The sequence below is a fragment of the Hippopotamus amphibius genome, chromosome 4 (genome assembly GCF_030028045.1).
Source record: "Hippopotamus amphibius kiboko isolate mHipAmp2 chromosome 4, mHipAmp2.hap2, whole genome shotgun sequence".
Lineage (NCBI taxonomy): Eukaryota > Metazoa > Chordata > Mammalia > Artiodactyla > Hippopotamidae > Hippopotamus > Hippopotamus amphibius.
Genome location: NC_080189.1, coordinates 161,567,610 through 161,711,788, shown reverse-complemented (window position 1 = coordinate 161,711,788; position 144,179 = coordinate 161,567,610). Strand labels below are relative to the sequence as shown.

The window sequence follows — 144,179 nt, the reverse complement described above, 5'->3', positions numbered from 1 at the left end:
ATCCCCATCATGCTTTTGGCTGGTGTGAGTTGGTTTTTTTAAAACCATCCTCTTTGGCATTCAGGGAAACATTCCGGAATATATACGGAGGCAGATCATGAAAAAAAATCTACCTAGTACAAGAAGAGGAGGTAACATCTCAAAAGCCTTCAGACTACCATTTCACTGCTACCCATGATTCTTGGTATCTCTCTATAAATTTTTATAAATTAAATCATTAAAAAAAACGTAGTAGTAACAAGAGCTGCTATCACTTATTGAATGCTCATTATAAATCAGGCCCCTTGACTTTCACAGTGAGCCTACGGGGTCGGTATCATTATCCCCATTTTACAGATGGGGATACTCAGTAGTAAAGTAACATGTCAAGGTCTATTAGCTAGTGAGTGGCATAATTAGGATTTATGAAACTGTTTTATTGAGGAATAATTTACATGCCATAAATTTACCCACTTTAGGTGTACAATCTGATGATTTCTGGTAAGTTTATGAAGTTGTGCAACCCTCACTACTTAGTTTTAGAACATTTCCACCTCCTTAAAAAGATCACATTTGGGCCCGTTTGCAGTCACTCCCTGTCCCCTCCCCCCCCCACCCCCTGTCCCCAGCCCCAGGCACCCACTTATCTATTTTCTATATCCAGACATTTGCCTTTTTTGGCCTTTGATGTAAATGAAGTCAATACAACACGCGAGCTTTTGCATCTGGCTTCTTTCACGTAGCTAATGATTTCAGGTTCATCCATGTTGTAGCGTGTCAGCACTCCACTCCTGTGTATCGTTGAATTGTAGTCCACTGCATAGATACATCAGATTTTATTTATCTGTTCATCAGTTGATGGACATTTGGATTGTTTCCACTTTGGGGCTGTCACAAATAATGCTGCTATGGACATTTGCATACATGTCTTTGTGTGGACAGATATTTTCATTTCTATTGGGTAGAGAATTCCTAGGAGTAGAATTACTAGATCGTACTTGGGATTTGAGTCCAGGTCTATCTGACCCCAAAGCTTTAACTCACTACCCTAGGCTCACTCGATTTCTCTTCTCTTAAAATAAGTCTCTGGCAGCCCAAACCCTTAACCAGGATATTCCCTTCCTCTCATCACTCTACCCTTACCGCCGAAGCTATGCTTTCCACTGGGTGAGACACAGAGAAGGTGTACTCTGATGGTGGGTCCGTGGAAGAAAACTACCCTCTTCAAAGGCACAGGCAGAGAGAAGTGCTGCAGCTGAGGGACCCGTGACCCCCACTCCCTTCATCCTCAAGGGCAGGGGCTGCGTCACGCTCCCAGGGTGTTTCAGCACAGCTGCCACACGTGACCTCTGGCCACACGTGACCCCCATCCCTGATCAACAGGAAGCATGATGCCTGGCTCCTCTCTCCACCTTGCTCCATCCATGCCTTCCAAACTGAAGTGACACTTGGAGGCTGTGTGTGTGTGTTGGGAGTGGTGTAGAGGGAGGAATGGAGGGCTGACAGATACCTGCTGCCAAGGGCTGTCAAAACAATGCTGACAATAAGCAGTGTTCCCCGGGTCAAGTTCAGGACTAACACTGTTGCTTTCTGCACACGGTGACCAGCTCTCCTTGGAGTCTTTGATGAGCAGCCCAGCATTTGTCATTGTGGTGTCTGGCTTGTGGGGAGGACTCGGAGGCTGTAGGCGTTGGGGTGAGGGTGGGGGGTGAGAGAGAATAGCATGGATGTTTGGGGGTCGGGGAAGCTATAGAAGAGAACAGTTTGTCTTCCCCACCATACTGTAAGCCACCTGAGGGCAAGGACTGCTTGCCAAACCCACGGGGACCGCACGGTACCTGGCACATAGCAGGTGCTTAGTAAATATTTGTGGGATGAAGGAGTGGGTGAGGGAATGAATGATTGTTTGGATACCTTCAGTCAGGCAAGTTTGAGGGAGTTCAACAGAGGAGGTGGTTACTAGCCAAATAATCACAGGCACGCTCCAGTTAGTTGGGGATGTCCTAACCTCGGGGTAGGGTGTCTCTTCAGAACACACAAAACATGGGAAGCAGGGGTGGAGGAAACAGTCACTTCTGCTCACAGACCCCCAAGGTGAAGACAGGAGGGCAGCCTGGGCCGCCACCAAACCCAGGCCTCTCTGCAGCTCTGCCCGGGCTGTTTGCTTAGAGAAAGGGGCCTCGGTGGCTTGAGCACCTATCAGCTCTCACCTGTCCTCCCTCCTCCCTCTTCTCCTCTCCTTGACAAGCAGCAGCTGGACCATCTGTATAGATGCAGCCAGCAGTGTGGCGGAGAGGAGGCTCCGTGCCCTCTCCTGCCATCAGGGAAGATCTGCCTTGAGAACCTGAGAGCTCAGGGCAGCTAGGACATGGCAATGACCATGCAGAGTCATCAAAATGCAGAGGTGACAAACGTCTCTTACCCTTTTGTTGACATGACAGTTTTGAATACCCTTTCCTCTTACTGACTCCAGGTCTAAAATATGTGGCAATATTCTAAAACTTGCTTTAGAACTTCTAGCCTTATACCAGTCCATCTGAATAACACCATACCACGATTTAGATGGCAGGCATCTCTGAGCCTCAGTTTCTTCATGTGTAAATGGGAATAATACCTACTGCACCCACTTGTGGTGAGGGTTAAATAAGTTGACAGAGGTGAAGTGCCAGGCACGATGCCCGACTAATATTAGCACCTTCCCTCTCCCGCCCCACAAGGCTGGCCTTCTTTCTTTAGGAAGTGAGAACCCAGTGCTCACCCTGCACGTATCCCCAGCCCTACTGGATCATCACCCCACCACAGAACGTATAATGCATTCTTCGTGGCATCTGTACCCCCCAAAAACCACTTCGTCTTGAGTCCTTCTGGAATCTGCCCCGATGGTTAGTATCAGGTGCCAATGTGGATGCTTGTGACTCCTTGATGCTAAAGCTATACATCAAAACCTCAACTCTCCCCAAGAGCATCCTCCAATCCGCCTTGATCACCACCATGACTGTTACTATTTTCACAGTTTCTCAGGCACATTTCACTCGGCTATGCTAACAGCCACTAACGTGAGAAATAAATCTCCTGGGAGGTGGCAGGCGGCTCTCCCAGAACTGAAACCGCATCTCTTCAGGTGATTCTGCATTTTTAAAACAACAATGAATGCGTGTTTTACCAAATACCAAAGTGGAAAAGACTGAGGCCTTATGCCCTGCTCTGTCTGAGGATCTTGGTCCCTCCATCAATTTAAGAGAAGACTTGGCTTAACAGGTGCCTGCATCTTTTTTTAGAAGTTTATTTTTTTTAATTAATTGATTTATTTTGGGGGGAGCTGCATTGGGTCTGCATAGGTGCACGTGGGCTTTCTCTAGTTGCGGCAAGTGGGGGCTACTCTTCATTGTGGTGCACGTGCTTCTCACTGCAGTGACCTCTTGTTGCGGAACATGGTTTCTAGACACGAAGGCTTCAGTGGTTGCAACACACAGGCTCAGTAGTTGTGGTTCATGGGCTTAGTTGCTCCAAGGCATGTGGGATCCTCCCGGACCAGGGATGGAACCCGTGTCCCCTGCATTGGCAGGTGGATTCTTAACCACTGAGTCACCAGGGAAGACCCTGGGCTCCTGCATTTTTAAGGCCTGGTTTACCAAGGGATGAGGACTCCTGGCAATACATTTGAACATCTTCCATTCCTCAAAATTGACCTAAATAGAGGATCTGTCATTTTGTTGGCTCTCCAGCATATAACCCCCCTTCCTGTTACCATCCCAATATGGGAAAACCCCATCGTGGGAAAGAGGCATCATCATGATGGGGAATTTTCCATGCAGTGACATCTTGGGGACAGGGAGGGCCTGCCCATCACTAAGGAAGCTCAATCCTGGCTCTTTTGGCCCACCCCCAAATGTGGGCAAGGGTGTGAGTTCAAATCGGCCAGTTGGACACTCTCTCCCCGGATGTGGGACAGTTGGAGGCCATATTTATCTCAGCAGTCACTGCAGGGCATGGACCAGCCAGTTCCTGCTCAGGTGGCCTTGGCTGACGTGCCTGCTGCACAGTCCTTGAAAACAGCCCCTTGCCCTTGCATCCTGACATTCCCAAGCCTGGCTCTCCTGTCTCCTGACACGTCTGTGAGCCCCTGATATCCCTTTAGAAAATTTCCTTTTGCCCATAGAGAGCCAGAGCCAATATCTGTTGCTTGCAACCAAGTATCCTGCCTCATACAATTTGCATTATAATAGCTCCCATTTTTTGGGCACCTTCTGAACGCGGAATATTGTACACTTTGTGGTTTGACAATAGCTGTCTTTGTATGAATTACAATAAGACACCACTTCTGGGTGGGAAAACGAAAAGTTTCTCCCTCTGGCAGATAAATTACCAAAGATGTCCCTTCCTCCATGGTGACACAGGCCCACACGGAGACACAGGCTCAGCAGCAAAGTATGCACTGGTCCCTTTGGGCCTGAGCAACCTGCATGGTCATACCTGGTAGCCTGGATGTAACTCCTACAGCTACTCCTCAAGACAGTTATTTTCAACAGTTTCTAGGAAACCAAGGCTCAGAGGCATTAGGTAATTGCTCATTTCACTCAGCTAGTAAGTGGCTGAGCCAGGAGACAGACCAAATCTGCCAGATCCCAAAGCTTCCCAATTATACAACACCCACTGCCTACCGCAAGAGGAGCAGACACGTGGAGATGCACCTAACCGTTGGAGTCAGAGAACTAAGAATGGACAGGAAATGAAGCCAAGGGAGGACGATTTTAGGATGCGAACCAGCCTTCCACTCAGCGGCAACCTGCTGAGCAATGTCCACTAGCATTAGTTCAGGGCTGTCTGATCTGCAGCACCAGAGTGGGGGCGGGATGTAAACTTGCTGCCTGCACTGAAGTTTATCAGAGAAGACAGCAAAGCCATGAGCGGGTGAGAGTCCATCTCCCCGTTGCTTCTCTTTCCACTAGAAGCCAGAGTAAAGGTACATAAAGTACAACCTCCCTCTGACCCAGCACTTCCACTCCTAGATATTTACCCAAAAGAAATGAAAACACCTATTTCTAAAAAGACTTTGACACAAATATTCGTAGTACTTTGTTCATAAAAACCCCAAACCAGAAACAACCCAAACATCTGCCCACTAAAGCTGGATAAACCAATCATGGTATACCCATACCATGGAATTCTGTTTGGCAATAAAAAGGCAGAAACTGCCGATAGACACAACAAATTCAATGAATCGCATCAACGATAGGTGAGTCATAGCAGCCGGACACGAAACACTCCACAGTGTGTGATTCCATGTAATTGAAATCCAAGACCAGACAAAACTAACCTATGGTGATAGAAGTCAGAATATCGGTTTTCTGTGGTGGGGTGGGGTCAGGGAAATAAGAGAACTTTCTGGAATGGTGGAAATGTTCTATATCATATCAATTTCCTAGGTGTATACACTGTCATAATACGTGGAGCTGAGCTTAAGATCAGCTCATTTTATCATATGTAAATTACACTTGAATTGCTTTTTCAAGTGTCAGTTGAAAAGAAAAAAGGAATGAAGGCCAGAAGCTGTTCTTCTTTGAGGGTTAGAATGCCACATGTCTCCCCTCCCCTACAGCTGTGGCCATCCTGCAGGTGACACCTGGCACTCCCCGACCTGCCCGCCGCCCCCAGGTGGGTCCATTTATCCTCAGTCTCCAGCCTCATCACTTCTTCCCCCAGCTGGTGATGGAATTATCTCCCCAGGCTTCTAGCTGGGGAGAAAGGCACTAAAGAAACCTCTCAACATCCAAAGGAACTCCTCAGCTTTGGTTACAACTGTCCTGTTTAAGCTGAGCCACCGTGCAGACACAGCCTCAGAGCGGGAAGTGATAGCTCGGGTCTTCTGGTCTAGGGTGTTCCTCTGGGAAACAGAACGACCCCTTGTCTCAGCCCAAACTGAAGAAGGCAGATGAAATTCCAACTGCCTGCTGAGAAGCCCTCAATGAAGTGTTGGGAATTTAAGTGGGGGAGAAAGCTCCTCTTTTCTGAGGGGCTTTGTAGTGTGAGGAAAAGAGCATGAGCTCTGAGGCAGAGACGCGGGTACAAACCCCAGCTGTGCCACTTACCAGCAGGAGACAGCCTCTCTGAACTGGGAGTGATGCATACTTAGAATCCTGCCTGTAAAGCTTCTGTACTCCCTCACCTTGAGCTAAGAACACGGTGTGTGAAGATCCTGGCAACCTGCCTGCTGTGTTTCCACAGACACATAGTAACACACGTGTGTGGAGGTGACCTGTGTGTACACGAACAGGCAAAGTCCTCACCTTTCTTTTCATCTCAGGCTAAATGTCAATTCCTCAGTGAGGGCTTCTTGGACCTCTTCAAACCAAACACCCCTCCCAAATTTGCTCTCAAGCGCTTATCCCAAATTATTGATATTATTACATATTCATTTGTGTTCATTTCTCTCGTCTCCCTTGCCCCCAGGCTACGCTTTTCATGAAGACTGAGACTACATCTGCTCTCTTGACCTACTATTTTCAGTAAACACATAACACAGTGCAGGGCACATAGTGAGTGTTCAGTACTTATTGTGAATGAACAAATTCAGATCCACAGTAAAGATGGTTTGAAATTTATTCTCCCCAGAACCTGGAATATGATAAAACCTGGTATGTAGCTACATATTGCAAAAGATATACAATGTTTCTGCACAAAGACATGTGTTCATAGAGATTATCATTAAGGTGAAATCCACATAACTTTATTCCTGGTTGGGCTCCAGCCATAAACTAGCATCTGGCAAAGGCATCATTTTTCATTCTAACAACCTGCATCTGTAAGGGGCACATACCCATCACAGAGCATATGCCTTTTCACTTTTAAAAGCTCAATAAATCATTTGTGATATCTTTAATGGAGATGAAATTAAATTAAAACTATCAGCTTTTATTTTTTATGCAGTTCACATTTTCAACGTTTATTTTGGAGTAGTTCAAGATCTGTAAAAACCCAGTGCTTTTTAAATGGTCTGGGGTTAATTTCAGGGTGAATTTCCATGTTAATTTAAACTATAGACCTGATTAGGTAGTAAATCTACTGCCAAATATATATATTTCTGAAATCTAAGGTGCATTTGAGATTATCAGTGGATATAGATATCCAAGGCAAAGGAGCCCTCAGTTAATATGCAGGGATGAAAATTGCTCTGTTTTTGCTAGTTAAAATTTTATGGAGGTCAGCTTTTGAAGTTTCATCTCACACTGTTAATCAACAACTTCCCTTCCTTAAAATCATTCCCTATAACTAACTTCTTCTGAGAAGCCTATTCTAAGCCCTCTTCAAGGAAAGCAAACTCAGATGTAAACCTGACTGCCTGCCTGTGAGCTCTCCCCAAAAGGAGACGATACTCCTTGCACAAACATTCTGAATAAGGAGCCTGCTCACCTTTGCTCACCAGGGTCTTTGCACTGGGCTGGGCAGCTCCTTCTCAGCCTGAGTCAGTAACACCTGGTGTTTTTATTTCTGAGCATATACAGTGAGTGGGACACTGTGCTGAGAAATTGTGGTAGATGATCTCAGCTCTAAAAGTCAACCTCTTTCTCTCCCCATCTTACACATAAAGAAACTGCAGCCCAGAGAGGTTAAATAACTTGCCCAAGGTCCCACAGCAACTAAGTGGCAGAGCCAGGCAGGCCACCTCTGGACTGCTCTCTTAATCACTCCACTCTACTGCAGTGAGATGAGTAATCTCTAATGTAATGTTCTGGCGTTTGAGAGTCTGGAAAGCCATCTACAAAAAACAAAGGGAAGGATCTGAAGGAGCCTGGTAGACCCACCCTCACTCAAAGAGCAAAACTGAAGTCTTGGAGGGGAGAAATGGGAGACAGCATGCAGGTCTCCCAGGAGAGCCCCGCATGCCTGGCAAAGTCCTGGGAAATGCATTGTACTTGCTCCACCCACCGACCTGCTCCTGTGCATCCCTCCCAGTTCTCTCCTCCCTGTCCCCTTCACTATCTCACAGAATTCCTTGCTCACACACCCTGTGTTCTGAGCCCAGAGCCATACCTGCCCCCACCCCAGCCCTGAGGCTGAACGCACCTTGCAGCACGTCCAACTATCATCACCCTCTGGCCTCTATCATCTCTTGAGCTATGATTTCTTACAGCTGGGCCAGTTGTGGAGGCAGCTGGAAGCTAAGTCCCTGCCAAGAAGAAGTTGAGGGAGATGGAGATGGTATAGTAGAGCCTTTTTAAGTCAGATAGATCAGTACTCAAATCTAGCTCTCAACTTACCAGCTGCTTGACTTGACTCACCCTCCCTGAGCCTCCATTTCCCTATTGTGAACATGAGACTAAACAAAACCTACCTCATGGGGTTAATGTGTGGATCAAAATAAGATGAACAGGAAAGCTGCCAGGATGGATGTTGCTTATTTTCTTACTCTGCATCCTGTTGCCCTTCTTCTGTAGCGAAGTCTTGGCTTTTCTACAGGGAACCACGGTCCCCCTCAGTCTATGTGGTTTGATCAGGCTGACTCCGCCTTTTGTGTGTGTGTGAGTGGGGGGCGGGGGGATGCCAAGGTCAGGCTAGTTAGCATCTCAGTGATTGGTGAAGGCACGGGCACATGACTAGTCAGTGTCAATGAGAACTGGCCCCAGGACTTTTCCTGGTACCATTGGGGTAGAAGCTTTCTTTTTCCTAGAGTTGCTGAGTTGGCAGAACACAAGCCAAGGGCTTTGGCAGCCATCTTGCCACAATGGTAAGGAAGCTTCTTAAGAATGATTTCAACACAGAAGACATGGGGATGAGGAGGGGAGGGCATAAGGTTCTAGACAACTCTGGGTACCTGGATCCAACTGTAACAATTTGATCAACCACAACTTCTCAGATACTGGAGGTGATAAATTCTCTCTTTGGCTTTATCCACTGTGAGTTGGCTACTGTTATGGGCTGAAATGCATCTCTCCCCCCCCACCCCGCCCCCAACAAATTCATATGTTGAAGCCTTAACCTCCAGTACCTCAGACTGTGACTGGATTTGGAGATAGGGCCTTTAAAGAGGTGATTAAGTTAAATGGGACTTCGAGTGAAACTTAATCCAATCTGACCAGTGTCCTTATAAGAAGAGGAAATTGGACATACAGAGAGACACCACAGTCACATGCAAACAAAGGAAAGGCCATGTGAGGGCCCAGCATATAGGTGGCCATCTGCAAGCCAAGGGGAGAGGCCTCAGAAGAAACCAAACCTGCTGACACCTTGATCTTGGACTTCTAGCCTCAGAACTATGAGAAATAAATGTGTGTTATTTAAATCATGAGTCTGTGGTATTTTGTTATTGCAGCTGTGATGGTTAATTTTATGTGTCAATTTGACTGTCCTAAGGGATGCCCAGATAACTGGTAAGGCATAATTTCTGGGTGTGTCTGGGAGGGTGTTTCTGGAGGAGAATAGCATTCGATTCAGTAAACAGAGTAAAGAAAGCCATCATCTCCAGTGTGGGTGGCATCAACCAATCTGTTGGGAGCCTGAGCGGAATAAAAAAGTAAAAGAAGGTGAATTCTTTCTCTTCTTGAAAGAAGAATATCCATCATTTCTGCCACCAGACATCATAGCTCCTGGTTCTTGGACCTTAGGACTCCCGGAATTTGACTTAGGACTGGGAATTACACCCCCAGGTTTCCTGGTTCTCCAGCTTGCAGATGGAAAATTGTGGGACTTCTCAGCTCCATAACAGCATGAGCCAGTTCTTACATTAAATCTCCTCTTATCTATCTAGTTATCTATCCATCCTATTGGTTCTGTTTCTCTGGAAAACCCTGACTAACACAGTAGCCCTGGCAAATTCATACAGCTACCAAAAGAATTTGACTAATAAAGCTTTCCTTTCATGCAATCTATGGGGAGAACCATAAATAGCAACTTTTTAATATTGGATAAAAATACACGAAGAGTTTCAGAGATGGGAGAGAACAAGGTGCTGAAATAGAAAGGGTTTGAGTTGGGGGAAAGATGAAACCTGGGTTGGGCTTTAAAGAATCTATAGAAGAGATAAGCACCTATGGTATAGCACATGGAATTCTGCTCAATACTCTGTAATGGCCTATATGGCAAAAGAATCTAAAAAAGAGTGGATATATGTATTTGTATAACAGATTCACTTTACTGTACACCTGAAACTAACACAACATTGTAAATCAATTATACCCCAATAAAATTTTTTCAAATAAATAAAAAATACATAAAGGTAGTTAATTATGAAGATTTTTTTTTGTTTTATATTTTGTTTAACAAGTTAATTTATTATTCCAGGGGAAAATCACTATTTGGAGGTTTTATCAGATTCCTTAATTGCAAGATCATTAAACTTAAATTTTTGGATTGAAAGCAAAAGGAAAAATTAAAACTATTAAAATACATATTCTGTTTTTTGAAAACAAAAACAAAGACTCTATAGAATAGGCTAGAGGAGAAGATAAATACATTTGCATAAAAGGAACAACTCGGCTAGGAATGAGCATTTTCTGTATAGGAGATAAGATAATAAAGTAAACTAACCAGAGAATAGTTGGGAGAGAAAAGGAAGATTGGGTATTTAGGGATTAGATCATGGAGGGTTTTAAGGTCCAATCTGAGGAGTTTGGAATGTATGTTGTAAACGCCAAGAGTCTGTGTTGGTCTTGGGGTAGAGGGGAGACGGTTTGAAGGTGGTGTTTGAGGAAGCCTAGCTGCCTACAGGGACAGGGAAGGCCAGAGTCTGGGAAGCTGTCTCTGAAATATGGATCCCTCCTGAATCGCACTGGGAGATGGAGAGACAAGGAGGCAACCCTTAAGTTTGCTTGATACACGGCCCAGTTCCAGGTAAAGGAGTCTCTGCGGGTAGCAGGGAAAGCTCTGGGGTTAGATCTGGTGAAAGTTTCAAATGCTCTCTGCACTTCCCACATATAAGCCTCTGCCTCTCCCCAGGGACACAGCTGGATGCCATTGTCACTGCCAAGGGCACCCAGCTAAATTATCCCACCTTTCTGCCCCACCCCTAATGCCAGCCACTGTCAGAGCTTCCCAGCTCCACTAATCCCCATGGCCGTTGTGAATATGCCTAATGTAGACAATGCTACCCCTGCAAAACACCCATGGGTCAAAGCATCGTCCAGATCCAGCCTCCATCCTGGAAGAGGAGTGAAACCACCCTCTTCCCGCAGCCTTCCACAGTGGCAATTCTGTAGAAACCAGCACCAAAGGCCCTTTCACTCAACAAATATTTCTTGAGTGTCTATAATGTGCCAAGCACTGTGAGTATATGACTTATTTTAGAGCCACAGTAATTAAGATTGTATAGAATTGGCTCAGGGATAGGCAAATGGACCAATGGAACCAAATAGAGTCCAGGAACAGACTTATAGGGTCATTTGATTTACAATGAAAGTGATACTGCAGAGCAGTGGGGAAAGGACAGTCTTTTGAATAAATGGTGCTGGGTCAATTCAATATCAATAAGGAAAATAAAAAGAAAGACAACCCCTACCTCATATCATACACAAAAATCAACTCCAAGTAGACTACAACTCTATAACACAAACAGAACAATAAAGCTTCTAGAGGATAGTATGTTTAAAAAAAGAAAAAGCACAACCTATAAAGAAAGAGATCAATATATTTAACATCATTAAAATTAAGACTGTCAGTTCATCAAGACAGTAAAAGCAAGCAACAGGGTAAGAGAAGATTATTTGCCAAACATGTAACCAGTATGGGACTTATATTTAATTATATAACTCCCCCAAATCAATTTTTTAAAGGCAAATACAAAGAAATAAAAATGGGCAAGAGGCTTGAACAGGCAATTCAAAATGAGGATTCCAAAGAGCCAGTAAATACAAAAATGTTGACCTCATTAAGAATCAGGGAGATGCAAATTAAGGCCAGAATGCGTTACTACCATCTATTTAAAAAATCTGACATCCCTGTGCTAGTGAGGTGTGAAACAACAGGGGGAGGGGAACTTGTAAAAACAAAGTGAACGCTTTGACCCAGAAAGCCCACTCTTAGATCTATATCCAGGAACAATGCATGCACAGGAACACCAAAGGCGTGGACATAAATGTTTATCGTTTACAGCAAGACTTTTTGTAATATTCAAAAGCTAGAAACTGCCCAAATGTCCATCGACAGTAGTCTAGATAAATAACCTGTGGCAAGTTCCTACAATGGAGTACTATACCAACATGAAAATAAACTAATTACAATGATGTGTAACAACATCAAGCTGGGCAAAAGAGCCCAGACACAGAAGAGATTTTACGTTATGATCCCAAGTAGCTCTTGTTCAGAAATAGACCAAACTAACTGTGGTGCGAGAGGTCAAGGGCATTGTTACTTGGGGGGAAGAGGAAGGGTAAGGATTGAGAGGGGGATGGGGCAATTTTCTGGGGTACTGGCAAGATCTGGGCAGTGAATACACACAAGTTTGTTTTACAATTATTTCTTGCACTTTACCCTTTACGTTTTGTGCCTTTTTTTTTCTGTATATGTGCTATATCTTACTATAAAAACTGTTTTTTAAGTGAATGTTTATACCACCAACAAATTCACAGTCAAGTTGGGAAAGCAGAAATGTGAACAGGCACTTACAACACAGTGAGGTGAATGTGATGAGGAGCCAGAAGACCTGGCCTCCCCTCCCAGCTCTGCCACAGCCTAGTCATATGATGACAAGTGAATTAGACCCTGTTGGACTTTTCCTCTTGTTTAAATGGGGACGGTAATCATACCCGCCTCCTGGGCTTGTTGTAGGAATTCGATGAGTAAATATAGGTAATACGGCTAGAATATAACTTGTATATACCCATCGATTAGTTTTGTTAGCTATTATTATCATCACTACTAGTTCCACAGAGCTCAAAGAGGGGCACACAACCCGTACAAAAGGCTGTAGCGTTTCCTCCCTCTATTCTGTCTGCTCTTGATCACTCTCCAGCCAGCCATGGTACTCAGGAAGGTGGAAGAGGAAGCCACTGTATTACATTCCCCTCCCCCCAGGGTCCTGGAATCAGCCACAGCAATCAATCCTCAACCTCATTTTGCTCAGAGCCAGGCAAGGGTACTCCAGAGCCACTACGAATGCCTGAGACATCATGTCAGTGCTCTGTACACAGCAGGTGCTCAAGGAATGTTTATTGCATATCTGTAAAATAAGGGGAGGAGAATAAATGCGAAAGTGGGCGAGTGAGTGAGCAGAGCAAACTGAAAAGCAGGCAGGAAACCCACATGCGCCAACAACTGTGAGCAGGAATGGAGGTACCGGTTGTCCTTTCGCCGCCTCGTTTTCCCTCCTTGTGGCCAGAACCCTTGTTCTCTCTCCTCATCCTGCTCCAACCTGCTGCTCACCCAGACTAGAGGTCACATGGTGATCCGCAGAGCCACCTGCTGCCCAGACGGCCACGTCAGGGAGTCGCTATTTATCTTTGTTACTGCTGCAAGTGTCCAAGAAAAAACAGCCTCAAAGATCACGTCTGTTGGGATAACCTATTGATTTGTGTCACATTTCTCCCAATCCCCATTTTATTGTTGTTCAAGACGGGGTCAGGGTAGGTCAAAAATAACTCTTTCCAATGGAGGCAACAGACTGGGGAATTCTAACAGGAATCCTAAACTCTCTAAAAGGCATGGGCTGCGGAAGTAACGTAAGACCGAGGTAGCGCAGTGCCAAATTGGAGGAGGGGTCAGAATGAGGTCTGTGACATTCATGCTTAGGGAGAAGAGGAAAAATTAACTCGGAAGATAGAATGGATTACAGCTTAGGATAGATACCCAGTACAAGCTTCTAGAAGATTTTTAAAAATTAGTTTTTCATACTGGCCAAACCAGTTTGCTGAATATAGTCTGAGTATTAGCCAACTATTCTATGATCAATGAAAGGGAAGACATTTCACATTTATGAATATGAGATCATCTGCCAAATGCCTCATCTATAGCAGCAGTCAGCAAAATTTGCCCAAATCCAACGACTGGCTGTTTTTGTAAATAAAGTTTTATTGGGCCACAGTCACATCCATTCTTTTATATATTGTCTATGGCCATTTTGCTACAATAGTAGAGTTGATTAGTGGCCTCACAGACCATGTGTCCTAAAGCCTTAAATATTTACTATGTGGACTGTTGCAGAAAAAGTCTATAGGATCTTAGTTAAATGGTATATCTCCCTTTTACATAAAAAAATTTAACTCATAAGGGTTAAATAACTTGTTCAAGATCAGATTTAAGGATAGTACTGGGATTTGAATACGTCTGCTTGATACAAAACATTTCCCCTAGATGTGTGATACTTTCCAATGGAGAAGATATGTTCACTCTTAACACTGTCTATATAAGTCAAATATCTATACAAATCACATCTACACAAGTCAACTCTGACCCAAGGACCACTCAGATCTCATTAACGTGTTATTCAGTTGAGTAGTTTTTGAGGTTAAAGATATCATCTTAGGTTTAAAAATCTTTTGATTACACTGAGATTTCAGGGTAATGGCGCTTGTCATTGAGCTAGCTCATGGTCCATTTCATTTTTTTTAAGGTTTATTTTATTTTTTAAAATTTTTGTTTGTTTGTTTGTTTATGGCTGCGTTGGGTCTTCGCTGATGCATGCAGGCTTTCTTAGTTGTAGTGAGCCGGGGCTACTCTTTGTTGTGGTGCGTGGGTTTCTCATTGCGGTGGCTTCTCTTGTTGCGGAGCATGGGCTCTAGGCACACAGGCTTCAGCAGTTGTGGTGCACGGGCTTAATTGCTGTGTGGCATGTGGGGTCCCCCCAGACCAGGGATCAAATCTGTGTTCCCTGCATCGGCAGGTGGATTCTTAACTACTGCGCCACCAGGGAAGTCCCGGTCCATTTCATTTTAATAGCTCCAACGTCCTCCTTAGTCTTGACCAATACTGACCAGTTGGATGGGGGAACAAATATGAACCCCCTCTTACAGGAAGCGAAGTAGAGACATGAAAAGGCAGTGATAAGGTATGGTCAGTAGTGATTTAGGGATAACTCAAATCTTCTATGTGTTTGTCTTTCACCTTCACTCCCTTCTCTGGGAGTAGAATCATTCCTTCAGACATTGGGCACAGCTGTCATGATATTCAGGATGATGGAGGTGGAAAATTGTAGAACTTATTCAGGATGCAATGCTTTCCAAAGAAACCCTGATTCTCTCAGATAACTGATAGGAACAGATAGGATAACTGATATGAATAGATAACTGATAACTAGAGGGAAAAAAACTCATTGTGATCAGAATGGAATGAGGAAATATGCTACTGTTCGAAAAAAAAATCACTAGGTGAGGGGGGAAAGGCACATACAGAGGGATTCATCAAGGACATGATGCTATATCAGCATCTTGAGAGAGAATTGTTTAGGGGTAACTAGGGAGAAATAATTCATAGGATGTGATTTTTGAATAGTTCCAAAGAACTCCAGTGTAAACCCCTGGTCCCTTGTGCTCTGTAGCTCTGTTATTTTGGAGCCATTTGTCCAATGCTGTGAGTAGCATGGTCGTGGATCTTGCAAAAAAACGATGCCTGATACTTGCAGAAGGATCTCAAAGGTAAGGAAAGAATAACCATGGGGGTATTTCATTGGATGATGTGGAATAAAATCCATCTATACAACTTATGGCAAGTCCCCATCACTGCCAACCCTAAATCTGAAGCAAAATACTTTCAGGAATATGACTCTATTCGAAGTCAACCTGGGAACCCCCAAGAGATACTAACTTTACCTATCTTTGGAGAAGGGATGCTCCCTTTTTCAGCTGTCCCAGACATCCTGGCTCTCCTCCCACAGTTTGATTCCTCCCTTGCATGATCCTGGACCAGGCTTCTCCTTCCACCTCCTCTCTAGCTTGAGGGCATGGACCATGTGACTGTGTGCACACCCTGTTCTTGCCATTCAGCTGCCCTACACAGGATTGCTTGCCAGGAAACAGCCCTGGCATCGCTGCCCTATTGAGAGTCCAGAGAAAGTTTAGATATAGTGATGGGAAAACTAGGGAGGCCCAGGCATGGACAAAGCCCAGGAAACTGACAAACACACAAGGAAAGACACAGGGATGGGACAGTGAAAGCACCGCTGAAAAATCTCAACTTATTTTGTTTCTTCAAACTTCCCACCTAACTCCTAAAAGGGAAATGAGGAAAAAACAAAAACAAATACACACTGAAGTTGGAAAATGATATACATCTTTAAAATCAAATCTAACCCTGTTTTCCCTCCCCCTCAAGACCACCTTTTCCAAGGGAAGAACTTAAATCCTGTCATAGTCTTTGAATGCTGCAAAATTGCACAAAGGTTTGTGCAACTTCAGGTCGGAAGCAGCTCTGGTCCCAGGCAGAGGCACCTCAGGGGTTAACCAGGGGTATTTATTTACAGGTTAAAGAGGCCAGCCCCAGAGTGAGCGCTGTGCTGAGGAGATGCCTCGTGGAGCTAACAAGACGCTCTCTCTAGCGGCATTCTGGGCGATTACTCCCGAGCACCCAGCCATACCAAAATCAATAAACAATTTCAGCGCAGCCCAGGGAACTTTGCCACACTTAATAAAAGTCTCCAGCTGCAGTTATGGCTTCATTTCACCTTAATGTCTTCTTTAACTGTCCCTTCTTTTCAAGATCAATTAGAGGTACATGCAAAGAGAATAAAGAAATCCGCACGTGCAGGGGGCCACACGCTAACACCCACACCACACGCAAACAAGGTCAAAACTAGTTATGGGTGCAGGTGGGCTCTCCCCTCCCTACTCGAAATTTCCATGTTAGGGTGACCAACAGTGGATACGTCTAGGGATGGGGTTGGGGGAATGGAATTGAGTTTGGGGGGGAAAGGAGGCAGGGGGGTTGGCCCCATATTTCCTAAGTACATATAACTCATCTAGATACGCAAGGCACACCTACTCTGTTTATAAGAGTCCAAGGAGCTCTTCCTTTCTGAAAACCACCAATGATATTTTGCTTTGGGCTGTTTCCTGACTTTCCGGAATATCCATTTGAGAATAGACAGAAAAAGAGAGAGGAAATGAGGCCAAAATGTGTTGATGTTATTGTTAGTGCTTTGAATTAGAGTCAAGAGACATTTCCTGGGGTAGGGTGGCTGGAGGGAGAAGAAAAGCTTCAATCTGCTGGCTAAAATGTTGTGTGTTGTTAGGTTGTTTGTGTGTTTGTCTCATATACACTAGAAGCCTACCATCACACTGGCTCTGGAACTGGGACTAGTGCTCGTGTAACTGACCAGTCTCATTAGCCGTTTTCCAGGCTTGATTGGATATGTGATGAAACTAAATGAGAATCCAATTAGTTTTTTAAGAATGGTCCCAGGATGTGTTACATTCTATACATTTGAAAGCCCATTACACATACACATCCCTATGTGCACAAACCCTTTCCTCTCGCTTTAGAAAATTACTGGACTCTGGGAGATGAACTGCTCACCCTTTTAGGAAGTCAATAACACTAAGTAATTCATCATCTTTCTTGGATTCTTTATCACTGAAGTGTGGTTAGAAACAAGTAGAAAGCTCCATCTGCAAGAAGCAAGAAGATAAAGACCTTTTGTAAAACACACTTTACAAAAACAAAAGGAGTCACACACATGATGGGAATAGAGAGAGTATTAGGATTTCTGGAGTGAATAGAGAAATGGTGACCCCTCCTCCCCACCCTCCCATTTCCCCTTCTCCAACTATAACTGAGCGGTGAGCTCCAAGAAAACATCAAGCCAGCCATCTTCCTTCAAGTAGAGAAGAACTTTTGGAGGAGGAGACAGTGACTCTAATTGCCTAATTGATGCTCTCTCCTTTCCCTAGACTGCAAAGGCACCCTGGCCATTGATTAGTGAAAGGTGGATACGCACAAAGGGAAGGCTTTCACCAAGGGCTCTTAGTCTCAGAATCCTCTCTGTCTCAAGGGGTGTCAGTACATCAGTGCTGGTTCTCTGAGCTACAGGTGTTCTCCACTTCTCTGAGGACTTGACTCTATCATCAAGTTAGCTGTATCCTCTACTCAGTTCTCTGCCTTATTCCTCCAACTCCAAACATTCTCATTCCTGTCTGTCACTCCCAGTAGACTCTCACACCTCACCAGGCATCTTCCAATCAAGCTTTGGGAGATCCCGAGTATTTGGGAGGGTAGAAGACATCAGAGTAGCAATTATAGCAAAGTTCACTTTTCCCCCTGATAGTATAGGAAGTGGTTCTGCGTAAAAGTTCCATTTCTAGGTGTAGAAAGAATAATTGTGAGGTATTTGTCAACTTCTAATGCTGTTACAACAGGTTGGAATGCTAAAATTTGGAGTTTGGTAAAATATTCTTTAGCACTTCAGAGTAAAGAATAAAGACATGCCAACCACAGAAATAAAGCAGACTTTCTAAATTTGTCTATTTTTGTTCTGAGAAAAACTAGATATGTCGACAAGTCAATCACAGAGCTGTCCACGCGCTAGGCGCTTCCTCAGTTTCTGGCGGCCCACCATTGCTTACTGGCGTGACAGGTTCCTGACATCTAGTTAACACATTAGGCAGGAAATCCTAAGCCTACTGGTAGCTAACATAGGATAACCACAGGTACACCTACCTTTCTAAAACTCAGTCAATAAACACATTTGTAAAAAAAAAATTCCACAAAATGTAGACTGATCCGCAGGTTCCAGTGGAAAAACCCAGCTACAAAGGTGTGTGTTCTTGTGCCTTCTTCATGCTTCTAGCCTATTTAATATTTTCATGGTGAGCACAGAGGGGGAGGCTCATGTCTAATTCTGTCTTCTGATGTCCTGCAGGAGCTCAGGATGTGCAACTATCTCTATAAGCAACCTTCACAAGCCCACTTGTTTAAAAAATAATCAACTGGGAATCTGGTTAGAGTAATGCTTAGCGGTTGAGAACTGAGAAGGCAAAGTGGAGATTAATACAAAATATATTAAGTAGCTAAAAAGAGGAGCAATTGGACACCTGGGTATCTGAAGACCTCCTTTATTTTGAGCAATACATAAGACTTCTAGGATAACACACTTTTAAGTGATGATTCAAATGATATAATTCACCAGATTCACAAGTGACAAGATCTGATCTTTATATGTTTTCTGATCTCTGTTTGGTTCTATATGTCATGCAGAGCTTTGAAATATATATTTGGAACCAAACAACATAGAAACTGACTTCAGCGGTAAATCAATTCCTGGCTTACTGATTGCTTTTTAAGGAAATTATTTGACAATTAAGTGTATATATGAGCTATGAGAGGTGATTGAAAATCACCTAGAGAAGACTAGAAATAATCAGGCAATGTGCTGACCTAGCCTCTCCCAACCTAGGGTACCTCCAACACCCACACTCACCCCACCATAATGTGCATGGTAATTGATCACCTCACACCCAAGTCGCAAACAAACTCACTCGGCTGCCGATACCAGGGTTCTGCATAACCATAGCTAGCACTACACTGAGTGTTCCTTTAGGGTGTGCCTCAACTCATCCCACATCACCCGAGTCCTGCAGGAAGATTTAAACATCTGCACAAAGAGGACTGGGCCCTCCATTCCTATTTACTTGTGGTAAAGGACTCTGGTTCTCAGAAGGTCTATGTCCCACTCTTGGGTTGTGTGGGGTTCCCTGTGGGGCCAAGAACTAGTGTGAGTTCTTTCTTGGTTCTTTTTAGCGCAAATGATGAACAATTACAAAGACTTTTTTTTCATGAGACTAAGGGGTTCTTACTGGTCACCCCTAAGAAGGTTATTAAGGATTACTGAAATTTCATATTCATAAGCTTACATTAGCACATTCTCCAGATTCACCAGGGACTTCCAGTCCTGGGTCTGCTATACCATCTGGCATCTGTGCAGTCCTTGGCTACACAGAGCAACGCCTGAACATGCACGCATAGACTCGAGGTTCCCACAGCTTTTGAAAAGGACAATTTATTATCAGCGTGCTGTCAATCATCAATGTTATCCCAGGTCGGTCAGGGTTTTTAATACTCGTCATTCTTTCCTTTAAATTATCAACGACTGTTGGTTTGGCTTCAAAAATATCAACCTCGTTATGAATTCTGTAGTATTTTCTGTTACATATGTGCAGATCTACTTGGAATTTGTACTTTTTGCAATTACTTGACTTAGAGACCTGTAATTTTGCAATTTAATGTGAATCACCCGTACCCCTTATGATAAAAGATAGATTGACGAATCCCCACCACACACACAATTTCATTGTAAAAGATCCCGGATTATGATCACTGAGTTCTTTTTTCCATTACAAACTGAGAACAGGTAGATGGTTGGCCAAAGTCACAGATTCTGGCCCTTTTCATGAGCACACATGGTTCCTGGATACTAACAGCTTAATAAAGAAATTTAACATCTGTGGAAAATTATGTTTCTTAGTGACATTAAATTTGCACGAGACCAGGCAAGATTGAAGCAAATCACAGTACACATTTTAGAGTTCTCCTGTGATTTAAAAAAAAAATCCCCCAACACTGTAATGTTTCCATTTATAGAAATTCTGAAAGTTGTTCCTAGTTTTGGGAGACAGTTCACAGAAGAGCTGAGCTCATATCACTATGCAAACCAAGTCATTTCTAAAGGTTGAATGAGAAAAAACAGTCAGGAAAAGGTAGTTTGTTGAAACGAAAATGATTCTAAGAAAATCAATACAACATCTAAGAGCCTTGGCCTGGCAGCTTTTACTGGACTGTTCCCATACCTAAGATCTCATTCCTCTTCTCCAAGCATCCTATCATGGCCCATTCTTCCCCCTTCCAGCACTATAGAAGAAAGACAACCTTTCTCTTCATTAACTCCCCTTCCTTACAAAGGCTTCCTTCCATTTTGTCAACTACCACAAGAAAGAAGTTGTACCAACTTCTAGAATTCAGACACTGATGGATGAATCCTTTGCTGACCCAAATTTCAGATGGGAATGGGGGCTCCGTAACCACCCCCAGCTGACCTCACGCCCTTTGTGGTCCCAGCATAGCATAGTATGTTTGACTGTTGGCTTACTAGGGTTATTATTACATTGAACTCTACTGTGTACAGCACAGAGAGATATAGAGAGATATAGATACAGATATAGATATAGATATAAATAGACACATATCTCTGTGTGTGTGTGTATACTTAATATTATTTAATGATTCTTTGTTAAGTATCCATTATGTACAAAGTAGGTTCTTTGAAAGAAAGAAGACAAGAGGGTGAGGAATGTGAGTAGATGACTAAGAAGACAACATCTGAAAAACCATTTGGCATTATACATATCCAAACAGAATGCACACATACTCTATGACCCATCAGTTCAGCCCCTAGGTGTGTGCACATATATTCACCAAAAGAATGTACTAGAATGTTCATAGCAACACTATTTGTAACAGCCCCAAACAGGAAACACCCTAAATATCCACCAACAGTAGAGTGAATACATACACTGTGGTGTGTTTATACAACGGAACCCCATCACAATGAGAACAAATTGACTACTGATACATACAACAAGCTGGATGACTCTCTCAGACACAATAAGAAGCAAAAGAAGCCAGACCAAAAAAGTAGCACTGTATGCTTCCATTTGCATGAAATTTAAAGATAGGCGAAACTGATCCATGTCATTAGAAGCAAGGAAAGTGGTTACCCTTAAGAGGGGCTGATGATTAAAGGTGGGTAGGGAAAAGAATGAGAAAGGGAAAGGGGAAAGTAAAAACTTTATTTTTATTTACTTTTTTGAAATAAAAATTGTATATATGTAAGATGTACAACATGCTTTGATATGCATGTACATAGTGAAATGACTACTATAGTCAACCTAATTAGTATATTAATCTCTTCACAAAGTTACCATTTTTTTGTATATGGCTAAAGCACCTGAAATCTACTCTCTTAGCAAATTTCCAGTATACAGTAGAGTATTATTAACTTTAGTCATCATGCTGTACATTAGATCTCTACACTTATTCATCTTACGTAACTGCAACTTTGCACTCCTTGACCAACATCTCCCCATTTCCCCTACCTTCCCACCCCGCTAACCACAGTTCTGCTCTCTGCTTTTATGTATTTATCTTCTTTAGATTCCATATATAAGTGAGATCATGCAGTATTTTCCTTCTGTGTCTGGCTTATTTCACTTAGCATAATGTCTTCCACTTTCACCCATGGTGTAGCAAATGGATATATATATACATATATATATTTCTTTATCCACTCATCTGTTAATGGACACTTAAATTGTTTCCATATCTTGACTACTGTGGATAATGCTGCAAAGAACACTGGAGTACACATATCTTTTTAAGGTACTGATTTCATTTCCTTTTGGCATATACCCAGAAGAGGGATTGCTGGGTCATCTGGTAATTCTATTTTTAATTTTTTTGAGGAACCTCCATACTGTTTGCCATAATGACTGTACCAATTGATATTCCTATCAACAGTGTACAAGGGTTCCATTTTCTTCACAACCTCACCAACACTCATCTTTTATCTGTTTGATAATAACCATCCTAACAGATGCGAGGTGATAGTTCATTGTGGTTTTTATTTGCATGTCCCTGATGATGAGTGATGTCGAGCACCTTCTCATATACCTGTTGGCCACTTGTAAATCTTTTTTGGAAAAATATCTATTAGGGTCCTGTATGGTCAGGCCACTCAAGATGGCTGTTCTCTTGCTCTTTGTACGTCCCCTGCTTCACCAGTCCCTGATTCACCTACACCCTACCTACATAAACGAGCTTGCCTGCTGCACCAGCTAGTGATTGTTCTAACCCTTAGGCCAGGATGGCTCCACCTGCTAGTTTATTAAAGAGATACATCTGACCTCATGATGGTTGTTAACCTGAGGGGCAGTGAGGAATGTGCTCCAGCTGTTGGTTTCCCTGGTAACTGATGAGCCAAGCTGATGTCAATTCCCCCTATAAATGGTAGCCTCTTCCCCTGCCAAGTAGCAAAGATGGCTGCCATGTTCTGCTTGCTGGCTATTTGCCTTCCACAGTGAGGTGTCACTCCAGGAACTTTTGCTGTGGACCAGGAAGATCCCCTGTCCAGTAAACCACTGATGTCTCTGTCGCTCTCTCCGGGCTCTTCCTTTGGCCTTGAGGCTGGGCAACCACAAGGCTTGCAGGCCTACAGGTGCAGCCCAACAGGTCCTTTGATTATTTTTAAAATTGGGTTGTTTAGTTTTTTTGCTGTTGAGTTGTAGGAGTTGCATTACATTTTTTGGATATTAATTCCATATTAGATACATGGTTTGCAAATATTTCCTCCCAATCCATAGGTTGCTTTTTCATTGTGTTGATTGCTGTGCAGATGCTTTCTAGTTTGATGTAGTCTCACTTGTTTATATTTGCTTTTGTTGCCTGAGCTTTTGATGTCATATGCAAAAAATCATCACCAAGGCAATGTCAAGATTTTCCCTTATGTTTCCTTCTAGGAGTTTTATGATTTCGGGTCTCATATTAAGTCTTTAATCCATTTTCAGTTGACCTGTTTATGATGTAAGATGAGTCCAATTTCATTCTCTTGCATGTGAATATCCAGTTTTCCTGGTACCATTTACTGAAGACAGTATCTTTTCACCATTGTGTATTCTTGGTGTCCTTGTCAAAAATTAGTTGACTGTATCTGCTTGGGTTTCTTTCTGGACTCTCAATTCTACTCCATTGATCTATGTATCTAACTTTATGCAGTACCATACTGTTTTTGGTACAGTGATGGGCATGCATTTATTTAGAAATTAGTATCTTTCATCAATACAAATGAGACTACATAGAAAGATATAAAGGGGGGAGGAAAACTAACAATAGCAACAGAAATGGTAAAATACTTAGGAATAAGATTACAAAAACTGTGTACGATCCTATAAAAGATGCAAAACACTAGAAAGACACAATGACTTGAAATGGAAAGACATACTATTGTTGGGGAGGAAGAAATTTTCCTCTAACCTTTCTAGGTTCTTCTGGCTGGTCTAAGAATTAAATTGACATGAGACAGATTAACAGGAGAAAATCAAACTTTTAATAACATAGGAGAGGCCCAGAAAAACTAACTCACCAAATGGCCAAAATCCTCACCTTTTAAATATAATCTTCAGCAAGTCGAAAGAGGATGTTGGGGGTAGTGATTTGGGACTTCAAAGGGGAGGAAGGCAGTTCACTTGGAGATGGAAAAGCAAGTGTTTGGTAAACATTTGCCGGGCCAGGCAGAGACAATAGCACACAGAGTGGACCCTTATCTAAGAGTTTCCCTACCTTTCATAGCACATATTCATTGCAGATATCTGGTAATAAAGGCTCTATTATAGGAATAGAGCTCTCTAAATTCTTTAGGCTGTTAGGGGGAAGGTCAAAGTTCTTCCTGAGTCTTTTGGGCTTGATTTTTTTTTTAAGCTCAAAATAATCCACACGTCAATGGCATTTTGGGGTGGCAAATTTTGTTCCCCTACAGTCCCACCTTTTGAAACTTAAGTTTCACAGTCTAGAAGCTGAATTGGTAGATTGTTCCATCACAACAAATGGTCCTACTGCTGACAATAGGTCAGTTCTGTTAAATTCATTTCAAGAGGTAGTACCATATTTTGATTATTATATCTTCATAATGTAATTTGAAATCATTAAGTATGATGCTAATCTAACTTTCTCAAGATTGCTTTTGGCTATTTGGGGCTTTCATGGTGGTTCCATACAAATTTTATTTTGTTTTTCTTTTGGCCCCACTGCGTGGCTTGCAGGATCTTAATTCCCTGACCAGGGATTGAACCTAGGCCACAGCAGTGAAAGTGCTGACTTCTAACCACTGGACAACCAGGGAATTCCCTCCATATAAATTTTAGAATTTTTTTCTACTTCTTTGAAAAATGCCATTGGAATTTTGATAGGGATTGCATTGAATGCATATGTCACTTTGTGTAGAATGGACATTTTAACAATTCTTCCAGTCTTTGAAACTGGGATATATTTTCATTTATTTGTATCTTCGATTTCTTTCACCAATGTTTTCTAATTTTCAGCACACATATCTTTCCTCTCCTTAGTTAAATTTATTCCTAAGTATTATTCTTCTTGATGAAATCGTAAGTGGAATTATTTTTTTTTTCCCTTCTGGGATAGATCATTGTTGGTGTAAAGAAACACAACTGATTTCTGTATGTTGATTTTTAAAAAATTTTTATTGGAGTATAGTTTTTTTTTTTTTTACATCCTGTAATTTTCCTGAATTCATTTATCCTAACAATTTAATGGGGTCCTTAGGGTTTTCTACATAAAGGATCACGTCACCTACAGACAGGTAATTTTACTTCCTGATTTAGATGTATTTTATTTTTCCAGTCTTATTGCTCTTGTTAGTACTTCCAGTCTTATGCTGAATAGAAGTGGTAAGAGTGGGCATCCTTGTCTTATACTGTACCTTAGAGGAAAAGCTTTCAGTTTTCACCATTAATTATGAATTTAGCTGTTCGTAAATGGTCTTTCATTGCGTTGAGGAAATTTCCTTCTGTACCAATTTTGTTGACAGTTTTTCTTTGTTTGTTCATTGGGTTTTGTTTGTTTGTTTGTTTTATCATGAATGGATGTTGAACTTTGTTAAAGGCTTCTCTATGTATTGAGATGACCATGTGGTTTTTTTTCTCTCTCAGTCTGTTTACATTGTGTACCATACTCTTTCATTTGCATATGTTAAACCAACCTTGCATCTCAGGGATAAATCCCACTTTGTTATCATGTATAATCTTTTTGATGTGGTGGTGAATTTAGTTTGCTAGTATTTTATTGTGGCTTCTTGCATCTATGTCCATCAAATATTGGTCTGTAGTTCTTGTGGTGTCTGTCTTTTGGTATCAGAGTGATGTTGGCCTCATAAAATGAGTTTGGAAGTATTCCCTCTACTATTCCTTGGAAGAGTTTGAGGGATTGGTATAAATTCTTTGACTGTTTGGTAGAATTCAGCCATAAAGCTATCTGTTCCTGGGCTTGCTTTCTCGGGAGGTTCTTAGTTTCTACAATCTCCTTCTTCATTACTGGTCTGTTCAGGCTTTCTATTTATTCTTGATTCAGTCTCAATTTTGTTTCCAGGAATTTATCCATCTCATTTAGATTCGCCAATTTGTTGGCATATAATTGTTCATAATAGTCCCTTGTACTCTTCATTTCTGAGGCATCCACTGCAATGTCTCCTTTCATTTTGGATTGAGTCCTCTTTTTCTCTTGGTTAGCTTAAAGATTTGTTGATTTTGTTTTCAGAAGACCGACTTAGTTTTCTTCTATTTTTCCATTCTCTATTTGATTTTTAAAGATGGAGATGAGATCTGGGGAATATTTTGGGGCTGGTGGGCAAAGGTGTGAAAGTGAGAAGAGTGGGGCACAGCAGATAGTTCAATTGGGTCTGTTTAGGGAAGTTATGGGAGATAATGTAGAAGGGTCATCTGAGCAATGAACACCTAATCTGAGGTAACGAAGAGTCACTGAAAGTGTCTCAGAAGGAATGCGACAGAACCAGAGTCTCTGCACCAGTGGTGTAAAAGTTTGTCTTGTCAGGTATTAATTCTCTACTCCTATATAACAAATTATCCCAAAACTTAGTGCCTTAAAACAACAAACATTTTTTTAATTTAAGTATAGTTGATTTACAAGGTTCCGTTAGTTTCTGGTATACAGCAAAGTGATTCAGCTACAGGTATATACATATTCTTTTTCATATTTTTCATTATGGTTTATTACAGGATATTGAATATAGCTCTCTGGGCTATACAGTAGAAATTTGTTGTTTGTCTTACATATAGTCGTCTGTATCTGCTAATCCCAGACTCCTAATTTATTCCTCCCCACCCCCTTTCCCCTTTGATAACCATAAGTTTGTTTTCTATGTCTGAGTCTGTTTCTGTTGTATAAATACGTTCACTTGTGTCATATTTTAGATGTCACATGTAAGTGATATTATATGGTATCTGTCTTTCTCTGTGTGACTTACACTTAGTATGATAATTTCTAAGTCCATTCATGTTGCTGCAAATGGCATTAATTCATTCTTTTTTATGGCTGAGTAGTATTCCATTGTATATATACCATATCTTTATCCATTCACCTGTCAATGGACATTTAGGTTGCTTCCGTGTCTTGGCTATTGTAAACAGTGCTGCTATGAACATTGGGGTGTATGTATCTTTTCAAATTAGAGTCTTCTCCAGATATATGCCCAGGAGTGGGATTGCTGGATCATATGGTAACTCTATTTTTAGTTTCTTAAGGAACCTCCATACTGATTTCCATAGAGGCTGCACCAATTCCCACAAACAGTGTATGAGGGTTCTCTTTTCTCCATACCCTCTCCAGCATTTATTTGTAGACTTTTTAATGATGGCTATTCTGACCAGTATGAAGTGATACCTCACTGTAGTTTTGATTTACATTTCTCTAATAATTAGTGATGTTGAGCATCTTTTCATATGACTATTGGCCATCTGTATTATTTATTCTTTGAAGAAATGTCTATTTAGGTCTCTACCCATTTTTTTTTATAAATTTGTAAATTTATTTATTTATTTATTTATTTGCTGTGTTGGGTCTTCGATGCTGCACACGGGCTTTCTCTAGTTGCAGAGAGAGAGGGCTACTCTACATTGTGGTGGCTTTTCTTGTTTGTGGAGCACAGGCTCTAGGCGTGTGGGCTTCAGTAGTTGTGGCACATGGGCTCAGTAGTTGTGGCACATGGGCTCAATAGTTGTGGCTCACGGGCTTAGTTGCTCCACGGCATGTGGGATCCTCCTGTACCACGGATGGAACCCATGTCCCCTGCATTGGCAGGTGGATTCTCAACCACTGTGCCACCTAGGAAGTCCCTTCTACCCATTTTTTGATGGGGTTTTTTGTTGTTGTTGTTCTTGTTGAGTTGTATAAGCTGTTTGTATTTTGGAAATTAACCCCTCGTCAGTTGCATTTGCAAATATTTTCTCCCAGCCCATTGGTTGCTTTTTCATTTTGTTTATGGGTTCCTTTGTTGTGCAAAAGCTTATGTTTGATTAGGTTTCATTTGCTTATTTTTGCTTTTGTTTCTATTGCCTTGGAAGACTGACCTAAGAAAACATTGGTACGATTTATGTCAGAATGTTTTGTCTATATTCTCTTCTAGGAGTAAAACAACAAACTTCTATCTCAGTTTCTGTGGGTCAAGAATTTGGGGGCAGCTTACCTGGGAAGCTGTGTCTTGGTCTTTCACGAGGGTGCAGTCAAAATGTTTTCTGGGGTTGCAGTCATCTGAAGGTTTGACAGGGCTGGAGGGTGCACTTTTGAGTGGCTGTTGGCAGCTCCTTGCCACAGGGCTGCTTTCGGGTCCTCACAACATGGCAGCTGGTTCCCAGACTGAGTGATTCCAGACCGTGGGGGAAGAGGAAAGAAGCTGCAATCCTTTTTATAACTTACCTTCAGAAGTCATCCAGTTTCAGGTAAAATATGACTTCTACCACATTCTATTCGTTATGAGTCACTAAGTAGAGCCTACCTTCAAGGGATGGGAAATTAAGCCCCACCTCCTAAAGGGAGGAGTACCAGAGAATGTGTGGACATATTAAAACCACCACAGGGGGTACTGACTCCCTGATCTCGATTGAACTGGCACCAGGAGCAGAACCACAGAAGATATACCAGCAAATGTGGCCAACTGGCCCCGGGAAGGTCAGGTGGTAGGTGGCTAAGGAATCTTGTCCCTACTTGCTCTTCATCCTCCCTCAACCCTCTTCAGTTGGTGAAAGTGGCCAGACTCTGGCCAAAATAAATGCTGACTAGCAAGTGCTTTTAGTTTCAGATGACAGTATTGGGCAAGGAGCCTGGATCTTTACTCAGCAAATGAAATCTTTTAGCCTGCCACCTGTATTGACATATTTCCCACACCGGTGGATACTGTTTCTCTCACTTGCAGGACATTCTCAAGCACCTGAGCAGCACCACATGGTGTTTTGCCCAAATGAGAACGGTGGAAAAATCCAGCACTCATCAGTATAGCGTGTGCATGCTCACAAAGTCTAAATCTGCTTCCTTGCTGCTCCAGTGGGAGCTACTCTAAACCTTGCCCAGCCAGAGTCCTAGTTTGGGTTAAGAATAAAGCCAAAAGAGAGAGCCTATTTTTGGCTGCTTTTCACTTTTTCCTTTTGAAGATGAAAAAATGAGATGGGAACTCCCAGATGTACACTCACTTGTTGCCCAACTTAGGACGGTTTAGGGGAAAGGAAGTTTTTCTACAACAGTGGTTCTCAAAGCATGATCCCTAGACAAACAGCAACAGCAACACCTACGAGAAACCTAGTAGGAATGCAAATTCTCAGACCCATCCGGACCTACTGAGTCAAACTCTGGAGGTGAGCCCCAGCAACCTGTGTTTTAACAAGCCTTTTAGGATATTTATACATGTTCAACCTTTAGAAAAATCCTACCCCCAACTTATGTAATGTAATAATAACTGGGTAAAGTAGCTGGACTGGATACTTTCACTTACTCTTGTGCACAAACACGCAATGGTAGAAACACACACAGATCAGGACACGTGGGGCAGTGAGACAGATAACCACTCAGAGGCAGCATCGGAGCCCAGGTTTCTTGATTCCAGAAAGTAGGAAATGTCTAGTCTTTCAAGAAGAATAAGGAGGTATGGGGGAGGAGAGAAAAAAGAAAGAGAGAGGGAGGAGGAAAGAAAAATCATGTATTTCAAACTTGATTCCATAAGACATCAATTCTTAAGACAATCACAGAATTCAAACACCAGTGATCTTCAGACAGCCTTAAAGTTAAACATTTTCAATTACTCTATGCCCCATGACATTTAGCATTATTGAGGGCGTTGTTCACCTCTTTGAAAGAACAAACATCCCACCAGAGATGTGTCTGGTACTTCAGAACTTTCTCCCAAGCAACTAGTTTGCTTTTATCTCATAGACACTGAGAAGAGAATCGTTGATTGTGTTTCCTTCTTCTGGAAAACTCAGAATCAAATTAGCAAGTGCACATCAATCAGCCTTTGGTAGAAGAGCCTCGTGTGACTGTCTTATTCTTCCTGCCTTTATTTCCCCTGCTTGATGTTCCTCCCTTACCGTCTACCTTGCTGTACTGTTTGTATTTTTGTCAGACATCTCAAATCCTTCTAGGAAAAAGACTGGTGATAAGAATTCAAAAGGCAGAGGGATTCTTTTCCCAAGCAAACTGAAAGCCTAGGAGGAATGGCAGGGTGACAGCCATCAGTGCAATGGGACCTTCCCTGACCCCCTCTGGCAGCGGCGGCCGAGAGCACGGCAATCAGGGTCAGCCTCTGAAAAAGCAGGAGCGAACAGAGGGAAGAACAGCTGTTGGTGGCAGAAAAGCTTTGTGCAATTTGTTTTCTAGGGTTAAGAAAGGGGGATGAGGAGAGGAAATCGAGGTCTTATGAAATGGACTGTATTCTTAAGACTAAGTCAGCATCCACATAAGATTGGAATACTTGATGCTGGCCCCCCAGATCCCAAGCATTTCTCCCTTAGGGTATAATGAACCAGGTACAGATACAGACCATCCTGATTCCACTCTGCTCAGAGTTCCCAGGGAGACAGGCTGGCTTCAGGACAGGAAAGCATAGACAATTAAGAGCATCTGGTTCAGACTTATTGCGAAACTGAAAGAATATTGTTTTGATTTCCTATCCAGTTTGGAACAGGTCAAGGGTATTTTCCCTGGATAGCTACCTTGAAGGGACTTATTTGAGCTTCAAGGCAGGCTGACTGGAAAGGACTCAGGAGTCAGCCCCACAATGGGGCAGTGGGAGCTGTCTGGAGTTGCCCACGCCACCAGCCCCTCCCAGGAAAATTTCCATCAACCGCTCCATCAGAACTACAGCGTCAACCTTGACCAGTCCCTTCTGAGCCCAGTGACATCCATAATGACACCTCTCCACCTTCCCCTTCCCCCAGGAGCATGACAGATGAGAGGCTTCATGGAACAAGTCCCTGAGCTGCGATGGGAATCCGTCTCGCTCCACTGCAGGAAAAATATATATCCCTGAACAGCTGGGAGGAATTCTTTCATTATTCATCTGTGGTCTTACTGCTAGTCCTCACTTCCTCATTTTATGAGAAAAAATGAAAACAGATTGAATGGCATATTCTGACAATGCTTGTTTTTAAACGCCAGGCTGAATGGAATATGGGAGGTGGTAGAGACAGCACTGAGAACAGAGAGTTTGCTAAGCCCTGGGAAGTGGAGACAAAGAGGAGAGCTGCCCCTGCAGGTGGAAGGCGAGGAAGCTCCCTGGGGTGGCCTGTGGGCACCGGGAGCACAGGGTCAGCTCAGGGCTGCGAGTTCATGTCCCACTCAAAAGCTTTTTGTTGGGAGCAATTTACAGTCATCTAGAAATCAGACTAGGGGAGCTGTGCAGAGAGGAAAAGGTAAATTATATCAAAGGCAGAGATATTCACAGGGTGAAGAAAGTGCAGGGCAGACACCGGAAGACCGTGCGCTCAGTGTTGTCCTCATTAGAGGAAAGCACCAGGCATACGGAGAAGGTATAAACCCTTGGAGGGCTTTCATGAGGGTGCTCACCCTCCAGAAGCTCATCCCAAGGTCACTGTACGCAGGCTGAGAAGAGATCATGGGGGAAGGATGGAGGGAGGGGGAGGGGGATGGGGATGAGGCAAAGTTGTTGGAGTACACCGCAGTCAGCCTGGCTAGAAGGAGGACCTGGCCAACTCAATCAGTGCCGATATAGGTCACACACCACCTCAAAGGCAATGGCGATGGTGTGATGTCCAACCATCTGGTCAATGGCTGGAAGACTCGTTCAGCTAAAAGCAGAGTGTCTGACCAGTTCTTAAGCAGCCTTTTGCACTGAACATAGGCTTAGAGAACACCCACTGTATTCATTTTCTATGCCACTTAACTAATTACCACAAACTCAGCATCTTTAAAGACACATGTACGATCCATAGTTTCTGTAGGTCAGAAGTCTGCACAGAGCTTAGCTGGGTTCTCTGCTGAAGGGCCTCATGAGGCTGCAATCCAGGTGTCAGCCAGGGCTGTGCTCTTATCAAAGGCTCAACTAAGAGACCTGCTTCCAAGCTTCCTCAGGTTGTTCGTGGGTTTCATTTCCTCATAGTTGCCAGAGTGAGGGTTTTAGTTTCTTACTGGAATCTACCATCAGCTCCTAGAGACTGCCCACAGTCCCTTGCCACCTGAGCTGTTTACTTCATGCAGCTTGATTCTCCAAAGCCAGCAACAAGGAAGGGGTCGGGGGGCGGGGGAGAAGGAGGGAGAGAGAAAGGAGTCTTACATAACTTCATCATGGGTGTGACATCCTATTCTATTTGTTAGAAGGAAGTCAGTCAAGAGGAGGGGGTTACACAAAGGTGTAGACACCATGAGTACCACAGTGAACAAGTCATGTCGTAAAGAGAGGTGGTGAGAGAAGAACAGAGTCATCTCTAAGAGGGAGGCAGAGAGGGAGGAGGGTAAGAGAGTGACGATCTGTAAATTAAAGAATATATGTTAGATTTTTAAATACATCTACAAACCTCAGTATCTGGACCTCATTTGGATCCTGATGTTTTTAACGTTAAAAAACAAAACAAGACCCTGATAATTACGAAACAATTGGAAATTGAATATCAATTGGATATTTGAAGACCTTAAGAAGTATAATTGTATTTGTGAATTTTTGAACCCTTACCTTCTAGAAACTCATACTGAATATAAAAGATAAAATGGTATGTCTAAGAGATTTTCTTTAAAAAACTATGGGAGTGAGAGAAGGTAGAGCTGTGAATGAGGTAGAAGCCCCAGAGGTTGATGGTTGTGAGGCTGGGATGATGGGCACATGGGAGTGCGTTAAGCTATTCTGTCAACTTCTGTGGGTGCTCAAAATCCTGTGTAATAAAAGCTTTAAAAATAAACATGAGTATATACCCTCATTAATAATCATAGACAAGCAAAAACCATGTAATACCACTTTGTGTCTATCAAGTTGCCAGAAATTTTTTTAAGTGATAATACCCGTTGCCAGTGAGGGTGTGATAAAACAGATACTCTGATGCTTTGCTGGGTGGGGATGGAGGGGGTGGAGTATAAACTGGTCCACTCTTCGGAACTCATTTTGATAATATGTATCAAGAGTCTTAAATGTTCATATTCTTTGATCCAATAATTCCACTTCTAGGAATTTTCCCTGAAGAAATAGCCCTCAAAATGGACAAAACTTATGCTCACAGATAGTCATTATAGGATGTATACCAAAGAGCAGTCCAGCCTTGGCCCTCAGCGATTGTGAGTGATCTCTAGGCCATTGGAATGTCCTGCCTGATAAGAGTGTCTTTGTTTACCTGGGGGACTTGGCCACTGAACAGAGTCTAACATTGTGATTTATGATGGGGGCTTTGGGCCAAGTGGTATCCACTCTGTGTCTGGAAGGGCTGGAGACTAAAGGGGCAGTCACCCAGGGAGCCCTTGAATGTGGTGTATCTGTAATCTCTGGACATCAAGGCTCAGGTGCGCTTCCCTGGTTGGCAGTGCACCTGTTGTCACACGTTGTTTACAGAAAAGTAACACTGTCTGTGACTCCATGGGAAGAGGACTACTGGAAGCTCTTCCCTTGGCCAATTCTCATCTGTATTTTTGAGCTGTAATAAACCCTGTCCATGAGGATAATAGCTAGCAGTGAGTTCTGTGAGTCCTTCTAGTGAATTATAGAAACTCAAGGTGGTCTTGGGAACCCCTAAACTTACTATGGTGTCACAAATGAGGGTGGTCATGTGAACTGTTCCCTAACTTAGCAGCTGGTGTCAGAAATTAGGGCAGTCTTGTGGATTGTGCCTTCTCTAACCTCACATGGGGTTATTTATAAAAGAAAACTTCCTGGGAACAACTTCAGTGTTCAATAATAGAAGCTGTAAGTTTCATGTATGCAATATTATGTCGGCATTCAATATAGCACTTATCAAGAGCTTATATTAATAAGGGGGAGGGTATGTAACATATCCAAAACAACATACTTGATGTATAGTGTTTTTACTATACACGTGTAGATTTTGAAATACATGTAGAAAAATGTACATGTGAATTATACCAAAATGCCAATGGGTATCTGTTCTGGGGTGGTAAGATTGTGATTTTTTTCCCCTACTTCTCTAAACTTTTCAAATGGTCCACAGTATGCCAACAAGTATAACTTACTTTGATAATCAGAAATGTGTGTGTTTAGCTTCTAAATTTCAGCCATATCAGCAATGATTCCATAGCATAAGGAAAGTAGTTCATGATTGGGAAACTCTCAAAAGCTCAAATCTGACTACATAAGTAAAAATGTCACCAAAAGGAAAGAAAGGGAGATGGATGGTAAGAAAATCTACGCAGCTGCAGGAGGAACTCTGACGAGCACAAATATGAAGGATAGAAAGAAGAAGCACGAAACCAGGGACCTACATAACTCTGAGAACAGGGACAGGCAGTGCTATAGAAGAGAAGTTCATGATGACAAGGTGATGTGTGTCTATAACGGGGGCTGTGGCCTGGTGAACCCTTAGGATCACTTCCAGATTAACACCAACAGCAGAGGCTTCAGTCCTTGAGTGAGGCAACAGGGTCTTGAACTGACACAGTGCTCAAAACACTTTCCCAAATAACGCCTCTATTCTCATGGGCTTCTGTCCTTCAAAATCTCGGCAGAGCAGAATGTGAATAAAAACGTTAATGAACAAGATGGCTTTTGGTTAAAGAGTCAGAAGGCTGAAGCCAGCAATGAGTGGAGACTTGCAAAAAGAGTCAAGGGCATCAAAAATGGCTTCTGCTTTGTAAAGTGGAGTTTTAGGGCAAGTCAAATAAAAAGATGCCATGGGCACTGTTTAGGAATGATAGTGATTTTTTATCAGAAAGAAGGCAGAACTTCTACACCCCCTAATTTGCTTCCATCTTTTCTGTCAAATAAAATCTTTTACCATGAAATGGGTAACACAAATGTTGATAAGAGAGAATTAAAGCCCTGAGTGAAGAGATTATAAAAAGTGCACCTGTTTTCTAGCTACTCTAATGAATTAAAGTCACTTACCTCAATGAATCACTCTCCTAGATGCTGATAATTTTTGCAAATGGGATTGCTAAATTATTGTCAAAGATCTTGGAAGCAACAGGGAGAATAGAAGATTCTAGAAGATGAAGGTTGGAGGTTTTCTAACAAAGTGCAGCCTAGATATAATATATTACACTTCACTAAGTATCTTCACAGAAATTCTTGTTTGTTCTTTGCAACAAAGAGTGTAGTTGGATCAAATGAAAGAATACATGCTAAATGATAAGGCCGCCTACTGAAGCTTGGAATCATAAGAGGGATGGATATAATTATTCCATCCATCTTACAGATGAGGATGCTGAGGTTCAAACAGAGCTGCCAAAGGTCCCACTGCTAGTTTATTTTGCAAATAAAGGGTCTTATTACTGACACCCAAACAAGAATATCAAATTCTAAATAACAGTAGAATACAAAATGGTGAACCATGGGATGCTGTATGGCTTCATTTATAAATGCACACATGTAACATCGGATTGACATTTCTATCTTTGCCATGATTATTAGGCTTCTGGACATGGTATATCTGTAATTCAACAAAGGATTTCCTGATCGCCTCCCTTCAGGCATAAGGCTGTCCCTTAGTGGATGTGGACGCATGTCAGAGGCGTCACCCAGGAAACCTGGAAAGTTGTGTTAATGGGGCCAGAAGCTGAATCAGGGAAGGCTGGGTCAGAGCCTGAAAATGATCAAAACCTGCACTTCATTTTTCTTAGTTCTATTGCTATAAGCAATAGACTCCCTCATACATTTAAGGGGAACAGTGGGCTTCCCTGGGGAAGTATTAGAGAACTCACAGAATTGGTAGGAAGGTGGAGAGGCAGGGCAAGGACAGGCATGACTCAACTGGCTAGAACTGTCTTGTCAGGACACTCCTGCTGGAACGCATGGATCCGGTGTTTTCTCTGGGGGGGGGTCAGCGCTGTCCTTGTTTCACTCACTCAAGGTGGTTAGCAGTGGGACTCACTGTACCAAACTTCCATTTAGTGGGATGCCCAATCCTTGAGCTTAGAGAAGGGAAGGAGAGATTTCATCTAAACTTCATGAAGTGAGAGTGGAGGAGGGCAGATTCCCCAACGGAGGTCAGAGCTGTAGCTGGAAATAAGGTGAAAGAACTTTGTTTGGACCCCTGGGGTAATCTGTCTCCAGGGCCTATGTACTTCAGTGAAAAAACACTCCTCCACCTATAAAAGAGTTGAGGTAGGATTGAATGAGAGAATGCACAACAAAGTGATTCATAAACAGAAAGGCACCATAAAAGACTTCATATTATTAATAGCACAGGAGGAGCAGAAACTTCTCTGGTGCCTTTTGAGAAGGAACAGAGCGTGTCCACCAGCCCCTTCTGAGCTCTCTTGAAGCTGCCTGCCCACTGGGAGTCATCGCCCTGTTAGGTAGTAACTTGGTGAGGTTGGCTCTGTCCCCACCCTCCATTCAGTTATAAGAGGGACATCTTGGTCTCCATCTCTCTGATATCTGGGTCTATCTCTCCGTTGATTCCCAGCTTGGGAAGGAAAATGGATCTTATCTTTCCACTTCCATCCCCATCAAACCCAATCTCAGTGAAATCAGAGGAGCCATTGAGCAAGCAATAGGGAAAGGGGCTTGTGGAAGGCAAGCTGGAAGGGGTCCCCAAGGTGGGACACCCATGCTCATGGTGGCTTTATCCAGCTCTCACACTGGCTTGCATGAGCATGCGGTTGCTGAAGGTTCCAGAATACACAGACACATGACAAGGAATTTGACACTGCAGTGGATGAGATATCAATACAAGAGTGGTGAACAGTGTGGACTCAGAACACTTGGGTTCAAATCTTGGCTCTGCTCTGTGGTCTCAGGCAAGTTAATTACCCACTTTGTGCCTCGTCTGTTTAATGGGAACAATGACAGTACCAACCCCACTGGGTTATTACGCAGATTAAATGAGACAAGTCTGGCGCATAGTAAGGCTCAATAAGTAATCACTATCATTAAGAATACAGCATATGCAACTAGAGATGATCATACTAAGTGCAGTAAGTTAGAAAGAGAAAGACAAATACCATGTGATATCACTTGTATGTGGAATCTAAAATATGCTTACAAACAAAACAAACAGAATCACATAGAGAAGAGACTGGTGGTTGCCAAGGGGGAGGGGGTTGGGGGAGAGAGGGGTCCCAAGGTCCTACTGTACAGCACAGAGAACTATATTCAATATCCTATGATAAACCATATGAAAAAGAACATTTTTTTAAAAAGGATGTACATTATGTATAACTGAATCACTTTATTGTATAGCAGTAATTAACACAACATTGTAAATCAACTATACTTCAATAAAAAATTTTTTTAATTAAATTTAATATAAAAATACAGCATAGATGCTAATTTAATTAGCAGGATTAATAACTACCATACCCAATGAGATTGCCTCAGAGATACTAACTAAAAAGAGGTTTTTAAAGGTTATTCAAGGACCCTGTCCTGGACCCCATCCTCTCATTTTTGCCAGTGATGGAGACCAAGACAGGAAAGGTATGCTTATCATATTGGAGATTAACCAAAGCTGTGAATGAAGGTGCATGCTTGCAATGGCAGAATCTGATTTTAAAGATCTTAGAAAGGTGTAGCAAAGAACCAATCTAACGAGATAAAATGTAATAGTAATAGTTGTATTGTTCTTCATGTAGGTCCAAATAAAATCAAATCATACAGGTATAGGATAGAAAAATGGCTTTGTAACATGCATGAAAAATGCAAGGAGATTTTAGATTAAAGGTATCTTAAAACAAGTCCAAAGGATGTCTTCCAAAGCCAGCTAAGTGACCACAAGTACAGAAAATGGAAGGGGATGCTTCCCACTTACCTCTGGACTGATGGTGGGAGATTAGGCAGAAGCAGGAAAGCTACCTAAGGAGTTTGAAAAGAGAAGGACCCCTGGCATGCTTCCAAGCCAGAGTCTTTGATGAATAACCAAATATAAGGGTTAAATCTAAAGGAACATAACAGGATTATGAATGGGAAGGAATTAGAAGAGGTTGGGAGCCAAGTGGGAACTGGATCTAAGTGAAGGCGGAGGGGCATTGGAGAGAAAACTGTGAGCGATGTCCACAAGCACCGTAAAACAGATTTTGGTTAGCGAGAGAGAACACTGGCTACAAGCTGAGGTTTCTGACAGTGGATGAGCAACACTGGGAGGCAGTAGTGTTCAGGCAAGCATTGGCTTTATCAGGAAATTTACAGCAGATTCATACATCAGATGGGGAATAGGGCTAGAACGTAGATTTAAGCCCCTGTCAGTTCTGGATTTCTGTGATTCTATCATGAAACAGTGAATACACAGCCTTGTTCTGACTGCAAGCACAGCATCTATCACATTAGAGAACGTCAATCCATTATGTAACCCAGAAATTAAAGTTCAGCAAAGCCACCCCTCAGCTGCCATGTCTGATAGTTAGCCAAGCTCCTGACACAAGAGTTCAAAGAAATTGAAGTCATGTTTTTTTCTTGATGCCCATAGAGAGTTTGCAATCACCTGGCTGCGGGCTGCAGCCTCTGGATGGAAAGCATGTCTGAGTCAGTGCCTGTGTCAGGAGACAGATGGAAGCTGGCCACATGACCCGTGGTCCCACATCCATTCCACCAAATGGAGAGACATGACAAGCCTTTTATTTTCAGGACAGAGCGTCATTGATTATTCCCTGTTAATGCTTCCCTGTCAATGGCAGGCAGGGACTAGAGGGAAATGGAAGGATGTGATATCCGGGCCCCCCAAAGGGAAAATCAATGTGATATGGTTTGTATTTCATCCTGGGATAACCTCTTTCTCTGAGTCCCGACCCACAGGCCACTGTTTCTCTCCACCAACTCCTCCAGACACTGTCATGTCCTTTCACACTCACCAAAGGACAGGGAGGAAGGGGAGAGAAGATAAGGAACGGGCATCAGGAACTATTAAACTCTGCTTTCACTTTCCTTTAGGAATTTACAGTCACTAAACAGGCTACAGGATATACAGAAACTTCCTCAGCAGGTTCAGATCAGAGGGGAAGAGCCAACTAAGTCAGCTGAAGAAACCCTTGTCTGACTTATTACAGATGCATCCAGAAGTCAGCTAATCTCAAAGGATGACCTTGGAAAACTGACAACCTAGAAACTGCATGCCCCCTGGCACAATGCTGAAAGTTGCAAGTTCAGAGAAAGAGGCAGAGACTTGTAATGTGGGGAGGTGAGAGGGAAGGAGCAACCTTTCTTTGTACACACACACACACACACACACACACACACACACACACACAAATCAAACACCAAAAGTGTTTATGTTCCTCCCTCCCCGAAAGGAACTCAACATTTGAAACAAAATGCTTGAGAATCTTGGATCTAACGGGGGGAATTTTTGTTCCCTCCAGGGTTCCGGGGGAAGAGAAAGCAGTACTACTTTACTGTCTTTTTAAGTGGCAATGCAAACCAGTAATATCCAGATACCCAGCACTTATACTCACCTTCTGGTTCCAGACAGGGCTTTTCATTAGCATTTAACCTCCTCCGTGTTGCAGCCACACAGACCCACAAGGTAGTGTTGCTTCCGGAAAGCTCCAGGATTATCTACTGCTATTTTTCCCTTTCATGTAGGAATTGCCCCAGGAGATGTGAATAGACATTTTTAACTCCACTTACTTTATTTCCTGGGGCCAGGAATCATGGACCAAGCCCTCTGGCTGGGGGAGGCTGAACCAGGTGACATCCAAGAGCTTTCCAACCCTCAGACTCTGTGTAGGGTCCCTGCGGTGATGACCAGAGTGGCCAGGATAAAGAGGCTGTTTTCTGCTTGTAGGTAGAATTGAGCAACTCGTGTTTGACATACCTAACACATGCAGATACCAGTTCCACTAGTTACAAGCAGTACTTTTCCCAATGCATAGGATTATATCTGTGCTACAAACGTAAGCTGCTTTTAAATATCTTAGAATAAAAGCATGTGTCCCAGCAGGAACATGATTCATTTTATGTTACTCAATTCACAAATGACCTGCAAGCGACGTCACCAGACAGGCCATGGACCATGAACATCCTAGAAGTGTCCTGAGGCAGTGTCTCCACGTGTCCCTGGATTCAACTCCACACAGAGGATCAACTTCATGCCTTGGGTTCTATCCCCATCAGCTGGTCACAGTCACTTCTGCCCGAGTCCTTCTCCCTTGCATTCTGGGGCTCCACCATTTCACTTCCCTGTTTCCTGGGCTCTTTCCTCTATTCCACGCTGATCAGATAGGTGCTCAGACCCTTTGAAGTTGAGGGGATGAGGGGGGCTAAAGACATCCATGGGCAGCTGCTTAGCCTCACACCAGGGATACCCTACGGGGAGAGTGATTATCCGGATCAGAACAGATGCTGGCCAGAAGACTGGGGGCTGAGTCCCAGCATGGCCTTTGCTGCGGAAGATCTCTTTTAAACAACATGGAGAATTATATATGGCTCTGTGACCTATTCCGAAAGGAAATGCCAGGGTCCCTCAAGAATCCCCAAAGGGCGGGGTGGAGGGTGGACCCCTCAAGGCAGTCTAGGAGGGAGGGCCTCTCTGCAGTACTCCCTGCCCAGGTCCCAAGCTTCAAGGGGAAGTAGGGTCTACACGTGTCCTGCCCTGACTCTCAGACAGCCCCCTACACTCAAAAACACCCATGCTCACACGCTTTGTTTTTTTGTTTTATTTTGCGTTGTTTTTATCGACTACAACATACTTCCAGAAAAATGCATAATCGTAAATGTACTCACTGAATCTTGATGAAGAGATCACACCCCCTAAACAAAGGCAAGAACATTGCCAAAACTTCCAGAGGCCTTCTGTCTCCTTCAGTTACACTCAAACCTACAGGGAAAGATTTCTAACAGCAAAGTTCAGTTTTGCTTGTTCTTAACCTTATATAAATGGAATCACACAATATGTTCTCATGTATCATGCTGCTTTGCTCAACGTTATATTTTTATTGTTTTTGTTTTTTATAAAAAACATTTTTCTTATAAAAAAATAAATTTCTTTTTTTTTTAAGATTTATTTTATTATTTATTTATTTTTGGCTGTGTTCAGTCTTCATTGCTGCACACGGGCTTTCTCTAGTTGTGGTGAGCGGGAACTACTCTTCGTTGTGGTGCACTGGCTTCTCATTGCAGTGGCTCCTCTTGTTGCAGAGCACTGGCTCTAGGCGTGTGGGCTTCAGTAGTTGCGGCACATGGGCTCAGTAGTTGTGACTTGTGGGGTCTAGAGCACAGGCTCAGTAGTTGTGGTGCACAGGCTCAGTTGCTCCGCGGCATGTGGAATCTTCCCAGCCCAGGGCTCAAACCCATGTCCCCTGCATTGGCGGGCAGATTCTTAACCACTGCCCCAACAGGGAAACCCTCAACATTGTTTTTGAGCTTCATTCATGTTGCTGTATGTAGTTTGTTAATCCTTGTTTCTGTGTAGTATTCCACTGGATGACTATATCACAATATATGAATTCATTCTGTTGATGGACTTTTGTGTCATTTTCAGTTTTGGCTACTATGTATAGCGCTGCTATGAGCGTGTGTTTTGATGCACATATATACACATTTCTATCTCATATATACCTAAGAGTGGTATTTCTGGGTGATTAGGTTTGTATATGTTTAGCTTTAGTGGATAGTGTCAAATAACTATCCAAGGTGGCTGTACCAATGTACACCCTTACCAGCAGTTTAGGGGAGTGTCTGTTGCTCCACATCCTTACCAGTACTTAATGTTGTCAGTCTTTTTAATTTTAGCCATTATGTGAGTGTGTATGGTTTTGTGGTTTTAATTTACATTTACTAATGACATTTAACCCTCTTTCATACACTTATCAGCCATTTCCATATCCTCTTTTGTGACATTTTGTACAAGTCATTTGCCCGGTATTGGATTATCTGTTTGTTTTAGTTGATTTGTAGTAGTTTCTAAAATAGATTCTAGATGCAAGTCTTTTGTCAGATATGTCTATTGCAAGTCTAATCTACGCTGTGGCTGACTTTTTTACTTTTAGTGGGGTCTTTTGATTTAATTTAATCTAATGCATCAATCTTTATCTTTCTGGATAGTACTTTTTATTTTGCACAAGAAATATTTACTTACTTCAAGGTAATGAAGATGTTTTCCTGTTTTTGTCTCTTTGTTTTTTGTTTTTCTGGAAGCTTTATTGTTTACCCACTTTACCATTATAATATAATCTTTGTGGAACTGGTTTTGTTTAAGTGGTAAAGACAGGGGTCAAGATTTATATTGTAAGTGAACATCCAACTGAGTGACCACCTCTTATGAAAAGGTTATCCATTCCTCACGGCACTACACAGTAGTCACCTTTGTCGTTAGCAAATGATTGTTATGTGTGTGGGTTGCTTCTGGTCTCTATTCTATGCCATGGATCTGCTTGTCTATGTGTACACCAACACCACATGGCACTGTAGCCTTATAAGAAGCCTTGCTACCTGGCAATATGTCTTCAGCTTTGTTCCTTCAAGACTATCTTCTCTATTCTTGGTAGTTAACATTTTCATATAAATATTAGAATTAGCTTGTTAATCTCCACCCTGCCCCGCCCCCCCACCCCCCCCACCCCCGCCAGATGCTGTGATTTTGATTGGATTGCATTCCTTCTATAGACTAATTGGGAAGAATTGATATTTGAGCCTTCAATTTATGAACACAGCAACTCTCTCCATAAGATGTTTTTAATTTTCTCTCAATGTTTTCTCTGTAAATGTCTTGCATATCTGTCATTAGGTATATTCCCAGGTATTTTATGTCTTTGATGCTATTGTAAATAGTACAGTATTTTTAATTTTCATTTTCTGTCTATTGCATATATGTAGAAATATATTTCTTGAATCTGGAAACCTTGCTATATTTATTTATTTATTTATAATAAATTTTATTTATTTATTTATTGGCTGCTTTGGGTCTTTGTTGCTGCACACAGGCTTTCTCTAGTTGTGGCAAGTGGGGGCTACTCTTCATTGTGGTGCATGGGCTCCTTATTGTGGTGGCTTCTCTTGTTGCAGAGCACAGGCTCTAGGTGTGTGCAGGCTTCAGTAGTTGCAGCACACAGGCTCGATAGTTGTGGCTCATGGGCTCTAGAGTGCAGTCTCAATATTTGTGGTGCATGGGCTTAGTTGCTCCGTGGCATGTGGTATCTTCCTGGGGCAAGGATAGAACCTGTGTCCCCTGCATTGGCAAGCAGATTCTTAACCACTGCGCCACCTAGGAAGTCTGCTATATTTATTTTTAATAATTCTAACTATAGACCTATAGAATTTTCTACATAAACAATAATTTTATCTGTGAATAAGGACAGTTTTATTTCTTCCTTTCTAGTCTTTATAAATTTTTTTCTCGTTGCAATGGTTAGGATCACTAGTACTGCAATATTTTTTTTAATATTAATTTATTATTTATTTATTTATTTTATTGGCTGTGTTGGGTCTTTTTTGCTGGGCATGGGCTTTCTTTAGTTGTGGTGAGTGGGAGCTTCTCTTCATTGTGGTGCGCGGGCCCCTCATTGCAGTGGCTTCTCTTGTTGTGGAGCATGCACTCTAGGCAAGTGGGCTTCAGTAGTTGCAGCACATGGGCTCAACAGTTGTGACTCACAGGCTCTAAAGCACAGGCTCAATAGCTGTGGCACACGGGCTTAGTTGCTCCGCGGCATGTGGGACCTTCCTGGAGCAGGGATCGAACCCGTGTCCCTTGCATTGGCAGGCGGATTCTTAACCACTGCACCACCTAGGAAGCCCAGTACTGCAATATTGAACAGAGGTAATATTAGGAGGTATTACTAATCTCAGGTGGAAGGCTTTCAATATTTCACTATTAACTATAATATTTTCTGTAAGATTTTTATAGATGATCTTTACCAGCTTAAGAAAGCTTCCTTCTATTCCCAGTGTGTTGAGTATTTATCGTGAAAAGTATTTGATTTTATTTATTTTATGTTTTTTCTACATCATTCTATTGAGATGATCTTATTCTTTTCCTACTTCTTTTTAGTTAATTTGGTTAAATACACTAATTTTTAAATTGAGATAAAATTCAAATACTGTAATATTCATCCTTTTAAAGTGTACAATTCAGTGGTTTTCAGGATATTTATAAAGCTGTGTAAGCATCACCAGTATCTAATTCCAGAACATTTTAATCACCCCCAGAAAGAAACTCCCTACCATTAGCGGTCACTCCTCATTACCTTCTTCCCCTAGACTATGGTAGCTACTAATCTACTTTCTGTTTCTATAGATTTGCCTCTTCTGGACATTTTATGTAAGTGGAATCACAATATGTAGTGTTTTGTATCTGACTTCATTCACTTAGCATAATGTTCTCAAGGTTCGTCCATGTTGCAGCATGAATCAGTGCTTCATTCCTTTTCATGGCTGAATAATATTCCATCATATGAATAGACCACATTTTGTTTATCCATTCATTAGTCAATGGACATCTGGGTTGTTTCCATTTTTTGGTTATTGTGAATAATGCTGCTATGAACATAGGTTTTCAATTCTTGGGTATACACCTAGGAGTAAAATTGCTGGGTCACATGGTAACCTGTGATTAACTTTGTGAGGAACTGTCAAACTCTTTTCCGAAGCAGCTACACCATTTTACATTCCCACCAGCAACTTCTGAGAGCTCCAATTTCTCCACAACCTTGCCAACACTTGTTATTGTCTGTATTTTTTTATTACTGTTTTCTTCATGGGTGTGAAGTAGTATATCATCGTGATTTTGCTTTACATTTCCCTAAAGACTAACAATGTTGAGCATCTTTTCATGTGCTTATTGGCCATTCATATATCTTCTTTAGAGAAATGTTTATTCAAGTCCTTTGCCCTTTTTTTTAAGTTGGGTTGTATGTCTTTTTGTTGTTTAGTTGTAAGAATGATTTAAATATTCTGAATTTGAGACCCTAATCAGATATATGAGTTGCAAATATTTTCTCCTACTCTTCAGGTTCTCTTCATTTACTTGATAGTGTCTTTTGGAGCACAAAAGTTTAAACTTTTGATGAAGTCCAATCTATTTTCTTCTTTGGTTGCTTGTGCTTTTGGTGTCATATCTAAGGAACCATTGCCTAATCAACATCATGAAGATTTACACTTGTATTTTCTTCTAAGAGTTTTACATTTTAGCTCTTACCTTTAGATTTTCAATCCATTTTGAGTTAATTTTAGCATATGGCATATGAAGAGATCCAATTTTTTTTATATGTGGATATCCAGTTGTCCCAGTACCATTTGTTGAAAACACTGTTTGATTTTGTAATTTTAAGCCAAACTTTTATTTCTAAAATAAATTGTATAATTGGACTCTACTTGGTAATATTTTGTTTAGTATATTTATAAATATATTCACAAGAAATATTGGTCTATAATTTTCCTTCCTGTAGCATACTAATCACCATTTGGTATAAAAATTATGGTGGCCTCAAAATGAGTTGGAAATTATCTCTTCTTTTTCTATTATTTGGAAGTTTGTGTAAGATTAGTGTCATTTCTTTAAATGTTTAGAAGAAATTGCTAGTGAAGTAATACGGACCTAGAAATTTGTGAGAACGTTTTAGTTACAAATTCAATTTCTTAAACAGATACAAAATACTTATATTTTCTTTTTCCTCTTCAGTTGGTAATTGTGTTTTCCTAGAAATTTAATTTCATGTGGATTTTCAGATTTATTGGCATAAAGTTCTTTGCAGTATCTACTTATGACATTGATAATTTGTACCTTCTTTTTTCTTCTTTATTTTCTTGATCTAGCAGGTTTCTTTTTCCTTACTACCAGTTTATTAATTGTATTGGTCTTCTCAAAGAACTTACCTCTAGATTTGTTGATTTTCTTTTATCTACTTTTCTGTTTCATTAATTTCTGCTATTACCGTCATTATTTTTTTCACTCTTCTATCTCTGGATTTAATTTACTATTCTTCTTCTACTTTTTGAGATGGACACTTAGATCAATTTTTAGCCTTTATTATCTTTTATTATATGAAGATTTAAAGAAACAAGTTTCCCTTGAAGTACAGCTTTGGCTTTGTTCTTCGAGTTTTGATATGCCATATTTTTATTGTCATTTAGTTAAAAATATTGTCTAATGTCCATGGTAATTTCTTTTGAATTATTGGTTATTTAGAAGTATATTGCTTGATTTCCAAATATTTGAGGGTTTTCTAGTTATCTTTTTGTTATTGATTACTACCTAAATCCCACTTTGGTCAAAGAACATATTCTGGATGGTTTTACCTCTTGCAGCTTGTTGGGACTTACCAGCATACAATAAATTTTGGTAAATGTTCCACGAATACTCAGAAGAATACATATTCTGATAAAGTTGATTGTAGTATGGTATATATGCCAATTAGATTAAATTTATTACTCATGTTGTTGTAATCTCCTATATTATTTTTTCACTCTTTGTACCATCAGTTGCTTATAGTTCTGTGATTGTGCTTTTAAAACTGAATTAAAGGCATCAAAGTACAAAATTATTATATCTTCCTGATAGACTTGTCCTTTTATTTTTATGAACTGACCCTCTATCTTCAGTAATACTTCTTGACTTACATTTACCTTGACTATTATTTTTATGGCTACTACATCAGTCTCCTTTTGGTTACTCTTTGCTGGGTGTATTTTTTCATTTTTTTTACTTTCAATCTTTGTTTTTACACTTAAAAGTGTGCCTCTTGAAAGCAATTTGCAGTTAGGTTTTTAAAACATTTTTTCATGTGGTAAGTAGCTTCTTTAAGATGATCCCAAATGATCCTCACCTCCTGGTATTCAAGCCCTTGTATAATCTCTTCCCCTTTGCATGTGCACTGAACCTGACACAACTCTAGTGAATTCTAATGATCAGCCATACTCGTAAGTTATTTCATATATATACAATTGTATCTGTAGGAAAAAAGTCCTAGGATTGATGTCGGGTGGCCTCAGCCTGCAGTGGCTTGAAGAAGGGTTTCGGTTCCTAGCCAGAGATTGAGGTCGGATCATGGCAGTGAGAGCACCAAATCCTAGCCACTAGACCACTGGTCAGTGACAAGACCCTGGACCTTCAGCTTTGCAGAAAAGAATGTCCACAAAGATAGAAAGTAGTGAAACAAGTAAAATGTTTATTAGGAGAAAAAAAAGAAAAGAGTAGAGTACATGTAGATAGACACATGGGCCAACTTAGAGAGTTGTGCCCTCGTGGTAGTTTGAATCACTTTTATGGGGCATTTCTTCCGGGTTTCCTTTGGCCAATCATTTTGATTTGCCTGGTTCAGAGTCCATATTTGGTTCATCTCAGGATCCTCCCGTGTGTATGTGCACATCTCTCAGCCAAGATGGAGTCCACCGAAAAGACCTATGAGTAGTTGGCATCACTTACTATGGGGTGGTGTCCCCTCCCATTTTGACCTCCAAGGAGCTTTCTAGTTGAGAAGATTTCCTTGATTTCGAGAATGAGAAATATGTGGTCTCTTATCTTCCATCTGGACAGGGCCCAGCCTCCTCTCTCAATTGTCCTGCTATTCTTGTCTTGGAGTATGGGTCCACAGGGAACAAATCTCTGTTTGCTTACCCTCCAATTGCATCTACCTCCGGCCTCAGGATTCTGAGTTAAAAGATGTAATGTACTTTTAAAATTTTGATTGACATTGCCAACCTCCACAGTTTGTATTGACTTATATAGTGTGTGAAAATGCCTATTTGCCATTATAGTGTGTTATACAACTTCACTATTTTTAATAGGTGAAAAATGTATCTGATTATAAATGAGGAATATTTTCATATTCATTGAGAGTCATTTGTATTTTCTCTTCTATAAAATGTCTGTTAATTTCCCTTGCCCATTTTTATATTGGATTGCTGATCTATTTTTTTATTTGAGGGGCTCTTTTTATATTAGCCCTCATCTTGGTAGAGCTACAATATCTTGCACAGGTTCTCATTTCTATTTGCTTGTGGTGCTACTGTCATGAAGAAATTTTTTATCTCTGCAAAATCTGATCTAGCTATCTTTCATGGTTTCTGGGGTTTGTGACATACTTAGAAACTCTTAAATTATAAAAGAATTTTCCCCTTTTATTTTTTCTAGTACATTTAGAGTTTCATTTTTTATGTTTAGATCTTTTTGAATTGTCTGCAATTTGTCCTGATGTAATGAGTGAAGTATGGGTTCAGTTTATTTTTTTTTCCAGAACACTATTCAGTGGTCCCCACTTTCTGAATCTTTCCCCCACTGATTGAAAAGCCACCTTTATCATATACTCAATTCCCATATGTATTTAGGTCTATTTCTGAACTGTCTTGTTATGCTGATCTGTCTGACTATTCACAAATTACTACCACACTGTTTTAATTGCTGTAAATTCACAAATTTTAAAATATTTATAGAGTTAATCTCCCTCTATCACCAACCCTTTCTTTCCTGGATATTCTTGCTTATTTATTTTTCCATATGAACTTCAGAATCAGCTTGTGTAAATCTTTTGTTTTTTTAATCCTATTGGTATTGTTATCGATATCACATTAAATTTATAGATTAAGGAGAGGTGGCATTTTATGATACTGAGTGTTCCTACACAAGAACATGGTATGTCTTTTCATTTGTTCAGGTCTTTTTATGTCCCTCATTAGCACTTCAAAATTTTCTACAAATAATATTTCTTTTAAATACTTTTTTTTAATAAATTTACCTATTCATTTATTTATTGGCTGCGTTGGGTCTTCGTTGCTGTGGGAGGGCTTTCTCTAGTTGCAGTGAGCAGGGGCTACTCTTCATTGTGGTGCATGGGCTTCTCATTGCAGTGCCTTCTCTTGTTGCAGAACACAGGGTCTAGGCATGCGGGCTTCAGTAGTTGTGGCACATGGACTCAATAGCTGTGGCTCACAGGCTCTAGAGCTCAGGCTCAGTAGTTGTGGCGCACAGGCTTAGTTGCTCTGTGGCATGTGGGATCTTCCCAGATCAGGGATCGAACCCATGTCCCCTGCATTGGCAGGGGAATTCTTAACCACAGCACCACCAGGGAAGTCCCTCTACAAATAATATTTCTTAAGTTTATTCCTAAGTATTTTATATCTTATGTTTTTTGCTATTATAAAATGGCCTTTTCTTTCCTTAGAGCATGTCACTGGACATTGTGCATACAAAGGCTATTTCCTGAAAATTAATTTTGTACTAATTTATTAAATTCTTATTTTGTTTATGTTTTTGGTTAGTCCTCCTTCGTTTCTAAGTAAACAATCCCATCATATCATCTACAAATTATGTCTATCCTCTCTTCCTTTCTAATGTCTATACCTTTAATTTCTTTCTCTTGCCTAATTGTTCCATCCAAGTCCTACAGAACAATTTTAAATGATGGTGATGGTCAGTGGATATCTTTGTCTTGTTTCTGACTTTAATGAAATTCCTTCTCTAATTCTCAGTAAAGCAAGATTCTGGCTTTGGATTGAGATAAACATATTTTATCATATTAAGGGAACACCCAGCTACTCTTAATATTAAATGATCCTTGTGTTCCTAAAATAAGCCTCATTTAGTCTCTTAGCTAGAGCCAGCCTGACCAAGTTCAAATCCTAGCACCACTACTTATTAGGTGAGTTCAGTTAGGACACTGTATCTCTTTTTGACTCAGTTCTCTTGTCTGTAAAATAGGGATGATACGAATATCCACCTCACTAGGTTGTTATAAAAATCAAACAACTATGGAGAGTTGAGCATCTTTTCATACACTTAAAGGGTGTTTGCATTTTTTCCTCTGAACTGTTCATTACCATTTCCCTATTTTTCTTTAAGACCTCCTCTATTTTTAGAAGCTCTTTATCAATTAGAGATATTAGCCTTTAAAGGGTGAAATAAATTGAAAATTTTTCCCCAGTTATCACTTATATTTTACTTCACTTTGGTATATTTGAGATGCAAAAGGGATGTTTTTTGTTTGTTTGGTGTGGTTTCTTAGCATAGCCAAATAGCTCTCTGTTGTATCTGGATTTTTAAGTCACACAGTCTGCAGGATTACATTATTGGCCCCAATTCTTTACCCTTCTCTGTATCCCCATGCTTTACCACGGGAATTTACAATCCCTTCCACCAAATGGGTGGAGAATATTTTCCTACTGATCCAAGGAGACAGAAAGACATGTGGTGTTATTATGTAATAACTACCCAATATTGTTAGGAAAGTTTCCTCATTCCCAGGTTTCAAAGCAGGGGTTGACAACCTTTAAAAAACTATCGAAAATATTTTAGTGAATATTTTAGGGTTTATAACCAGATATGTCCATGTCTGTTTCCTCCTCCTCCTTGTTTATTAAACCCTTCAAAAGTGAAAAAAAACTTAAGCGCTCAGCAGCCCAAAAATAGACTCACAGATTTGGACCAGCCAGTCTACTGAGGAATTCATCTTATTTTTTTCTAGTAATTGCATGGTTTAATATTGTACAATTAAATCTCTGATCAAATTGAAAATTATCCTGGCACATAGTGTGAGGAAAAGATCAATTTTCATTTTCCATATGGCTATCCAGTTATTTCAATACCATTCATTTTTCTAGTCCATCTTTTCCCCCCACTGACTTAAGAAACCACCTTTTATTTTATTCTTTATTGAAGTATAGTTGATTTACAACCTTATATTTCAGGTGTACAACACAGTGATTCAATATTTTTATAGATTATACTGCATTTAAAGTTATTACAAAATAATGGCTATACTTCCCTGTGCTGTACTATATGTCCTTGTTGCTTATCTATTTTATGCATAGTAATCTGTATCTCTGAGTCCCCTACCCCTATTGTGCCACTTTCCCCTTCCCTCTCCCCACTGGTATCCACTAGTTTGTTTTCTATATCTGTGAATCTGTTTTCTTTGTTATCTACATTCATTTCTTTAGATTCCACATATAAATGATAACATACAGTATTTGTGTCTCTCTGACTTATTTAACTAAGCATAATACTCTCTAGGTCCATCCACATTGTTGCAAATGGCAGAGTTTCATTCTTTTTTTATGCCCAAGTAATACTCTACTGTGTATATATAGAGAGCTATAGATATAGATATATACCACATCTTCTATAGCCATTCATCTGTTGATGGGCACTTGGGTTGCTTCCATATCTTGGCTATTGTAAATAATGCTGCTATGAACATTGTATATATATTTTCAAATAAGTGTTTGTTTGTTTGTTTTGGATATATACCTGGGAGTGGAATTGCTGAATCATGTGGTAGTTCTATTTTTAGTTTTTTGAGGAAACTCCATACTGGTTTTTTTTTCAACTTTCAATTCACTTTTATATCTTAATCTTTTTTTATTTTTTTAATTTTTAAAAATTTTTATTGACATATATTTGCTTTACAATATTGTGTTAGTTTCTACTGTATAGCAAAGTGAATCAGCTCTATGTATCCATATATCCCCTCTTTTTTGGATTCCTTCCCATTTCGGTCACCACAGAGCATCAAGTTCCCTGTGCTATATAGTAGGTTCTCATTAGTTATCTATTTTATACATAGTGTCAATAGTGTATATATGTCAGTCCCAATTGAGGTATAGTTTTAACTGAGGTATAGTTGATGTATAATATTATATGTTTCAAGTGTACAATACAGTGATTCACAATTTCTAAAGGTTATATTCCATTTACAGTTATTATAAAATATAGACTATATTCCCTGTGTTGTACAATATATCCTTGCAGCTTATTTATTTTATACACAGTGGTTTGTATCTCTCACTCTTCTACCCCTAATTTGCCCCTGCCCCTTTCTATCTCCCCACTGGTAAGCACTAGTTTGTTCTATATATCTGTGAGCCTGTTTCTTTTTTGTTATATTCACTAGTTGTTGTATTTTTTAGTTCCACATATAAGTGATATCATACAGTATTTCCCTTGTCTTTCTCTGACTAATTTCACTTAGCATAATCCCCTCCAAATCTATCCACATTGTTGCAAATGGCAAAATGTTATTCTTTTTTATGGCTGACTAGTATCTCATTGTGTGTATATACCACATCTTCTTTATCCACTCATCTGTTGATGGTCACTTAGGCTCCTTCTGTATCTTGGCAATTGTAAAGAATGCTGATATGAACTTTGGGGTGCATGTATCTTTTTGAATTCGTGTTTTTGGTTTTTTTGGATATAAACCTGGGAGTGGAATTGCTGTGTCACATGCTAATTCTATTTTTAGTTTTTTGAGAAACCTCCATACTGTTTTCCACAGTGGCTGCACCTATTTACATTCCCACCAACAATGTACGAGGCTTCCCTTTTCTCCACATGCTTCTCCAACATTTGTTGTGTTATTTTTGATGATAACCATTCTGTCAGGTGTGTGGTGATATCTCATTGTGATTTTAATTTGCATTTCTCTGATGATTAACAATGTTGAGCATCTTTTCCTGTTGGCCAACTATATGCCTTCCTTGGAAAATGTCTTCGGCCCATTTTTTTAAATCGGTTGTTTGTGTTTTGATGTTGAGTTTTATGAGCTGTTTTATATATTTTGGATATTAACCCTTTATTGGTCATATCATTTGCAAATATTTTCTCTCAATCAATAGGCTGTCTTTTCATTTTCCTGATGGTTTCCTTTGCTGTGCAAAAGCTCTTAAGTTTAAGCAGGTCCCATCTGTTTATTTTTGCTTTTATTTCTTTTGCCTTAGGAGACACATCCAAAAAAAATATTGGTATGATTTATGTCAGAGTGTTCTGTTCATGTTCTTTTCTAGGAGTTTCATGGTTTCAGGTCTTACATTTTAGTCTTTAATCCATTTTGAGCTCATTTTTGTATGTGGTGTGAGAAAATGTTCTAATCTCATTGTTTTCAATGTGGCTGCCCAGTTTTCCCATCACCGGTTATAGAAAAGACTGTCTTTTCTCCATTGTATATCCTTGCCTCCTTTGTCGTAAATGACCATAGGTATGTGGGTTTATTTCTGGGTTCTCTATTCTGTCCCACTGATTTATGTCTGTTTTTGAAGTCACCACCTTTACTGTACCTTGAATTTTCATATGCAATTGGGTCTATTTCTGAATTTTCTATTGTGTTCTGCTGGTCTAGTCATGTGCCTACACCATACTCTCAGTCTTTGAGGCTTTGTGTTTTAATACCCTCCCTTTCGCAAGTGCTCTTTTTTTACAGTTCTCTTGAGCTAGTCTTGCTCACTTGTTCCTCCCAATGAACTTTATAATTACATACATAGCTCCAGAAAGAGCTAAACATTTCCAGCATTTTCAGTGGATCACATAAAATCTTTCTACAAATAGCACATAGTCTCAGATTTTAAAGTATTGACTAGATTTGTCTAATGTTACAGGACTAATCAAGTTTTCTATTTCTCCCGATTCAGTTTTGGTAAATTACATCTTTCTAGACATCTGTCCATTTTGTCTAAGCTTTCAAATTTATTAGCTGAAGTTGTTCATAGTACTACCTTATTAACTTTTCCAAAAATTTATTATTTATTTGATTGTGCCAGGTCTTATTGTGGCTCACCGGCTCCTTAGTTGTGGCATGCAAACTCTTAGTTGCGGCATGCATGTGGGATCCAGTTCCCTGACCAGGGATCGAACCTGGGTGCCCTGCATTGGGAGCGTGGAGTCTTAACCAGTGCACCACCAGGAAAGTCCCTACCTTATTAACTTTTAAATTTCCAAATCTATAATTATATACCCCTTTGATTCCAAATATTTTTGTGCCTTCCCTATTTTTTTTAATTAATGATGTTAGAGATTTGCCTATTTTATTTGTCTTAATTTCTGGATTTATTGATCTCTCAATTATATGTTCATTTTCTATAGCACTAAATTCTGATCTCACAACTTTTTATTACTTTTGCCTTCTCTGAGTTATTCTTCTCTAAAAGAATAATATTGTTCTTAGTAAGTGTAAAAGTAGAATGCTTACCCCATAAATTTTCAGTCCTCTCTTCTTCTCTAACTCAAAACATTTCAGACAATAAAATTTCCTCTAATTATCCCTTTAGCTGATCCCAAGAGTGTTAATACATAGGATCTTTATATAATTCAGTTATAAGTATTTTCTAATATCCATCAGGATTTTTTCATTAATTCATTGGTTTAGATGTCATTAAATTTCCAAATGCATTAGAAAATCCTCCCCACCCCTCCATCTTTTGGTTAATGTCTTTTAAATTTACTTTAATTGTGATTAGAGTGTGATCTATGTGACACTAACCTTTGGAATTTACTAAGGTTTGCTTTATGGCCTAAGAGGCAATTTTTGTAAATGTTCAATCTGTGGTTGAAAATAATGTGTAACTCTTCATATTCTTGGGTGTGGTTCCATTCATGTCCATTACCCTAGGCTTATTTGCTATTTAAATATTCTCTATTCATAACCATTTCTGTCCACTTGTCCTATCAATTACTGAAAGAGGATACTTTAAACCTAGTTCTGCTTATGTATATTGAGGCTATATTATTAAGCTCAGTTGAGAATTAGTATATCCCCCTGACAAACCGAACCATTTATCAGTCATTGAACCAATGTTTATTATTTTGCAGAGATTATCCTTACTTTCTCTGATAGCTGCCTCATATTTTTTCCATCCTTTTCCTTTTCAATCTTTCTTTAAAGTTTTAGACATGTCTCTTGTAAATAGCATATAGCTGGATTTTAAAAATCCAGTATTATAGGCTTTATCTTTCAACTGGAGTAATTCACTTACACCTTACTGATACATTGACTACTATATTTGAATCTTTTTACCACCTTATTGTATACTTTTTATTCTTCTTAACTTTCTAGTTTCTTATCATTCTTTTTATTCATTATTACTTTAAATGCTATATTCTTTATATTTATTTCTTTAACAGTTACTCCAAATATTTTATCATATCTACTTACCTAAATCTCAAGTTAAAGACTCTTTACTCTCCTCTTGAATAACTAAAGGGCGGTAGGACATGTTAACTCTCATCAACCCTTTTCAATGGCCTGGTGTTTTGAAGCCTCTCTTTGACTTCTTGAAATATATTTAAAACTTGTATAACATGTTTACATTCTGTGCTAATAAGTACAATATCTAAATTGTTTATGAGTTTGATTTTTCTATAGTTTGTTTCTGATGACTTGCACTCATGGTATCTTATTTCCTTCATAGGTTTGTGGTTTTTAACTGTGAGCTACCCATATTCTTTGTAACTTTATCTGTGGGAGTTCTTTGATACCTAGATTGAAGTTTCATTCCTCCAGAGAGAATGTGTGTTTGCTTCTGCCAGTTATCTGGTTACCACTGACCTGGGTCCACTGTAAATTAAATTCCCATTTGCAGTATTTTGGACCACGCAAGTAGTATAAATTTGAGGCATAAACCTCTATAAGCGGCAACTTGTTAAACATTTTTAGGTTAAAAGCTTTTCCTCCATCCAGGGCCAAGGTCAAGAAAAGCATGTTCCCTTGCTGTTGTTTCTGCTTGGTAGGTTTATTTAGTATTTACCCTTACACTGAAAGTGTAGCACTTTGAGGGGCATTGCTCTGTGGGAGATCTCAGCTCTCCCTGCCTTGAGCAGACCCTGCTGTACCTCTTGCACTCATCAAAGTCATTGTGACAGAGACTCAGGAGACCAGGTCTCAGCAGATACCTTCAGGGTGAAGGATGGCTTTCATCTTACTTGCCTCCCAAGTTTCAAGCTTTCACGTCCCTTCTGACCTCTATAGATTCTTTCATTTCTTGCCACTGCTCTGTGCATTTAGAAAGATGTTTTTTTGACCCTCACTGATCAATGATAAAACTAACCCCAAAAGTAAAAGTGTTCAGTAAGTTAGCAGGATAAAAAATAAAAATTAGTATATAAAAATCAACAGCCTTCGCATATAAAAACAATAAACAAGTAGAAAATATAATAGCAGAGAAAACCCCATTTACTAGCAACAAAGATTAAATACTTAGGGATAAAATTAACAAGAAACACACTAAACCTACACAAGGAAAATTTTTAAAGTCTTTAAAAGGCACAAGAAAAGACTTGAACAGTAGAAATACATCCCCTGTTCTTGGATAGGCTGACTCAACATTGTAAAGATGTCAGTTTTCTCTAAGTTAGTTAATAAATGTAATACGATCTCAAAAATATCAACACACTTTTTTTTAATGGAGTTACACAGGTTGATACTAAAGTTTACATAGAAAAACAAGCATGTAAGAATAGCCACGAAAACACTGAAAAACAAAAATTATGAGAAGTGACTAGCTCTCCCAGACATTAAAACATACTGTAAGGTTTTCATAATTGAAACAGTGTGGTACTGTGCACAAGTAGACAAACAGATCAATGGAATAGAATAGAAAGCCCAGAAAGAGACAAATGCATACGGATCCTGGATTGAATACCTAACCAGGACATCACTGGGAAAACTGGTGAAATTCAAATAAGGTATGTAGTTTGGTTAATAGAATTGTCTCAATGTTCATTTCCCGGTTTCAATACTTGTATCATGTTAACATTAGAAACTGGGAGAAGGGCATGTGGCAACTCTTTGTCCTATTCTAGCAACTTTCCTGTAAGTCCAAAATTATTTAAGAATAAAATATGTATTTTTTAAGGTTTTGAATCAAGGGCCCCAGAGAATGTAGAGAGGCTCTGAGTCATAATGTGGTGCACTAGAAAAAGGGCCATTGGTCACCACTGTTGACCAAAAACACTTAGTTGGCTTTGTTTTACACAGTTTCAAAGGGTTTAGCTCACTTTATTTACTTATAGCATGGTATCAATAAGACGAAAATTATGGGATCAGCACTTGGTGTCGACCAGCTGCGTTAATTTCATCCTATAGACATTTTATGCAGCCTTGAAATTGCAAAGATTGCAAAGGCCTCTGATCTAAAAGGTGTGAAAGGGTCAACACAAATTTACTGTCACTACTGAGAAACAAAGCCCCAAATGCATAACAGGTGGTTGACAGCAACAACTCTGTTACTGAAGAACAGTTCTAGGAACTAAGATCATCACACTGTACATTAAATTCTACCAAGATAAGATGATTCAAGGGGAATAACTTCAGACTGGTATCACAATAGAACAAGTCAGGGAATTGGTCAGCCATGGTATAAACTGATATTTCTGATTCAGTTTAATGTACTCCTAACTATGTCAGTAGCTCCTACAATTAGGTGGACCTGATTATATTTCCCAGAGAAAGTGATCAAGGAGATACAAACCAGTTTACCTCTCAGTTCCAGTGCTTTGTTCACACAATGGGCCAGTTGCAAGTAGAGATTCTGTGACTGCACAGAGAAGACTACTATCACAGCTCCCCAAATCAACAAGCCAGCCAGTGTACTCAGAGCCCTTTACTTTCTGTCCCCTGCCTACCTCTCCCTGCTCCTCTATATGCTTTATGTGTCAGCCGTGCCAAAATACTTACAGTGTACTGAACAGGCCATGCTCTTTATCTTTGTATGGCCACATCCTCTCTTAACTCCTATTTACCCTTCAAGATTTGGTGCAGTATTTTTCTGAATCCTCCTTCTGTCCATTTTGAGTTGAGTGACTTCCTCCTTGCTGCCAAGATACTCTGATATTATCTCAAAATCACTCCACATTGTAATATTTGCTTTCCTTGTCTCTTCCTCAGAAGACCATGAACTTCATGACAGCAGCAATGCCTTTCCTCTTTGTATATGCAGCTCCTAGCAGAATGGTTGGCATAAAATGTGTTCTATACACATCTACTGACTGAAGGGATATTTATGAAGGCCAAGACTTTTAAGACAGTATTTGACTAGCAGTTCTATAAGATGTTTAGCAAGATGTTACAGTCCATCTCTACTCTTAACAACTCAAAGTCACGTTCTTCCGGTTTAGGGATCAGTTTTGCTTTGGCACACAAAGGACAATACCTTTTTATTACCGTTTGTTTGTTACATTTTATTCACTTTTGCTCTAGTCACTTTCAAGAACAAAAGTAGGCCATTATAAAAGATACTACAGAAGTTGGCTGTCTTCTTTCAGGGATACAGGCACAAAGAGACCAGCCCATTCACAGTTGCTCGCATAGAGAAACAGCCCACCAGAAGCAACAGATAAATGAAGCAGAAGAGTCTCACCAGACACCCAGCCCTGGGCCCAGTGGCATGAAGTTTATTTCAGATATACCTGCCCACCAACAGTTCATTAATATTGTAAAAAAGGGCAACATAGGGTATTGGTTGGGAACAGAATCTCTAGCATCAAACATTTAAATTTGAATCCTGGCTGACACTTATTAGCTATGTGACTTTGAGTAAGTTCATTTATCACTGTAAGTGTATTTCACTGCTTTAAAACAGAGATAAAAGTACCTACCTTAGAGTTGTTGAGGATTGAGTGAGATGCTGTTAACAAATAGCATATAATACTCAGTAAATAGTCACCATTATTAGGAGGAGGAGGAGGATGGGCTCTGAATAGTGTTCTACTGATTTGAAGCAGAGCATATCTAAGGAACCCAAGAATATTCTGCTTTGGGGCAGCCACCCTCTTCCCCAAGAGGTCCCTGAGGAAGTCTGCTTAGTGAGTGCTCAGTAAATACCTGTTGAAACAGGCAATGGCTCTAGTGGACCTTTGTCATTCCTATCAGCTGTCTAGCATCTGTGCTTGAGGCATTTATCCATCCCTAATGGAAGCTAACATTCCAGATAACCTCATTCTCAGTTCCTGCAGTTAGGACACAGGCACCTGACTACTAATCAGATCCACCTATCCCAGATTTTAAATCAGAAGCTAGTGATATAAAGAAGCCAGAACACACAGTCCCTTCTGGTGAGGGTGGAACCCCTACGCAGAGTTCCAAAGGCACCATGCAGTGGGGATACTACCTGAGACTCCAACAAAAAGTTTTCTGATAAAGCAAGTTCCAACATGGCACCCAAGGTCAAAAAGTGGTGAGGAACTGGGTCTGCCTCATCCCCTAAACCCAAACTAAAATCTTACCAACAGCAGCAAGTAAACTGAAGCACGCACTAGACGGGGGGTAGCCTCCTTATATGCAGAAGTGGGCCCAGGCCTCCTTACCAGTCCCAGACTCTGGAAAGGAGAAAGCAGAAAACGGACCACAGTTCAGCCTGATTTTTCACGAACAGCACTCCTGCCACTAGTAAATAGGGGTGATCCATTGTAGAATCTGACGTGTGGTTAGCAAATCTTCCTATTTCAGTGGGCTTGAAGGAGGAACAAAGAGAAGTGAGGAAAGAAACAGACACCTTGAGCTGGCTTTCCTAGTTTATGAAAATTATCAACAAATGGAAGTGCTTCACTCCAATGTGTGCTTTAAACCAGCGCATTAAGGTGTCGTGGCAAAGGAAAGCATTAGCACATGGGTATTAATGAAGTAATGGAGGTGGGGGCAGAGGCAGACATTCAGTCTGCGTTGCACTGACCTACCGACCACTCTGCCCTCCTGTGGAGGCTGAGAAAGCAATTCTTTGGAGAAAGATCGGGAGAGCAGGGTCAGAAAAGGCTGAATTCCAGAAAAGAAGCAGTTATATAGTATCAAGATGTAAAGATCAACCTAAAGACTAAATTTGGCAACTAGAAGTCACTGGTGAACCGAGCAAGAACAGTGTTAATGGTGGCGAGGGTAGCGGCCAGGTTTTAGCATGTTGGCTGTCAGCCCCAGCCGCACGTGGGCTGCACGTCCTTGCTTCAAAAAGACTGTCCCACTACCCCATTCTGGTGTAATTGGCCTGTGGTTCAGTTGAGGGAATTAGGGTTTTTTTAAATCTCCCCAGATGATCCCAGTGTGTAGCCAGGGTTAAAAAACTACTGCTTCAGTGAATTGAGAATTAACAGACGGAAAGTACAGGAAAGGGCAGTACTTTAGTGCTAGTCAACGGGTTCAAAGGGTTGAGAAAAGGTATTTTTGTTTGAAGAGGGAGTCTTTGAACGTGTTTAAATGCAAAGCCGTACGTGTCAGGAGTGAGAAGCTGTATTGAGCAAGGAACCTGATCAAGGGAGAGGAACTTGAGTGTAAGAGAAGGGATTCATTAGGGGCAGGACAGGCATTTCCAAGACAAAGAAGAGGTGAGGAAGGGTGTATGTGAAGGTGTGTAAGTGGAATTTCTCCATTTAATGCTCTATTATATATTAGGGGAGGGGTGAGATTAGCTGCTGGGGTTGAGAGAAGGTGGGGACTGAAAGGGTTTAAAATGGCCAGTTTGCAATAGCTGTTGACAACAGGTGGGAGGTTGAGTGAGATAAATATTTAGAGCAATTCAAATTGTCACCGTGATTTTGGGGTGGCAGATGTTTCGTGGAGAAATACATGGCCCACTGGGAGGAGCAAGGTGTAGAATCTACACATAGTGAAACGGGTTGATTTAAGCCAAAGTCACCAAGGCCGTCTGTAAGTTCTCTGATATTTTCTTTCCTTTTCCAATTAAACATTTGAATGAGGGATCTGCAAGAGTCAGAACTCACTTCCAGGGAAAGAAAACATTATTTTCATAATTTACATCTTAAAATTTTTTGTATTCCCACACCTTCACAACATCTAGAACACTAACATTTCTGGCTAGACGTACTTTTAACTGGTTTTCAAGATGGAAAAGAAAAATTATGTGATGTTTTAAAAGATTACAAAAATTGAAAGGAGAGCTAAACAGTCTATACATGTGTATTAATCACTTTTTTTGTTTTCTTTTTCTTTTTTTTTTTGGCCACACCACGTGGCTTGTGGGATCTCAGTTCCACTACCAGGAACTGAATCTGCACTCTTGGCAGTGAAAGCTCGGGGTCCTGACCACTGGAACGCCAGGGAATTCCTATTTTCTGTTATGATGTTTTGACATCTTATAAAACCTTTCTGGATGAGAGACTGCCCCTCCCAGGGCTGGCCAAGAGACTCAGCCCACAGCCTGCTTTTGATGTGCAAACTAACCAGGTCTGATGGAGACCACACCTCCTCTATCTGGCCTGCACACCCCAGAATGCACCATCCCAGGGCCAGGCACCAGGCACCTGGAGCCCACCACTATAGCCCTAAGGCCCCCGGGATCATTCACTAGCCATCCCTAAACTGTTCTCCCTGCCCTGCTTTGCCTTTCCCGAGAAAACCCCAGTCAAAGCTCTGGCCTAAACTTATTGTTTGCTCCCATCTTCTGCCTCCTGACCCAAACTTGGTGTTCATCCTGTGGGCCTGCGCGACAAGCCATGCCTCTTGTTTCTAGGGGAACTGCAACAGTAGACTTTTCTTTCAATGGCACTGACTTCTCCGTGCCACCACTCAGTCACCTTTATAAAGATCCAGGGACGAAACATGAGCATCTGAGGAAATGATACTAGATAACTCCTCTGTAGCCACACATGTTCCCAGAAAGAGAACGTTGGTTCGTAGCCTTTTAGTAATAAAGTAGGGCCCAGGCCAATTCACACAAATAAAATCTAAAGAAAAAATGTCATGATTTCATTTCAAAGGGTACTGTCTTCTGCAACACTGAATCAGACAGCAAAAAAGTCAGACAACAAAAAAATACAACACACTGTTATTACTAGTTCCCAACCTCTGCAGAATCACTAGCTGAAATGTAAAACAAAGACAACAGGGTGTGATTAAGTGGGATCACTGAAAATTGATTTTTACACGCTCTGAAGTACTGAGATTAATTCCCAGTAAAAGATTACCAATAACTCAACAGGTATTTATTACACAATAGCTATGTACTCAGGGTGGTTTTTTCTTTCAATTATTTTTTTCATTTTTGTAAGCCGCACTTTAAGCGCTTCATTACGATGCTGGAAAAGACATGACATTTTCCCATGAAACTAAGATGTAATGAACAGGTATCATGAAATCATGGATGGCAGTACCTTACACAAATGTTTAACTGTCCGTTGTGAAAAATAATGATCACTCACAGACTAAAAATCCATTGTTACATTTTAATCCACTTTTAAAAGATTGTTTCCAACAATCCATCTAAAAATGGCCTCGGTGGCATTTTTCTCATCGTCCTTTCTCAATATTTCCAGGAGATCTTTCAGGAACTTGAGGGGAAAAGTATGGGAAATAAAGACATTCAACAGTTTCTGCAAAGAATCATAGACAAAACATCTCTGTACTTATGGGGGAAAGTATAAGAGCACCTAAGAGCTTAGGGGGATACCAGTACATTAAAACATTTCTTTTTAACGGTGGCAAAGCCTGCAGTTCTTAAACATCATCGTGCACCAGAGTCCTCTGGAGGGCTCATAAGAGTGCTGGGCCTCACCCTCAGAGCTTCTGATTCATTTCAGCAGATCCAGCGGGGGAGAGAAAGTGTGGATGCTATTGGTCTCGCGGCCTGCACACCCCTGCTCTAGGCCTCTCCTTCGCTTCCCCTGCCTTCCCACTCTGGACCTGGCCAAGTTTCCTTTCCTTGGTGAACATCTTCAGGCTCTGCCCCTTTCTTCAATACTGTGCTTGAAAAGTTGTTTTTTACTCCCCACGTTTGGCAATTTTACCAAGTGCAATGCAGTGGCAGGAAAATTTTTTCTTTTAGCCCTAAGTTTGTTTTGCTGGGCTTGTTAAAAACCTTATAATCCACACTGTGCAGCAAGATCACTCAATCTCCTTGTTTCCTTTTGATGTTGCTATTTCCAGGCATTTGATGTTCATCTTTTTCAAGATCTTAATATAGGTGAAAGCATCTCTGGGCCACTCGAGTTTAGTGCTAACAGCAGAACCCACCAATTTCCTCACCTTTTCCTTCTGTACCAGTTTCTAATGGGGTAGAAACCCAACCTGACTGCTGTCAGTATCAGTAACTCCACTAACTGTCACGACTGGAGTGGGAGGTAGGGAAATACTGACAAGTAAAATGGGCAGCTCAAACATTAACAAAAGAAGCAGCTGACAGCAAAAGCAAGCTGCTTCTACCACCCCTCCCACCATCCCATGAACCATGATACAGCCTTTATAAGCTATGCCCCCAACTAGACTGTATCCACAGCTGCTAGAGAAAGTCATTCTGTTCTCATCCCAGTTCAGACAAGATTCACCAAACAGAGAACACTGAAAACAGCTTCCAATGCTAAGATTTTTACATAGCCTGATCCCCAGGAAACACAAAGCTTGTGGCTCAGAATCACGATAGTGAAGCCAAAACAAAGCAAAGACTTGAAATGAACCATGCATCACCAGGAGCCTTTGCCTGGAGCCAAAGTGGAAAACCCATCATATCAGCAATGTGCCAGCCTAGCTCCTTCCTCGAGTGACACTCTATGACTTGTTCAACTCTAAGTGACTTCTGTGATAACTCTGCTCCTATACTTTTAGTATCAGAATTTGCTATGCTGTGGTCTAGATTGCATTTCTGGATCCAAAATGCAGAGATAAATCAGATTCATCTATTTGGGATTTAGAAATAGTTTAATCACCTGTCCTACATGTTGAGCTTTGCTTATTTAGCCAAGGATGCCATAAGCATCACAGATTAAGCAGCTTTATTTCAGCTTTTGGTCATTTTGTTGCCAAAATGGCCTTATTTGCAGCCTATTTCTATAGCCCAGCAAAACAGTGTCATCTGAAATTTCCACTTACATTTGATTTCTAATAGACTCAAGGCTAAATGGGCCTATTTATTACATCACTCAATAAAGATCATACTCTCCTCCTCCAAACTTGGCACCATGTAAACAGCTATTAATTTCCTCTTCTGAACAGTTTTCACCAAAAAGCAACACAAGTTTTGATGCAAATGAAGTTGTTCCCTCTTAAATACTGCATCTGAAAAATAATGCCAATTTCCCTTAAACTCATAAGCAAAACTATGCTTTATGAATGATGCTCATGCAAGTAGATGTCTTGACTTTCGCCCACTGTGAAAAATATCCAAGATTAGGATTTAGATAGGCAGACCGTACAGCAAGCTGGGATAGATCAGAATCCTGAAATAAGGAGGAATTATGGAACCCAGCTTCAGTTATTACTTTTGAGCAGATCAAACAAATGTGAGCTCAACGATAACCCTCAAAGGAAGTCAAGCTATCATTTTTTTAACGGATTTCAAGACCTGATTTTGAAATATCTTTCGTTGAGAGGTAACAGATTTTTCTTAATTTATGACTATACATTTTGCCATATAAAAAGGAAATTTAAAATTTAAGATTCAAAATACACTTGATTCTAAGGTTATTCCTCTGGAATGGACTCATATGAAAAACAAGGAGAATAAATCAGTGAGTAATTCTATAAGCACGCTCATGCAGCAGCTTAAAGTAAGGAGCACAATTTACAACCCTGTGTTGGAAAAGTATTTGTGTGCTTAACAGCTATTCTCTTAGGCAATTAATTTTCTCTCCTACTTATTTCAGGTAGATATGGCATTTTGGGTCGCTCTCTGTTGAAAGTATTCAAAATACGTAGGAAAGCTTGACCACGAAAGATAAATATTCTGTTTATCTGGCATACTGTTTCAAAAATATGAATCTCAGAGTGACTCAGGTCTATCAATGAAGAACAAAAGATTATAACCCAGGGCCAAGAAAGCTGAAAGTCTGGGATTTTAGTCTTGGCTTGATTTATGTGATTTGAGGCAAGTCACTAAGCTCTGTGACTGTTCTTGACTCTAAAATGGTAGCAATCACCTACCTTTACATCATAGATGTTTAAAATGTAAATAAAGTTACACATATAAATTGTTTTTAATCACAGGTAGAAGGAATTATTAGCCTACACGTCATGAAGAAAAAGATGCTACCTGAACTACACAGGTCTCAACAGGCCATGATCACAGGACTGATCTCTGCATGAGCCATGGAGCTCAGTGCAAAGAAAATAAAATGATTATGTTCACGGATTTCTTCCTTAAATTCAACAAATTATGTTAGAAATGTGTGCCTCAGGACACTATTGGGACTAGGTAAGAATGCACATATGACAACAAAAAGCTACCTTCATCATTAAAACAACTGAGTAGAACCACTTTATATTCAACAGACATTATGTTTTCTATACTACCGTGTATGGGTGCAGCCCACAGGGAAGGGAAGGACACTTGCCACTACACGAGAACCTGGGTGGCTCCCAGGAACGCTGGGCTGGCTTTAGCACTACTCCTCACTCTGTGGTCTCCACCCCTCCCTCCCTCCACCGTATTCCTCATTGTGGACAACTGCCATGTCTCACTCTTCCATAAAGCTCTATGTAAACTTAGCTTCAAGTCCCCATTTCCCACCAGATTCACACCCGCCCCGCTGACAAGGACATCCTGGAGCCACCACTGATGAGGACAGCAATCGTTAAAGGAATACGCAAGAGCAGCCCACTGTGACGTTCTGTGTGAGAAAGAGCGACAACTGCACTTTGAGGAAAGGAGGCTCCGTCCCACCAGGTGCAAGCATGGGAGTTCCTCTAGAATGTCACCAGAGCAGCGGGCACTTGAGAACAGCTTCTGTGTATTTCAGAGTAAAAGCACTCAATTTGTAGGAAAAAAGAGCCTTTCTGCCAACCAGGGCCCTGCATGACAGACACTCTTTATAATACTTTTTTAGAAAGGGTGGCTTTTCTCCAGCAGCTCTAGGCAGTCACTTATTCCTCATTTTGACAAAAGAGCATCCAACTTCAGGCATGGCTGTATATATAACTACACGCAGCTGAGCCATCATAAACACGCCACTATAAAGGCATGTCAAAAAGACATTTTTCCTCCCCAAAGTATGGCCCCAAGAAGCCATTATTATAATAGAGTATGAATTTCTGCTACAGGTTATTGACCTATAATACTAACAATAAAAGTCTCGTTTAGTACATAAAGGCTTACACCGTGACATGAAGTATTAAGACACGATCTACTGACTATTTTAAATTTGCTGAACACCTAAAGCACCTTCTTCATTACACCAATCTGTATGTATATATACAGGTCCTCTTTCAGTAGAACACAGACTTTGGAGATGAGGCAACGTACAATGCAGCTGCTGGCAATTCCAACAAGCCATCTAGAAAAATGGAGTCAGTTTCCAAGGCCCATGCTGCTGGTGTCTCTTCCGAGGCTCCAAATTGAGTACTTGGTGGATTTATCTTATTGGCACTTTGCTTGAATCAAGACCAGGCTCAAAGGCAAGTCTTACCTCCTGCAAACAATTCCACACATTGGTCTTAAATCTGTGTTTAACTTTGTTTGGAACTGGCTGCAAATTTGGAACTTCCTCAAAAGGTATTAAAAGCTCTACACAAAAAATACGCAAAAGCAGTTACTAATTTTTCAAGAAAAAAGACATACCTGCAAAAAAGCAACAGCTCTGTAAACAGAGCTGTAGGTGACTGTTGGGACAGCAATAGCAATGTAACAAATATAGCACAGGATGACCTTTTTAAAAAAAACTGTTGCCCCAATACTTTACAATTAAAAAAAAAGAAAAAAAAAGATTTCCACAACATGATTTTCTAAGAGAAAAAGTCCACTTCTTTGTTTGAAGAGGAGTCAATCCTGGTGGCAAAAGGACTGGGAATGTCAATTAAGATATGCAAGACAATATAATATGAAGTCTATTATTTGTTTCAATAACATCCAGTCGGCTCTTGGTGGGTGAAATACTGCTGTCTAGCTGTATCCAGGGCTCTTTTCTTGTGGCATTTTAAAAAACGTAGCTGCAGTTGAGTCAGTGGCTTTCTCTGCACCAGAGGTCCTGACCAACCACTCAGAGTTTGGAGATCTGGGGGCCTGTGATGCTGGTGTGGTTGGCTCCACTGCATCCATGTGAACTGGTAAGGGTGTTACAATAAACGTAAGGTGGAAAAAAATCAAAGAGAGACAAATTAGAATGAGAGGCATGTCAACACAAAACTTTTTTTAATCCTTATATTTTATGTCCTATTAAACCAAGTGGCCACAAAAGGTTTCTCTCTCTTTTTCTTAACCAAAAAATAAACGCAAGATTTAAGTAAGATAAGTACTATATTTCCACCTCAGAAAATGGGTTCAACTGAACAAATGAATAAATTCAGTAGTACCAATTCACAACGTTAAGGATTACGTACCACACACTGTACTTTGTAAACACTGCATACTTATAATCTTATTTCTTAATGCAAACTCTCAGAAGTAGGTATCATCACCTCCATTTCCATGGATCAGAAAACTGAGGCATAGAGAAAGTGGATAATATGTCGGAGACCCAGCAGGGCTGGCTAAGTAGCAAGATTCAAACTCATATACTGCTGCAAGCCCTCACTCTTTCTCTAACATCCTATGCCTCCAATATGACAGTGTTACCAATAAACACTGAACAATAAGGCAAATGGTAGAAAAATCACACAACCAGGCTCACGTTTTTTCAACAAGCACATTAAGACATTCTGGACAGGATAATCATCGCTTTTGCGGGGCTGTCCTATTGATTTTAGGACACTTACCCTTCGGGACCCTATCCCTGAATGCCAAATGCATTCCCCAGTCATTGTGACAACCAAACACTGTCCTCACATTTCCAAATGCCCCCTGAGCAGAGCAGTACAAACACCATCACACCCACTCTGTTGAAAACAAATATATACTAAAATAGAGCAAAATCTTAAAAAGTTTCATTTTTATCCTGTCACAATAATTCCATTCCCAGGACTATAATCTAGAAAAATAATTTTCAAATTATAGGTCACAAAATCAATGCAGTGGGTCATGACCAATACTTTCTTTTTTCTTAATGAAACAGAACAGAAAATATCAGATTGCACCCAAGGGTTTATTTCAGATTTACAGGTACACCCAACATTCAAACATGAGTTTCTTACTGTGAGTTATCAGAAAAAAAAAAAAAAAAACCTTGAAAGCTATTAACTATGGCACATATTCAAGAGTTTTTTAGAGGGCAGTGGCCTTCAAACATTTTGAAACCTCAACCATAGCAGCAAGAAATACATCTGACATCACCACCCAAATCTCTCTCTCGCTAGTTCTCACACCACGTGTGCTCATTCACTCCTATTTAAGTGAAAATAAATTTCATAAAACTATACCTACCCTTACTACATGGTCATCAACCATGGTGAAAAAACTCTGTCCTAGAACAACTTTTTTTTTGCTACATATTTATTATGGTAAAATATATATAAAGTGTACCATTCTAATAATTTCTAAGCGTACTATTCAGTAGCATTTAGTATATTCACACTGTTCCACAACCATCACTACCATCCATGTCCAGAACTTTTTCATCATCCCAAATGGAAACTCTACCCATTAAATAATAACTCCCCATTTTCTTCCACCCCTAGCCCTCGTAACCACCATTCTACTTTCTGTTCCTATGAATTTGATTGTTTTAGGTATGTCTTATAAGTGGAATCATACAGTATTCATCCTTTTGTATCTGGTTTATTTCACTTAACATGTTGCCTTCATCCATGTTGTAACGTGTCATAATTTCATTCTGATAATGAAGGCTTTCAGACTGAATAATAACCTATTGAATGTATATACTACACTTTATTTATCCATTCATCCAGTGATGAACATTTGGGTTGTTTCTACTTTTTTTGGCTATTGTGAATAATGCAGCTATGGACATGGGTGTACAAATATCTACTTGAACTCTTGCTTTCAATTCTTTTGGGTATACATACAGAAGCAGAAGTGCTGGATCACGTGGTAGTTTTATGTTTAAAATTTTGAGGAGCCACCATATCTTTTCCCACAGCAGCAGCACTATTTTACAGTCCCACCAACAAGACACAAGGTTTCCAATTTCTCCGCATCCTTCAAACAACATGTGTTGTTTCCTGGTTTTTTGTTTTTGGGGTTTGTTTTTTTTTTATATAGCCATCCTAAGAGCTGTGAAATGACTAAGAAAAATTTTGTATATGTTCTCCTGGAGAATGGTGCAATACTTTTCACAGTAAAACAGCATAAGAACACGACTGAAATGTCCATCAAACATGGTTAATTGCGGTATGTTCACCATACTCATACAATGGAATACCGTATATACGGCAGTAAAACATGAATAGATTCTGGTAGGGTAAGACCTGAATGAATCTCAAGAACATAACTGGGTGAAACTTGTATCTTATAAAATATGACACTCCATTTACACAAGCTTCAAAACACGCAAAACTAGACAATATACTGCTCAGAGATACATATCTCTGTCAAAACTATTTTAAAAAAACAAAGAATGACAAATGATTAACCAAAAATATATCTCAGGATAATGGTTACCTGGGAAGAAAAACTGAAAGGCGATGTTCTTTTTCTTAAAAGTGGATGGTGGGTACATGGATACTTGCTGTATTGTTTTTCTTTATACCTTATATATCTTCTATAAACGTTCTTTTGTGGCCATTCAATATTTATTTTAAAAAAACATTTTTAACTTTAAAAAACATTTAAACTTAATCAAAAGGCACAGCAATGAGAATCTGTCCTATGACTCCTGAGACAAGGGCCAACCTAAAATGGAGCTACGGACTCCAATCACAGGATTAGAATACTGAGAATAACTCTGTTTCAACCTTAAGATTCTATTCTCTTATTCATACAACAAATATCCAGAGATTGTTCTATTCATATAACAAATATCTAGAGATTGTTCTACGTGTGTTCTATGTGTGGAGTATTATTTTTTAGATGCTGGGGGTACAGCAGTGAGCAAGACAGGTAAAAATCCCTGCCCTTGCGAAGGCATCACTAGCATCGCTGGCCTGGCACTTGAAATCTTATGTAATTAACAGGTTAATTGTTGGGTACCCTTCCAAGGACACATATCCTACCCCAGGGTGAAGAAGGTCAGAAAAGGCTCTTGGAATGGCCAAAATAGTCAGGAATTCCCTGGTGATCCAGTGGTTAGGACTCCACACTTCCACTGCAGGGGACGCAGGTTCAATCCCTGGTCAGGGAACTAAGATTCCACCAAAAAAAAAAGGGCTCTTAACAGAACAGCTTATTATCCCAATTCTCCTTCACCTAAAGCCATGTGTTTACTTTTTGAAGGAATGGGATTTGCACACCCAAAGTTCTGATTTGCCATTCTAATGAAGAAAATCATCTCAAGGAAAAGAAGTCTTGTTTTCATCTGAGTTCCTTATGTTTCTTGTAACTACCTAGTCTCTCAAAATTTTCAGAAAATAATCCTTCTTTCTTTTCTAGTTATATTCTTTAAGAACATATACAACAGGGACTTCCCTGGTGGCACAGTGGTTAAGAATCCACCTGTCAATGCAGGGGACACAGGTTCGATCCCTGGTCTGGGAAGATCCCACATGCCGTGGAGCAGCTAAGCCCGTGCGCCACAACTACTGAGCCTGTGTTCTAGAGCCCGCAAGCCACAACTACTGAGCGCACGTACCACAACTACTGAAGCCTGCAAGCCTACAGCCCGTGCTCCACAACAAGAGAAGCCACCTCAATGAGAAGACTGTGCACCACAATGAAGAATAGCCTCCGCTCGCCACAACTAGGGAAAGCCCAAACACAGCAATGACGACCCAACACAGCCAAAAGTAAATAAAAAAATAAATGAATAAATTAAAAAAAAAAGAACATATACAACAGCTGGTTCACTTCAGCATGAGGTAGACATTGCTGGGCATTCCCTATTCTGGTGTATCGACTTTAAAAGCAGGTTAACACAGTTACTTACTAGGACCCAGGGACGCATCTGTACACTAGGCACCTGCATGTTATAAAACCATAGAAGGAAGGGGAGTGGAGATAAAAAGAAGAAAACAGGTGCTATATTTTCAAGATGGATCTAACTAACGATCCTATGAAAGGTCCTTTTCCCTGGCCTTTGTTAATATTAGTACAAAAAAGACAGGAAGGCATGTTATTCCTTTCTGCTCTTCACCTTTCTAGCCTTATTAATATCTTTAAATCCAGTCAATTTCAACTCAAAACTTTCCACTAGGGGGGGAGGGGAAAAGGGAAGATTTGTGGCTGCATGTTTAAGAAAGAAGCTGAATTCATCACAGTGACAGGGGAGAGTGTTGGTGGAGATCTGAGCTATTTATTCTTTTAGGAAAATCCTATAAAGAATGACACAAGGAAGCCTCTATCTGCAGTCTTGTTCATCACACTGGTGAAGAGTCCGATAACAGATGTATGCAGGAGCGTGATTTAGTGCCAGGAGCTGGCCCCTGATGTGTATTAATACAGCGGCAAAGCGGAACGCACCTCTCTTCATCACTCATTTCTATAGAAGAGGTGGAATCCGAGATGGCCCGATGTTAGGCAGAGCAAGCCCATTTGTTCTACTGACTGATGGCGCAGGCTCGGGCTATGTCCTTCACCTCCATGGGGCACTCAGGTTGTGGATAGAAAAAAAGAATGTTCAGTGAAGCAGGCCTTAGCCAACAAGTGAGAGGAGCTGGGCTCAGTAGGGGAAATGTTTAATGCTCAAGTCTTGTTTAATACCTCCCAGTACATTTCCTGATTTGAATGTGGAATAAGGATTATAAACTCTTCTCAACAATTCTTCTCTTATAAACAAATAAAAACTAAAATTAGAAGCTAGACATCAAGGGGGAACAAAAGAACAAAGAGATAAAGAGGGGAGACTGTTTCATTGCTTCCAATTCCACAGACTGGATGAGGATCTGGGTTCTGACCTGGGGTCATGGTTTGGAACCAGTCCTGCTGGATACGAGACCAAACACCTTCAGTGTTTAGAAAGGCAGCTCAAGAGTCATAGGGAAATTGGTCTGATCTTGGCCCTACAATTTATCAACCATGTACCCTCAGCAAGTGATTTAACCTCTCTAAGCCTCTATTTTCCCGTATGTAAATCGGGAATAAAAACAGTGCCTACCTTATAAAGTTGTGAAGATTAAGTGAAATAATTCACACAAAATGTTCAGCTCAGAGCATGGTCATGTGAAAAAATCACTAAAAAAAACTTACTACAATCATCAGACCCGTGAATTAAGACTGTTCAGTATGAACCATTATCAAGCAGCCATTCCAAACAGAGGCTCAAAAAGGTCAATTTCAGAGTATGCTGAAACTTACTAAGTAAAGTTAGAAAGAGAGAGAGTTCCTATCTGTCTGAGGTCTATTCCTTACTCGGGTATCAGTTCTCTGATCTATATAATATATAGTATTTTCTGAAGAAAATAAAATAATGTATGATATACTTAATTCCCTCTGAATGAATTTACCATCATCAAGAAAAAAATCATAGGTATTTCTGATAGACCCTACAAGCAGATTTGCTCTTTTTAACCAGAGTAATTTACCCTAAAATGTACTGAAATACACAAAGTATTATATCCTATGATAACTAATTACATTTAATTATCTTCAATATTCTTCTGATATAAACACATAATTATCCACCTTTTTTCATTTAAGGATAACATACATATAGGGTGCATAAATCATAAACGTGCAGCTCAATGAATCTTTACATGTGTATATACTCATGTAATCCCCACCAGTTCATGATATAAAACATTTCCAACATTCCAGAAGAGTTTTTTATGCCCTCCTCTGGTCACTACCACCCACTGAAAATAACCACTATTTTGGTTTCTGTGAACTAGTTTTGCCCAGAAAACCTTAAGTTTTAACTTGGAAACTTAATTAGAAATTTAATGAATGGTAAAATATTAGCATTCTACTAGACATTAAAACAGAGATATAACTGACATTAAAACAGTTTGGTAACAGTGTATTGTACCGTATACCAAACATGAAAGTAAGTAAACCCATGTGGCTCCTTCGCTACTGACTAAACTGCCACCCTACCAGGATTTTCATTACCACACACCTAGTGTCCTGTCTGTGCTAGAGCAAAAGTACAGATGACTAAAGATTGTTGATAGTGGCGTATAGGGACTCTAACTCAAGAAAGCTGCAGACAGAGTTTAAAAGCACAGACTTCAGGGTCAGGGAGACTTCAGGCAAATTATTTCTCATATTCTCAGTTTTCCCACATAAAATGGGAATAAAACAACCTACCTTCTCATAAAGGTGAGATGAAAAGGTATATAAAACATACTTTAGTGCCTGACACACAGTAGGTGGTCAATAAAGGATAACTACATATATAATTACCGGCACTTGGGCTGGACAAAGACGCTGTGGCCACAGGTTTCCGTTTCCTCTTGATGTCACGTGAACATGGGGGTCCCAGGTGTATGTTTGCCTGTCTGCACATATGAGAAAGAAAAAATATTGTTTTAACTTTGGAATTCTTATTGTAAGAGATTATGTTCAGCCCAGATGAAACCCGTGACCCATTACAGATATATACTAACAAAATGGGCACCATCCTTTGCCATCAAGTATCAGTACAAGATTATTCAGAATTAATCATAACTTACTCTTTACACACTAGATATACCAATTGTAAACTTCTTACCTGAATTCAGAACAGCAGACATTCAAGATTAATTTCAATAAATATGTTTCATTACATGCTGTTTTTTGTACAATTATTTTTCATAAAAACTATAACCGCAATTGTTCTAAACCCACTAATGAAATACCTACTCCCAAGTGGTAATATATTGAAAAGTTTAATGCTGCATGAACACAGATATTTGCATAGAATTTTAATAGGAAGTTTAACCCTTCTATCGCTATAAATCTGGATTTTTAATAGTGTCTATATCAAAAAATAAATGTTTAGTTTCTGTGATTTTTAAAAATATTAATTATGCACCAGTAATATGTTCCCTCAATCGAATATTCAGTTTATTAAAAAAAAAAGAGAGAGAGCTTCAAAGCTAGAAAAGCAAAAGATTCTCTGAAAGGCAATGGACTTAACACTGAAATAGCTGGTATGCTATTTTTTTCATTTAATTTTTATTTTATATTATAGTTGATTTACAATAATGTGTTAGTTTCAGGTATACAGCAAAGTGATTCAGTTATACATATACATATTTCCGTTCTTTTTCAGATTTTTTCCTATATAGGTTATTACAGAATACTGAGTAGAGTTCCCTGTGCTATACAGTAGGTCCCTGTTGATTATCTATTTTATACATGGTAGTATATACATGCTAATCCCAAAGTCCTAATTTATTGCCTCCCCCACCCCAACCTTTCCACTTTGGTAACCATAAATTTGCTTTCTGTGTCTGTGAGTCTGTTTTGTAAATAAGTTCATTTGTATCATTTTTTAGATTCCACATGTAAATGATATCATATGTATTCATCTTTCTCTGTCTGATTTGCTTCACTTAGTATGATAATCTCTAGGTCCATCCATGCTACTGCAAATGGCATTATTTCATTCTTTTCTATGGCTGAGTAATATTCCACTGTACATATGTACCACATCTTCTTTATCCATTCCTCTGTCAATGCACATTTAGGTTGCTTCCATGTTCTGGCTATTGTAAATAGTGCTGCAATGAACACTGGGCTGCATGTATCTTTTCAAATTATGGTTTTCTCCAGATATATGCCAGGAGTGAGAATGCTGGATCATACAGTAATTCTATTTTTAGTTTTCTGAGGAACCTCCATACTGTTTTCCACAGTGGCTGCACTAACTTACATTCCTACCAACAGTGTAGGAGGGCTGCCTTTTCTCCACACCCTCTCCAGCATTTGTTACCTGTAGACTTTTTAATGATGGCCATCCTGACCAGCGTGAGACGCTAATTCACTGTAGTTTTCATTTGCATTTCTCTAATAATTAGCAGTGTTGAGCATCTTTTCATGTACTTTTTTGGCTATCCGAATGTCTTCTTTGGAGAAATGTCTATTTAGATCTTCTGCCCATTTTTTGATTGGGTTGTTTGTTTTTTTGATATTGAGCTGCATGAGCTATTGTTATATTTTGGAGATTAATCGCTTGTCAATCACTTTGTTTGCAAATATTCTCCCCCATTCTGTGGGTTATCTTTTCATTTTGTTTACGGTTTCCTTTGCTGTGCAAAAACTTTTAAGTTTAATTAGGTCTCATTTGTTTATTTTTGTTTTTATTTTCATTAGTCTAGGAGGTGGATCCAAAAAGATATTGCTGGACTTCCTAGGTGGCACAGTGGTAAAGAATCCACCTGCCAATGCAGGGGACACGGGTTCGAGCCCTGCCCTGGGAAGATTCCACATGCCGCGGAGCAACTAAGCCCGCGCGCCACAGCTATTGAGCCTGTGCTCTAGAGCCCGTGAGCCACAACTACTGAGCCCATGTGCCGCAACTACTGAAGCCCACGTGCCTGGGGCCCGTGCTCCACAAGAGAGGCCACTACAATGAGGAGCCTGCACAACACAATGAAGAGTAGCCCCCGCTCGCAGCAACTAGAGTAAGCCTGTGTGCAGCAACAAAGACCCAACACAGCCAATAAATAAATTAAATAAATAAATAAATTTATAAAAAAAAAAAGATATTGCTGCGATTTATGTCAGAGTGTTCTGCCTATGTTTTCCTCTAAGAATTTTATAGTATCCAGTCTTACATTTGGGTCTTTAGTCCATTTTGAGTTTATTTTTATGTATGGTGTTAAAGAATGTTCTAATTTCATTCTTTTACATGTAGCTGTCCAGTTTTCCCAGCACGACTTATTGAAGAGGCTGTTTTTTTCTCCATTGTATATTCTTGCCTCCTTTGTCATAGATTGTGTGACCACAGGTGCGTGGATTTATCTCTGGGCTTTCTATCCTGTACTATTGATCTATATTTCTGTTTTTGTGCCAGTACAGATACTGTTTTGATGACTGTAGCTTTATAGTATAGTCTGAAGTTAGGGAGCCTGATTCCTCCAGCTCCGTTTTTCTTTCTCAGGAGTGCTTTGGCTATCTGGGGTCTTTTGTGTCTCCATACAAATTTTAAGATTTTTTTTGGTTCTAGTTCTGTGAAAAATGCCATTGGTAATTTGATAGGGATTGCACTGAATCTGCAGGTTGCCTTAGGTAATACAGTCATTTTGATAATATAGATTCTTCCAGTCCAAGAGTATTTTTTTCCATCTGTTTGTGTCTTCGATTTCTTTCATCAGTGCCTTATAATTTTCAGAGTACAGGTCTTTGACTCCTTAAGGTAGGTTTATTCCTGGTATTTTATTCTTTTTGATGCAATGGTAAATGGGATTGTTTCCTTAATTTCTCTTTCTGATCTTTTGTTGTTAGAGTACAGAAGTGCAAGAGATTTCTGTGTATTAATTTTGTATCCTGCAACTTTACCAGATTCATTGATGAGCTCTAGTAGTTTTCTGGTACCATCTTTAGGATTTTCTATGTATAGTATCATGTCATCTGCAAACAGTGAAAGTTTTACTTCTTCTTTCCCAATTTGGATTCCTTTTATTTCTTTTTCTCCTCTGATTGCTGTGGCTAAGACACTGGTATGCTATTTTAGTTCCCTACTTCCTCCTTCCTCTCAACCTAGATAGCTCCTACCCCTAAGGACCAAGTTAAGTGTCACATTTACACAAAGCTTTTCTTGAACATTCTAGGCCCTATCTACCATGAATCATTTAACCAATGTACATGTATCCTGTTTCCCTAATGAGGCTAATCTCCTTGAGAACAGGGACCATATTTACATGTCTTTCATAATTTTCCAATGATCTACCAACTTCAGCACAAGGCACATACCTGATCCCCATGAAATATCTGTTGAATAAAACTGATATGAATAAATAAAAGTTCTAAAAACAAAATACTCAATTGTACACTTATGGGTGGTTAAAATGGTAAATGTTTTTTGGGGGGGGTGGGGGGGCAGGTGCGCCACACCACACAGCTTACAGGATCTTATTTCCTTGGTCAGGGATTGAACCCAGGGCCACGGCAGTAAAAGTGCCGAGTCCTAACCACCGGACTGCCAGGGAATTCCCTAAAATGGTAAATTTTATGTTATGATATTTTACCACAATTTTTAAACCATAGCCAGAGTACAAAACATATAAAAAGGACTCTAATAAAATTATATCAGATGAACTCCTAGTTGGTAGTCCTATTTGGGGAATCAAGTCTTACGGCTTAATAGTCTTAAAACTGAAATCTCAGTCAAACTTATAAGAGAACTAGTTAACAAGGCAACAAGACTACTGCTAAGCGGGCAAATTTTCCTATTCAGAGGTCCCCAATCTGGCATCTTCCACAGTTTAAAAGTATATGGGCCTGCACATGGACATGCGCGCACTCTCTCTCTCTCTCTCTCTCTCACATACACACACTCTTTAAACAGCAATTCAATTTATATATAACAAAAGATAAGAATTTGACTGAAATCGAAAGAAATTTTTTAGAATGCAAAAAACTCTACAACAGGCAGATATTTACCATATAAAGCCTGTGGTTTGGAAAATTCCACACAAATCACCTTATATTGATCATTCACATCTATACGGCAAAAGAGTTAACTATAAGTTAGGTACTCCATGAATAGTTAATTCTGAAACCCCAAAGTGAAATGTAAGTATAAACATTGAAAACAGGGAAATGATCCATTTTTCATACCTTACGGAGTCCTGGGAATAAGTCTAAATCAGCATGCTGATTTAATAATAAGAAACATGGAGGACAGAATATCAAAGGTAGACAGGCCTAAATGCAGAAGTGGTAATTCCCTTTGAAGCCAAAGACACAGGCAGAAAAGTGATGCTACAAATTTTGTTTCTCCTCAAAACAGAGAAATGTACAGAATAAAGCTTCCATCTTTTCCACAAACAATGTACTTGAATATAAACTGCCCAAGCTCTTTGCTCTAATTTAATCATGCTTCTCCTAAAGACCTTCAGAAAGAGAAACAAGTCAAACAAAGGGTAACAGTTTACAGCCACGCTCCTTTCTTCTTTACCTTAAGCTCACTAAAGGATTCTCCAAAACTTTTCAGGTTAAATGTCAACACCATTTCTTCAAACTAAACTACGTTATTAGACATTAAGACAGTGGCTACCCTTGAGCTGTGGGTAGTAGGGGAAGAGAGGCAGTGACTAGAAAAGGCACAGGGAACTTTTGGGATTCTTTCTGGTAATGCTCTGTTTCGGGATCTGCTGGGTTATTTGTATGTGGCTTCATGAAAATTCATCAGGTGTATATTCCTTTGTACACTTCTCTGTATGTATATTTTCCTTCAAAAAAAGTTTAATTGGGGACTTTCCTGGTGGTCCAGTGGTTAAGAATCTGCCCTCTAATGCAGGGGATGCGGGTTCCATCCCTGGTCAGCAAACTAAGATCCCACATGCTTCAGGGCAAATAACCCTGCATGCCACAACTCCTGAGCCCATGCACCTCAACTAGAGAGCCCACATGCTGCAAACTACAGACCCCACGCACCACCACTAGAGAGAAGCCCATGTGCTGCAACTAGAGAGAAGCCTGAGCACTGCAATGGAAGAGCCTATAATGCCGCAACAAAGACCCAACGCAGCCAAAAAGAAAAAGAAAAAAAAAAGAAAAAAATATTGCTTCTTCAAGGTCAATGTTTATAACATACTAAGTTTGGACAGATGCAAAATAACAAGCATAAGAAAAGCACTCAAAAGGGTTTTAAGACAGTAATTCTCAAAGTATCAACTTGAGCTAAATGAAATAAATACTGCCTTCTATTTACACATCATCCATCATTTCACAGCTCTGTGTTTTATATATGTCAGTAAGATGGTTGAAGGCACACATTATCACTCCTTTATGGACCTACTCAGTAACATTTATTTCATGTTTTCAAGGAATGACACATTTTGGAGTAAAAAAGATGAAGCCATTTATGCATCAAAATGTTTACATTTTTAACAATTTTAAATGGAAATACGGTGGTTTTTTTAAATGATTTTTTTAGTAAAATGAAAATAAATATTGCCTACCTACTATCCTGCACACAGTTATTCCCTGCACTATTTCTACAGCATCTTTAGGAGGCTGCTGGGGACTCAGAGGCTTAGGTGGTCCTTGCACTACCAGCCCCTCTGGGCCTTGCTTCTTGGATCCCCACTCATCCCTGCTCAGTGATGTTAAGGGCTTCGGGGTTAATTGTCCCTATGTTAAATGACCCCCAACTGCTAAGCCTTCAGCCTTTTACTTCTCTGTAGTAAATGATCTACTTCTACTACCCCATTCCCACTCCTAATTGTTACACCTTCAAATTTTGTAAATTCCTCTGGTTATAACTTAGGAAAGAACTGAAGGCTTTCCAAACCCAGGTAAGGCAGTTTTTGTTGTAATAACCTTATTTTGTTGTAAAAGTATATACTTCTGTGTGGACTATTTCCTTTCTACACAGAAGGAGTCTTTTTTACTCAGGAGGGATCTTTTTGCTTCTTTCATTGTTCACTGAGTTTTTACTGAGCCCGGGGCGGGGGATGGGGGTGGTAGGGTAGTGAACAGAACAGACAGTCTCTTCCCTAATGGGCTTGAAGCCCAGTCCTGTTTCCATCTGCACAGCTTTCCTAGTTACAGAATCTGCATAAGAGAGAAACTGAGGCAGAGAGAGAGAAGTCATGCTCATTCCTAAAATTCAGGTTAGTGGTCCTTTCCTCTTAAAATATTTCTCTTAATATCATTTCCAGGTTGGGGAGCTATTTCTTAAAAGGCAGAATAACTTCACAACTTGGGGCTGAGTACAGAAGGGATAGTTTTCTTTACGTCCCTTCCTAGTAAAGATGTGGGGAGGGAGGATGAGACACAGTCAAACTGTTACTGTAGGACAGGTTTCAGTGAACCCTAGTAATGGTAGAGTTTACAGCTTGGGAAAATCTAATTTTCCCTACTTGGGAAAAATCTTAGAGGACAAAGAAGGAAGAGCACTCAGGACGAGCCAGGGGAAAGCCAAGACGAAGCTGGGTGCTCGGAGCAGGAGGACTAAGGGAGACGGGAGATGCTGCGCTGTGCAGCACATTCAGAACGTTAGGCAAAGCTTGCACAGGAGTGGAGAACACTGTGTGGCCTGGAAGGGCCCCCTTGTGTTCTGTGGGAACCTGAGCGTAGGGGCAGGCAACTGCTGCAGCTCAGCTTCCTATTCAAGAGGCAATTTCAGTTTTCTGTTTATCCCCCCAAAATTCCGTATCAATAAGTTGCAGACATAAAGCATTAAGGAAGGAAAGGAAAAACAGATTGAACTATCCTCACCCCCGTTTTCACTTAGGAGTATTTAACCACTTGGCTCCCTTTCTGTTTAATGTGTTATTTCTTTAATTTGTGTTGTTTCATTTGTGCATCATGTTACTTTTTGTAGACCTTTTATACTTTGATTATTAAACTACTACATTACTTTGGTTATTAATTACTTTTTTGTGTTCTGAAGAAAAAAAATTGTGTTTTACTCTAACAGTGTCAATGTCTCACAAGACAGAAACTGAAAAGGGACAACACACAGGCGAGGCATCACAAAGGACAGGGGAAGAGTGTGAGCTTCCCCTTCTCACCAACACACAGACCCCCATCCTTACCGGCTGAAGGGCAGAAGATTTAACTAGATTTTTAAAAACTCTTTTTAAGAGCAGTTCCCAGTTGCTTTTGTGTTGAACCACATACTGTGTGAGGAGGGACAGGACCTTTCAATTTGCAGGGGCAAAAAAGGCTAAGTATTAGTTAAGCTAAAATCTCTACCAAGTTACAACTTCCTTCTCAACTGAAGTCACATATGGTTATCAGAATCATGTAAGGAGCTTTCACAAAATATACATCTCCCACCATGCTGGGATGGGAGAAGAATCTGTAATATGTTTATTTTGAAATTCTTCCTCAGGTAATTCTGATAAGCTTCTACCTACTGTGAAAATTACTGAGCTAAAAAAAAATACTCCAAATTCCCAAAGCCAAGCTAGTCCATAAAACAGATCTAAATATTTAATTTAAAGAATAACGGAATGACGAAATGAATATAAATGTAGATAAAAGTATTGTTCCCCAGTATGCAAGCAATTAACCCAGAGGAAAAACAGAAGACGCTCGTTCTATTTCATCTGATCTGGGTCTCAGTATTTTGGGGGCACTACTTCTTTCACAGTATGAATGCCGGGTCAGTACTTCCCCTAAAAGCATCACATTCAGCAGCATTTGCCAAAAAGAACTCAGGGAGGTGGGGGTAGAAGGAACATTAAAAACGATAAATACACTCTTTAAAAATTCTTACTTCAGGAAAAATCACTAAATTCACATCATAAATGTGAAGGTGAATACTGAAGATTAACAATTAATTGAAAGAGTATTCTGTATATCCACACATAAACAAAACATCTATTTTATTTTTTACTTCAGGTAACTGAAAAGATCAGGTGAGTTGTTAAAACTGCTGTGTTACTTAGGAAACTGGGCAGATCACTATGTCCCTGGGGCAGGAATGTACTTTAAGGGGAAAAAAAAAAACCTCACTTTGAGAAATACATGCATGTTTAATAGAACCAATGTTGGCAAAAAATAAAAATAAAAATAACTGAAGTGACTGCTTTAGATTTAGAACAAAGATGTTTAGAGTCACTCCTAAGGAAAGAAAACAGTCTTTGTCTGCCGATGGCAAGCTAATTTAAGGAATAGTTCACCTTCAAAAATCACTCATTTAAAAAACTCACTGAAAAAGTTCATCTTTTGGTATGAAATAAAAATAAAATTTATCGTGAAAAGGTATTTATTTGCTGTACTTTTCCTTAAACACACACAAATAAGTAACATCAGGAAAAAATTATCGATATTTCTAAGGCCCACAGGTCATACACATCATATATTACAATTATTCTCCTTAATTACTAATCTATTCACCTCAATTACTTTTAACAAAAATTTATGGAGGCCTACACTCTGCTGGATGTGGAGAGGTTGTACACAAGATGACTGAGCCCAGGGCCCGTCCACCAGGGGCTCACAGCACAGTGAGGGAGGCCGATGGGTAAAGAACTAAGACACTGAGCTGTAATCAAGGAACAAGGAAAGTGCAAGGGTAAATGGGGAAAAGGAGGATTAAATCTAAGGAAGTAGAGACCCCTTCCTCACATTTATCAAACAGCCAGTAGGGGAGATATATTTTCACAGACTTGCACATATGAGAGGATCCAAGCCTATGACACTAGAAGCAGACAGAGAAAGAAAACCACCTCACAACTAGAGGACACAAAGGAGGTTTACCTAATAGGAAGAGACCCTGGCATTCCCACTAGCATTTTCACTCAAACCTAACCCTCAGCAGTCTGTGACAAACTGCTTACTAGCACCTGAAAATTCTCCGTAATCTACTTCCCTTGGCTGGGCCAAGGTTGGCATATCATGCAGCTGTTTCATGCCACCCACAGGAGCAGAACAGTTTCACATCAGTTGGAAAGATGGGTATATTACTATACAATAGCAAAACAGAGAGAGAGAAAATGCTTTCATCATTCCACTCTGGCAGTAAGATGCCAGCTGGCTGAGAGCTGCTATAAACAAGACTGTCCAACAGAGGACAAAAGATTCCAGAACTGTGTACTATATAATGGGAAGTTCCAGTAGGATTGGGCAGCCTTATGGACAATATTATAGCAGAAACACTTCCTAACACATAATCAAAACCAAGGCACTAAAGAGGCGAGCAAGCGCTACTGTGCATCACAGCAGCCCCAACAGACAGAGGACTCATAAAGGGTTCTTTCCCCCAAGCCCCGAGGTAAAACCTGAGGCTGTTTACTGTGGCTCCAAAGGTCAAAATTAATAGCATGAATTGAGTCTTCTTTTTGCTCTTTGAAACTCCTTGTCAAGTGGCACAGCCAGCTGGACACACAACTCTGATATGCAGATCATAACGTTTGTGAACAGATAAAATGAATTACAATGAGTGCAGCCTATCACATTTCAACTCTCTAACGGGCAGGAAGGTCTCTCTCTTTTTCACCCAAGCTCTGTCCAAATGCCTCCTCTTACAGTCCACTTGAGGTCATTTTAAGCACCTCAAGAAGCTGTACTACTTCTCATTAGCAAACGACTCTGGAAGCCAATTCAGGGTTTGCAAAACTGCAATTATCCTAAGAACAGGGTAGGGTAGTAACTATATAACAAAAATAATAATTTTAGCTACCAGTGTGCTAAATATTCAAATCCATTATTTCATTTTGATCCTCACTAGCCCCCAAAATATTGATATTTTCATTTTCAAGGTGAGGAAATTGAGGTATGGGGATGTTGTCTTTCACCCAGTTAAAGCCAAGACTCTTACCTGAGTCTGCCTCACACTAATATGAGATTAAGAACTTAAAGAAGGAATAAATGGAAATGGTGATATATTACCAAGTCACCACCCAAAATAGAGGAAAGGTCAGGAAAGTTGGAGAAAACTCAAAACTGCCGGAAGACACTCAAAAACTATAACTGGTGACTTGTGCATCATACAAAGAGATGTAGCAATTGATAAGTTCCAGTTACGGTTTTCTTAGACAATAATGTTTTTTTGTTTTTTCGTTTTTAAAAAAAAAAAGCTATCCTTCACAATCAATAAATCTCTCATTTTGGGAAAAGCTGCCTACAGCACTAGTTCCTTATTACTATTCCATGACTGTGTCCTTGACAGCAATACCTTCGCTTCGACCAGAACACCAATCACACCATCTGCTGTTTGAGCAGCAGCAATTCTTAACACCTGTACCAAGTCTCACTACTTTAATAGCAACAGCCCAATACCAGCAACCAAAACAACCAAACCAAAACAGCAAGTTTACGAATTTCATCCATGTTCCTTGCCCGCTATCCAACTAGCCACACACCCATCCACCAACTCCGCCCATTTGTTAACCACTATATGCTGGGCACTGTGCTAGACCCTACTGCTCTCCTCCTCACCTGCAGCAGTTCTCCAAAGCTAAGAGAAGCCCAGGGTTCTACCTGCCATACAGAACTGTGCTCACAACACCAAAGCACAGAGCTCATGCCAATTATGAAATGGGATTTCCTGTTAAGCGAATTACAAAGCACCCATCATAAAACCATATGCATTTAGGGCAATAGTTCCCAATCCTGGCTGCATATTAGAGACACCTGGGAGCTTCAAAATACTGCCAATGCCTGGGCCTCATCCCAGGCCAATTAAATCCGAATCTTGGGAAGTGGGGGCCCAGCATGGATACATTTTTTAAAGCTTCTCAAGTGATTGAAAAGTACAGCCAGGGTTGAAAAGCACCAAACTTACGTATTTCTAGAGTGGTATTTCTGAAAACCTCTTAGCCCACAAATCAATTAGGTGGTACAAAGACCACAAAGACTCGCCCTCATTACACCTGCCATGTGGGCTGTATTAAAATGACATATCGATCAAATGTTCTCTTAAAATCATGGTCCCATTATTTCTTTGTTTATAGCAATGAAATTCTAAACAAGAGAGTACCTTGAGGTCACTCATCGCCCCCCAGCGGTCCCCAGGCCTCACTCAGGGAAGCAGAGCCACGTGAGGCTCGCAGCGAGGAGGTGGTTGAGGAGCCCTCCCTCTCACGCAGCTGAGGGTTTAGGGGAGTGGAACTGGCCATGTCCAGGCAGGAAGCAGCCTCAGTTCAGTAACCGGACAGGAGGAAACCTTCACCGTTCAGGCATGATTATCAAACTCTTTGTGCTCTTACAGGAGAGTAATTATAGGCATGTGAAAAAAGGGAAGCACTCCCCGAGGAACTCTTCCTCACATGCTTCCCAAGAGGCAGCAGGGCCATTAAAAATTCCATGATGAAGAGGAAAAACAGCCTGGGAACAGCCAGGAGGCAATACAGCAAATTAATACACCAGCCCTCCTCGGGGAAAGCTGTGATAAAACAGGAAACACTTCTCTCTTCGCAAAATAAAATTATACCGCTAATGATAACATAGTCACCACACACACACACACAAATCATTCTAATGATGGGTGTGAAATTCCCAATGCTGCCCAGATGCTTTGAAAGAAATCTTTTCTTACTACAAATAAAATGGAACAAGAAAAAGATAAAATTTCCATTCAAAACAGTTTTTTATACGGTCATTCACCTGCCTCTTCCCTACCACTCTTTAACATTCCTTTCTAGGTGCCAGGCTTTCTTAAATGGTCCCCTCTTTGCAAAGCCCACCATTCACTGGTGAATCCGATCTCATCAGTCAGCCACACTGGAGCTAGACTGCTCCTTCTCTACTGACCCCTTACTGGGCAGGGACCCTGCTACTAAGAAAAACAGGGAGCCCCGAGGGCTAAGTGAGACCATCATCCACATTTCCTAAAACCTACAGAGGTCACTTGTGCTATTTCCCACATATCAGGGGTTGCCAAACTACTGATCGTGTACCCTATCAGTAACACATCTGAACACTCCTTATATATGTAATACATACAATACACACAAAACAAAATATGTGCTTCTAGAATACTGTGTGTACAACTTAAAACAAACACATTTTAAGGATAAGATAAATAAATGTATTTATTTTAAATACATATAAAAATTTAAAAATTTTCTTCCCTCTATCCCAAAGAACCTTCATGTTTGCAACCTACTTTGTATCCACTGACCCAGGAATGATGTCAGGCAGGACAAGGATGAGCTATAATTGTCCACATTCTCTCATCTTGCTTTCAGCAATGGTCTGAAGCAATAAGCAATATTTCCCTAGAGCTGAGTGCACCAGAAACACAGCCTAGGCTTCCTTATGTTTCCAAGTCCAGCCACAAGCACTGCTGGTAAAAGAACGAAGAGAATGATGTGGATAATGAGATACCCAAAGAAAAAAGCAGTTCACACCCACTCCAACCAGGATGAGGTCTTAAAGGCAACAGGAAACCTGATAAAAGCATGGATGCCAATCTCAGCACAGCACAGTTCCAGGTATGAAAGGTAAAAGAGGAGGGCAAATAATCCACTGTCAGCATCTGACATGACATGGTGTTATTCATATAGTCTTCCCAAAGAGCGCACACCGCCATTATTTTATTTGGTGTTAAGACAAACAGCTGGAGGAATGCTTTCCTATGGACTGAAATCTCATCTTCCAAGACAGCCTGAGCACCACCACCTCTAAGAAAAGCTCCCTGAGCCTGAGTTAGGAGCCGCTCCTCTGGGTTGCTATCACTCTGGTGCACACCTTTACACACTTGTCACTACAAACTGTAGTTGTCCATTTCCACACCGGACCTTCCCATGAGAATGTAAGCTCCTTAAGGGCAGTACCTAAACAAAGTGCCTGGCATATAGTAAGGAGTCAGCAAATGAGGAATGAATGAATGATGACTAAACAGCATGCAAGTGAAGAAAAGGCCTTACAGTGGTTTACTAATATCCCCTAATTTTCCAAGTTCTTAGTTAACATCATGTGTGATAGTCTCTCTCTTCAAAAGACTTCCCCTACTGAAATACTACTTTTCCAGCAGAAGGCTAGCAGTAGGTTACAGTGCAGAGTTTATTATTATAGCACACAGCAAAAGTTCTAACCATATCCATGAGAGAACAATTTCTTTGTGCTGCCTGCACCCCAAATCTACGAACATATCCATTTAAGAATGTGTTAGGAAGAAAAACAGAAAAAAAAAATCATCGGAACCTTGGAAAAAAATTCTTTGTGCCACTAGAAATAATAAAAGTTCTATGGTTTAGCCTATTAGCTGCTCCTTGTGCACAATAACCTGCTAGGGCATGCCATCATTAACACCATCTTTACTCTGTATGTCACCCAACTTAAGAGAATTTATATTCAGAGGCACTGGTTTCATTCTGCTATGCGGGTACAGGATTCATTCTGACATATATGCTGAATGCCCAGTAAGTGCCAGGCACTGTGTTAGGTGCTGGGGACACATCAGGGAACAAGACAAGGTCCCGGGACTTTGAAGCTTATATTCTTATGAGAAACAGCGGGAAAAGTAGGAAGAAAAAAAAAAAATCAATAAACAAAGTCATTCCAGACTGTGCTTAAAGCTCTCAAGGAAAGGAGATAATGAGTGGCGAGTGTTGCAGGGGGCCCCTTTAGACAGGGTGGTCTGAGAGGTCCTCCCTGAGGAGGGGCCTGAGCTGAGAAGGAGCCAGTCACGGGAAGAGCTCTAAGATGGCAGTCCAGGCAAAGGGAACACGTGTGAAGGTTCAGCAGCAAGAAAGGGCTGTAAGTTTTTTGAAGAACAAAATGGAGCTCCCTGGCGCAGCCAGATCTTTGCCCCAGTGAGGAGGACGAGTCTATGAAAGGAGGCTGGACGTGAAGGCAGGAGTCAGATCATGCAGGGTTTTGCAGGTCATGGAAAGGGCCATTACGAATGTTCTTTGAGGATGCAGCTTTTAGCAGAAGAAATACAGAATATGAGCCAGAACTTAGGTCAAAGCTGAGATTTAAATCACATTCTAGCCATGTGACCACAGGAAAGTTACTTCAACTCATTCTGGCTCAGTTTCTGCATCTATAAAACAACTACTGACCTCAAATAGCTGTTGAAAGATCAAATTGGATAGTATACACTAACATACTTTAATTTGAAAAGTGTTATAAAAAGGAAAATAGTATCATCTAGAAAAAAAGTCACTAGAAGACAATTACCTGGCAGAGCAGTGCGCTGGTGAACATCTTCGGTGAGAAGCATCAGCAAGAACATCCAGGGAGTAAAGGGGAGAAAGAGGATTAAACTGTAGGAATAAATGAGGTTATTTCAGTATGGCTTATATGAAACACGCCTGATCCTAAAGGGCTACCTGCTACTTGCGTGCTTTTCCCCTTTGACTGCTCAACTCTCTTGCCATACCACAGAAACCATTCAATACAGTTGTGCACATTCAACAGTGTGCCCAAGAATGTAGCATAACTGATCTAGCACTCCTTAAGAACAGACTATTCCTTGGTAAGCAATAATTTTTCAAAAACAATAATTACTTAAATGGCAGAAGATAGTACTTTCTAACTGATATGAAGGGAACTTCTGCCTACTGCTAATCAGCCCTTATTCCCTGGAATACTAGCATGAAATTACCTTTCCACTTCCTTATCTTGGCAGATGTTTCCAGTGAATAACTGGTTAGCACATGCCAGCAGCAGTGTAGTGGAGACAAAACTAGATTAAGGATTAGAACACCCAACGTTTAGTTCCAGCCTGCCACTGAGTTGCCACATATTAAAAACTACAAAATCTCTTTGACCTTTACTATCCTCATCTGTAAAGTCGATGTATCACTATCTGTCTTACTTATTTTATGGGATTATTGTGAGGGCTACCGAAAATATTACTTTTGGTTTAGAAAGTAATTTCAGTTTCTCATCTGTAAAATGTCCATTCACCTCAAAAGAGGGTTGTAAGGATCAACTAGGACACTATAATCAAAGTACCCCAACTTTATGTTGGCTACCTTTCTTTGGATTTTTCCCACAATAAATACTCCTCCCCCCAAATTTCAGAAGTAAATATATATCAGTACTAGAAGAACACTGAATGGTAACTTCAACAGAACTAAAAATGTATACAAACAAAGCAACTGTTCTGTCATAGAGGTTCCAGTTCTAATGCTGTATGACTCTGGGCAAAGAGCTTAAACCTCATCTGTAAATAACACACCTCATATCTGTAAATAAAAGACCTGGACAGGTGATCATCACAGGTCTCTTCGCCTTTAGATTCTCTGATGCAAACACAATTATAGCGTTTCCCAAACTGCAGTCTCTCACATCCCACTTTAATGACATTTTCTTTATCTGCCCACCACCTGCTCTACTATAATATTTTTCTTCATATCAATTATTTTTACTCAGCCTTGTCCTTACTATATTTCTAAGAAATAAGTTTCATAGAATGATTACTTTTTTTAATGTAAATTATTGTAACTTTAAGTAAAAACTGTGTATCCATATGCCATCTTAAATCACATCATAAATACACACCAGTTCAGTCTACCACTATTTTAGTTCATCTTGAAATAGTAACTTCAAGATGAAGGTTCCAAATCTAAAATATGTGTCAATTTAACAAGCCAATAAGCAGTCAAAAAAAAAAAAAGCCACAAAACCATGCAGCAATGGAAAGCCTGAGAATTTTTACCTATCAGTCTTCATCTATTTTACAACTAATCATGAAGATAAAGCAATCTCTCTCCCAACAAAACTCAAAAGCGTCAAATGTTAAAGGAACATATTGAGAGCAACTGTCAGTAATTTTAAAATTATGACCCCTATAAAGGCCTAGATATGCCAAGGGCCCTCTTAGGGATAACTAGGAAAAAGGGTAAGAGGCTCTAAGGCCTCGACCCCACTTCACCTGAAGCAGCTCTACCTCCCACTGCTTCATATGTTTAAGATTCAACATTGTACTTCTCAGCACAGGATGCTGATGCATTCTAATTTTTTACTACAAAGTCCAAAACTAGAATAAAAACTGGATTCCTATGAAATATGTGTTACAAGTAATAAACTGAAGGTCACAGTTGAACCTAAAAAGGGGAATTAGCTATACTTCTTATCAGTGACTACTAGATATTCTTGGAAAACAGTCCTCCAAGAAAATCAAAATAACACAAAGAACAGGAACCTTACCTCATGTGCACAAGCAGAAATGTGAGGAAAATCAGAAGCCAATGCTTTATTCTTTCTAAAGAAAAGGAAATCAAATGATAAAATAAAGATGACAAAGAAAAGCAATCTTACCTGATTTCGTTCTCTTTTCCCAGCTGATGGTAACCAGAAACTAAAGAGAGGGAGAGAATAAGAGGAAAGAAAACAATAAAAGAAGTGGTAGGAACATTATTAGAGAGAAGATAAAAAGATGTTAGGTTAATGAAGTGAAGACAAAGAAATGAGAAAAAAATGGAATTGGAGGAGAAAGGAGAGAGATATTAAATGTGTATGAACTTTTTTGCAGAAAATAACTCTTCAAAGAAAAAGCCTTTTAATGGAATGCAGAAGACTGGACACTAAAAAAAAGCTCGACACGATGGTATGACAACAATGCACTCTCAGTTGTGCGGTGAGAACAGGATCCCCAATTCAACAAGGGCATAAACCACATCTTGCCTATTTTATAGATTAAAACTTCAACCAGGCTGGATGGGTATAGGATCATAACTGGATACTGACCATGACATGTACTAGAGACACCAAGAGCCAGTCATGTCAGAGGTCAAGGCTGCCACAAGAAAGGGTGGCACGATTTTCCTATACCTACACACAGGTTTTTCAGTGGCATTTATCACAGTAGTTAGAACGAAAAGGCATTTCTCTCTCTAGAGATCTAAAAATGGGAAGAGCGTGTAGGAGAATATAGAGGCAATCACCCATTTTGAACAAAAAAATTTTAAGAGACAGGAAAATTAACTTAAAAATCCTTACTGGAGGCTACTTTTATAATGCAGCACCTACAGACATAAAAAGCAAAGAAAATTTAAACTAGTCTAGAAAGGAAAAAAAATCACTCTCATGAGTTTAGGGTGTTAGCCATTTTAACTGTTACAAAGCACCAATCTTTAACATCTTCTTTTTCAGCTCTACAATTGGATTTTTAGGTTCCTTCATAAAACGTTCCTCTGCTGCCTCCTCCAAGGAACAGGCTAGGATAGCCAGTAAATACATAAGCACTTACTCTTTCTGCCGAGGGTCACTAATGAGGTGGCCTATCCTCTCGGTACCCAAATTACTTATGCTGGACTCCTGAAAAGGCAAAGAAGATAAGAGTGTCATCTAAGCACAGAAACAAATATGTAAGCTTGATCTGTCATCAAGCTCATGCTTTCACATAATTATACCAGCAACCCCAAAGCACAAGTCAGATGTCAATCTTTAAATCCAACAGCAACTATCTTTTCGTGGGACTCTATTGTTATAAATATTGTATGTTATTCTAGACTTATTTTTCTCTAGTGCTCAAAAAAAAGTCATTATAAACATTTTTTATTACATATAGTATTTTAATATAGTGAGAAATACTTCTTGGAGTTATTAAAGTACATCAAAATAGAAACACTTTTTAAAAAATCCAACAGCAGCCAATTTTTAACAGGCCAGCACGCCAAGATCCCTAGAGTCATACAATTATAGCCTCAAGAGCCTTCATAATGGGACATTTACTGAGTCCTCACTGGTAACACTAAGTATCTACTGACTAAATGTACACAAGTCAAAGGACTTTTGTAACTTTATAAAAATTGTCACCCTGTATTTGTCTGTTAAACATCATCTCCTAAAGTAAAAACAGACGTTTGTATAAATTGGTTCTTAAATTTGTGGTTCTCAAGATTGTAATATGAAATCATACCCGTAATACCACAAGCAACTCAAACTAATCATCTCAAAAAAAACTGGAAAATGGCAGAAGGCACTCACCCTTCATTTAACTTGAGTACATTTACAGTGAATATTTATCACAGAAACTGGGGAAGCATACCAACAGTGCGTGAGCAAGAGTTATGCACATATGAGGACATGTTAAGTCATGGGCATGAATGTCAAAAATGTCTAGCCTGTCACTCAAACAGATTTGTTTCTAGGCAAACATTATTATCTATATTCATCTATGTGTGTAGATTAGCCTAAATATCAGTTTAGAAAACCGGCTATAGAAAAATTAATTTGAGATGAGATTTCAGGTGGGAGTGGAGCGAAATGAAAAGGCTTCACACATTGAATTCTTCATATCCTTCACTCTTTACACCTATGCCTCCTGGTCACAGACACAGCCATGGTAATGGGGCCGAGGGAAAAGATGGGTGAAAAATGAGCTGTTTGTTACAGCAGAAAAATTATTAACTTAAAGTGCAGTAATGTTTAAATTTACAGTTTATTACTGTGTAAATTACAAGCAGTACTTTGCGTAATTAGCAGCTCGCTGGCAGGGAGCTGTGAATGAAACTCATTATTTATGATTACAATTTAGAAAAAGAGAAGAGAGATGGGGGAGGGAGAAGAAGGGGGGCAGAACAGTGACCTCTGGTAGGAATGACAAATATCCCTTTAAGGGGATGAAGATGAATTAGACAAGTACATATCATCCTATTCATCTGCAATCATTAAAGACACATCCAAGAGGCCCTACTTTCCTGCCAGGCAAGCCAAAGGGAGCTTCCAGGATGAAATGATTTACCTCCGCAGAAGTGGAAGCCTCTTATTTTACAGGACCTGAAACAAAGTAAGGTAGGTGGCAGGGAGAACACCCTCTGTCAAGCCTAACCAATAAAGAGAAAAACTCAAACCACCGCTCTGATCCCCACTCCCAAACTCCTGCCTCCCTCCACCCCGTGTAGTCCTACTCTGCTAGCTGTCCTGTCAAGAATAAGGTCCCAGAATAGCAAACACAGCATTTTATCACCTGTAAAATGAGTCATCCGAAAGAAGAGGTATCATTCTTCCAATAAGCAAATGACTAATTAGAGATTTGACATCAAATTTAAAAATAAGAAGATGAATCCATCTGAAAATAAACAGCCTCATTTTTTCCACAGAAAACAGTTCCCTGATTCATCTACAAAACAGTAGCTCTCTGAGGGCAGGCAGACTGTGGCTCTGACCACTACATACCTGGCTGGGCACAGAGCCTGCCACACATAGGCACTCAGATGCTTACTGAGTGAACAAACACATTAATGCTCTAAAATGCCTCTCCCATCCGTATTCTTTGTCCACCACAATCTTCTCTGACTGGGTATGAACTCCAGTCTTACCCTATTTTCAATCTCAAAGCCAGAGTAAAACATAGTAAAACAATTACTTAAATTTAAATTTAAAAAGACAAAAGAGAAGTAGACTTGGGTTCAATTCTCTGTATTTTGCTACTTCTATCTGGGTAACATCAGACACTCCTTAACATCTTTGAACCCGTTTTCCTCATCCTCTAAAGAGAATATCACCTTTTTCACAAGATTTTTGGGAGGATTAAATGAACTGAGTGCCTAGCACAGTCCCTGGCAAAGGCAGAACTGAGTAAATGGTAGATATTCCTCCCTCATGGCCAAGGAGGGGCTTTTTGAAATTTGATAATGGTTTTTTTCCCCAGATTTTTTCTTTTTTAATGAATTCTAGAATAAAAGACCAAAGTTAGAACAAAAGAAGCACTCCTGAAGTCAAGAGGAGTCTTAAAGACGCCAAAAGTATTTCAACTTATATAATAATAATATAAGATTAATCAAAAGAGTAGAAGAGACAGAGATCAGGCCTGTAGATTTACAGACAGCAGACACTGTCATAACAGTGTTCGCTTTGTCAGAACTTCTGTATGAATTAAGCTTCATCTTTTATGTGTGTATCCATTCATGTCCTACATAATGTTCACTCTTGTGAACTTGCAAAATACACCTGGCTTAATTAACCCCAGGGAGTTCTGCAGTACCTTTGATTATCAATAGTGTACGCAAATCTCATAGGGAATATTATCTTCCCAATGAGCCTAGGAAACAATGAGAGCTATCACCTTCCCAACAAGCCTTCTTCGCCCCTTTCTGAGGCATCGAGCTGCAGCTCCAGGCAGACGATTAAAGCGAGCATGGTACCCTAAATAAAAAAGAAGAAAGACCTCAGTAACAGAATGCAGAAGACTCATTAGCAACAATACGCTTCTAGTACACCAAAGGCCTTCCTCCCCAAGATCTTACTAGACTGACCCTTAAACTAGTATTACTAGGCTATTTGCCAAGGATTTACTATTCCCATGTCTTTGTCACCAGTAGTATGATCTTAGGCATGACATTTACCTCTGACCTAGGCATGCATCCTCACCTATAAAAGGGGAATAATCACTTGCTCAATCCTCTTTTGCAGGACTCTTTTGAAGACTCAATGAAATAGCACATGCAAGGTACGTTATAAACTGAAAACACTACACAAATATATGGTATCATCAATAATTTCTAATTACAAATTAAATCTTAGCTATCATCTCCAAAATATCCTAATTCATGAAATAGGTAAAAATAGCACTATGGTATAATCCCATTTTTCTAACTGCTATATGTGTTCTGCACATAGAAGAGACAACTGGAAGAATCCACACCAAAATGACTCTAGGTGTGGGATTATAGGCCATTTAAAGTTTCTCCTTCCTTGTCTTGCTTATTTGTATGTACTTTATGTGGTCCATAAAGAACTTTTAGAAATGGTCACTGAAATGTTTAAGAAAGTTATTAAAGTAGCAAACGATGTCAAGCATCATTACCAAGAACCAAGTGCTTTGAGGAGGCCTTTCAATCATCCAAATTCATCATAAAGAAATGCTACAGAATAGGAATTTACAGCTCTACTGTAATTCTGATCACCAACAGATGCTCAAAGTATACTTGGTAACCGATTAACTGGCTGATTGCTGATTACTGGGAAGCCTCACATCATAAATTTATAGAGCTAAAAGAAACCTCTGAAACAGTTTTGTTCAATGTCACGATATCCTAAGTGATGATCCTGATTTCCCAAGGGAATGAAGTGACTCTGCCTCAGTCACAGAGTTAGGGACATAGTTCCAGCGAGTATTACCAGAGAGTATTACCACATTTCCTTCCCCTAGGCTCTTTCTATTCCACTTTGCGACATCATAATTGATAGAAAAGTAAAAGGAAAGCATATGTATTTGTGTTATACTCCACAGTAATAGAACTATTAAAATAAAATTTTAAAAAAATATTTTTAAATCATCCATTTAAAAAATGTCATCATACCTTGTAGGTGAATGCTGTTACTGAAATCAGTTCTCTTCCAAGATTCACTACTTCAGGCCTCCACTGAGCACTCAGTAGCCCACCAGTTTCACAGCAGGATAAGCAGCAGTGACACGCTGCTAGGCTTCTTAAATCCAGCACAAATGGCAATAGCAAGCTGAAGGAACACCCTGCTAATATGCATTCCAAGAGCCTCCATGGATTGATTTAGGTAAGAATGGAGAGAGCCTCAAGCTTTGAGACTCACCCTTGAATCTTCTAGAAAAATTCCTGGACTAGTTCTAAAATTCAGATGCTTAAAGCATGCTTACAGGCATGAGGATGCTTGCCATGGGGTGATTCTCTTTAGAGAGAACCATAAAAGTGTGAAGTATGTTTTGGTCTCCTCAGAACTCACCTCTCTGAGCTGGCCGAGAAGGTAAAAGGAACGTGGAATCTGAAAGTTTATCCAGTGCAGAATCCCTCCTCTCTGCTTCAGAGCAGTGCTCAGGAGCCCACTTGGGCAGAAGATGAGGCACAGTGAAGCCGGGCACACATTCCCCTTCGTAGAACCAGTCACTCTGCTCGTCGTCCCCTGAAGGAGAGAGACCCCGTCACGAGCTGGAACTTCAACATGCTCTACAAGAAGCCAAATGGCACGATGACCTTTCAGAGCTATCGGTCTGATTATACTTTTTTAAAAAGTCAAAGTACAAAAAAATTGCTTTGATACTTCTTCTTGAGTCACATGATGATGAAAACTGGGACATCAAACTAGTTGTGCATAAATGTCCTACTGTGGTACACTGGACTGCTTTTGACAGTAAAAACTAATAAAGCTACCATTTACTAAGCCCTTACCACCTACCAGACTCTATGCTAAAGATCTGTAAATGTGTTATCTCTTCCAAACCTTACACTTACTCCAGCTTATCAATTAGGCAACTAAAGCCCAGAGAAGTCATGTTAGTAAATGATAAAGCCATGGTTCCAACCCAAAGCCTGACTAACTCCAAAGCTTGTAACAAAAAAATAAACTGCCTCCCATGTACCATTCCAAGTGGTATAAACGAACTTGGAGGTTCAAAGCCCATAAATGTTTCTCAATTCAAAACTAGCTATTCCTGAAGAATTTCTTGTTATATTTGTATTTCTCACAACAGGTGAATAAAGAAAGTATACCCATACCTTGCTTCTTTCTTGATACCTCATTAATGGGACACAAAACCATCCTGACAGTAGCGATCCAAGCTACCAGGAAAAAACTAACCACAAAGACAATATAATCCCCCAAGGCTTGTCAAGAAGTTATACCATTTGCCCAAGGCCATACTCTTGATTATTGACAAAGTCAAGACTAGACCCATATGGCCAGACCTTGGTTCAAACTTCTTTCTACTGCCTACAATGATAGCATCTCAATTTCCCAAAGAGCTTATTCCTGCCCACAAAGAGTAAGATGGATAACTTTATGTCTGCTACCCCACACCCCTTTTAAAACGGCAAGGATGAAGGAAATTATTACTAGAACATCTAAACAGTTCATAATGCATTCATTCTCTAATGGGTACTGGATCTCAGAGAAGCTGCTCAGGCCATGCTAATCACATGAAGTATCAGATTCATGGACCACTAACACCCAGGAGAATAATAACTCTCAAATCACTGCAGAGATCTCTAAAAGGGGGAAAAGGCCACTAAAGAAGCTGCTCCAAGTGTTCCCTTATAAAAACATACCATCAACAGCTGTTTTTCTAAAACAGTGGTTCTCAACCTTTAGCATGCATCAGAAGGACTGGGAAGGGTTATTAAACACAGACTGCTGGGCCCTATCCCCAAGGTTTCTAATTTTGGCCTAGATAGGAACAAAAATGTGCATTTCTAACAAGTTCACTAGTGATGCTAAGCTGGTCTGGAGACCACATTTTGAGAACCACTTCTCTAAAACCATCTCACCAAACCAGGTATAAGGATGAATTAAAGATAGTTATCAGAATTAACAATGATTAGTTTCACTGCAAGTCAATATATTAATTCCTTCCTATTCATAAGCAATATATTTAGCTAGATCATATTTTCTGATGACAAATGGCAGACTATAAGGGAATTTTTTTTTGGTTCTCCAGCATTCACTCAAGATTTCTGATAATACAAAAAGGGACTCACTCAACTGGAAGGAACCTTGTGAGATCATCTAGACCAGTAGTCTTCAACCTAGATTCACTAGGATGCCTGATGCAGGAGCTCCTCAAAAGAGTGCTGCCAGAGAATAAGGAAGAGGCGCAGCGGATCAGACTCCGGACCTCCTGCTCCTCTAGGATCTTGCTTTAACTAAAATAACTTTAGTTGTTTTATAATTTGAGGTTCTATGCATAATTCTGTTTGAGGGAGAAAAAGGAGAATTTTCTCCTTATCTGGCTTCCCCAATAATTATTCAAGAGCTTACTATATGCCAGGCAATGTGTTACCTATTGTGGTAGCACATAATAATAAAAAAACTCCTTCCTTTGAAAAAGCTTCAATGGAAAAGGCATGCAACTATCAACAATAATGTAATACGGTAAGTGATAAAAAAGCAGTAAGTACAGGGAAAGAAGGGTCGAGGGTTCCACGAGATGATGCTTACACTAAGTGTATCAGTCAGAATCCCTTTAGGAAACACTTGTACATTTAAATGAGGTATGTGCGACTTTAGTGAAGTGATTATTTACAAAGGTCCAGACAGTGTTAAGAGAAGTCAAAAGGGATGTTGAAGCATCCTGCAGCCAGCAGAGCAGGGAGTCTTTACCACTCCTAAACCTGAAGAAGGGGAGAGAATGGTTACCAGAGTACAGAGAACTGTGGTTATAGGAGAAGGGCCCAAGCTGGAATGGCAGCCTTCAACAGAGGAACACAACCACTGCCAACCAGCAGTCCCACAGAAAGGGAGCCAGGGATAACTCTAAGCGGACACTGCATCATTGTTTCCAACTCTTCACTACTTCCCCATAATAAAACAATATATCCACACTCTTCTCCCTTTGCCCTGGGATGCCACAGAGCCTTCCCCTTGAGGCAGAGCACACGTCCTCATTCTACAGACATGGTGCTTAAGTCATGTGATGTGCTTTAGGTAGCAGAACGTTAGCAGACGTGATTCAAGCAAAAGCTTTAAATAGTCATGCATGGTCTGGCTTGGTCACTTGGCATTCATGTCCTCTGCCATGAGACGTCCATGCCACATAGAGCCACTGCTCTTTTAGCCTAGGTCCCAGAATAAGAAAAAAATCAGTAGATACAAACCTAATTTGAAGCCTGGAGACAGGCTGAGCCCAGGCAAGATCAGCTGAACCACAGCCAACCCCCAGCCCCATAACAAAAAATGAATGTAGTAAACCACCGAAATCTGGGGGCTGTTAAACAGTATTATCACAATAAAAACTTGACTAATACACCCAACCTCATTCACCTCCCTCCCTCCACACTTCTGCTGTTGCCTCCTATCATCCAAACCAAACAAGAAATTGAGAGCAAGAAAACCCACAGTCCATAAACATGTTCCAGAGGAGCAAAATGAGAACTGTCTCGGAGGATGACCAGCCATTCAAGGAAAGGTGAAGATGAGATTTCAGGCAGAGAGACCAACATAAACAAAGACATAGAAGTAGAAAGTACCACAGCTTTGTGCTGAGAACTCTATAGGTATCTAAATATCACCAAAATGTGTGAAGTTGAGGCAGAGACAAAGAGGAAAGCTGGGGCTATAAAACATTCTACAACCTTCCACAATATACCAAGGATTCCTTATCAGTGGAAGGCTTTCCAAAGGCCCAAAACTTAATCAGTTGTAACAGGTCCACACTTTCTTACACCTCTGTATACACATCATAACTTTTAAAAGATGCATTATGATATTGTAAAAGCAAAGAAGAAAAGCAAATATTAGTTACGAAAGTGTGCTCCACTTCATTCATGAAAATACAACCAGACTTTCCTGGTATGAGATAAGAGAATCAAGACCCTAGCTAGAGCCCACCGGGGAGTATACACACACAGCTTCTGATGACACCTGGCTCCCTCAGAATCAGAAAGGAATAGAAATGTGCTCACAACAGCCTCCATTATAGTAGGAAGCTCAACAACTCCATCTATGCCCACAGCTCTGAGGCATGGGTAGATACCTCCCCACAGTCTCTCTCCAGAATTAGGACTTGGAACCAAAGTCTCACTGCCCCAGGATCCCTTCAAGTTATTAAGGAGCCTATCTGGATCAATCTAGACATGCAGCCACTGTGTCTCTGTCCTTCAGTCACTTAACCATTGGAAAAAAAATCACTGGATTTCAGAAGCGACTTTAGAGAACTACAAACCCCTTATTTAGATTAAGAAAACTACAGTCCAAAGGAGTTACAAGAAATTCTTATTAGTACACAATTAGTGTGGCACTAAGCAAGTGTACAGGACAAGATCAAATTACTGTTTAAATAGTAAAAATAAAAACCTGATAATTAACATACACCAGTCTTATTCACAGTGCTACTAAACTTCAGAAAGAATTTCTATAATACATTCACCTAGAACACTATGGGCACTTATAAATAAGGTTAAAAAAATTAATTTTCTATATGTGAAAATAATGTCTTGACATCCAGTAATACATATGGTTATTTTTTGGTTTTAATAAAAAGCAACTTCCCAAAGTTCCATCCTTGACACTTTAAGCCCCCTGGATCAACCATTCTCAGTCTGAACTACCTGCATAAAAATCATCACAGGTGCTTATGGAAAATGCAGATTCCAGAGGTCAACTCTAGACCAATCTGATTTCCAGGAGCTCAGGAACTTGCACTTTTAATAGTTCCCCACATGGCTTTTATGCCCTAAAGTTTGAAAACCGCTTCCACAGACAACAATCATATTTTCAATGAGGCACTCCTAGAACCATTAGAATCTTCCCAGAAACAATGAACCAATGTCCCAAAGCTGGAATCAAGATTACCTTGCCGTCCTTCATCATTGGTAAAGAGCCCTGTGTCACTGCTGCTACACACACTGCTGGTTTCACTGAAAAAAAGAGTAAAACAAGAGAATGCATCAACCCCAGTAAAAACCAAAGCACTGTCCATTCGGCTTCTAGTTTTCAAATCAAAAGATCCCAAGTTTCCTTAATTTCACTCTAGCTCATTAGTCAATCAGAAATGTAAATTTCATAGCTAAAGTCACAAAGGTAAGTTTATTTTCCCCCAAACAAAAGAAATATAAGAAGAGGAGAATTGTAAAACTTTTACTTATATTTTAAAGTACTCTTAAAAGATCTCCAGTCACTGTTAGTTTAGCATTAGAAAGTTATTAAGGCTCATAGACGTAATCTCAACCTGCTTTGGTTTATTAAACAACACAAATTTACCAACCAATTTTATTTTTAAATACTATCAACTATTGGTTTCAAATGAAGCCATGCAACTTTAAGACATCCAGCACTTTTCAAGTTTTTCCATTTATAAAAAGCAAACAAAAATCCATGAACAGAAGAAAAAAAAAACCAGTACGACAAAAGTTACTTTTTTTAAACTAATGTCTCTCTTGATATTAAGTGGATACAGCAAAATTCATTTTCAAAAAAGGTTAAAAATAAAAATATAAAAACAAACTCCATTCGAACTCATTGAAATAAAGCTCTTGCCCCATAGAATTCTGTCCAAGTCAGCTAAATTCTGAGCTACTTTCAACAACTGATTCTGCCTCTTCTGATGCTGCCTTTCTCCCACCTAATCATCAAATTTGATTTACCTGGTTCAAGAAAAATTTCTCTGTTCTTTACAATATTAGCAGTTTCCTTGACTGGGATGCTTCCTTCAAAGCTAATCAATTTTGTTCATGTGCTCTAGAAGACGGAAGAAGCATTCTCACCATGCTACGTAAGTAGGCTTGGCAAAAACTCGGTCTACATTTCTGGATCAAAAATCTGAAAATATTTTGTATTTTGCAACATTTCCAAATATCTTGCCAGCACTAAATCCTAAAACTGCCAGGTAAATTAAGTAGCAATGTTTCCTCACTTAAGCTTGTCTCTGCGTTACAGATCCAAGAAATTCATTACAGCAAAAGCCAATAAAATATATAAAATAAAACATACCTGATTTATTTAAAGGTTCTTTCATTTTTTTTCCTCGGTACTTATAAGTGGGAATATTCTCAGGTGTCATTATAAGAAATGTCTCACAAAACTATACCACTAGGTTCTGATGGATTTAGACTCTTCAAAGAGCTCTACAGTTAAATCCAGGCACTGCATCCTCACCGGGTACTGCATTCTTCCTACTTCTGAGTCCAAGGAACTGTGCCTGCTGAACTTTATGGTGTTGTTTTTATGTTTTTAGCAAATTCCTAACAATATTAGTGGTCTAACTCTTAACTCCACTGAGTCTTACTACACATTCTCTCATATCAACTACTTTATTACTCTCATCTTGCCTCGAAGGTAAAGCATATTTTATATTCTTTAGCTCCTCTTGATATTAAGGAGGGCTTAAAAAACACATCAGGCTATAAGACAGGCATTCTATTCCATCACTGTGTTACGTGCTTTCTTGGTTAGCATATCAGTAATTGAGAAGCAGGGGTCAGCAAACAACAATCAACCATTTTTGTATAGCCTATGAGCTAAGGATGGTTTTTATAGTTTTAAATCACGGGTGGCAATCAAAAGAAGAATACTTTGTGACATACGGACATGAGAGGAAATGCACATTTCACTGTCCATAAATAAAGATTTATTGGAACACAGCCAGGCTCACTCACTGACCTATCGATTCTGACATCCGTCACACTACAACTGCAGAGCTGAGGAGCTGCAACAGAGAATGAATCACCCACAAAGCCCCAAAATATTTACTACCTGGCTTTTTACTGAGGAAGGTTACTGATCTACGTGTGTTACAAGTTCTACTCTGCAAAATCTATGGGCCCCTCTATTTGAATATTTCCAATTAAGAAATTAAAACCATTGCTTTACTACAAAGTCTATGGAGTCTTCTCCCCACTCATTTCCAGCCACCTGTAAGCACTACAAGATACAGTGGTTTCTTTAATCCTTTTTGTGCATGGATTCCATTCTCTCCTCATATTCTAAATAAAGGGGGTAAGCTCAAAGAACTCTGCTGGATCAAGAAAGGTATTGGTAACCTAAAACCTTCCTGTTCCTGTACATTTTCTATTTCTGTCAACAGTATTTAAGGAGACTCACTGTTCTTTAAAGAGCTTGGACTAAACATGTAAGTTTCCTATATATAGTTAATTAGAGTAATGGCAATGATGTCATAGAAATATCATCAGGATTTTAAGGCTGTGCTCAAAGGAGATACGTATCTTCTTCACTGAGGAAATAATTTATGCCTTACAGAACACTTATTACATAAAAGTATCATCATTCCACCAATATCTGGAAATGACTATTTCATCTGATAGCATCTGCTAATTCTATTTATTCCCTCAGAAGAACCTGCATTGTGGAAATCTAATTATATGTAAGAAACTGTTAGCATAATTTACTGAGGAGGAAATAAATGGGAACTTCATGGCATATTTGCACATAAACACTATGATACAGCATGCAAAAATATAGTGCTAGCTATGAAGTAGAAGCAAATATTTCTCCTTACAATTTACAAGCCAAAGCTATCCAGTCCAGTGGCCTTCATTCACTTCTGACTCAGAGATTATGATTTTTAAAAAAAAAATCAGATTCATAGGATTTTAATGATTCAGTCAACTATAAAATGTTAATACAGCCAATTAAACAGAATGTTTAATACTCTGTTAAAAATAAGCTCCTATCTTTCAATAAAAACAATTTTCTTTGAGTACCTTTGTAGAGCATAAGGTCAAAAAGTCAAAAGATGTCAGGCTACTACACATTTTTCCTATTCCAAAAACCTTCAAATTTGTTTATAACTTTTTTTGCTATGAGCATTTTTACTAGGCAAGGGAAAAAACTCTGTTCCTCATTTTTATAAGAAAAAAAAAAACATGACTCTACCTTTAGTGTCCATTCCACTATGGTCTTCTGAAACTTAGTCAGGAAGACAGAAACTCAGCCTTTATTAATCTTCAGAAAAAGCAACAAAACAAAGCCCACAAAGATAGCAGGTAATGAAATCTTGTCTTTTCCTAAAATGACAGCAACTCCTAGAGGCATCCACGGCTCCTGTCTTTGCCTCGGGAGCTGTTCTGTACTCCCTGTTCTCACATGATTCTAACCTATAAATAGTTTGCATATAAAAGTCTTCATAGAATATTTCTAAAATATTTTTGAGTAGAAATGTATTAACCCTACAAATAATTTATACATCATTTAAAAATATTCAACTCTAAACTGCGGCAATAAAAAGTCTCTAACAGGAAAATGAGGAGGAAGGATTTCCCCCACTATTTCCCCTAAATTTTCACTCATTCACTTAGTAGGCATTTATTAAGTTTTACTATATACCAGACCTTGCTATAGCCAGCACTAAAACTAACAAAGAAGCATGTCAACCACAATTTAAATGCACATATTTTTATAAAAAACAGTCTAGACTATGGGAGAAGAGTATGAAAACATAGATGAATGCTTTCCAATGAAGAAAATTCTCCAAATAAGGGGTGGTGCAAGCCTAGAATTTAACCTTATAATACTGAGAAAATCACCCCATTTTAGAAACCAGAAAACGTCTCAAAAAATATTCCTATGTGAGTAAAAACAGTAATAATACATCACACTTCTCTATAATGGTTTTCACTAAAAAAATGTTTCCACAATTCAGTAGCATAGCCACCATTTAAAATAACACAAACAAAATTAAAGCCTAGATCTTGGACTACCAATTCACTGTATTACCTAACTATTATAATATTGTTAGAAAGGCAACTGAACCACATCCAACAGAAATAACGTAAATGTAAAGAAAGTCAACCTAACCAGTAGTTCCAGAGGCTTTCCTTTCCCAACATTTTATTATGAAGACTTTCAAGCATACAAAAAAGTTGAAAGAAGTTACCACTCACACTATATCACCTAGATATTGCAATTAACATTTTGCTTTTTTTTTGTTTCGTCACACATCCATCCCATCTAATTTCACCTGAGCACCTTTGTAATTCAAGGCACTCTGGACAGACCAGATGACTGTGCATGACATCCATTTTCAGAGGGGTAGATTATCATAGGAATCAAGCCTAATAAAACACGATTGATACCTCTCGTCCATTTAAATAATTTCAGGGCAAAGAGGTAGGTAAACATTGTAAACTTTGGAACAAATTTTTTTTTATATACTTCCCATGTTCTTCTAGTGAATTTTTTTTTTAAGATTTCTATTATTATTTGTTTATTTATATATTTATTGGCTGTGTTTGGTCTTCTTTGCTGCACACAGGCTTTCTCTAGTTGCAGAGAGCGGGGGCTACTCTTCATTGTGGTGCGCAGGCTTCTCAGTGCAGTGGCTTCTCTTGCTGTGGAGCACAGGCTCTAGGGGTATGGGCTTCAGTAGTTGTGGTACGTGGCCTCAGTAGCTGTGGCTCGCAGGCTCTAAAGTGCAGGCTCAATAGTTGTGGGACACGGGCTGAGTTGCTCCACAGCATGTGGGACCTTCCCAGCCCAGGGATCGAACCCATGTCTCCTGCATTGGCAGGCAGATTCTTAACCACTGTGCCACCAGGGAAGTCCCAGGTACAAATTTTTCAATGCTTTCATCTGAACTGTTCTTCTTTACAAGTTCTGAAAATGAATTGCCTGCCCTTTTCAGGAGCAATTAAAGGGTATTGTTTTCAAATTAGTAAAAACTCTCCATTTTTAAATCACAGTTTTTTTATTCTATAGGAGAGATCAACGTTCTGGTCTGAGTTCTCTAATTTGAAACTCATGCTTGTTGGTAAAAGCAGAGTCAATGAGGTAGAAACCCAATCTCAGTACCAGAAACGTCTAGAGCAGTGGTTCTCTACTAGAGGCAATTTTGTCCCCCTTCTCCTATCCTCCTGCCCCACCCCAGCCCTTGGGGTCTTTTGGCAATACCCGGAAAAATTTTAGTTTGTCAGGACTCAGAGGGGGAAGAGGGAGCTGGTATTCTATTGGCATCTTGTGAGTCGAGGACAGGGTTGCTGCTAAACATCCTACAATGCACAGGATAACCCTCACAACAGAGAATTACCTGGCCCCAAACTGTCAGTAGTGTCAAAGGTGAGAATCCCCATCTAGAGTGATGAACAGAGTGGAGGGATGAAGGGGGCAGGACATCATGGTTCAAGGAAACCACTTCAGAGAAGAGGAGCCTGTGTACTTCTGCTGGACGGGGCCAACCTTTGGGGCAGAGGTCAACATCCCATAGAAGCAACAATGTCATTCTGTTGCCAGAGCTGGGCCAGGGCCTCAAATAGTCTGAGGCCTGCAGATCCCCCCATGAGCACGTAGCTGGACCTTCAAGCAAACTGGTAGAACTGAAACTACTCAAGAGTTGTACAGATCACCCTTCCCTGCCTTGCTCAGGGAGAAAGAATACCCTATAGCCATGGAAGAGAGAGATTTGGGCTGGGAAAGAAGGAAGTATCTTACTCACCTCAATGTCCCCAATGCCTAGCAGAGCACCTGGCACACAACAGGCATTCGGTAAATGTAACATAAATGGAATGAACTCATTCAGATCAGCTCTGTTGCCTCCCCTTGTCTGGCCTTTGTGTCACGTCACCGCACCTCTAATCCTACTTCCACGCAAGTAAAATGTGGATGGACTGTTCTGAGGATGTGATGATACAAGGCATGTGAACCCGCTCTGTGGACTCTAGAGCTATTATACAAAGGATGAACGATTCAAAAACTACTTCTAGGGTGATAATTCTTGTATGTTCCCAAATATTATTATTTTAGAGGCTAACAGTAGTAATTTCCTCACTGGTATTCTTATTAAAATAGTCATCTAAATTCTATAGGACTTACAATTATACCTCAATATAAAAAAATTCTATGGGACTCAAATCTTTTTTCACTTTGAATGGAAAATTAATATATGGCCTATGAAACCTGGTATTTTTCCTGTACTGGGTTTCACCCAAGATGGGGAGACACTGTACTGAGCAGATACCTAAACAAGTGTCTCAAGAATGGGTCTGGTACTTGAATTATTAGGAAAACCATTAACATAGAAGGCTACTACTACTTACTGACAGCAGTAATATTACTTACTGAGTTCTACTATAGGCCTGAAAAAGTACTAAGTGCTTTTATATTCATTATTTCATTTCTTTTACAAACTCTATGAGGTAACTATGTCAACCTCATATTACAGATGAAGGAATAAGGCTTAAAGAGATTAAGCAACTTGTCCAACACTGCATAGCAAATAAGCATCAGAACCAGGGAGGTATATCTCCACAGCCCATGTGCTCATTGAATAGCCACTAAAATATAGGTGGTGCAGATAGATTCACCTCATTTACTAAAAGTCAATCTCATGTTTATTCATAAGATACTTATGAATTTCAGCACTTCTCATTGTCATTCTTCTGAAAACGCGAACAGACTAATTGAACTAGGGAAAGAGTACTCCTTTGATTCTGCTACTGAAAACATTCAGACACAACTGAAATTCTACCCGTGCCTTGACTACTATTGTTTATCAGCTAAAAAGGCATGATATGTGTTGAACATCAAGAAAACGAATTACAAACTCACTTTGGAAAGAAGCTCTCTCCCTTAATGCCATATCTTAAGTTAAAAAAAATAAACATTCATCTTCACTATACTTACTTAAAATATGACAAAATATATTCTCAGGGATCTATACCTTGCTTGCCTTTATAGTTCCTGAATACCCTTCCTCTGTAATCAAAGTAAAAACATTCTTTTAGTAAGTTCTGGGGAAATAATTAGTCTGAGAATACTATTCCTGAATTTAGCTTCACACTAAGTTAGGAAAAAATTCACAAGCCCAGTAGCCACCTGTGATAACCAGACTCCCAGATGACTCCCAATGATCCCAGCCTCCTGGTATTTTACATTCAGGTTGGCCTGTGTAACCAGTAGCATAGGCAGACGTAACAGTATGTCACTTCTGAGACTAGCTTATAGAAGACTAGGGTTCCATCTTGGGTACTTGAGTGAAAGCTCGCTCTCTCCCTCTCTCTTTCTCTCTCTCCCCCGTCTCCTCTCAGACCATTTGCTCTAGGGGAAGCCAACTATCATGTTTTAAGGATGCTAACAGCCCTGTAGAGGGGCCCACTTGGAAAGGAACTGAGACTCAGGATCCAGCAACCTATAAGAAAATGAGATCTATCAACAGCCCTGTGAGTGAGCTTGGAAGTGGATTCCTCAGCCCCAACCAACAGTTTGACTGCAAAAGTATGAGAGACTCTGAACCAGAACCACACAGCACTGCTCCCAGATTCCTGACTTCAGGAACTGCAAGGCTATAAATGTTTTATCAAGCTACTAAGTTTTAGGGCAACTTTTTATACAGAAACAGATAGTATAACATCTTTATAAATTCTTTTTTGAAAATAATTCCCTCCTTTCTAGCCCTAATGAGAAGCTTCTAACTTCAATAAGTTAAATCTCTGAATTCCCACAATTGAGAGGGGAAAAACACAGCTTGTCCTCTGACCTGAGAGCTTGCTAAGTCTTTCACATTTCTAACCACAGAAGACTATAAACTTAGAACTGAATAAAAGCAGTTTATACCTGTCACTATTACAGTAAGGAGGTACAGAATCAGTTTATCATCTACAATCAAAAGTCGGTATCAGTAACTTTACCACCTGGGTTTCTCACCCATTTAAGATGATTAAATAAGAGGTGTCTTTTATATCTAATTTCAAAAGAAATAACAAGGACAGAGTTAATGTCTTACATTATCATGCTTAAAAAAAGGGGGGTTTTCATTTTATATTTTTATTAAATAATAATACATTTAACAAAAAGTTGTAATTGTCTTAGAATTTACAAAAACAGAAAGGTCACTCCTAGACCTATCACCCAAAACATCTCCACTCATTTTTTTCCTTTTTTCTGGATTGAGGTGGTACATTTGTAACCATATGTAATCAGATTTCTGATTCTGAAAGTAAACATGACTGAGGGACAAGTTTTTCAGAGAAATATCTCACACCAACTGCAAAATTATTCCCATAGTAAGTTATGAGAATGTATAACGGAGTTTGTTTTTTGGTTTCACTCAGATGGCCCCACAAAAGAAGGCAGTAACCTCTCTGGTTTCACAGGTTCATTAGCTTGGCCACTGCAATCAGGTATACTTTGCGGAGATAATGATTTTCGTCAGGACTCTGCTACTGGGCTGTGGGCTGAGCCTTAGAGAAATCCACCCATCCTTTTAAGACTTACCTTTTCTTAGAGCTAACAGATTTATCCTCAGTTAGATGAAATATCTTTTCAGGGTAAATTTTTAAAGAGCACATATTTTGAGACTTGAATATCTGAGAATGTCTTTCTAGTGCCTTCCCATCTTAGGTATACATAAAATTCGGGGGGCAGGAGGAGGAGAGCAACCTTTTCCCCTTCAAAATTCTACAGGCAAGTCTACAGCTCCTCACATTTAGTACTACAGGGATGAATGCCAACCTTATTTTCATTCCTTTAAAGATTTTTCTTTATAACTGCTCCACTCCCACCACCAAGGCAGAATGCAAAAATATTGCCAGGATATGTCTAGATAGAGATCCTTTTCATTAGTTTTCCCTTTTAATCTGTTTACTTCATTTTTTCAACACAGGAACACGTTTTCTCTTCAGTTATATTTTCTAAATCATTCTTCTACCCCAATGCTTTGGTTTCTTCCCTGGGAGTACAGTACTTACATACTTGCAGACTGGGCCTCTGTCCCTGTGCTCCAGATCTATCGCCTTCTCTCTCTTTTCTATCTCCTCTCTGTGCATTTTGGGAGGGCTTCCAAAGTTTTCCACATCATCAACTCAATTTTCTGCAGAATGAATTTGTCCTTCATTTTAACATTACAATTACATCCCGAATTTCCCTATACCTTTTCCTCCCATACTACTGGGTTTTCAAATAGCTGTCTTTCTGTCCTTATGACTTACTGCTCCTGTTTCAAAGTGGTTATATCTCCTTGCATCCTAATGAAGACTTTCTAAAATATTCTTCTGGTTTCCACTGGCAGTCATTTTCAAAGACGAGTTCTTCCTCTGAACATTCAGGATGATGCTCCCCTTCCTTTGTTCTGCAGAACTTGTTCAAAGGCCTCTTGCTGAGAACTGGTTTACCTAGAATTTGGAATTTGCCAACAGAAAGGGTATGTAAATTATCCCTGGTTTCATCTTCTACGTCCTTGGATACTGGTAACATGCTCTTCTCACATCTACAACTGGCCAAGAGGATGTGCAGAGCCCCTAGCCTAATCCCCAGTGCCACTGGTAGGCTTTTATCTCATAAAGCCACGTGAGACTGAGACAGGATCTTCTTCTGACCTTCAATGCCTGATTCAGAAACCATTCCAGGAGTCTGCAATAAATGAAGGTATATACAACACTACAGTTTCCAGAATGCACTACTACTAAGAGTGTTTTTTCCTTCTCTGTCCATATAAACAGTAAACTACTCTTGGAGATTGTATTTCCCAGGACTCAATACGCTATGACTGCCTCCTACACCCAAACACAAATATACACACAGAAAACAGTATGATTCCCTATCCGAGTATATTCTGGGAGTTACAGCCTCCAAATAGAAACTGAAAGATACTGACTGGAAGTACAGGATGGAACACTCTGGCTCAAACTTTAGCTGCCCAATTTTCTGACTGAGCCAGACCCTGACTTTCTGAATCAAGGGCAGACTACAGAGAAAGGATGCAGGCCCTCACTACCAACTGTCAGGGCTGGCTCAGCATTGCTCTGGGCTTCTGACTGCAGTCTCCAGCACCATTCTATCATCCCTGGAGTTTGAGAAAATCTTGACAATAAGCCAGCTATAAGTCCTGGTCTCTGGTGATGTGAGTTTCAATGTTTTATGTCTTTATAAATATTTTAGGGGGCAGTTGAGACTGCTTATCAGATGCATTTTAAAATATGAAGTTACAATGATGGGAAGGAAGTTGTGATTAAAAAGAATTACAGAATCTCAGTGTTGCAAGGGACCTTAAAGGTCATTTAGTTCAACCTCTCTAACTCTACAACAGCTCAGTAAGTGGTCACCAAGCCCAGGCTTGAATCCCTCCAGTGATCTAGAATTCAATACCTGGTTAAACAAATCACTTCATTTTTATACAGTTCTAATTTTTAGAATGTTGTATTTTATACTTAGGCAACACTTCACATTCTGTACTTTCTACCTATGAGTCCTAGTTCCTTCCTCTGGTGTCACAGAATAACCCTAACATTTCTTTCAAGAGACAGATCTTCAAATACAATAGTGTCAAATCCACCTCCCAAGTTGCTTTTTTTTTTTCAGTTGTTCGTAAAGGAGATAGCAGCAGAGCTTTGAATAAATCTATATAAGCATACTATGCTAGCTATTCAATACTCTCAGATGCAACGGTACAACCTGCAACAACGGTAAATATCCTCTTGGTCAGCATCCCTATTTACAGAATAGAAACAGAACATCCTCAACCTACCACATATAGTCTTTTCCACAGCTCCAGTAACCCCTGATTAATGACCTCCACTTGCAAAGGAGGCTACTTACCTTAACCATGAAATAATGAATACTATTGATCCAACAAGCTACTGCTATAGAGTGTTATTGATCATCCAATCTTTGGTTAAAATGGTCCTCATTTAGCAATTTCACTGTCGCAAACACCTGGAGCAAAGCACACTCATAATTAAAGAGTTTGGGGGAGTTAAAGTGAGAGGTGATGGACAGAGATCTCAGCTTTCTACCATTTATTCTCGCTTCTGAGCTACTGTTTGTGTCAGAGGGGATATTGATTTTCTATAAAAATAAGAAAACAAGAGGCACCAAGGGGCCGCAGAAGGTCAGCTTGGGCTAGAGAAGGCGGGGGAAGGTTTAGCACTTTATCTCTGTCACTTGGCTCCCAAGAGAAGGGAATATTTTCTTTCCTGTGAGATCGGCTTCTAATACATCACCCTAGAAAGGCTCCTGAATGCAACTTCAGGCCATCACCAAACCAATTCACTTATGAAAGAAAAGAAGCTAAATTATATTCAAGGGGAACAAATGAATGATGTGCTGGTGAAGAATAAAGCAAAATTAGGCTGTGACTCACCTAATTAATAGCTGCTATACAATTTGAATAAAGATCAGTAGAAAGTAATTTTGCAAAAGAGTTGATCCATTTTAGAATGGAACACACATGCACAGAAAAATATTAAAATAATAAATGAGTTTGGGGAAGGCATTAAAAAACTATTACATCATAACCACTTTCAGTTCCTCAGAAGTCTTGAGGGATTGGCTGGTGTAGAATTGAAGGAAAAACAGAAACAGAAAAGCAAAAAGAATTATTGGTTAAGCTTAAACTACTCTATTTTTAGTTAGCAAAATAAATTTAAGGAAAGCAGAAATAAAGCTCTCTGATTGAGACACAGATTTTTGAACCTAAAACACCTAACATATGCTTTTTAAAAAGAATTCTATCTATTGACAAGGTAAAGCTTAATGACCAACTTCATCTTAATAATTTTACAAGGTGGATCATATACTCTGACAATCCTCAATACCACTGATATAAAGTTCTATGCTTTGATCTGTATGCAAACAAACTGGCACATCCAAGCAGATTTATGAAAGAGTAATAACCAAGGAGATTCTTGAAAGCATTCCTTTTAATGCAGAAAAAAAGATGGAAAAGTTTGGGCAGAATCAAGACAGTATAATATCTAAATCATAAACTATTACCTACTTAAACACACTGTACTGCTACTCCTGTTTATAAGGTGTGTTTAATAACCTAAGGCAGAGATTTTAGTTCCACTAAAATGTGCAGTCAAAGAATAAGTAAGAATCACCATGGGACTTGCCCGGCAGTCCAGTGGTTAAGACTCCACACTTCCACTGCAGAGGGCGCAGGTTCCATCCCTGGTCAGGGAACTGAGATCCTGCATGCCACTCAGGGTGGCCAAAAAATAAATAAAGAATAAAACAACAACAAAAAGAAAAATCACCTTATTTCCTCATAGAGCATATTTGGGAAGAAAAAATACAAAGCACATATGTTTGTAATTACAGATGAATCAGCATCAGTCAAGGTGAATTGAAGACTCCCAAAAAATTAGATTCTAAAGAATTTTTCTCATTCTATACCTGTTACTATTCCACCCATTATTCCCTTAGCTACAAGGACTTCAGGGTCCACCAAAGAACTCTGGTTCTATGAAAGAACTCTGGTTCTTTGAAAGAACTCTGAAGTTATGGGCCAGGGAGATAGCCCAAATCGGGGAACAAGGTCTCCTCAATTTGAAAAGAGCAAGAATTTCATAAGAATCTCTGCCTACTTCAGTTTATCCAAGCTCTCAGAAAACTAGATGTATATTATCACAACCTGACTATAATGTGCAACAGATGTATCTGGGGTAAGAAGCACCTAGAAAGATGGAAGTGCCTCACTGCAAGGTTACAGGCTCTAGCTGGAACCACACTTGGGCTGTGATCTTAGAGAAGACAGTTAACAGTCGCTCACATACACAATTAAGTCAGGGTTTAGCAAGAAATTTTGGGGAAGAAATAAATACATCCAAAAATATTCATCCCCAGAAGCTGTTTTTCAAACTGCCATTCTCAACAGTAAGATGATTACTATTTGGTATGTAAGCTTGATACTGAAACAAATTTGAACACCTCAATTGAGGGTTTCAACACTGTGAAAGGCTACAAGTTAAGCATTTCTTGTTTGATTAAAAACAGCATAATGAGGGAAAAAAGCTTTATAATCCAAAATTATACATACAAATTGGGTAAACAGGCCTTAGAATATACATTAGAGGAAAATTGGGAATGCCAAATTATAAGCCTAACAAGTTGCACAGCCTGGCAAATATAAAGTTAGTTAAGAAAAATTTTAAAAGCTGGATTAAAACCACCCATGAAAGGTACAGGCATACAGACCTGAACAGCTTTTCCTGTTACTGACAAAGCCTCACCTTGAAGTTCCTAAGATTTATGCCTTTGTTTTCCAGACAAACGTCAGAAGCAGCAAAGTCCTAAGAAAGGTCATCTGTTCCACAGCTGTAAAGTTAAGATGAGACAGAAAACATGCCACGGAAAAGGCAAGCTCAAAGAAGGACAAAACACAGTGGTTAACTATGAGATGTGGAATCAGGTTTGATTCCCTGTTTTGTTACTAGGGGACCTTGGGCAAATTATCTCCACATTCATCACCTCTATTTCCTCTCCTACAAAATACAAATAGTCGTACCTACCAGACACGGGAATTGTGAACATTAAATAAGAAGATATGTTCTGCACAACAGTACAGTGCCTAACACACAGTGCTTAATAAATGCTAACTAATATTAACAATAATAGAATACACTGGTTCTCAGTTGGGACTACTCAAGCCACTTAGGGAGTACCCATGGAGGCATCTGTTTTGATACTATGAACAGTGGTGGGAACAACACAGGGATGGCAAATATCCTACAAGGCATGGAACATCCCTCACCACAAAGAACTGACCCATCCAAAATACCAACAGCCTCCGCACTGAGAAACAGATATCGCACATTAATATTAACAACAATATTAAAGTATCAAGTTGGGAGTATCAATGTTCCTAGGACTGAGATATAAAAAATTAAAATTAAAAGTTACCAAAAACTATACTGACATTTTAAACAAGCACCCATTAGAGACAGATTTTCTGGCTCGATGACATTTGGTGTAAGACTAATGGGATTCGGCACTGTTATTTTCAAAGCCTACCATGTGTTCAGACAAGTTGAACGTCAACCATTAAAATAAAGTCAATACAGTCAAACTGTAAGTAATGGAGAACACAATTACAGCCCAGAAATATCTAAAGCCATAATTCTTAATGGGTAAAGGCAGCTTACCAAGAACATTTACAAACTCCATATGCCTGGCACCCGCATTTTCTCTCTCTCACACACACATATACACACCAGCCTCTGCTGAGGCCCTGGTTCTAAAGAACAGGATCTATGTATGAACTACGTGGCATAAAGAACAGCAAAATATTTTTCAAATAAGAGGTCCATGTTTTAAACGATTTTTAGAAACACATGTGTTTCTATAAAATATAGCCTTCTTGATGTAGGGAAACAGGCTCACGAATGTACTTTAAAAAGCTAAAGATAAACACAACCTGACTGGTTAAAGGAGAGCTACAAAGTCAGTACTACAGAGGCTGCTTTGAAAGAAAGTTGAACTCATGAAGACTGTGGATTTGTGCTCTGGGTAAAATTAATCAGGAAAAGCTATGACTCAGTAAGGGAGATCTCACCATTCTGACATGTTCTCATCAGAGCCCTGTTTTTGTTCATCTGCTTCACACTCCATCCTTTCTTTCCTTCCCGTTTTGCTTAGGAAAGTCCTATTTTCTGCTGATTCACACAACCCGTGGCCTGATGAGGTCCAGGGAGTATTCTCCTTCCAGCGGGACAGACGCTGCTTCTTAGCAGACTTGAACCTGCAGCCTCTCTCATAGCTCCAATCTGACACCTTGAGCTTCTGCTGAAGGCTGGCAGCCACCTCTGATGTCACTCGCTTCACCTTACGCCGGCGCCTGAGCGGTCGGCAAGGTGCGTTTTCAGTAAAGGAGTCAGATTCATGCCAAGAATGCTGCTTACTCCTAACAATGGCGTTAAGAGCTGGGTGCCGTTTGGCTACCATAGTGTCATCAGAGTCACTAAAATTGGTGACTGGGGCCGTTTCTCGACAGTCCTTGATGGCCTCATCCAGACTTGACTCAGAGGCTTCACTGTAGCAGCAGGTATGCTCTGCCAGGTGAGTGAAGTCTGAGCGGCGCTTCCGGCCTCTCCGTTTGCGAAGCTGCCGCCTCTGCTGCCGAGGGCTCAGGGCCATCTCCTCCCACAGCTCACCAAGCTTATTCTGCTCAGATGTCTGCTCCAAGGCTGAGGCTAAGTCATGTACCAGCTCATCCATGAGGCCACATCTGTCAAAAGGAGGTTCAAAAAAAAAAAAAAAGAAAGAAGAAAGAAAAAGCAAGAGTGAATAGGATCTGTTTTTTTCGAATAATTTTTAAAATAGATCATGGCACTGCAGTGTCCACTCCCTCTACAGAAAATAAAGTCACCTTTCACCTGGCTACACTTAGACTCTATTCCTACCATGCATGCTCCCTTAAGCCTCTAAAAATAGGTATCTGGCCCTTGTTAAATGCCTGAAGTCAACATGTTCTTAAAGCACAAAAACTCAAAATACTCACCAGATCACAACTGGGTTATTAGTAAAAACAAGGAAACTCGGGAATAAATCAATCATTCCTCTTCTCCCCCAATTAAGCTTGTTAATCTAAATTACCTGATGATGAGATCTAAAAAGATTAGAGAACATCTCATCTGTACAAACAGGAGCAGAAAAACACTCAACTTCAAAACCACAGATGAAAAGACTGTTCTGTGATCTAGGGTCACTAATGTTTGTGGCAGGAACAGAAAGACAACTTAGTGACACACTTTACAGAAGGCTGCTTGCAGTTTTAGTGATCCAAGAATTTGTAGTGACCCAGGTTTGTACTCTGCATGGAAAAAAAAATAAAAAGACTAAGTCTGCATCCATTCTGGTCCCAACTACCACCGAGAAGCTACCAGGTAAAGAGCTTTAAAGAGTGTGTCACCAAGTGGGGAAGGGAGAGTGGGGTCTGGGGTGGGATGAATTGGTAGACTGGGATTGCCACATAAGAAAATAAGTATCAAACTGTACACTTTAAATATATACAGTTTATTGTGTGTCAAAAAAAACAGTGGCATATATTTGTGAATAATTAGCAACTTTTAAGTTCTCTCTATCCTTCAGAAAATAAAGTGATCATCTAAGTTTTGTGCTTTAGTGCCAATCACACAAAAACACGATATAACTGAGGCTGAAATGACAAGGATAAGTGGGGTCTCTAAGATTGCTAGCTAACACCTTTCCAAGATTTTCTATTTTTCAACTCATTCTTGTCAAACCATCATACTTCAGGGATCACTTCAGAGACAAACTTCCAGAGGCTGAAAGCAGGAGGAGTAATTTTCAAAATGCCCTTTTGAAGGGAAAGGTTTAATATACTTCGTACAACATCTAATTAAACATTTTAAATTAGCACTTTTTCCCTAGCCCTTATTAAGTCCAACATATTTCAAAACCATAATTAGAGCTTAAAACTCTGTGGGGCCACTCTCAGACCATATTCCATTCACACAGTTTACATTCCTCAAAGGGCTTTCTAAAATCTATGTTCATGCTATCCCCATGCCAACCAATTCAAAGACAGGAGGAGCAATGGGGACACCTAGTTCCAAAACTACCAACCAAACCAAACTTCTCAAAGTCTCAAAAGCCACACTCATTTAAGCAATAAGTAGTTTAAAACAACATGACTGGGGTTTGCGAAACAACTGTCTCTAAAATCAAAATAGGTACATGGGCACGCACTTATCTAAATCTATTTCCCTAATAAAGAACTACTGCTTTAAAAACTCAGGCAGAACTGTACAAACTTTAAGGTGGAACGAAATTATCAAACAACTTGCAGTTGAATGCCTGGGCAGTCGAATGCCAGTCTCAAAGACTGCAATTCCAACAGCAGGTGACAGAAGAACCCTGGAACTCCCACCCCTCCCTGGATGCACAGTCCGAGAGGATCCCCGGGCCAGGCAAGCATTCGGGGAGACAAAGGCTGTCCGAGTCATGCAAAAGAAGAATCGAGAAACTAATATAAGTAAAAAGAAGCAGGAGGAGGGGAGACCGGGTTGGAGGAGGCAGGAGGCAACTTATTAGCTGGGGTGACCAGGGGCAGGGGGTCGGACCCTTCTAGCGCAGAAACTGCCAAAATGCAAGTCCTGGCGACTAAACTCCCTTCGTGCTCAGGGGTCGCAACATGGCCACAGACGTGAGAAAAAGCGTGTTTCGAAGGACGCCCGGGCCCGCCCCCGAGGACTAGAGCGACCACGACTCGGGACACCAAGCCCTCACACCGTCGCCAGCCCAAAAGGGCCAGAAAATAGAGAAGAGGGCAGGCGACTGTCTCCTGGGAGATGGCCCGACCCTCATCCCCCGGGATGGGGAAGACGTGCTCTGAAAAACAAGGCCCCGCCACCCTCGCCCCTCCCGCCAGCCTCTGGGGCCCCATGGCGCCGCTGGCCGCTCCGCCGCGGCCGGGAGCGCCGATCCCCGTTGGCGCCGACCCCCGGGGCCCCAACCCCCTCACTCCCGTCCCCCTCACCCGCTGCCACAGCCACCTCCAACGGCCGCCGCTTTGGGGGCCGATTCTCCCCACCCAGGCTTCCCTCTCTGACCTCATTTCCGGTCTGGGCCGGAGGGGTGGGGCGGTGGTGGAATGGAAGGGGCAGGCTGAGCGAGAGGGCCCGCCCCGGCCCAGCGCTTCCTGCCCGCGGCCGCGCCCACTTCCGCCCATGGGGGCGGGGCCACGAGAACCCGGAAGAAAGGCAAGGGGGCCAGGAGGGGCGGTGTTTAGGGGCTGATTGGACTGGGGGTGCCCTTGGGGCTGAGGTACCCATCTTGGGGAAGGGCCTACCCAGGCAGGCCTGCCTTGGAGGCGTCAGGAAATTGGGCGCTACGGAGGGGCGTCGGCCTTGCCCTTGCTAGCTGACCTACTTTATACAGGGTGTGTGAAGTTAGGGAAATACATCCTCATTCTTAACCATGGGAGTTGTACAACCTTTGGCGGGGTAGCAGTAGTGAGTCACTCAGGCTATTAAAGATACACTTGCCTTGAGTAACAAAACAAAGTAGTATTGGATTATAACTTGAAGTGTAAAAGTGCTATCCATAGTCAACTGGTATAAATCAGTTACTGATACAAATAAATTTATAAATGGGGAAGAAGAGATAAGTCTCTGGTACAGAATTCCAAACACTTTTTAATAGATTATCCTGAGGCATAACCCCTGATTTTAAATGTGGACTGTGCAGTGACTGCCTTCCAAAGAGTACAGCGTGGCAAGTGAGTAACTTTTACAGTGAGAAACAACTACAGTGCAGTAAGTTTTACAGCAGAGAAACTAGCAGTACCTCAGCCAGGTGATCAAGGTTAACATCAACAGTGATAAATCATGTTGATGGTATGTGGACTAGATATGATATGATGAGAATGGCATTTTATCTCTGTGGTACTTTCCTTCTAACACTCATAACCCTGATCTAATAAAAAGGAAAAAATGGACAACCCCCAAGTGAGGGACATTCTACAAAATGTCTGACCAGTATTCCTCAAAATTGTCAAGGTTTTCAAAGACAAGGAAAGTTTGAGAAACTGTCACAGCTGAGAGGAGCCTACGGAGACATGACAACTAAATGTAATAGGGTATCCTGATGAGATACTGGAATAGAAAAAGGACAATAGGTAAAAACTAAAGAAATCTGGATAAATTATGGACTTCAGTTACTACTGATAATAACATCTCAACATTGGTTCATTGATTGTGACAAATGTGCTCTACTAATGTGAGATGTTGATAATGGAGGAAACTGAGTATGGGGTATGTGGGAACTGTCTGCAGTACCTTCAGAATTTTTCTGGAAACCTAAAACTATTCTGAAACAAAAATTTTATTTTTGAATATGCACATACCTTTTGACCCAGAAATTCTGGTTTTATGAATTTTATCTAAAGAAAAGATAGGAAATGGGCCCAAAAATGTTAAATACAGGTAAATTCATCTTTGTAAGCATTGGGAGGGACAGTAAGAAGACTAGAAAAAAGCCAGAAATCCTACAACAGGGGGTTAGTTATCTAAATTACAATATATGTATGGGATGGAATACCTTACAGCCTTTTTAAATTGGTTGTGGAAGAATATTTAATTATGTGAAACATCATCAATTTCTTGTTGTGTACAGTGGTTGTACTTTAATAAAAAGGTTACTCTCACAATGTAGCTTAGACTCTATTCATGCATAAAGGAAATTAAATCTGCACTTGCATAGGAACATGACCAGAGTGACACACTACCTATCATCCAAAATAGTTCCATTATAAGTGATTGTATCTACTACCTGTAGTGTTTATGGATTTTTCAGAATTTTCTATAGGTGAAACATTGTGTAAAGAATTGAGGGAGGAGACAAAGATGACTGAGGGTTTGAGCCAGCATGACTAACAGAGTGGTTAGTGCCATTTGCACAGCTAGAGAAGACAAGGAGGGAAAAAGGTTTGGTGGAAAGATTAATTCTGCTTTGGACATGCTGAATTTGTGACTCCCACAGGACAAAAAGATGGAAATGTTCAAGTGGTGTCCACGGCCATCAGCCCTCTTTTCTGCTTAAGTGAAGTTCTCTCTCACAAATCACATCAGCTCCCAAGGTGTCAGCTGCCTCCATCAGCACTGAAAGCTCTCAACTTTCTTGAAACCCAGCTTTTGTTTTCAGATTTATGCTAGATATTTCCACTTATTTTCTCAACCAGCATCTCCAGTTTAAGATGTCAAAACAAATCTTAATTTCTTCCAGAGCCCCTTTCATATTTGCCCCTCCTCCACTATTCGCAGTTTGGGAAATGTCACCACCATCATATAGTTAGCCAGGTGATTTAGCCATTAGTCCCTGCTTTTCTTAATACCTCTTCGGCTAATTAAATACCAGGCTTCAAGGATTCTACTTTGATAGTATTCTTGCATCCACCTTCCCTCTTTTGCTTTCTGTCTGCCATTGGCCACATCTGGGTAGGCAACCACTCTTCTGGATGGTACAGCAGCCTCCTTACTGGTTTTACCACTTCCAGTCTCTCCCCCAGAAGTCATTCTCTATGCTGGCACCAGAGTGAGATTCCTGAAACACCATTTCACTTTATCCATCTTCCACTACCTTCTGCATCATGCTTGGCACACCAGACCACTTGCTCTTTCTTGAACACCCCTGGGATGTGAGGGGATTTAAAAGCCCCATGCAAATGTCACCTCCATGAAGACTTCCCCTTGCTCATCTACACTGCTGGGCTCTCTCAGCACTTGCTGGTATCTTTATTACATCATCTTCTTCATTCAACCTTGAATCTGAGCCAATTATGTGCAAGTCTGCCTCCCCAGGTAAATTACTCATCTAACAAATATTTACTGAGTACCTACAACATGCATGGCCCTATGCTAAGCACTGGAGACATAGCTGTGTGAACAAAAATGAAGCCTACACTCCATTGCCCCCGAGACCCCGTCCTAGCCATTGTATTCTCTTCAATTCCTAGCACAGTGCTTTGCACATGGTAGGTGCTCAGTAACAACTGTCAGTTGAAAAAACAAATATTTGTTTACTATGCTGCAACAGGAAATTAGAAGTGCTTGTCTCCAACTTAAGAGAAAATTTAAATGAAAGCTCGTGATGGTGGGATCTGTGGGCAGGGCCACTAAAGGAAAAAGAAGAAGCCTGTGGAGGGACAAAGTGCCCAGCTCAAAAGACAGAGAGCATTGGAAGAGAACCAGTGCACAGAAGCCAGAAAAGGGTCACATGTAAGAAAAAGAGGATCAGGAGGAAACTCGGGGAGGAACAGTTCTCAGAAAAGTCCATCACACTTGCTGATTGAAGCAGGCACTGATGATAGGAGTTGTGAGCAGACTTGGGGCAGGTAAAGCAGAGGCAGGAGGGAAACCAAGGGTGAAGCTCCATACATGCCTAGCTGTGTCCAGTGCTGACAGCTTAACTTCCTCATCTGTAAAATGAGACAATAACAGAACGTATTCATCTCTTGGGTGGAAGTTAAATGACATAATGAGTGCAAAGCATTTCATATAAACCCTGACACAAACTAAGCACTCCAAAAATATTAGTAATTACCAAGAAGAGAAAGACAGTCAAGTCAACAAGTTTCCCTCAATTGACCATCAGGGCGGAACTATAAGTTGAATGAGCATATCAGCAGCTGAAAAGGATCTGCACACAATAAGCTTCTCCTTCCTTTGTCCGTCCCACCAAATAACAAAAAAAAATTTCCCTGCAGTTATAATAACCTGAGAGTCCTCATCATGGTCTGCAAGCCTGGGATCTGGTCCCTGCCCCTTGCTCCTAGTACCAACCCACTAAGCTCTCCCTCCCTGCCTCCCCACTCCCACCCCAGGGCCTTGGCAGAAGCTATCCTACAACCAAGAATACTTGTCTAGAGGGCTTTGCAGGTGAGGGTCAAGGAATCTCCTCATCTTTGAAGTCTTAGCTAAAATGTCACTTCCACAAAGAGGGCTTTTCTAATACCATCTGAAGAAATCCTACTCCCCTAGCCATTTTCTATCTTATCATCTTCTTTATTTCCCTTATGGCCCATATTGTAATCCAACGTTACCTTGTTTATTTGATGTGTATTTGTTTACATTCTGTCACCTCCCTCTAGAATATAAATATCATAAGAACAGGGACATTGTCTTTCTTTTCGCCTTCATGTCCCGCCACAATTCTTTTCCTTGCTGAGAGCTTCTCTAAACTGATTGAGGACATTTTGGAATCTTTCCAGAAAATTTTCCAGTAGTCATTGAAGAGACATTGCTGATTGAAGCAGTGTCCACCAAGGAAGGCAGGAAGTGTCTGCATTTACCCGAAAAATGGGTGACTTCCTGAAACTTGCCCTCCTCCCTGGCCCCAGTGTGCCTGACACCTTCTCTTCTGCAGGTGGCAAATGGCAGCTGCTTGCCAAACTCCACTTATACTATAGCTCTCACACTCTCTCACGTACCCTCCTCAACTATATAGAATTCGGAGAGTTGTTGAGGTAACATTTATTGAAGGCTTATTGTGGGCCAGGCATCATGCTGAAGACTTTAAATTCATTATTTCATCTTCTCAACAACCTTTTTGATGTTGGTGTGTGTATTAATTTCCTGTTGCTACTATAGCAAATTACCACATATTTAGTGACTTAAAACAACACACGTTTATTATCTTACAATTCTGTAGGTCAGAAGTTCCATCTGGATCTCACGAGGCTAAAATCAAGGTGCGAGCATGGCTTGTACCTTTCTGAAGTCTCTAGTGGAGAGTCCATTTCTTGGCTTTTTCTAGCTTCAAGAGCCTCCCCCACATTCCTCAGCTTGTGGCCCCTTCCTCCATCTTCAAAGCCAGCAATGTCAAATCTCTCTGATCGTCCTTCTGCCATCACATCTCTCTCTGACCACAGGTGGAAAAGATTCTGTTTTCAGGAACCCATGTGCACCCACATGGAAAATCCAGGATAATCGTCCCATCTCAAGGTCCTTAACTTTCATCATACTTGCAAAGTCCCTTTTGCCATGTAAGGTTCACAGATTCCAGGGGGCCATTATTCTGCCTATCACAATGTTATACTATCCCTCTTTCATAGATGATGAAACTAAAGCTTTGAGAGGCTAATAAACTTGCCCAAATTCACGCAACTAGTAAATGATAGAGCCAGGCCTCAAATCTGGCTCTGCCTGACTCCAAAACTTGTATACACTATCTCTAAGCTGTGTTCACCTATTCCTACCCCTTCTTTTCCTCTCACTACTACTGTAGTGAGTGCTACTGGCTGCCTACCAGACAACCCCCTTCCTTTTTTTCAATAGAGCATTCCCCTGTATATTAGTCTGCTAGGGCTGCCGTAGCAAAATACCACAGACTGAGTGGCTTAACAACAGACACTTACTTTCTCACAGTTCTGGAGGCTGGAATTCCAAGATCAAGGTGCCAGCAGTGTTGGTTTCTTCTAAGGCTTCTGTCCTTGGCTTGCAGGTAGCAACCCTCTTGCTGCTGCTTCATATGGTGTCCACCCCTAATGGCTCTCTGCATGTCCCTATTTCTTCTTCTCATAAGGACACCAGTCAGATTGGATTAGGACCCTACCCTAACAGCCTTATTTTAACTTAATCATGTCTAAAGGCCCTATCTCCAAATACAGTCATGTTGTGAGGTACTGGTGTTAGGGCTTCAACTTATGAACTTGGGGAGGGGTGCATAATTTAGCCCATAGCACCCCACTAATCCACGTGCTTGGAGAATGCTGACCACACCCCCATCTCAAGAGGTAATGAGTCCCATTCCCCACACAGATTGTTTCAGGAGTGGGTACATCACCCAACTATGAGCAAGGAGACATGAGGGGAGAACTGTTGGGAACGCCTTCTAAGACAAGTTTCTACTCTAGAGAGAATCATAGGAAGACATCATGTCTCTTCCTTTTCTGGAAATTGTTATGTCTACACGACATCTTCAATTGTCACAATCTTCTTGTTAACATCCCAAGGATGAAGCCAACACTGAGAATAAAAGAGCAGAGAGAGGAAAAGAACCTGGGCCTCAGATAACACTGTTGAACCCTGAATCAACCAACCCTGAAGGATATATTCCAGAACTTATGTGTTCTGTTATGCGACATACCAAATGTCCTGTTGTTTAAGCAACTTTGGGTTGCTTGCAGCCAAGAACATCCTAGCTTTTATACTTGTCCACCATTCAGGCCACCCTCTGTATCCACTACCATCTTGTTGCCCAACACCAGGACCAAAAGATGCTCTACCACTTAAAGCTGGCAAAACCTGCAGCTCCTCTACTCATGTCCCTCTTGCCTTCCCTTCACAGAAATGACAGTGAAATATGTACCCAACCTTCTGCCCTGACACACTTAAAAATTGTTCAGCCATTAAGAGCTTAGACAGTACAAATTCCTGGAGTTCTGTGTTTGAAAGGGGCTCGCATAAGATGCAGGGCCCATCTGGACAGGTAATGAGGGGCTGAAGTAACCAAGCACAGATGAGCTTGCTTTTACATGGAAGGCACTGGAATTAACAATAAGCAAGAAACTGGAGTGTTCAGAGAGCTGGGTCAGGACTGTTTAAACTATAACTCATTGGAGAGCATGGAAAAATGTGTTATAAAGGCAGCTCGGACTGAACTGTAAAGGGACCAGAAAGGGAAATTAGTATTTATGGAGCACCAATGTGCCAGGAACTGCCTCATAAATGCATAGAAGATCAAGTTAGATAATAAAATAATAGTAGTTAATATCTATTGAGTCCTCAGTATGTGCCAGACACCATTTCTAAATAGTATCGTGGATAAACTCAGTAATCCTCACAGAAATCCTATGAAGTAAGTACCATTCTTATTTCTATTTTACAGATGAGGAAACTAAGGCCCAGAGTGGTTAAGTGGCTTGCCCAAGGTCACACAACGGTAAGTATGTAGACAGAGTGCCTCTAGGAACCACTAAGTTACATGTCTCTAAAGTGAAGATCAGTGCTTAGCACACTGCATGACATGTAGCAATATGTACATACATACATGACAAACATTAGTTGTTAGACATATGTTGATTATACAGAGATTTATATCTCTATTATATATTAATAAAGCCACTCAATTAATCCTACAAGTAACTCTTTTTTTTTTTAGAACTTTTATTGAGATACAGTTAACATACAATAAACTGCATATATTTAGAGCGTACAATTTGGTATCCCAATCTCCCAATTCATACAAGTAACTCTTTAATGTAAGTGCTTTGTCCTGACTTATACTATCAGATGAACGTCATCTGACTTTCCAGATGAGGAAACTGAAGCTTAGAGCAGTTAAATGGAATCACACAGCTGGTGTGTAAAATAACTGTGAACAGAACTAGATATCTAACTTCAAAGGGTGCTCTTTTCACTATACTCTCTCCTCCCCTTTTGGGAGGTGTTTGGCAGGTATTGCCTGCAACTGACATTCATTCATTCACTCAGGACACATTTAGTGAGTGCCCACCAAGTCCCAGATACTGAAGATACATCTGTGGACAAGAGAGACAACAGTCCCTGTGTTCAGGATTCTTCCCTTCCCTGGAGGAGGAAGACAAACAATAAACAGATCCATATATGAACTTTCAGGTGGTGGAAATGCTATGAAGAATAACAAAGCAGGATAGGGGGAAAGGGAGCGCTGGACATGGGGGCTTGCTGCTGTTTGTCATAGGTCCCTCTGACAAGGACTCATCTGTGCAGATACCTCAAAGAAAGGAGGGAGTGTGCCATCCAACCATCTCAGGGATGAACATTCCCGGCAGAGGGAACAGTCAGGGCAGGGGCCATGAGGTGGTGTGTTAGTTTCCTAGGGCTACTATAACAAAGTACCCAAAACTGGGTGGCTTGAAGCAGAAATTCACTCTGTTATAGTTCTGAAGGCTAGACGTCCAAATCAAAGTGTTAGTAGGGTCCCTCCAAAAGACTCTGGGGAAGTATCCTTCCTTGTTTCCTACCTTCTTGCGGTTCTTGGCATTCCTTAGCTTGTAGATGCGTTACTCCAATCTCATCCCCACATGGCAGTCTTCCCTCAGTGTGTGCCTATCACTATGTCTCTTCTCTTCTTGTGAGGACACTAGCTATTGGACTAGGGCCCACCCGAATCTAGTATGGCTTCATCTTAGCTTGATTACATCTGCAAATATTCTATTTTTAAATAAGTTAGCTGGAGGTTAAGACTTGAACATATCTTTTTGGAGGACACATGAAAAATTGGAGTCATTAATGGCATCCTCTTATCACAGTCCTCCCTCTGGTCACAATTATTCATGTCCCTCCCACATGCAAAATATTCACACCCCATCCCAGCACACCCAAAAGTCTCATCCAACCATGCCACTGGCCTAGGAGTCTAAGATGTTGTGATCTACATTAGGACCAAATGCAGTTCCTTAAACGTGGCTCCTCTTGATCCAGAGATTTATTGATTAAAAGGACAGCTTGGTCTGGCTGGGCTGGAGTGGTATGGTGGAGAGAAGAGTTATTTAGAATATTTATATTTAATATGATTATTGATACAGTTAGTGTATTAGTTTGCCAGGGCTGTCATAACAAAGTACCACAGATTGGGTGGCTTAAACAGCTGAAATTTTCTCACAATTCTGGAGACTTTAAGTCTAAGATCAAAGTGTCAGCAGGTTGGCTTCTCTGCCCTCTCTTCTCAGCTTGTGGATGGCTGTCTTCTCTCTGTATCTTCACTATGTATGTATCTGTGTCCCAAATTCCACTTCTTATAAGGACACTAGTCATATTGGATTAGGGCTCACACTAACAATCTCATTTTAACTTAATTACCTCTTTAAAGTTCCTATTACCAAATACAGTCACATTCTAAGGTACTGGGAGTTAATACTTCAACATATGAATTTGGGGAGATGTAATTCAGTCCATAACATAGGTTTAAATCTGTCATCATACTATATACTTTCTATTTGTCCCATCTGTTCTTTGTTCTTTTTCCTACTTTTTCTTCCTTCTTTTGGATTGAGTGGTTTTTTTTATTTCATTTTATGTCCTTTGTTAGCTTATTAGTTACACTCCTGTTTTATATTTTTAGTGGTTGCTTTAGGATTTATAGTATACATCTTTAACTTATCTTAGTCTGCCTTCAAGTAATATTGTAACATTATACCTAGTATAAAAGCTTACAACAGTATCCCTCCATTTCCTCTCTCCTAGCCTTTGTGCTATTGTTGTCACATATTTTACTACTAAATATGACAGAAATCCCACAATACATTATTTGTTTGCCTTAAGCAGCCAATTATCATTTGAAGAGATTTTTTAATCAGAAAAAAAGTTATAATTTCACAAATACCACTTTGGGTGCTTTTCATTCCTTTGTGTAGATCCAGATCTTTACGTGGTATAATTTTGCTTCTGCCTGAAGTATTTTCCTTAACATTTCTTGTGGTTTTGGTAAGTTGTTGATGATTCCTTCAGGTTTATCTGAAAAAAATTTTTTATATCATCTTCATTTTTGAAAGATGTTTTGCTGGGTATAGAATCTTAGGCTGATGGTGCCTTTCTTACAGTACTTTAAAGATATTGCTCCATTGTCTTCTGGCTCACACTATTTCTGAGGTAAAGTCTGCTGTCACTCATCTTTTTTTCCTTTATACAGGCTATGCCTATATACTGTTGTTGCTGTTAAGACTTTCTCTTTATCACTAGTTTTAAGCATATGACTATGATGTGTCTTAGTGTCACTTTTATCATGTTTCTTGTCCTTGGGATTCATTGAGCTTTTTGGATCTGTGGGCTTATAATTTTCATTCAATTTGGAAAGGTTTTGCCTATTATTTCTTCAAATATTATTTTTCTCCTCTCACTTCCTCTCTACTTCTGGGACTCCAATTGCACATGTTTTAGATTAAGTTGTTCTTTTGTTCTTTTTTGCTGTTGTTGTCATCAGTTTTTTTTTTTTCTGTGTTTTATTTTGGATAGTTTATATTGTTATGTCTTCAGAGTCATAAACTTTTCTTCTGTGTTGTCTAATCTACTGTGAATCCCACCCAATATATATATATTTTTATCTCAGACACTGTATATTTATAGAAGTTAGATTTGGGACTTTAAAAAAATATTCCATATCTCTTTTTAATATGCTCATGTTTTCCTCTACCTTGTTAAACATGAAATATTTTTATAAAAGCTGTTTAATATCCTCATCTAGTAGTTCTGTCATCTGTGTAATTCTGAGTCTGTTTTTATGGATTGGTTTTTCTTTACATTATGGTTGTGTTTTCCCGGCTTGTTTGTGCCTGGTAGATTTTTTGTTTGTTTGTTTTCCAGACATAACTAATTTTACCTTGTTGGACACTGGGAAATTTTGTATTCCTTTAATTATTTAAGGTGGGAGAGTAAATACAGTCCCTATTACTCCATTAATGCCTGAAGTCCCAGGCCCTGTGTTACACTGAGAATGTTTTACTGGCTTGGGAGATGAGATTATTTTTCAATCCAGAAAGTTCTGGCCTCTTCATATTCCCTCTAAATTCTGTTGACAAAGTAGTTGTTTCCTTTTTAGTCCACCTCTTTCTCATAGTAGCTCATAATATTCAGTTAGTAAGAGCCAGCTGATCCTTTCAACACTCTACCTGAAAATCTCATTACTCAAATCCATAAATTGATTAAGTACTTTTTCTACTGTCCAAGTTACCTCAGACAACAGTTTTACTGATTGTTTAACCATACATAATATGGGCTACCTCTTTTTCAACCTGCTATAGCAGTATCTTTATCATTTTTTCCAACTTCTACTTACTACTTGCTTTCCAATCCCAAAGCCAATGTTTGTATCTTAGGCTTGGGTTTTGATTTAGTTTTGTTTTTGGCAGCACCAAAGTTTTAAGCACCAATTTGTGTATCAGTTATCTACTTTAGAATAATGCTACATAACAAGCACCCCCATATTTAGTTATTAAAACAACATCCACTTATTTATTTCTCACAAGTCCATAGGCTGACTGGATAGTACTGCCCATCTGGGCTAGGATTGGCAGATCTTGGCTGGGCTTGCTCATGTACCTGCAGTCAGCAGGGAGCTGGCTGCTCTAGTATAACTTTGTCTGGGACAACTTAGCTGTCTTCCACATGCCTCCAGTAGGCTGGTACAGTCATGTTACCATGACCAGGGTCTAGCCCAGAGTCTAGTATATTCTCATGACTGTGGTAGTATTCTAAGAGAGGTACACACAGAAGTACACATTCTTAGATGGAAAAATGCAGCAATGACTCTCATCGAATCAGGCTTGTAATTAATTGACCCATTGGCCAAAGCTAGTGATGTGGCTAAGCCCAGAGTCAGCATGGAAAGGCGCTAACAAAGGGTTTATGTACAGGGAGGCATGAAAAACCAGGACAGTAATGCAATCGGTCTGTCCTACCTTATGAAGTAGATATTAGTATTACTGTCATTGTCCATTTTACACATAGGAAACAGGCACAGAGAAGTTAAATAACTTGCCCAAGGTCTCAGCTCATGTGTGGTGGAATCTGGGCTTGTACCCAGGTGATGTGGCTGTGGCATCCCCATGCACGATGCTGTACTGCCCTCTGGGAATAGGCCCAGGGCACTATGAGAGCCTCGACCCACCCACCTCCATTTGGATAATCCAGCCTCCCCTTGGGGCCTTCCAGGGACAGATGCCAAGCTCATCCCTCCCTAGCTCAGCGGGTGCCCCCGGAGATCAGCCGGAAGCCACAGATTTCCAGGGTCTGGCTACCAGTGGTCAATAGGGTTGGGCCCTACCAGTCTCTATCTCCTGGCTTCTGGTGCCTGTGGCCGCACAGTGAAGTCTTTCAGGGGTTAAGGGCAAGGAAGAGAGAAACAAAAGAAGGAATAAAGTCAAGAAATGTGCCATGAAGCTTCTTGCAGCGCAAAGCAGAGAAAGTCATTTCCAACTTCTTTCATCTCCTAGATGAAGCCACTAAATAAAGGGGCAGAGCGGCGAACACAAGGGCTTTTAATCTGTCTCATCTCCTTCATAATAACTGCAAATTTTCCCTGGGCCCCTGGGAGGGAGCCTCTTCCCTCTGCGCTGCCTTATCTCCCCCTCCACATTTCGCCGGCGCCGCGCGGCTCCCCGCGCGCGCTGCCCGGGCCGTCCCGGCGAGGCCTGGGGGAGCCGGCGCTCCCCGCCCCATTGTTCGGGCGGCCCGGGGCTCGGAGGAGGGATGAAGGCCAGTCAAAGGGAAGCGGGCTCGCCGCGGCTTCATTAACGGCGGCCTTTCAGCGGCGCGCATATCAGAGCGAGGCCTTTTCAGAGGCGCTAATTAGCAATTTGGATCCTTCCCCCCTCTGGAGAGGCGCCTTCAATCTAACAAGTGGGAAGAGCGCGGCGCTCCCTTTTTTCTTGCACTTAATGTTTATTGTTTTCCAGTTCTCCCCCTCCTGCTCTTCCCCCTCCCCACACGCCGCATGGCCCAGCTCCCCGCCACCAGATAAGGCCTGCGGGGTGCGGGGATGGTGCATCATTCATCACTCTTTTAATTCTCTGCTGATGATAACTTTCTCTCTCGCACTGAGAGAAGTTAATCTTTCTTGGATGTTGAGAGAAAGGGACGAGGTGGGACAGGGTGGGGTTGGGGTAAGTGAATACGGAAGGATGGACAGGACGGAAGGGACTCCTCTACGCTCATCCCCCCTCCCCCACCCAATTCCCCAACTTTGCCGCCTGACCTGTTGGCCTGACAACCAGATACTCTCATTCTTCGGGCCCCCTCGGCTCGGCAGCAACCATTCCCAACCTACAGAAATTCGACCTACTCTTCAAAGGTCGGCTCGGATGCCGTCTCCTCTGGGACGCCATCCCTGATTGCTCCGTCCTGCCTGAATTTCCCTCACTCCTCCTTCTGAAATCCAACAGCACTCCACACAACCACTTGAATGTGGTGAATTCTGCCCACATTATGGTTGTTCACAACTCAAGCGTAGAGACCACCAAGTCTAAAATGTCTGTATCCTCCATAGGAACCTTATGAGTAAATGTTTGTTGAGTAAATAGATCAACAAATTCCTGACTGCCACCAGCGTATAGGTTTGTTTTTGTTTTTTGTTTTTTTTACTTCTTTACCAAACATATAAATAGCACCTGCTAACTCCCAGGTACTATTCTAAGTAAATGACATTAAATGACATTAAATTAAAATGCCATTAAATGACATTCAGTCATTTCATCCTTATACAACCCTATGAGGTAGGCGTGATCTGCATTTTACAGATGAGGAAACCAAGGCACAGAGAGGTTAAGTAACTTGCCTATGATCACAGGGCTGTTAAGCAGCAGAGCTGGGATTCAAACCTAGGCTGTCTGACTCCAGAGTCTGTGTTCTTAAAACCACTGTCAACTACAATTCGCATTGGCCATTGGCATTTGCCACCTACCCCTACAAAGATTAAAACATGTGCTGCTGAAGCTGCTGACTGCCAAGGCCCCCCTGAAAGGTGTTTGGGGGTGGGGGGGAGTTGAAATGAGGCACTCTGTGAAAAACTGACAGAACAGGTCTTTAGATAATCAGATATTTTCAGGAGCCAACTTTATAAGCCCAATTCTTCTCCTCATATGTAGAAAAACACTAAAATCCTTCATGGTGACGACTGCTCCTCTTGATTAGCCTGCTCCTTGTGACTAGCAGAAACCTCTAAACAACGTGTGCTTGATTGCATGTTTTCCCCTTTCACCAAAATCACATATATACGGATCTTCCCCCCACCTCTTTGGAACAGTTTCTTGGAGCTATCTGGGATGCTGTCTCCTGGGCTGCAGTCCTCATTTTGCCCCAAATAAAACTAAACTCACAACACTCTTACGTTGTGCATTTTTTTAAGTCGACACCACCTTGCTAGGATATGATCTTGGCTTCCACAGAGGCCCCTGCCTCTCTGCCTGGATGGAGGAATAGACTGAGAGGGAGGCCCAAGGCAAAAGTCCAGGCAGGCACGGAAGAGATGGTAAAGGTAGCAAATTAGCAAGGCCTTCACCTGGAAAGCTCACACTGCAGCCAGATTTGACACCTGGTGTTTGCTGTTTGGCCACTAAGTCAGCGCTATTGGTAATGGCCTAAGCCCTAGGCCCTTGGACCGTGACCATGCCCCCAGCTAACCTGATTTCCCTTCTCCCCCCAGGCCCACTCCACTCATGGAGGCAGCAGGAGCTCCCAACAAACTCTGGGTTCTGCTATTCCAAAGTGCGTGGAGTGGAGTGCCCCGGAAAGGGAGGGGGGGCAGGAGAGCCCCTGAAAATCCCCTCCGAATTATAAACATATCCTCTTTAAGTACATTTCTAAGGATAACATTTGTATTACTCTGTCCTGTGTCTGCAGATAGGGCCATGCATATCTCCTCCATCTCCCCTCCTTTCTCTGCACTCTGCTGGGAGCGGTCCCTATCTGAAGCGACGCTGGCAATCCGCTTCCCAGCAATTGTTTTGATCGAGGAGAAAAATTAATTTCTGCCTATCGTTAATTGAGAGAATTGTGTGGAGGGCGAGGGAAGGGGAGGGGGGAGGAGAGGAAGGAAGAAGGTGGAGGGGAGCAATCGTGTTATTAACCGTGTCTCTTTCATAAGCAAATATGCTGATTGCCATCAGTGAGATGAGAGGCTCATTAATGCAGGAAGCAGAGAGGTGATTAGAGAACTTTCAAGAGCTATTGAGCTAAGCAGGAGGGAGGGTTGCAGGCATCTGGAGGCCGAGGGATTTTGGGAAGGACCGGGCTGGGGGGAAAGCCACTAGCCTTTTAGATGAGCCTTCCTGCTCTACTGCCCCCTCTGCTCCCTACCCAGTACTCACTTCCAAACAGTCCCCAAAGCCATCAGCTGGATTTGGGGAAAAAGCAAAACAGTGAGTGAAAACTTTGCAAAAGTCACACCCTCTCCAAAGACACCATCCATCCTGATGCTAAACCGATAGTCTACAGTTCAGATTTTCTAGCCCCCTTACAAGTTTGTCTAATAGCATGTGTTTTTAAAATTATGTAACTGTCTTTACGAGATTGTCTCTACTCCTGATTTGGCACCAGTTCCTGTTTATTGCCTCCTTCCTGTCTCACTTGTTTGCGCCCGTCTGGTCTGTGATAGCATTTGTGTATGCAGCCTTTATCAGGCTGAGGCTGCAGAGCCGAGAGCTACTGGACATCCTGGGGTGGGGATTGAGAGGGAGGGGCTGTTGGAAGGAGGTGGGCATGTGGGATGGTGGCAGAAGTAGATGCTGTTGAAAACACCTCACATCCTCGTGGCCCACCTCTGATTTCAGCCATAGCTGTGCTGGCCAGGTCCCTGTGAACCCATCCCAACCAAACCCACCTGGAGCAGGAGCCTCACATTTCTCTCCAGTTTTCTGTCCTAGGGACTTCTCTAAGAAGAAGGTGCTCAGCAGTACCCATCACCCACACAGCATGGTGGAGAAGTATGGGAGAATTTAAATGTATATATGTGTACAACTGAGTCATTTTGCTGTATAGCAGAAATTAGCACAACATTGTCAATCAACTATACTTCAATTTTTTTTAAGCTCTTTATTGGAGTATAATTGCTCCACACTGTTGTGCCAGTTTCTGCTGTACAACAAAGTGAATCAGCTGCATCTACACACATATCCCCATATCCCCTCCCTCCTGTGACTCCTTCCCACCCTCCCTATCCCACCCCTCCAAGTCATCACCAATCATCGAGTTGATCTCCCTGTGTTATGCAGCAGCTTTCCACTAGCTATGTTACATTTGGTAGTGTATACGTGTCAATGTTACTCTCTCACTTCATCCCAGCTTCCCCTTCGCCCCCCACCCCATGTCCTCAAGTCTGTTCTCTACATCTGCATCTTTAAACTTGCCCTGCTATGGGGTTCATCAGTACCATTTTTTTTAGGTTCCATATATATGTTAGCATACGGTATTTGTTTTTCTCTTTCTGGCTTACTTCGCTCTCCATGACAGACTCTAGGTCCATCCACCTCAATACAAATAACTTAATTTCATTCCTTTGTATGCCTGAGTAATATTCCATTGTATATATGTGCCACATCTTCTTTACCCATTCATCTGTTGATGGGCATTTAGGTTGCTTCCATGTCCTGGCTATTGTAAATAGTGATGCAATTGAACATACTTCAATTTTTAAAAAATAAAAAAAGTACAGGAGCATTTATACCCCCAGGAGTAACCCCTGGCCAGTGGAGCACAGGGCCCTGTGGACAAATACCCCAGGCTTTCCAGAAGCACAATTCTGGAAGGCATTGTGTACCTGGCTCAGAGGGCCTCATTTAGTCAAGCCCCGCTGCACATGTAACAGCCCTCTCACTGACTCACACTTTTATTGTCTTTTCCTCTTCATCACCCTCACTTTCTCCACCCCTCACTCTTGCTTCCTGATATCATCTCTCAAACTATCTATACCCAAGTCTGCTCAAGTTCTGCTTTAAGGGGAACACAAAAGAAGACAGTGGCCATGTGTGTCCCCAATACAAAGTGCAGGAGATGGTCACCAGGGAGAAGTGGCAAGTGCCACATCGGCGATGGCTCCATGTGGCTCTGGGCAGCAGTGGCATTAAAGACAAGGGCATGTGTGAGGCCAGAAGAGCCAAGACCAGGAGCCAGGGAGGACATGGAAGCTGTACATTGTACTCAGGTACTGAGAAAAAGCCACATGGAGAGCCAGAGATGAGAACACCTAGAAACAAACACTCTGCCTTGGTCAGGGAGAGCCATGTATGCATCCCTGTGGCAGCACAGCCCAGTGGCCAACTTCCCAGGCGGTGGCCAGCCACTGCGCCAGGGCACAGTATGCTTCAGATACTGTATGGCTTATGTCTAGGTGCTTCCACACCCCTCCCAACCTTCTGTCCCAAATGTGGACATGATAAAGTCCCCATGATAAATAGGAACTCTGCCCAGTCTCTCCTCACACTCAGGTCCTTTACCTCCAGAATCAACCCCAATGCCTGTTTTCAAAGTAAGATGCTCATAGCTGGAGGCAAAAATTGCAGCAGGGGCTGCCTCTGGCAAAGGAATCTCAGGGAGAGACAAGTGATGCCGGGCTCAAGGGACAGGCAGCTGTGGTTGTTCTGTCTCCCAACCCCCACATCCAAAGAACATCTGGATTCTCTTCCAGGAACCAAATGCTCCCTTCCATCAGATTCTGACTCTAGAAGTAGGAGAGCCACCAGCAAAGAGACCAAGATCAAAAAGAGGCCAAGGAAAGAACTGGAAAGAGGAAAAGAAGAAAAGAAAAGGGTGAAAAGGGAGAGAAGAGAGAGAGCGAGGCACTTGGAGATTTTCAGAACAATCTCCATTCTCTACGGTGCTTTCTGTTTAAAAAAAAAATGAAAAAGGAATGATGGAGAAGGGGAGAGAGTCAGACAAGTTTAATGATGTGTGTTCAAAGCTCAGATTGGAAAAATGACAGAGAAAAGCAGCCTGTTTCGGTGCTAATAAATTGTTCTCTGCCGTAAGAGGCGCCTGTCGCGGCATTAATACAGGCCCCTAATACACGGGTCAGGGTTAAGTAATTCTCTCCGGCAACTTAAGCGAATAATGAAGCTGGCAGCGGCTGGTGGTGCGGTGGGAGAGATGGTCTATGCCGCTGGCACTTTGTCGTCATTTATTATGCCAGCGGCGGCACGGACGGGAAGCCTCCGCCGAGGAGATATCGCTTCATTTCGGCAAGGTAATGAAAGCCGGGTTGGGGGGAGGATAAACCAATTTGCCGGCTGACACTGGAAGGAGTGATTTGCGGACTCAAGAAGGGGAGAGGAGAGCCCATGCACAAGGAGGCACAAGGCTAAACCAAAGTGGGCCAAGGCCCTTCCAACTGCACAGAGACCAGGCAGGGGCACTGAGTGGGAAAAGTGCGCCAAGCTGGGGCTTGGGAAGGAGCGGGTAAAGCCCAGGGCCCAAGCGACTGAGAAGATGGCTGGGAGGACCCACTAGGAGTGCAGGGAAGGAACAGAGGACAGGCCAAGGAAAAGAAAGGTCACAGACATATTGGGCTGAGGCTTGGGAATGAGGCATTGTGGGAAGAAAATAGACAGAAGCTGGAGGACAAGTGAAGGTCAAAGTAGTCTGGCAGAGAAAGCCAGATAGAGACTGCAGGTGGAAAGTATACATTGGCTGATAGCAAACTTAAACTCTCTGGAGATAAACTATCTTTGAATGGAGAGTCTGAAGCTGCTCAAGAACACCCTGATGTTTGGTGATCGCTTCCTTTATGGGCAGTGTGGGCCAGTCTGGCCAACAGAATCACCTATGGCAGCTTCTGTCCTCTGGTGATATCCTTAGGCAGCAATCTAAATTTGGGGACAGAGGGTCTGAGGTTGTTATTAAGGGAGTAAGTTGGAGGTGTGATCTAAAACCTGGAGCATCTCTTCAGTCTGGGTGGGTCCAAGTCACAGCAGGAGTCCCCTTTCCCCCCAGTTTTGTCTTAAAAGTGGGGGAAAACCCTCCCCTGGGTCAGATGTTCAGGGGAGTCTCCCTTGCAGTTGAGTACCTCCCTCTAGCAGTCTGGCCCTACAAGTTGCCATTCCTCTCTGCCACAAGGGAGGGTAGGCAAGAGAGCAGGGCAGAACTCGTGAAGGGACCCAGTCCTGCCAGTCCTCACAGAATGTTGGTAACTGCATCTTGTATGTGCTTCAAGGTCACATCTGAGCCAAGTAAAACATCTACAGGAGCAGACATAATCCCAGGGATCTAGAAGGGATTATGTAATATTGCCCTGTTATGTTCCCGGACACTAACAACGTTCTTTCTTCCTTTCAGCACCAAGACCTTTGGACAGTTCCAGCCAGAGGTCTGGCTTCCTAAACAGCCTTTCTGCCCCTAGCACCACATTTTCAAGTTACCTAAGATCTATTCCTCCACCCTTTCCCCAAGATTAAGGACAGCGGATCTTCAGTAGTCAATAAATGAAGAGTCTCAACTTCCCCATCCTCCCCTTGCCAACATGAACTACTCTCCCTCTTGCCCTACACCCAATCCTCCCCATCCTCCCACTCACGCACTCCCAAGTAACACTGCCACTTTTCTCCCCTGATGTGGGTTAAGGATTTCCAATAAGGACCAAGTATTTGAAGCTTAACACTGCAGTCTCTGGAGGAGCCAGGCCAATTTCACACTAATCTAACCCATGAAGGGAGAGAGCATCGGAAGCAAAAATTACATCAAAGAGAAGTTAATGCTGAGAAGCAGGCGACATAAAAAGGAGCTGCTTTCAGTTTCAAATGACTACACCAATCTGGATTAAGAGATCAGCCTGCTGAATGCCTGTATCACCATTTCTGTGCCCGGGCACTGGGCAGAATGAAGCCTTGTCCTCAGGCACCTCTCTGAATGGGGGTCAGAGGAGAAAATAAAGCTTCCAACCTAACTCCACATTCAGTGACATAGGCCATGCCCAGGGGTAGGCGCTTTTGAGAAAAAAAAAGTTAAAGAAATACAAGAAAAAAGACTAGAAGGAAGCACACATTACTCTATATAAAATAGATAATCAACAAGGACCTGCTGTATAGCACAGGGAACTCTACTCAATACTCTCTAATAACCTTTAGTGGAAAAGAATCTGAAAAAGAATAGATACATGTATATGTACAATGGAATCACTTTGCTGCACACCTGAAACTAACACAACATTGTAAATCAACTATACTCCAATAGAAAATAAAAATTTTTTTAAAGACTAGAAGGAAGCATATCAAAATGCTAGCTTTGTCCTTCGGTGATTTTTTTCCCCTCTCTGTTGCTCCACATGTTCTGTGATGAAGTTATATATATTATTTTCATAGTGACAGAAATAAAATAGATGCTTAAACAGCAATGGAAACTCAGTGTTTTTCTCTCCATCTGGAATTTATATGTCCAGGCATTTTCCCTGGCACAGCACTTGGCATAGTTGTGTTTACATGTGAAAAAGCACTTTATCAGTGACTGTGCTGAGGATTATGATGGTGTGGTCAGTGATGGAGGGGGGCTGTAGGTTCATTCACTAAGACAGAAATGGCAACCTGAGACATTCTTAACACTTTAATTTTCCCCTTTCTAGCGGTGGGGGGGGGGGGGGGGTTGAATTCTCAGCACTTCACACAGAGCCTGACTGAATACCATTTATTAAATGAGTAAGGGAATGAATGAAAGGAAAAATAAAGATCTTTTCCATTTCATTTGACCACAACAGAATTGCTCCAAAGCAATCCATTTAAATCTATCTCTCATCCCCCACAAAGTCCTTGGCAAACACACAACCTGGTGCCCAGGACAGAATTCTTTTTGCCCTCACTTGCTCCCAGCGTGACAGAATCGCTTGGGAAGCAATATGCCTGGCCCTGAGATGGCCCATCTGTCCTAATCTTCCCATTGTTGGGCTTCTTCCCACTTCTTGAGCCTGAAATCCACTGACCTGGGGGAATGACCCACAGGATGAAGTGGAGGGGCAGCAAGAGCAAGTGGACCCAGCCTGCCGAGCCACGGGATGGTGTTGGGGGGTGGGGGGAGAAGCCGCCAAATTCGCCAGTCATCCCGTTTTAAGTAAGTGGAGCTGAAGTGAGACCAGCCTGCTGCCCAACCCTCCTCCTGCCCACCCCCAGGCGGCAGCCTGACAAGTGAAAATCCCAGAATGAATGAAGGCGCCGGGCCTCCAGGAGCCAGTGTCTCCGCGCGCATCTCCGCGCTGATTGACTTGTCGCCTCTGTGAGGCTGACTCTATCAGCTCCTTGGCGCCTCCAATTCCAGGTGTGATTTAGTTTGGAGATGAGAGGTGACAGTTAACATTGGTACTCGTCACTGTAGATCAGACGCAGTCACGCTGCCTTCCCCCTCCCCTCCTCCCTAACCCGCCCGGCCCTCCTCCGGGTGCCGTGGTCAACGCACTGGCTTCTGCAGCTCCCCACCCATCTCCCGACCGGCTGGCGCGGTCCGCGGCTCCCGCCGGACTCCTTTCCGCCCTCCACCTTCCCAAAGGTTCCTCTAAGCCCAACGCGTTCCTCGGACCTGACCCTGGACACCCCAAGTGCCCTTGTCTCCCCTAGAAAGCTTGAGAGGCTTTTCCTTCTGCCACCTCCTCCTCTTCTCTCTTTCCTGGTTACGCCAGCCTCTGGGTGCCATCAGTCCCTGCTGGCACGTGTCTCAGGGTCCCCTGCAGGGGTGGAAGGGATGCTCACTGGCCTAAGGACTTCCTCAGCAGGGGGAGGGCTTTGGTTTTGTTTCCCTTACTTTTTCTTTGAGGTATAACTCACACAAAATGCACAATTCTTAGGTGTAGGGCACAGTGAGTTTGTATATATATATATATCTCCACCCCTGTGGCCATCACCCAGATCAAGCTATAGAATATTTCTAGCACCTGAACCACCTCCCTCATATTCCTGCTCCCCAGTCCCCGTCCCCACCCCCACGCGCAGTTAAGGAGAGGTTTGAATATATAAACTCTTGCTGAAAGGATTAGATGTGAGTGAAATCCCTCAGGTCTGGAGGGCCCAGAAGGGTCTAGAAGGTTTTTATGGGGAGGGGAGTATCTGTGCCAGGTTCCAGGAAGCACACAGCCCAGGGCAGCCAGCATGGTGGAGGACTTCCGACCTTCTGCTCATATGCACAGCCACCTCCTCTGCTTTGAATCGTGGGGCCTCCAAGAGTGGAAAAGATCTCAAAAGACTATTGGTCAGCCCACCACCACCAAGCAGGGTCACATTCCAAGCCACTCTGGCCTTTCCAGTTTCTCAAGGGTCACCACTGTTTCAGCAATGTGTGACTTTGTCAGGGGGGCAGTGTATTCTTCCTCCAAACCTAGGCTCTCTTTCTTCTCTTGAAGCCCCTTTCACTCATTCAACAGGCCTCTGTTCAGGGTCTGGTGAGTGTAAACCTCATGTCTTATCCATGCAGAGATTAGGAAGACATGGTCTTTATTAACCTCTAGTCTTACAGGGGAAACAGGCATGACAATCTCTGTATAACAGGGCTAAGTAAGTGCTCTGTAGAGAGACAGGCAAAGAGCCAGAGAGGAAACAGCAGTTATTGTAGAAGAGGACTCAAGGCAAATACTCCAAAAATGGCAGAGTAGTGGGGTTCAGCAGTTATGCCAACCTTGTGGTTCTAGGCTGCTGAGGCAGCAGTAGTGGGCACTCCCATGGGTGCCTCAGCACTCAGCAGTTGTGGATAGGCACACCCTTGGAATAGTTCAACCTGCATTAGCATCCTGGAAATTCTTTTTTTCAGGAACCACTAATTACTGGGTGGTGAATAAGGCAGATGAAGTCCTTATCCTCATGGAACTTAGGGGTGGAAGACAGACAATCTGTAAGATCATTTTCGGTTACAATCATAGATTAGGAGTTGGGAGACCCCAGATATTTTTATTGAGGTATAACACACATGCAGTGAGGTGCACAAATTTCGGTGTGCAGCTTATTATATATTTATATATGTATATATTCAGCACTGTGCTGGCAAATGTTTAACTGGCTCTTCAGGGGGAAAAAGCCCTGTTTGTAGCTTTGCCCATTACTGTGGTATAAATACTCACACCATGGCCAATTTCAAGTCACTAACTTGACATTTCTGAATGCAAGGTTGGAAAGAGATGTGGTGTAAGCCAGCTTAAGTTAGATCCAGCACCCCTCTGTATGTTAAGTATATCTTCTTGTACTCAGATGAAGATATAGAATGGTTCCAGCACCCCAGAAGTGGCCATCATGCCCCATCACCGTCAAGGGATAAAATATATAATTTTAAAATTTATATGTTTAAAAATAAAAATTGTGTATATTTAAAGTGTACAATATGATTATATATTTATATACACACATATATACACATATATAAATGATTACTACAGTCAAGCTAATTATCATCTCACATAGTTACCACTGTGTGTGTGTGTGTGTGTGTGTGTGAGAGAGAGAGAGAGAGAGAGAGAGAGAGAGAAAGAGAGAGAGAGAGAAATGTGTGTACCTAAAATCTATTCGCATACCATATCTCCACTTTTCAACACAGTATTTTTGGTATAGTTACCACACCTATATATTAGCTCTCTAGACTTATTTATCCTATATAACTGCAACTTTTTACCCTTTGACCAACATCCCCCAAAAGGAAAGTCTGGGCAGTAAAAAATCTTATTGGAAGAAGAGCTGGATGAAATTTGAGCAAAGTTCCCTCAGGCCATGGAGGACCCAGAAGAATCTAGACTGTTGATAAGAGAGGGAATTCCTTGGATGGATGAGTCACTGCCCCTTTCTAGGATTCTAGAAAGTGAAATGTTGAGTGAGATGAGGGATTTTAACCCTGCAACCCTCAGAGTTCCAACGGATCCCAAGTGATGCTTCAGGAACACTGATGAAGGGGCTCCAGGTACAGCAGTAGGTTGGCCTCTAGACCCCAACTGCTCTGATTCAACTTCAGTTTTATCTGTGTCATATACTGGGTTTCTGTGTAGGGTTTCATTTGAATAAAAAGTTCTGAAGCTAAAATAGCCTGTACTTTCCTTGTTGCTCCAAATATCTCTGTAGCACTAGCATGCATCGATTCCCTGACCACTGTCTATCCCCACAGAATCTTCTTCATTCTTTCCCATTTTCACTGAGCCCCACACTGGGCTGGGAAAAGGGGTCCCATCTTCTCAACAGAGAATATTCCTTACCTCCCCATCATCCCCAACTCTCATTCTAACTTCAAGCCTATTTGCCTTGGTAGCTGCTGAGAGTACAAATTCCTGATCTTAATGCATCACCTTAGGAACTGCTTGGAGGAGGGGGGAGTGCTTCAGAGTTCTCCTGGGCAAAAGTGGAAGAACAAGAAAGAGAGGGAAGCTTGGCTAATGTCATCCTTTTCCTCCAACCTAAGCCAGAATTAAAAGAAAGTTCCTTTCTTCTCATTGATCCAGGACCCTGCTAATACTTTGACCTCAAAGTTGTTCATATATGAAAGGAGAAAAGCAGCATCTGACATCAGAGAGCTGGCATGGCACTCATGGCTAGACTGTGGTGCTTTCCTGGTGATTGGAAACAATTTCACACGACACCAACAGACAAAGCCACTCTATGACCATGATGAATCGGGTGAAAACAAGACCATTTCAAGATCATGTCTGAACACAGACAAAAGCAAGAACATTTTCCAAAGCACAAAATGACCAATCACCCCCCCCCACCCAAGCCAACCTTGCCAATAGGATGACTGCTGCTTCTTTATCAATTACAGCTTTAGCCTAGGTCTAGTCTTGTCTTCTTCTAGGTAAGATTCATGAAGATACCCAATCATTGACTTAGCCCAACTTCCTGTCAGCAACCAACTGAGAGCAAAGCCCCACTTCCTTGACCTCTCCCCCATATCACCTACCATGAGTCCAAATCTTATAATAATTCATTTCTAACACCCCCTTATCCAGACATACCACAGTGCCCCATGGCATGCATTCTGCCTGTGGCAACAAGTCAACAAGTCCAACTTTGCTCAACTCACGTACATTCCTGAAGGCTTTGGCTGCTGGACATTGGGACACACATTGTGTCCCCCCCCCCCCCATTCATAAACCTTAATGCAGAGGCTCAAGGATGGGAAGTGCTGTGCATGAGTGAGGGAAGTTGGCAGGGGTGTGTGTGTGTGCTGGGTCCAGAGGGGAAGCAGGGAACAGGTTCAAATCACCGGGAAAATGGGACTCGCACAGGTCTAGCATTTCTCATGTGGGTGTTTCAAAGCTCCCCACACTCCAGTGACGTGAGAGTTGTGAGCCCCGTTTTTACAGCTGAGTACACAGAGTTTGAAGAGAGAATAATCATTTGCCAAGGCTACACAGTAAATGGCTGGGGTTCTAACTGAGGTATTATAGAGTGAATGTTTGTGTCCCTCCAAAATTCATATGCTGAAGTTGTAACCCTACTGTAACAGTATTTGGAGGTAGGGCCTTCGGGTGATAATTAGGTTTAGATGAGGTCATGAGGGTGGGACCCCCATGATGGGATTGGGATTAGTGTCCTTATAAGAAGAGGAAGGAAGAGAAACCAGAGCTCTCTCCCTCCTTCTGCCTTGTGAAGACACAGCAAGAAGGTGGCTCTGTACTAGCCAGGAAGCGGGTAGTACTGAAGGCCAGGAACTGAATCAGTTGGCATCTTGCTCTTGAACTTCCCAGCTTCCAGAACAATGAGAAATAAGTGTCTGTTGTTTAAGCCACCCAGCCTATGGTATTTTGTTATTATTGCAGCCTGAGCAAACTAAAATAGCAAGGTCTACACCACAGAAAGCCACACACCCTGATAGATTTTTGCCCATTTTAGTATTAAAATTTAATTATGAGTAATACAAAAATAAACTATCATTGTAAAAAAAATTATTATTGATAATGTTTGACCAAACTTAAGTCTTGGTCTCTTCTTCTTTTTTTTTTTTTAAATAATGGCATCTCTTTTGATTGATTGATTGATTGATTTTATTGGCTGTGTTGGGTCTTTTTTTTTTTTTTTTTTTGCTGTGCACGGGCTTTCTTTTTAGTTGTGGTGAGCAGGGGCTACTCTTCTTTGTTGTGTGCGGGCTCCTCATTGCCGTGGCTTCTCTTGTTGCGGAGCACAGGCTCTAGGCGTGTGGGCTTCAGCAGTTGCAGCACATGGGCTCAACAGTTGTGGCTCACAGGCTCTAAAGTGCAGCCTCAATAGTTGTGCTGCACGGGCTTAGTTGCTCCGCAGCATGTGGGATCTTCCTGGAGCAGGGATCTAACCCATGTGCCCTGCATTGGCAGGCGATTCTCAACCACTGCACCGCCTAGGAAGCCCCAGTCTTGGTCTCTTCTTGATTTTCCAGGGGTCATTGCTGTTAGCAGTTTGGTGTGTAAACTTTCTACTCTTTTTCTGTGTACTTTTACATACATATACAAATACCCATAGAAAAGATATATCACTGTTCTGTGGTGTGGGTTTATTTTTATAGCAATAACTTTCTATGTACTGTTTCGCAACTTGCTTTGTTCACTCAGCAGTGATTGGAAGCCCCACAAGATCAGGGATTTTCGTCTGTCCTGTTCACAGCTATGCCCCCGGGACTTAGAAGAGTGCCTGGCACATAGCAGTGCTCAGAAAACGTTTGTTGGTTGGATGAATGAGTGAACAAACATGAAATCTTGGAAAGCCTTTCATGTGAGGGCCCACAGAACTACAACACTCTTTTAACCACCACCTGGCACTCCATAGTGGGCGGGGCAGGATGTGACTCTGCTCCTTATGTAGTGATCCCCTGTTGATGGACACTTAGGTTGTTCCTGGTTTGTCACTACCATGGTACAGCAGGGGTCATCATGTCCATGTCATCTTGTGCACGTGTGCATGTGTGTCTCTAGAATGGACACCAAGAAGTGGCATTGTGGATCATAAGGAAGGCATAGTTTTAATTGTAATTGTCTCTTCCAAACAGTCCTTTCAAAGAGGCTTTACAATTTACTCTCCTACCAACAGTATGTGAAAGTACCCATTTTCCCATCTTCTTCATAATACTTGATATTACTACATTTAAAATTTTTTACCTATTTGAAGGGGGGGGAAATGGTACCTGCTTTAATTTTCCTGCATTTTCTTGTCATGTGATTACTTATATCAAAGGGTCCCTGGTATAATTTCTGTGAAAGAAAAGTAGAGAGAGAGAAAGAGGAACCCCTAGAGTATATTCAGGGAAACTGAGTAAAATTATAAGATCTGACATTTAGAATAATATAATAGCACAGCCCTGTGTAGGTGGTAAATCCATATCTGGGAGGCAGGCACACCTGGACTGGAATCCTGGCCCTGCCACATGCTAGCTGTGTGATCCCGAGTGAGTCACTTAGCCTTTCTTTGTCTTTGGTCCCCAATCTGCTAAATGGGGAAAATAATGGTACCCACCTTACAGGTTGTAGGAAGAATTAAATGAGTTAATATTTGTCAAGTTCTTAACACGCCCGCCCTAATGCTCTATGAGTGTTCATTAGATAGTTAAAAATACATGCCAGAGTCTACTTTATATATATTGACTCATTTGGGTCTCACATTAGTTTTAATGAGGCAAACACAATTGTTAATCCCCTCCCCCTTTTTCTGGCCACACCATGCAGCATGTGGGATCTTGGTTCCCCAACCAGAGATCAAACCCACGTCCCCTGCATTGGAAGCGTGGAGCCTTATTCACTGGACAGCCAGGGAAGTCCGTTAATCCCATTTTAAGGGCAAAGAGAGGTTGAGAAATTTGTCCACAGTCACACAGTTCTGCTGTTACAGGCAGAGTTAGGATTTGAATCCAGGTTTCCAGCACCACTTAACCACTGCACTATATGTCAATGTTGTAAAAGGAAAAGGGAAGGGACAGATTTCACTTCTTGGGGTAGCTATGAAAAGTGGAGGAAAACTCTCAGAGGCATTGAGGAAGAGGCCACCATTGCCTCTGTCAGAGAACACCCCAACATTGTCCAGGGC

At 41.0% G+C, this 144,179-nt stretch overlaps 1 protein-coding gene across 16 annotated transcripts; it reads right to left on the bottom strand.

Annotated features, from left to right (window-relative positions):
- Positions 1–66,141: 66,141 nt before the first annotated feature.
- Positions 66,142–116,858, bottom strand: GPATCH2L (G-patch domain containing 2 like). 16 transcript variants are annotated; one of them, XM_057730906.1, is made up of 10 exons: positions 116,763–116,858; positions 113,817–114,488; positions 99,389–99,453; positions 94,829–95,005; positions 93,195–93,274; positions 90,375–90,442; positions 89,333–89,483; positions 87,356–87,441; positions 73,025–73,119; positions 66,142–66,738 (listed from the first exon to the last, which is right to left on the bottom strand). In XM_057730906.1, the coding sequence occupies exons 2-10, from the start codon at positions 114,476–114,478 to the stop codon at positions 66,578–66,580; spliced, it is 1,545 nt and encodes a 514-aa protein (XP_057586889.1). In that variant the 5' UTR covers positions 114,479–114,488; positions 116,763–116,858; the 3' UTR covers positions 66,142–66,577. The 16 variants fall into 16 exon arrangements, with proteins under 16 accessions (XP_057586889.1, XP_057586893.1, XP_057586891.1 ...); XM_057730910.1 differs by having other exon boundaries at positions 89,444–89,483; XM_057730908.1 differs by having other exon boundaries at positions 89,333–89,387; positions 116,779–116,818.
- Between the last annotated feature and the right edge of the window lie 27,321 nt (positions 116,859–144,179).

Excerpts from the sequence above, each read along its gene's own strand:
- GPATCH2L (XM_057730906.1), bottom strand. The coding sequence starts at position 114,478 with ATGGATGAGCTGGTACATGACTTAGCCTCAGCCTTGGAGCAGACATCT. Across the intron at positions 93,275-94,828 it reads TTCTCGGCCAGCTCAGAGAG|GGTACCATGCTCGCTTTAAT; the intron begins GTGAGTTCTGAG and ends TTTTTTATTTAG. Across the intron at positions 87,442-89,332 it reads TTTCTGCTTGTGCACATGAG|TTTAATCCTCTTTCTCCCCT; the intron begins GTAAGGTTCCTG and ends TTATTCCTACAG.